General features: G+C 40.4%; 1 protein-coding gene across 12 annotated transcripts; it reads right to left on the reverse strand.

Moving 5' to 3' along the window:
* Positions 1–1,008: 1,008 nt before the first annotated feature.
* Positions 1,009–107,713, reverse strand: JADE1 (jade family PHD finger 1). 12 transcript variants are annotated; one of them, XM_085057671.1, is made up of 13 exons: positions 107,431–107,712; positions 107,251–107,329; positions 106,994–107,062; positions 30,170–30,247; positions 19,440–19,522; positions 15,861–16,018; positions 12,677–12,864; positions 10,583–10,794; positions 9,775–9,942; positions 9,056–9,172; positions 6,263–6,793; positions 5,038–5,155; positions 1,009–4,537 (listed from the first exon to the last, which is right to left on the reverse strand). In XM_085057671.1, exons 4-13 carry the CDS (start codon positions 30,219–30,221, stop codon positions 3,642–3,644), a joined length of 2,523 nt encoding a protein of 840 aa, XP_084913797.1. In that variant the 5' UTR covers positions 30,222–30,247; positions 106,994–107,062; positions 107,251–107,329; positions 107,431–107,712; the 3' UTR covers positions 1,009–3,641. The 12 variants fall into 12 exon arrangements, with proteins under 12 accessions (XP_084913797.1, XP_084913804.1, XP_084913800.1 ...); XM_085057678.1 differs by lacking the exon at positions 15,861–16,018 and having other exon boundaries at positions 107,431–107,713; XM_085057674.1 differs by lacking the exons at positions 106,994–107,062; positions 107,251–107,329; positions 107,431–107,712 and adding an exon at positions 40,041–40,225.
* Between the last annotated feature and the right edge of the window lie 15,120 nt (positions 107,714–122,833).

A 122,833-nucleotide genomic window follows, 5' to 3' on the forward strand; every position in this document is an offset into this window, starting at 1 on the left:
GAGCTCATTATCCACCCACCACCTCATTTCCCTGTGGTGTCTGGAGGAGGCTGCTCCCATGTTGCTCCCACACTGAACCTCCAGAGGAAAGGCAATTGCTGAGGTAATTAAAACTTGAAGCTTGCTACTTAAAGAAGTTTTGCTCTTTCAGTTGTGATACCAGATTGTTTCACAGCATGGAGCTTTTCAGTCCACTGTCTGGGTTGTCTTATTTTGTTTCTCGATTTATTTCTTGTCCCTCTTTCACTGGAAAGTTTTTGTTTCCCCTCCAATACCAGGTTTGGAGTGGTTTAAAGGCTCCCTGGTGTGACAGAACTGCCTTCCATTGAGTAAAACTTCACTCTTGCTGGTGTCTATTTAGGAAACATTTCTAGGTGGAACAGTTCCTTCCATTCAATAGGTGAGATTTCATTTTAGGCACAGGCCAGATGGTTAAAGATCAGTGTGTTTCCAGCTGGATTACTAGGTGTGTGTTTTCACAGCCTTGTCCTCTTCTTGCTCTGCACCCAGTTCATTCCCTGTTTCTGCAGCTGGAGTTTAGAGGAATCCTCATCTCCTAGAAATCCTGCTGTAGAAGCAAATCTCCTAGTAATGCTTGGCCCCAGCCAGTTCAGAGTGTGACTGAACCTTCAGCCTAATTATTCCAAAGATCTGCAGGTTCAAACCTCATACTCCTTTTCCAGTGGAACATGTATGGAGACTATGGACTCTGCAAGGACATCCTGGATCAACAAATGTAAATGTTTTGAGGTAAGCAACATCTCTTTGAGGATCCCAAGGGAAAAGCCACACAGTTCTCTTGATCAGATGGACACAGCTGTCAGTAACAAGCAGTCCTACAAAAACCTTCAAAACTTACAAAATCCTCCAGTGTGCATTGTGACACCTGTAGTAATCCAAATCAAGTGCTTGTTTCAACCATGAAAGCTGATCAGAGCATTGCAGTGAAGTGTGTTTGTAAGAGCCCAAACACATATACTGGGAGGTCTAAACCACTGCTGGCAAGGGTACTGCAAAAATGTACAGCATTTATTCACATACAGACAAAAGGCACAATTCTACGGAATATTTTAACAAAAAATACAGCTGTTTCAACTAGGTCTTTAGAAATACTTCAAAAAAGGGAGAAAATAAATACAGGATTGGGCCATGTAATATAAAATAGTCATCTCTACATATACTTTTTATTTCTGTTTCTCTTCATGCACCTTTTTTTTAATTAATTCAGCTGAATGAACACCAAAGCTAGGCACATAGTGAAAAATCTGTACAAGTTTTACAAATGTCATCACAATTGTCTCAGATTTCCAAAATCAAGGTTTATACACGACATGAACCCTTCATTTAGACCTGTGTGAGTTTGTAATCTAACAAATGGCATTCCAGGCAACTTTACAGACGTTCAACTAGCCTAGGGTTGGACAGAACACACCGATCATATCCAAGATCTCTTGGTCAGTCAGAACAAGGAAAGGTAATGCTTAGAAACAGAAATCCAGCAAATCCCAGTAAACACAGGGGTGGCTTTGTCACTACAACACCTCCTGCTGAGTGCTAAGCACAGAGACAAAACTACAGAGCTGGTCGTACCACAGCCAGCTTTGGTTTGGCTTCAGCTGGACTGGAAACCTCACAAAGCTTTTCACCCTCAGTGCCAGGGGACAAACAGCTAAGGCATTCACTCTGCACAGCGTTAGCGTTCATCATAGTGCAAATTCACAACGTACCTCTGTCCAGTGGGTGTGAGGTTAAAGGTTTACTCAGAATTCAAATCTAAGGTATTCCATCTATGGCTTGACAATTCCTGTGTGGTCATGAGCTTCTTTCTTACAGAAAATAATCAGTGCCTGGCTGGAGAATGTTGCTGGATGTTGAGTAGAATTTATCTGCTTTTACCTTTTGTCTGGCTGCTGTCTATACTTTGAACACATCCCAAGAGTGACCTCAGTCACCAGTGCCCTGCCTGCCTTTCACCTCTGTAAGTCATGTAATTATTCTGACTTCCTGGGACCAGCAATGGGATCTTTTAAGTATGTTATCTTACACAAAATTCCCCTTCCTCAAAAGGTTAAGACTTCTGAGTTTCAAAACAAGAGGGATGCATTCTGGTGAAATATTTAACTGATAACATTAACTTGCATAGCAAGAGTGGGTGCTAAGCCTCTATATTTTCTGGGTGAATCCTCTGTAAGACTCAGTCCTATGACAGAGGAATTCTGGGTTGTCAGTGTTCCCTCTTCAGGAGGCAAGGGTCAGACATTCCAAAGTGAGTGGATGCCATAACAGCAGGCTGAGAGTAGGGAAGGGAAGGAGAAGGAGGTTCTTTATGCCTGTCTCTCTGTTAACACATTGCTGCTAAAACTTTTTCACCACTGCATACCTGTCTTACATCTATGAAGAATTCCAAAATTTACAGGCTCCTAACACTCCACTGTGCTGTGTGCACTCTACTCAGTACAAAACAGTATCCTCACGACCTGTTAATATTATTGCTCACAGCTTACTAATTATTGCCACTTGCAATTATTAAAAAAGTACACAATCAGAATACGAGTTCCCTCTTCCATCAAATCTAGTCCATAATAGAACATAATAGTTTTTCTTTGCTTGACTGTAAAGAGCTAATCACAATGTATTGCCTTTGCATTTTAACCTATTTAAAAATATATATTCATGTCCATTTAAAGCAACCTTTTAGTGTCGTAAGCCTGTCCCAGTACAAATCATTAGTGCATCTGTGGTGGCCTTTGGGAAATCCTACTGCCTAGTGCCTTAGAAAACTTTTGTCTTGAATTGTCATCACCCTCCTGACAGCAGCTGCCTGACTGAGAGTGATGGGTTATTCCCTGGGGTGCTGGAAACCACAAACCTGCCCCTTGCTCAGCACTGAGCCATTTGGGAACATCCTCTGGAGCAGTCCCAATCTTTCCAGCCCTGCCCTGTCCCTTCCTCCTCCTCCAGTACAGCTCATGGCTATGCCTGGTCAGCATTTACATGTAAACTCTGGAGCATGTGGAGGGGTTTGAGCTGCCACCTGTGCTCAAACTGAACACAACAGAACACATTCTGCAAAGAGAGGAGAAAGAGCTGCCCCTGCCCCAGGACAGGGGGCATTTGTAATGGGATTTACCAGTGCAGTGCAGTATGGTCTAACAACCATCTTCCATTCAATACACATGACTTAAATTAAAAGCTTGTGCTTTTCCAGAAGTCAGGGGAAGGGAGTAACATTTTCAGTGCCTTTTAGCTAGAAAGGATGAATGCAGCCTGATTCTGCCTATCCACCCTAGCCCCTTTTGAAAGATTTTTGAGTTGTGTGCATCCCAACTCCTGTTTTAGTAGTGATGTCACTTCTCTGCTTACTCAGGAAAGTTGCAAATAAGGGAGACTGAAACTTCTCACAGAAATGGAGAGGCTGAGGGGGTGTGAAATGGGGCAGAGGAAAAACAAAATCCAAAACAAAACCAAAGAGCTTAAAACAGCTTTAAGTGCATGTAAACATACTTATACAACTCAGAAAAAAAAGGGCTTTCAATTTGTCAGCCTGTAGCTCTGTCTAGGAACGCTCCTCCCCCACACCAGTGAATAAGGTGGAGTTGGCTTGTAGGCAGTGACTCTCCTGACCCTGTCCCTGTGTCCAGTCAGGTTGCCAGGATGCTTCTCCGAATAATGTCCGTCCTCCTGCTGATGGTGCTGTTGGGACTGAGCCTCTGCTGCCTGCACTTCTTTTCAGCCACCTCAGTCTCCGAGTCGCTCATCTCGGCGTCAGGGACGTAGCCGTCGTTCTCACTGTCAGGCTTTAACTTGCTTTTTGTCCTCTCCTTCGCTGCAACTCTGCCCACACCCAGGTAAGGGTAGCCCGAGTTCTGCCTGCAGGCCTCCTCCAGGCTCTCCCCCTGCTGCTGCCTCTCCCCCTTCTTTGGAATTCGGAATCCGCCCCAGTTTTTCCCTGGGCTGGTGGGTGTCGTAGGCACTTTAACTACTGTCTGGTTAGAGTTTACTTTGACGAGACCCCCGTTACATTTAGGCACTATATCCCTCCGAGTGCCAGGCGCTGACCTACCACTGGAGTGGTTCACAGCCCTTTTGTTTTCTGATTGCCTCTGAGAGAGTTCTGCAGGTCTCAGCGGTTTGTGGTTGTGTCTGGAAGTCTTTTCCTTCAGCTCTGCCTTGGCCACCTCGCACTGTGGGCGGTTGTCTCTCCTTTTCCTGTGGTCTGGTATAACCATGCCGTTTTTCTGCTGTACAATCCGTGTGTCGGCAAAGCTCTTGTCAAAATTTAAAAAGCTGCCCGGAGCTGCGCCTCCTTCCCTCGGGCTGGGCTGCCTCAGCAGGGATTTGGTGTCATTCCCAGGCCTGTCTCTTACCCTGTCTCTCTTGTGCGGCTTTTTCAAGGAATGGGCCAGGGATGTGCCCATCTGCTTCCTGAAGAATGCAGAATGCCACTTCAGGTCCTCGATCTTGGGGGCGTTGGGGCCCAGCGAGGGGCTGTTGAACAACACCGTGTTTTCCATGGAGGAGAATGAGGAAGGCACACCTGAATGGAAGAAAATTAAGGTCAAGTCAAGCAATTCCATGTCTGTGTAAATGCCAGTTTTGAATGTACCTATTTTAACTCAGTTCCTCATGCCTGACGTGTTTGTATCAGAAATGGGTATTTGGCTGCCTGTCCTGCACTTTCAAGTCACAACTCTGTGGTATGTTATGGTTTAACAATATCTTGCTAGTGAGGTTTTTTATTTTCCTGTACCTACACCTAATTACACTTGCACCAAACACAAGTCCTAGCACCACTCTATCCACTAAGACAGAGACATGCCTGAGCGAGGGAGGCAAAAAGCAGCCAGCAAGTGGGTCTCACTGATGCCATCTAAAATATGGTTTATTAGTTACTCAGTAGTTAAAGGATAATCTGGTCACTGCAGTTAATTTTGAAGAAATGAAATGAGGACAACTGAGGTCCTGTTTGTCCTTCACAGCGTGTAACCAAACCTTGTGCCTGTGGCCTAACATGAGAAAGGGAACTCTGAGGCATACCTGAAACTCTTTCTTGTTCCAACTGCTTTATGTAGCTATTAAATATCTGTTCTTGAACTTTGCAAACAGATCTCTTGATCTTTTCTCTCCGCGTCACCATGTAAGTGAGGTTACGCACCTGGAAGACAGCAAGGGGATGGGTTTTACAGGAATTGTATCTCTAGGGTGCTACCCTATCTGTGCTTTGAATTCCTTCAGATGGAGTACTGTACACCATTTAAACAAGTTAGTAGTGTTTTGACATCACATTTAGAAATGGAAAGGATACACACAGAATAGTTTAAGATCCAGAGAACACAGTTACAAACTAATTAGTTGATCAAAGAGAAGGTGACAAGACATCTTGAGCACATGGAGCAGGAGCAAAAGACCTCAGGTAACAGCTAGGATCTGGGCCATCGGAAGAGCTATAGAAGGGCCATGTGTTGGAGTTAAAACTAGGAAAAAACGAAAATAAAAACTGCAGCAATTCACTAGAAGAGTAATTAGGCATCAGGATCCTTTATGAAGGATGCAGTACATGCATGAGCACCTGCTGTCCTTATTTAAAGATTAGAAAGTATTATGGAAAAAGGCTCTGGTTCACCTACAGGTTACTGAGGTAGGGCCTCCTGAGCCAGCTTTTTTCCAAAGCCTACATCAGCCACATGCTGTAGGGCCATGAAAAACTGATTTCAGTGCTCTTTCTGGCTCTTAGAGCTCTTAAATTCTACTCATTTACCCAAAAATAAAGGAATTCAAGATCAGTGTGTTTTAATGAATACATAAGATGATCCTACTGAGCTGTTCTTGAAACATTCAAAACCTAAATGAATCGAATATCTTTTGCCTCCCAAACCTGCATACAGTACTGGGAAACATCATCCTACAATGAAAAACAGATCTGCTGCAAATCAAGGTAAGTTTCATAATCTTTTCCCCCAGATGAAAGGAGCATGGAAAGCCCTTAAAGGCTAAAAAGGCTTCAGCTGGGGGCTGCAGTACAGTGCACAGCCATCGGTGTTAATCAGTAAAACAGCACAAGCAAAAACACGACAGTCCACTTGCAGGCGATTGAATGCTACAAGCCAAGACCTGCTGGCCCTGTGACTGACTGCTGAGTGCAAAGGGGAATTGCTGTGCTCTGCAGAAAATGTAGTGTTAATGGTCTTTCCTGACAGCACAGCTCTGAGCTGAGATGCAGCATGGTTTGGCAACTCAGAACTGTGGCCATGCCGGGGCTTACCCGCTCCAGGTCCTGCCGCAGGTGTGTGAAGAGCTGCAGCCTTCTGAACAGAACATCCTGCTCCCGTTTAGCCAGATTGTCCTCTTCATCCTTCTTTGGGGTAATCAAAGGCTTATTGAAGTTCGATTTCCTCTTCAGCTTCCAGTACTGGTAAAGGAACTCCACTGGCTCCTCAGGCAGCCGCAGCACTTTGGCCACTTCCAAAGACTCAACGAAGGTGTAGAACTCATCCTCCAGCTGCTGGAGCTTCTGCTTGCGGAGGCTGACCCTGTGGGCCTCCTCCTGGTTTTGATCCATGCTGTGGAAAGGGTCCATGTGGGCAGGAAGAGAGCTGTCCTGAATGCCATTCCTGTTCTCCTGACCTGGGCTTTCATTCAAAGCCTCAGCATCCGCTTTCTTGGTGGAGCTGTGCTTGGGACAGTAGGACTTGAACTTCACCTCGTCGTTCTCTGCCAAGATGGTCTTCATCTCCAAGCCGCGGTCGAACGCACAGGTGACATGAAAGGCTGTTCTGCAGTTTTTCACTGAACACTGGAGAAAAAAAATGAAAATTAGTCAAATCAATATAAAGTTAAGAAGCCACGCTGCCCAAAACTATTTGGGCAGTCATGGCTGCTTTGGAAGAAGAAGCCTGTCACTGCGCTCTGCTTCTAAGCTGCATGTATTCCCTTGCTCTCTTTAATTAGGTCTGAGTTAGTGCTTTCAGGCCAGGCAATGATCAAGTGGCCCCGAGGGACAGGAGTGGTTAACCCCCATCCAGTCCCATCACACTATTCCATACCCAAAAAGCCACCAAAGGAATGTTCCTACTGACTGTTCCAAGTGACCAGAGCCACTTGCATACAGTACTGTTACATGAAGGAAAGTGCTCCCCTTTGGACTGTGCCAGCATGAGGGGAGAAAAAAAAATCAGTGTGGTGGCTCCAGGCCAGCCTGAGACTTTTAATTAAAAAGTCTTTCCCAGCACCTGGACCCATGCTTTCCAAAAGACCTCAACCTTGGGGAATTTTTTTTCCCCATTATCCCAGTTTTATAATGTCAAATATTAAATCACTGTCAACCATTACTTCACTGAGTGCAGCCTTCACTTCTCCTGAGAGAGGAGAACAGGAAATTCAAAATGTTGTCATTTTTCTTCCCTCTCAGTGAACCCAGCCATCATGGGCACTAGTAGTTCAGCTGATTTAGCACTTCATTTTCATTATACCTAACTTCCTTTTGCAAAATGCTGTCATAGATATCACCAGCCACCAAGAGATTTAAATATATATAAACATGTATATATACACAAACACACATACATATGTGTTTGTATCCACTCACACCTCTGGTGAACAGGATTTAAAGTGGAAATGAGCATTAGTGCTCCTAACTAGGAAACAAAACTATGCTTAATCCAAGCCACCGACCCTGAAAGAGCAACACACTGCAATGGGATGTTTATACAGTGCTTTGTCAAGAAGCCAAATCTCTCTCCTCTGGGTTTTCCTGCTCAGGTTGACTCAGCAGCCAGATGGCTTATAAAGGTACAGCAGGGTTTAAACTACACAAGTTTCAAATGAGCAGTCTTTAATAAAATCAACATATAAAAGGAATAAAAAAACACCAAAGCATCTTTTACCCTTTCCTCTCCTACTAACAAACTGGCCAGGAGCATCCCAAGCAGAACACTGAGCAGTAGAGACAAGTGCTTTAGCCATAACTAGCTCTTGCTGCAGCTCGTGTTTTATTGGGAGAAGAAGGAAAACCCTGTCTCATCGGGAGGAAATCTGCTGAACCTGGGAGAATACACAGTCTTGATTTTCCCAGCTCAATGCAGCTGCTCCCTGACCAGCCTGACACACACTTCCAGCTGCCACTTTTCCTAATTGTTGCACACAGAGCGCAAGGTGGTCTGGAGAATGCACCCAACAGTTTCAGCTACATAACAGCAGCCAAGAGGAAGGGGACAGCCCTGCAAGGAGGGATTATGGTTGCAAATTTATATGCTGAGGACAGATTTATTTTCTCTAGTTAACACTTAGTATTTCATACATTCCTTACATGGAAGTGGACTGGGATAGGTTTCACTGGAGCTGCTGCTGCAGTGCTGGTTTACAGCTCTTCCTGGCAGCCTCATCAAATGACTTGAAGCAGAGGAGAAAAGGGAAATGGATATAAAGTAATTTCAAAGTAGTGTAGGACTTGAACAATTTTTGTGTCTTAATGCTGGTCTGACCACCATGGATCCTGTAACATCAGGCTAGCCCCAAAAGAAAGAGCTCTACTTCAGCCTCCTTATGAGACTGTAGTATCACCCTCTGTCTCAGGGAGCTTCCTGAGGATTGTTTTGCTGCTGGAAGTGCTCTGAGGATGAGGAGCATCCCCACAACACTAAGCTACATCTTACTGTCTTTTTCTACACAATCACAACACTGCCCCAAATGGGTCACCTGTCCTTACACTCCTTCATCTTGTTCTCAAGTAAAGGAGATCAAAGCCTTTGCTGTCTCAGGAAACAAAGTACCTCCTCTTTCAAAAATCTGAGGCTTGGTAATGCACTTTCTAGACTTGAAAATTTTTCATAAAAGGATTGTTTAACATTTCTGAGTGATTTTCCACTGTAAAGGATCTACAGGTGTCTTGCAGCTAACAAACCAATACAAACATGCACATGGAACAACACTGCCCAGTCTGCAATGGTCTGGTGCAGATCAGTTCAGTTTAGTCCATAGCAATAACCAGTAAACACATTTTGTTATCTGCTAAAAACTGACCAAAGAAAACTCATGGGTATTTGTGTGGTTAAATTACCTGTATAGAAGCTCCAACTTTTTCATTACAAAGGCTGCACACCAGTGCCCACCTACTGCTGGGAATGTGGGAAACTTTGGTGATGGGCTCCATTTTTTCGGGGCTCCCAATGCTCACCTAGGAGAAAAATGGTCCAAAAATGGAGTGACTATGACACTGTTAACTGAAAAGAGAAACAATTTTATCAAAGAAGGCAAATTCCTTGTGTGCATACACAAATTTACGGCATCCCAAATTCTTCTGTTTATAGGAAACTATAGACTAAATAGACTAAATAGACTTTAATAGACTAAAAAGACTTTAATAGACTAAAAAATTCTTTTTTAAAAAAACCAGTTTCCCACTTTGTGCACAAATGAGTTTCAAGGTGAAGCCCACCAATTTAAGATTACCATTCAGGATGAACACTTTGACTAAGAGAACCCACAGGAATTCTGTCACATTCAAACTCTCCCGATTCACCTTTAATGTTCTGTTTACAAAGTGAAATGCTATCTTCTGTCCTTGTTAAATGAGCTCTGCCAGCAGCAAAGGCCTCATTTTCCAAGCCCTAATTCTGATTGACAAATGGAATGCAATCAGCTTCTTTACAGGTGAAGCATCATCCCCCACCAGACTTTTTACCTAACCAAAAATCTTTCATAACCTTTCATTTCCAAGCTGAGCAATGCCTTCAAGAGGTTTTCTCCCTCTCCCACAGGCAGGGGAGCAGCACCCACCTCTGGGATCCAGAGGGCACAGCTGACGTGCACCCACTTGGTGCCGCTGCGCGTTGGCTTCATGGCGCCGCCCTTCTTGGGGCACAGGAGGCACTTGGGCTGCACGCCCAGCGCGCACGTCCGGCACAGCCAGCTGCCCTCGGGCACCTTCAGGATCCCGTAGCACGCCTGCGCCACAGGCAAAGGAAACAAAGCAGACAAAGCAAACACAATGTTATTTCTTAGCTCTTTACACGCAGCCTCTCGCAACTCTCAGAATTGTTTTATTTGGCAATTAGTTAAGACCACGGTTTTCAGATTATTGCATCTTTATGGAGCCCTCTATCCAAACTGCTATCAGCTTTAGCGCACCTGAGTGTCAGGTTTGATGTGATCAGAGAAACACTACGGGTCTGAAAAGATCAACTTTACCCTGCATATCTTGTAGGATAAAGAGTGTATTTTACAGCTGTCATAGGCTGAGTTCTTTATCATTAGCACAAAAGCAGTTAAGTAACACATGCCAGAAAATGTGTTTTCTGCTCACCAGACAAGTTTTCCAAACACTGAATGACAACACAAACTTCTAAAGCTGGGAAACAAGGACAGGCTCATAGGGAGGCACCTGCCATATTAAGAAGCATCCACAGAAACAAATATGCTAAAATTGTATCTCTTCTTTCACGTAATGAAACTTTCTAACTACCACAAAAAGGTGGCACATAGTAGTGGCTTCCTTAGCACAGCTCAGTAGGTTCTCTGTTAAATTACCCATAAAGCTTTTTTGGAAAAGCTTTTGTTACCACCCTACACCCTCCTGCTCCCGTACCTGGTGCACACAAATATTGCATTTGTCACAGAACACCATTTCATTGCCGTCCTCTCCATCTGGAGACTGACAGACGTCACAGACAACATCCTCGTCATATTCAATCCCAAGCCCTTCTTCCGTCTCGATGGCATGGTTCATGTTATCGTAGCAGCGTTGTTCAAACTCCTCCATCACCCTTTCCATGGTGTACTCGTCCAGCTCCAGCATCCCTGGAAAACAGGAGTTGTTCACTTAGTTAAAGAGTGATAAGCACCACCACACACAGCTCTACCTTCTTTTGTAGTTGGTTTATCCACTACAGTTGTTGGTTTATCACAAGTTCCAGCCCAACAGGCTGCAACCCCAACTGAGGTCTCCATCAGATCCTGCCACACAAGTAAACTAATTTGTTGAACTTGAAGGCTGAGATAAGAACAGTATAATAATTGAAAATAAAGTAAAACAGACTAATGATGATAAATCACAATATTAATGAAAAGAAAAAAGGGAAAAAGCAAGTGATACAGAAGTTGCTTACCCCCTGCTGGCTGATGACAAGTCCCCCCCTTCCTGAACCCAGACTGGCTCCCCCTTTCATTTAACTCCTCCAGTTTAGATCCTAGCTGAAACCAGGACAGACATAGAGGAGATGGCAACCTCACAATAGGTGTTCTAACAAGAAAACTCTCCTTTCAGCTCTTCCTGTGAAAAACTGAGCCAAAAATTCCACAAAACGAAGAATAAAAAACCTCTCTAGCTCCTCCAGATCAGAAGACAAATACTCCACAAAGGCACTTCCAGCTTCCCTTACCAACAGGTAAATCCTTGCAGCAGAGATCAATGCATCCCACACTACCCAAATCTGCCCCTCCTGTGCTGCTCACACCCCAGTGTAACACTGTGGGAGTCCTCTTCTGGTGTGGCAAAAGATAGACTGGATAGAAGGAGATCAAGCAAATAATAAAAAGTATATTTATTTTTCCTTTGAGGAAAGCTAAGGGAACTTGCTGCTGCTATTTTCTGGAAGATAGCTGGAAAGGTAACCTCAACTCTGGAATTGTAAACTGAAACCCTCTAAGCCCAACACTAAACCTGAGCAGGACTGATGTAAGACCTGGAAAAAAGGCCTAGGTAAGAGACCATGTCAAGACATCATCATGTGTTGGTTTAAAAGGGAAAAACAGAGTTATAAATGGTCATTCTGTGGTTTACCAGTTCTTCAGCCAGGCCACCTAAGGGCTATAGCCAGGTAAAATATGTTTGACTAAACTGCAACCCGAAACCAGGAACTACCACAATGCTAAAACAAAAACCAAAAGTGTTCACCAACATGTCCAAACCTCTTCCATATGGCTCAGCATCTTATCCCTCATCCAAACAAAGTGGCAGAAGTTCTGTTCTGGCTTTAGACCCTATTCAGTTCCCCTGAAATCCTCTCCTGAAGCACTCACCTTACCAGAGAAACATTCCAGTTTGCTCCTCTCCCAGTCCCTTCCCACATACAACCCATTCTGCAGAAAAGGGCAGAGCTGCTCCTCTTGAGTCAGCTCCTCCTGCTTTTGCTAGAGCACACAGTCCCAGTGAGATTCAGGAGTTAGCTCCAATAAATCACGGCAAGAATTCCTTACTGTCCCATTCCCTGCGCCGCTCAGCTGCCACAGGTTCTCTAAACCTCCCAAACAACTTGTCTTGCCTTCTCCACACTGAACACCATGAGCTAAAATGATGACATAGATGTGTGATGAAGATAAAATAAGTAAATAGGACTACCTGGAAAAACCCCTGAGTGGTCTCTGTGATATTCTAGTTGAGAACAAAGGTGGCAAACCGGGAACTTTGTGATATGGAAAGCAGCAGAGATAAAACCAAAACATGTGGCCAGATTCTGACCAGGTCTAGGCAGGAGTTATGAAGGTATCTATCTTAGGGCTTAATCACATCAGGTCTGCTTTCCCATGGCTACCCCAACTCATATGATTACTAGCTCCTCACACCTCTACTATTTCTTCCCACTGCTGCCCTCCCTGAAATTTTCTTAAGATTGCCAGCTTTAAAAAGAGAAAAAAAAAGCAAAGCAAACCAAAAAAAGGTAACAAATCCCTCATTGCTCACCCATTTCTTTGAATTCTTCATTGGCAAGTTGCAACCACGCTACATCTACATCATTGAGGTCATAGCGACACACACTGTCCGCCAGGGTCCGGATGTCAACGTAGCCCAGCTCCGGAGGCTCGGCGCCTGAGGACACAATGTACTTCCTGGGACGAGTGAAGGTGACAGCTTTTGTCTCGGACACAACTCTGAAACAGACAGACAGGCACACATCAGGGCTGCTGAGCTGCTGAGAGGCTCGTCTCTAGAGAATTCAAAATGCTTTACTCTAGGTGACTAACAGCCATCTAACCATCCCAGCAACTGCCTGAGAGGGGAAAACAGTTCCTTGCACTTCCATAACAGATGGGTGGCATTGTAAGAACTTAACTGGAGTCATCTAGAAATCCAATTCTCTGCCAGAATTCTAAATAAAATTAAATATTAGAGGACAGAGCTGTGCTTACTCTTCCCTGAAATTCACACTCGTTTAAAGCTAAAGTAGGAACACTGCATTTACACTGCCATATACAAAGACATTAAACTCTGGTTTAAGGCTCCTTTTAAATCAATCTGTTTAAAGTACTAACAAGAAGAACACTCAAGGAAAAAATAAGTATTTCCAGCTGTCTCAGTAGAGGACACTGCCCCTTCTCTCAGTTAACACCACACACTGAACTTCAGTTTGGATGGAACCCACTTCACCATGCAACCCTGGTACCAGCAGGAGCAACAGGCCACACTGCCAAATGTCTGGAGATGATCTTTTGGGGTGCTAGTGCTACAGGGGAGGAGATTGCACCACACTGTGTCTTGCCACAACTCTCTGCTGGGAACAGCCTGGGCTCCACAAGAAGCAGGACAGCCTCCATCCTCCACTCTATTTTACCCCTATCTGAAGCCCAGTGTGTTAACTCCTCCCGCACAAACAGATCTCAGTCAATCCTCTACCTACTTCAGCCTTCTGCACATCCCTAAAGCTTCCCCTCTAGTAACTTAATTCAGACAACAGTCAGAAATGGTGAGCAAGAATAAATGCTGAATTTGGGGCTTCTGAGGTGCTGGGAAAAAATACAAATGTGAATGACCTTGCCAGCCTAACTGCACTGCCCAAACTGTTTCTGATCACACTGCACACTACTAAAATGTTACAGACTACTGCATCTTCACAGAGAATGTACTTTAAACTGGGCACTGCTCTCCAAATCTTCATCACAAATTCCTTCCAGAGTACCTCTCTCTGGAAATCATAACCTCTGGGTAGCACCCTGCCACAGTAGTGGCACAGAAAAAACAAGCACAGCAACTCTTACCTCAAAACAACTAAACAACTCCCTTTCTTGGCTTTATTTCTGTGATAGAAAGAAGTAAAAAAAAAAAAAAAAGCAACCCTTACTACATACTGACAGCCATTCAGCTGAATTGTCCATCTGACTACATGACTACATGCTTACAGTGAATCTCCACACAGCCTCACTCCTTTCTCCTGCTCCTCTGCCCTGACCAGGCCACACATTTATTTGCTGCATCACAGCACCAGCTCCCTGTACAGCCTTGACTTCTATCCTACAACAGCTATGATTCTATTGCTTATCCAATATACAGAACACCCTCCCTTCCCTCCCAAAGTCAGGCACAGAGCGGTTCCCACACTCCAGCACCACCACAGCAGGGCTCTCTGAGTGTCCTGTGAGGCAGCAAAGAGGGCAATAATCAGGCATCAGAGGGTAACTCTGACCAGCAGGTGCTCAGCAGCAGGACTACATGAGACAGCTCAGCAGGTAACAAGGAGTGGAGCCTGCTGTGCCAACACCTACAACTGAAGATGCCTTCTTTCCCTATCTTTTAACATCCTAAATTTGGAGCAACGTCCCTACTGGCCTTTGGCAGAGAAGAGCTCTCTCCTAAGTGATTGCCTGGACCTGCTATAGGCACCAAACCACCTCCCCGACCAACAGGGCAATGGTCCCTGGGAGATTTTTCCTCTCCTCAAGTCCAGAGGTGTCCTGGCCCTCCCACAGCCTTGGGAAATGCTTAACAGAGAGCTCAGTGAGGAGAAGGCAGTGTGAGTGGATGTGTATCATGTGTGTGTGTCTCTGCAGGGACTGGGAGAGCTCAGTGTGGAGCAGAGAAAGGGTTTGTTCCCATGCTCTAAAAAAAACTGCAGAGCAGAGAGCAAAATGCCAGGTTGTCCATGGAGCTTCAGAGGCAATCCTTCAGAAGAAGGAAGGACAGGGTTTACCTGATATGCAGGTAAGTTCTTTATTGTACAAACCTAGTGGGGCACCTGCACAGAACAGAAACAATGCTAACAAACTTTACTGTGCCCCCCTTAATCCAAGGTTAAAGCTGACAGATACAGACCTAACAAGAAGCAGTATAGCATCATTACAAATTATTGGCTGTGGATCAAGGATCAAGCTGTTCTTGTCCCACCAGCACTGGTGGGTTGTTTGGTAATGCCTTATGGACCAGCCTGGACTGACTCAAAGAGATCTACAATGATTAAATGGCAAAAATCCTTGTTCTTATTTTCTCCAATCCCTAGTAAGCATAAAATAGGCTGCAGCACACTCCTGCCCTTAGAACTGCAGTGTTTAATTTGAAACAGGAAATAGTATCTAAGTGTAACAAACATGGCAAGGAAAATAAGGGGGTTTTGGATAAGAGCTGGAAAATCTCACATTATTTAGTTACATGCACATCTGGATGGTTCTTAAACAGACGAAATGTTGCACAATCAATTTCTTAAGTCAGTAAATGAAATCACAAAAAAAAATACAAAAACAAAATAAATGCTGTATTTTCTCTAGCCCTTAAGCCTGGTTTGTCCAACTGTTCCTTGAAAGGAACCTACGGGTTGGAAACAAGCAGAGAGAACACCAGACAAGGGCTCTTCCAGCAGTGATAAATGAGCTCCAGGCTGGCTTAAAAACAGAAGCTATTTTTAATGTTCTGTCATCACACCCCACGCCAGTGTATTGCCAAAATCAGTTCTGTGACATTGATATTTCACCCAGGCAGAACACGCCTGACTCTTGACCTCTCTGCCCATTCACAAAGGTGAGGCAGATTGCTCTTCACCTGAGAATCAAGACCTTCCTAGCTGGGCACTGTACAACGAAACTCAGGAAGCCAAGGCAATGTAGACATAAGCTGCTAGCACCAACATGTGTGTATTTGTTCACATTCCTCCAAATTATACCTGGCTACTGGTTCTGGGATGGTCCCTGGGCTAACTGGCACCTGAACTCCCTTTTCCCACTCCTGCCTCCAGGGATCTGCCAGCACATAGTATTCATCAGGGTTCAGCTGGAAGGAGTCATGTAACTTCATGGCAGTGATCAGGTCCGTTCTGAACACCTGCAAAGAGAGTGACCAAGAGAGAAAAATAGAGACACTGACATTTGATATCGACACTCTACGATTCACAGCTTCAGGGTAACCATGGAGCACAGTTGTAACAAGGTCACTGTACCATCAGTGCACCAGCCCAGCCCACTGCAGAACAGGAGGTGAGCTTCATGGCAGGGAAAGGGGTGGCTGAAGGCACGAATACTGACAGGATGGCTTTCAGCTAACTCCACTACAGCTCCTGGCACTCCTCCTGCACTGGAGATGTAGCTCTAAAAGGTGTCACCCACTTTCATCTCCTTACTGGCCGCAATAAAAGCTGCAGGAGCTCTGAGTTGTAAAACAGCAACACAAGGAAGGTTCATTTTTGCTCCAAGGCTTTTTGGGTTCATTTTTTTTTTAATTATTGGAGCTCTGACTCAGCTGAAGACATTCTAGAAATTCCCTGTGGTAGAAATCAAGGCGTGACTCCAGCATGACCAGCCACAAGAGGAAATTCTAAGGAGATGACACTGTGTAAGTATTTAAAAAATATCCCGAAAGAAAAAAAAATAATAAGACCCAAACTAGAATTCTGGTGGCAGCTTCCCATTCAGCACAGGTATTATTCGATCAGCTACAGACACCTCCGTGTCACAGCTGTAATTTAACTTTGCCCTTGCAAAGGCATCCACAGCTGTAAAGCCAACAGGATGTTTGGCAACCTTTGGGCTAGCAGCCATGAACAAGCAGCCATGCTGTCTTCAACAAGCCACAGAACGAAATAAAAAGGGATTCACTCCTGTGGCAAGCCTGCTGTGGCAGCTTCAGCCTGTTGGCGTTGCAGAAAGCCAGGAGTGCTGTTATCACAGACATCCCAACTCCAGCCTGCACTTGCTGACACAAATTCCAGCCCTTCCCACCCTGCTCCCCACAAAAGGCAAGGCCCCTCCTCACCTCCACAGCGCTAATTTGTAACTACTCCATGCCTCGTTCGAAAAAAGGGGTTAAAAAGCAACCAGGGTGACAGAAAATAAGCACCACGAGGACAAGGAGATGACAGGTAACATCTTAAGAAGAGCTCCCTGCAGACTTCTCCATTCGTGGTGGTCAGAATCAACACCCACCGAGCCCCATGCTGCAGTTACAGAGGAAAATACTCTGGATTTTCAGGGCAGTGCTCCCAGATTCCCTTATGAGCTGCTAAGGGGGCAAAGTGACCCATCCTGGCCGCCCCAAAGCAATGGCCATGCTGTCCCCTCACTGCTGCATGTGGCTGAGGCACAGCCAGATGTACAGAGAGCTAACCAGACAGGCCTCCCCAGGGCAGCAGCTTCTGTCATCCAATACTCACATACCTCAAAAACTAGGATTTTTGAGAAGTGTTTTAGTGTATCTGATGGCTAATTACACTTCTGAGAATATTTTCAAGTGTGATTTGCCTTACCACACTGCACATCTTGAAACCTTTCCTCCCTCCCAACACACACATACTATCCCACTTCTGTCTGCTTATGTGTCTGTTTCCACTCTGGTTTTGTAATTAAAATAGCATAAAATCATGACATTTTTCTTAACACATGTCTTGACATGTTCAGAAAAACTGCCAACATTAAAAAGTAAAGAAAAATATTACCATATGAAGAACAGAGTGAATGCTGGTAATGAAATATAACAAAATGTTTTAAACAATTCAATTACAAGTCCTGGGAGGCTTCAATCAAGAAATGAAAAGTAAGCCTCAAAGTAAATGGGCTCACAAAACAAACAAGCACAGCTGGCCAGGGGATTCTGCACTTTTAAGTGATTTGACTTAAAGCAATCAAAAGTCAAATTAAAAGAAGACTAAAAATATAAAATGGGTCACAAACCTTGCTCAATCTCAGAGCCAAAATAACTCAGGCTCTTGGATAAATTTGTCACTAAACTCCCTCAGAAGCAAAGCTAATACAGCACCTGACAGCCAAGAAACTCCTTCCCAGGCCAGTGGCCCCGTGACACCATTCTCTCTGCTCTAACTGCTGATGCAATCTCAGTGCCTGGAGGAAAGCAGAGCTTACAGAAGTGCTGGCTCTCAGAAGCACTGAACACTTCAAAGCTGAGGGGTGAAACCCTGGCCACACTGAAGTCAGTGGGAATTCTGCCACCGAGTTCAATGAGCCCAGGATTTCACCCGGGGAGTTAGCAAGTGTCACTTCCCTGCCAGCGCGCTCCTCACACTGCGGAGAGCAGGGACAACGCCGTGGGGGAAAGGCTGCAGAGCAGAGCTCAAGGGAAGTACAAGAGAAGCTCATCCAGACCGAGAAAAATGAGAGAACAGCATAGAACTGCAAGGATTCTGACAACAAAAGCAGGATATGGGAGAGAAAGAAATGGAAGCATGCAAAAAACAACAGCAAGACTCGTAATTATCTCAGATTATTTCCTGATAGCCTTTCACAGGGCAGCTCTCAAAAGCAGGTATAAGGGGCTACTTCTAAGGGATGCACAGAAGATAACTAAGGAAGACAAACCTATTGCTAGCAAGAATAAATTCACCAGGGATCTCCACATTCACAAAAAAAAGAAAAGGCTTTTAATAGCCAACAATCAAAGAAGAAGTTCGGAAACCACCAGTGGCAGGCACAGTTCACACTGAAGGGATTCCCCTTGGGAAAACTCTGAGACTTAGGTTCACTAATGGAGATTAATAAAGCACATTTTAGGGAGATTGTCATTAGGAAGATTAATAAAGCACATTTTTCCTCAACATCACTCACTGTGTAAGGAATATATGTACTGGGCAAGTACAATAAATGAGAAATTCCATTTCCCAGAGCTAACCCTTTCTTTGCAGCTTCTACAAAGTCTGCAGTGTACTATTTTGCCTGAAGACAGGAAGCTTCAGCAAGAACATTTCCAAAGAAACGGATCACATTTTGTGTGTTACTAACAGCTGATCCATCCTGGAAAGTTCAAACAGGATTTCTTCAAAGCACTACAGGAGACAGAACTGTCAGGAAGCAGATTTCCAGTTTGACAAGCACTTTAGCAAAGATCACACACCAAGCCTCAATACCAACTATGAAATAAATGCACCTAATGTAAATTTCCACTGTTCACAGATCAAGCTACAAATAAACCCTGATGCCTAAAATAGCACAAGAAAGACTCTGCAGCTATGCTGAATGGGTGTCAGACTACAACAAAATTCACAGATAGAAACTGGTGGTGGCAGTAGCTGTGCCAACAGCTGAACTCTCTGATCCTCAGGGGAGGGGGAGAGGGGAAGAAGGGGTGAGGGGGAGGCATGTGCCAGCCAAAATGTAGCAAAAAAAACCCCAAAAAAACAAAAAGAAAGAAAATGTAGATCAGAAAACATTGATCCATTACCAGAAAACATGAATGTATACATTGTGGGTACAGGTTCTTTGACAGATATAACAAAATGCAAACCAAATTCCAGAAATACCTCAGAAGGTTTCCGGTCTTCATCTCTGGAACATGAAGTCCTACGACGTCGAGATCTGGAATGCTGGGACCAGGTAGACAGACCTAAGATACAGAAATTATAATTTGCAGGCTTCTGTGACAAACCGCCAGGAAACTCTTTCAAAATGAACCAGAAAATAGAAGTCACTCAATCCTAAAGTTCTGTGATCACTCTCCTGGATCTGTTTTGTCTCTCATTTCCTAACTGAGGTATGCCTGCACTGCACTTACCTGCCTTCCACCCAGCATTTGAAAAAAGCCACCTCATAACATCCTTCCCCCCGAGCTACAATAAATGACTTCCTGCAGATGAATAGCTGACCAGGAGCTCTGCCAATATACTGGGATGTACTCTTTGAAGTTAGTGTCCTAGATAGTTACAGGGGTTCCCTGATTTCTGTTGGAGCAAAAGGAAGCACACTGCCACCCTCTCACACAGCAGAGCCCACAGAACAAGCTGCTGTCTCTTCTCCCAAGCAGATCTCCCAGTGTGGCTGCACGATTTTTGTCTGCATAATTATCCACTACATTCCAAACAAATTATACCTTTTTGCCTTGAAGCCGTTTGACAGAGTCTCTGTCAGCTTTCAGAAATATTGTAACAGGAAGAAAGCGAAAAGAATCTGCACTCCTTTGACAAGATAGTGCTTTGACACTAGAATATATTATACCTATGCAAATCAACTAATTTCAACACAGCAAGATTTACGGGTATGGCAGGTACTTTCCACTGCAACCACACAGCAGTAATGAAAAGAAAAGCCAATAAGTCCTTCTGGGTTGCAGAGATGAAGGACTTGCAATAGGTCTGTCTGATAGGGAAGCTAAGACCTCTGAGCTCTGAAGGACACCCTCTGAATTTGCAAATCTGGGCATTAATTGAAGACAAATTGAACCACACTGATGCAAAGGCCTTCCCACACTGCTCATTCCTTCACTGCCTGTGCACAAACACAGTAGGAATAAAAAGGGTAAGGCTACAGTCTGTAAGAGCAGCACCACCTCCTATCAGCCAGCAGAAACCTCTCGAGGATCAGAAAGCACTGTTCAGAAGCACAGGATGGGATAAGTTCTCTATTAAAAATAAAAAAATAATTTTAGAAGTGAAGTAACTGTCCAAGACTTTCATTGGAAAGATATGACTGAATAATAAGTCATCAGAAGAATTCATTATGTTTTAGTTATCCCTTCGTCTTCTCTTTTCAGTTAGCAATATATTAAGGAATCTGCCCCAATAAAAACTCTCTGGAACACAGCAATGAATAACAGACATTACACAGAATATGCATAATGGTCAAAATTGAAGCAGTGTCCACAGCAAATAGCTGAAAATCCTATCTCCTGAGGTAAGCATACAGGAAATATTATTTTAAGCAAATGTTAGTATTCTAATATAAAAAACGGCAAAGTTATCAGCACTCTTCCTTCCTTCTATGAAAGGAGAAAAAGAAGAAAAAAAAGAAAAATAGTGACTGACTGCCATTTACTAATGTGTGAGAAAAGCCAGACTCCCAAAATTATTTCATTGCCAATCCACTTAAATGTTCCCTTGAAAACTGAAGAAGAAACACAAGCAGGAGTATGAACTTCTTGTGAGGATCCTATCAGCCCGTGCTCAAGCTCAGCTTAAGGTCAGAAGGACATAAGTAAAATTCCTCAAAAACTGTGAGATATACAGGTCAAATGCATGACAAAAAAAAAAAAAAAAAAAACGTAATTTTTCCCTGCAATGTAGCAATGCAAATATTAACATTTTAACATTCAGACAGATGTGATTTCTTTAATCAGCAGCCTCACTAGAAGACACAGACTACATACATACCCACGCAGATTAGTATTCAGTTCTCATGGGTTCTGATATTTTCCATCAGCAAGACATTAATATCTGACCAACTAGCTGCCACTGAGGTGTTCAGAGAGTTAAACCACTGCACCAGCAAGCCAGCACCTGGAAATTTCCAATTCATTTATGTATCTGAGTGCTTTTGTACACTGTCAGACCTGGGAGAGAGATCCTGAACACAAGATAAAGAATTAAGAACAACAAGCTGTACTGGCAAGGTATGCTTGATTCAAGTTTCTGTGATAGATGAGCTGCTGAGTCTGGAGGCTTTAAGACAGTTGTTCCCAAGTAAGGCAAGCACCTGGCAAAATTAGTGTAGTGGCAGTATGATGTACTTCTGGGTCTTTACCAATGGCCTTTAATTCAGCTCTGATGACAACTTATCATAAATTTAATTAAAAAGGTTTATGAGCTGCTTTTTTTTTTTTTATTAATGAGTATTAACAGATGGATTTCCATGTCTTTCTCATGCCACAAAGGAGCTACAAAGGTGAGGAGTAAAACAATCCCTGCCATATCATCCATCTCCACTTCCCTGAAATCTCACACATCAGAACAAATGCAAGTTACATCTTACCCATCAGAACAAGCATCTTAAATGCATACTTCCCAGCCTTCATACAAGAGTGTGGTCACTGGATTAATTAAACATTCTGTGTTATGCAAAAGGTTAACCCTTGTCATCAAAACTACAGGAGCTTCACTTTAAATGATTTTTTAACTGCCATATGAAAGCAAACTATGTAAAATTTCCAAGTGGAAGAGACAACTCAAACGCAGCCAGCCTTCCTCAAAAGTGTTTTTTCCAAGCCAACTACCTCGCTACACTGAGTCGGGAAAGAAAGTTTCTCCTGTAACTCTGTAACAGCTCCTTCCTTGCACACAAAATTGGGGAAAGCACAGTGGAAACACTGTTACTGAAGAGGCTGTTGGATTTTTCTGAGCAGTGTAAACTGGCTGTACAGAACACCGGGAGAAAACGGTGGAAGAATTCCTCATGGGACTGAGGTTTACTACACGCTGCAGCTAACAGATGACCTTTGGCAAGGGCTTCACGTCAATAGAGAAAACATTTACTCACTGAATAAACAAAGGCCAACTGTAAGCCTTGAATTCATAGATTCTAACCAGCACCGCTACTTAGACACGAAGGTAAGAAATTGAAGGAGCCAGCCAAATGAAAGGAAAACATCCAGGCCATAGCAGTATTGAATTTAACTACTTTTGAAATCCTGAACGGAGAGTTTCAACTCTTCTTCCGTCAAAGCTAATGGCAAAATATCACTGTCTTCACCAGTGCCAAGCCCAGGTCACTGAATTTCCCAAAGCTGCTCTCATTAACAAGCCATCCACCCACTCTGCCTACATCAATAAAAGTGCAGGAGGAAAATTAAGGATGTTATTTGCCTGTTAAGCATCCTTTCCATATTTTCATTCCTAATCCAGAAAAGGGAGCTCACTGAAAGCAAAACTTCACAGGCAATTACACCTACTTCAGTGGTTAATGATCTGATTTGTACATCTGAGTGCATGAAGCAAGAACAATTCCTGGGTTATACAGAAGGAAGGATCTGCTGTGGTCAAAAGAAAGCACAGGATTCAAAACAGCTTCTCTGTACTATGAAATGCACATGAACCTAGTTCAGTAAATTTAGAAAGATTCCAGACACTTTTCACCAAAATTAACCCCTTTCATTAAGTATTCAAAATCACTGTATTCATCAAGTTTTCTGAGTACTAGCCCTGATCCCAAACTGGATTAGGATCACTAAGACTAGGAAAACAGCTAAAGATCAAGACAAGAACTAAACTCAGTTTTGGTAAAATACAACGACAATTTAAAAAAAAAAAAAAAAAGGGCGGGGGGGAGGTCTGAATCACTGGGATTTAGAGGATATAAAAGTACTGTAATATATACCTCATGGGAAGAATCGAGTTTCACAGCAGATGGGAAAATAGTGAGATGTTAAGAGAGCCCATGCTATCAGATGCCATGTGAGAAACAGTAAATATGAAAAATACACAACTCCTTGGCATGAAGCCAAATAAACACATTCCAAACATGCATTTCCATCCTCATTAGATATAAGAGATAAAAGGTATTTTATTAAGTGTTACATGACCATGGCAAGCTTAGGATGAACACAGTAAGCTAGTCAGCACCATCACTCTGAGAGAAAGATCGTTTGGATTCTTTTACAGTTAGGATTCTTTCAGATGACCGAGGTGTTCATGTGTTTTAAAAGGATTCCATCACTGAGAACAATGGGAGAGGGATCATACTCTTATTACACCTTCTCAGTTTTCCTTTTGCATTTATCTACTCACAGACAAAAAGCAAAAAGAAATCCCAAACCACTAAAAAGGTGTAATCCTCAGCAAGGGAGGCAAAGCTCTAACACACCACTGGTGCTGCAAAGGATTTCTCAGACTCAAATAGGATTTTTTTCTGTTCCCCAAGGCTGCGATGAACACTTTACACTGTAAATACAGTGTTTTTATAATACTGCCACAGGGTGTATGTAACACACACGCCTCCTGATAATAAAAGAAAGCAATCAAGGAGTGTGCATTCTTTTCCCCTAGTTGTGAAGATCACACACTTCCCAAAAGGAAAAACTTAATCAATTTTAACTGCATCATTTTATTAAATGATCTGTCAAGACTATGTTTTCATTCCAAAAAAAATCCAATCAAAACAGAAAATTGCTTGGAACCAATAAAACAACTCAAGCCCTGAGGGGATTCTAGCCCACAACTAATACACTGCTCAGCATGAGCAGAGAAGTCTCAGCTATTAGGTATCATGCAGGAGGCTGCTGTAAAGCCACCTGTAAGGCACCCAGCTGTGTCCCTGGAGAACTACCTGCTGCTACAGCCTCTGAACACTTCAAAGCCTCAGATCACTGAAAGCACTTCTCCCACCGTAAACACACTCCTGCTACAGCAGGCAGCACAACAGAGCAAAGCAGCCCTGACATGGATCCATGTCTGGCTGTCACCTCTGCTTAACACTGGAATTTCCAGATGCCTGTGCTGCTCTGCAGCTCACTCTGAGACCAACGAGGTGCCACTGCCAAGGCCATCAGAAAGGTCTGCAGCCTGAGGAGAAAACAGAGATGCTCAGTCTCCCCATTTAATGCCTGGCCCACAGCTCCTTACAGCATGGGCTCCATGCCACTTAGAAATGTCTCCAGGTCCAGACTCAAATTCCAGCACAAAGCAAACAGAAGCAGACTACTCCATGGGCAGTTCCTATTATATCAGGTACAGCAAGAGCTGGCTGGGCAGGTGACTTCAGGGCATTATCACAGAGAAAGCAGCACGCAAGCAAGCACAGCCTGAGACATCATTTCACACAGCCAAATTTCCTTTCTCACTTTTCTGTTGCTGGAGGGTTTGCCCATCTATCTTTCCTATCTTTATAGCATATTATTATACAATAATCTCATTCAAGATCAAAACAGAAGAAGCAATAGCCTTTTATCTCTTGTCAACAGCAATGCTACTTGAAATTTACCGTCAGTTGACAACTCCCCAGTTGCAGCTGCTGAACAATGTGTCGATCTACACGATCTCTGCAGGGCTTACAACACCACAGCACGTTTGCTCCTTCTCTGACACACATAATGAACTGTCCTTGCAGCTCCCTGCCACAGCACTTCAATACAAGTTCCATCCTGTCATCCCTTTCCTCAGTAGCACACGTTTGAGTTTTGTCATCTCAAAGAACACACACACATAGCCACACACAGGCACATGTCACTCTTCTAACAGTCAGGAATTCCTAGACCTCTTCTTATTTTTCAGCACAAGACCCAAGTGCCTCTTGAGCATACACCTTCCTTTTCTGCCTTACATCCAAGAGGACATCCCTGTTCAGCCAAGCCAGCCTTCTGCCTCGCCTGCTTGGCTTGCAACATTTATGAATTGCCTGCTCCTGTGCCTGTAGGAGGGAGGTGGTGTTTAAAAAGTGACCAGCACTGATGGAGCCCAGCACCTGCAAAAGCATTTTCACAGAGACTTTACTTGCAAGATCCCTGAGCAGCCTGAAGTTTGCTCTCCTCATGTCCAGAGATGCGGTTTTCCTGGCACTCTTCCCCCACCAAACCTTTTTTCTTGTCAAATAGTGGTGATGATTATGGGAAATCCCTTCCTCAGCCAAGATAGGCCTTTCAAATCTCCCTTCCAGATTGCTGAAACAATTTCTCCAAAAGCCACTCTGCCCCACTCTGAGGTGACCTTTAGGTAAGATGCTCATTCTTAGCATTTGTCACCACTCTTCAACCCCCTTCCAAAACAGTGACCACCAAACTTGCTGCTTTGCCCAAATTCTGAGCACTATAACTACATTATGTTAATCACCATCCCTTACCTACCAGCCAGCTCAACCGAAGAACAAAAAAATGTTCTTCACTTCCTTTTCACAAAGCTCTGCACAGCACCACACACGTAATCACCGCATTTCAGGCCAGCAGCGGCTGCAATTCTACAGTAAATGACACACACCCCCAAGGTTATGTACTCAGTAACCTTTGTGAAGGCACTCTGGGATCCATCTCAAACACTACGGAAATCCACCGGGATTCAAAGCCCTTTCCAAATCGAAGATCCCCGTCATTCAGTCAGTGCAATGGATATTGGCAAAATTCGTTTAACTTTAAAATAACATTTGTTTAGCAACGATAGAATAAGGGCCTGCCTAAATTACAGGACTCTATTCTGTAATCCGTAGGTATTAAATCTTTCATTTCTCAGAACTCATTTGAAACTCTGTAAATCCTGGAAGTATTTCTCATCTGCGAGTGTCTTCAGTTCTTCTCTCGGACACTCTGCATGTAGAAGTATGATAAATTGATAACCCCTCCAAGAATAAATGAAAAAGCATCATGGGAGCAAGTAAAGTCTGAATAAAATCATGCTTTGAATTCCTTGCTCATGGAAAACAGTGCACAAACTCTCTTTGACACCCAGGAGTGCCTAGATTTCACGCAATTTCCCTACAATAGAAATGTCCATGAGCTTCAGACCTTTCTCAAAAACAAGCTGTCCACATGCCCAACCAATTTATGTAAAAAGGAATGCCTTGGAGCTATAAATGGGAACTCCTCCACTGCACAACTTGATCTCACCAGGAAACAGCATATGGAATATTCAGCACAAACCACCTCTGCAGATTTACAGACCAACGAGGCTAAAAAACCAGGTCAAACACTGAGCAGGAAAGCTAAAACGGCTGCAGTATCAAACATTTAATTAGACTGAGACCCCGAACCATAAAGAGAAGGTTTGACAACAGAGGAGCAAGCTGAAATGCAATGTAACAAAACTTGCCTAAAAACTATCAAAATCCCTAGCCAGCCACCAGAAAACAGGAGTGTAATTGATTTGAGGTACACATTACTGAGTTCCTTACTACAGGCTTTGAAGCATGTACATCACAAGGCTTTCAGGATGGGCCTGGCTAATATGAATGTCCATTATAGTTGCTGTACTACACTACCTGGAAGGCCACAGAATCAAACAAGCTCTGCCAGGTGACCAGAGAAGAAGAGCTTTCAGGAGCCAACACCCTTAAACACTTCCCCAAGCCTCTCTCAATACCATTCCTCTGTATTTAGACAAAAGTTCAAAATCCAGAGCGATGCCTGCAGCCGTTTTTCATTCAATTATATTTCGTGGATAAGATGTTCAAAAGTGACCTCTAATTTCAGAAAATGAAATCCCTGAGAACACACTCGGATATCCAGGGACTAACTGCAGAACTGCCAGGCACAACTGGCACTGACACCTCTTGCCCAGTGCTTCAAATATGCTCTTTTGGCTTTGTGTTGAAATGAGGATTTAGAATTTTGATTCTAACGAGGCACAGCTTAACCATTTCCAGTAGCTAGGGTGAAGTACATGAAATAAATACTTTTGGGAGCTTAGCTTTAGGGAAAGAATCAAGTCTGAGGGCAAAGAAGAAGGGATGAGGAAAGCAAGGGTGCTGACTTTAAGCTGCAAGGCTTTAAAATACTGCAAATAACACATAACCACCCACGCTAAAGTACCTTACATGAGTCAGTAAATACATGTATATACTGTAGGACTGCAGACATGTTGTTAAGCTTTCTTCTCTTCTGTATTTCACCCCTGAAGGAAAGCCATTCTCCCTTCCTTCATCTCACAAAATGAGAGCACCTTTTTCTTCCGCTGAAAAACTACAGTATCTCCAGTAAAATATATTTTTAGCACTTGGGTATGAGCTTTGTTTGCTTGTGACTACCAAGGAAACTGACTCAGTTCGGTGATCCAATGGAAAACAACTTTTTTTTTTATGAATTCCATTATTAGTGGCATCATTATTATTGCGTTACAAATATTCAGGCTCCTGAGCTCAACAGTATAAAATGTGGATCTTTTTCATTCAGTTTTTCTATTAGATGTCTGTTTGAAACACCCAGAATAGCCAAATGCAATTGTCTGCCTCTGGAAGCTCTGAGAAGGAAAAACAGCTAGTGAAAAGCTTGAAGCCTTCAATACAGACCACAAAAAGGCAATAGAAATTTTTATCTTTTCTTTTTCTTTTTTTGGGTGGGGATGGGGGGAACTTGCTTACCTTTCTAAGACTGCTGTAAGTACAGTGGATCAGAGATAGTACTGGCAAAGTAAGAATACAGAAACAAACATAGTGAAGAGTAATCAGTAATTCTACTAAAGGCAAGAGAGATCCTGTGAAGGTGAAACCTGTAAGGGGACACCCTTGACATTCAAACACAGTTGCAGGGAAGCACTGGTATATCCTGTAGCAGGAGAAGTGAAGAGAAAGGAGCTGAACTTCAGGGAAGCCTGAATGACAAAAAGCCTTGGAGGTGCTGACCCCATACTAAATGTTATCTGAGCTTCTCATTAATAACCCTTGATCTTCTTCAACATGTATACAGTAATAGAATGAATATGCAGGAACCTGTATCTGATTTTGCCCAGTAACTTCATAAGAGGAAAAAAAAAACATAATCAAGGAAAAAAAGAGTGTAATGCAAAGGAAGGTGTGTATATTTCAAATAATACTTGAAAATATCTCTAAAATTCCACTGCCTTTGCCATGCAATTTATTCAACAAAATTATCTGTAGTAACCAGGCTTTAGAACAGACAGATCATAAAAGGGCAAGGGGTTCACTTTTCTTTTCCAAGCTCATTTTCTTATATCTTGATGTATGGAACAGATTTTGTGGAAAATATAATTCACAAAGTCAGTAACTCCATTCCAAATTGTCATACATCAAATGACATTACAGACAAGCACTGGAATCAGCAACAGGTCAGTCAACTGTATCTATTTCAGAACTTCAATTCCAAGATTAACTGCTTCATATTTTATTTGGTAAAACCTGTTACACAAGACACATCAAGGGATAAAAGATTTAAAAAAACAAACCAGCTAAGAGAGTGAAAATAAAGACTATTAATAATATGAAACACTATTTTATAAAGCTGCTAGGGAATAAAAAAAGGTGAAGCAAAATTCTAATGGAAGACATGTTTGCTGCTACTTGTCTATTTTACAAGCAAAAACACACCTGTGTTTCTGGGAAGTACACATCACCTTTGAGGAAATACACTCACTTCAATTTTTCTAATATCAAGTAAACTTCTAACCAAGAAAAACATGTCTGGTATGTTTGCGTTTTTTTCTTCCCAAATCCCCCAGCTGCAGGTAGCTCTCCAAAACTAAGCCAAGTTCCTCACCTCTAACAGATTTTTCTCAATCCTTATTTGGATTAACTCCTAATCAGCCTGCTAGCTCTTACCTTCTCTAATCCTTTTACCTCTACTACATTTCAGCAACAGTTTGCCTAGGGTTGTTTTAAGAGGCAGATTTGGCCATATCTGGCAGACTCCCAGGCAGCAGACACACCTAAGAAATGCAGGCAGGTGAAGCAGTCACCTACATGGAGCCACAGTGTACCACAGGGCTAAGTTCTCAGAGAGAAGCTTTCAAAAGCACCTGGGAAACCAACCTGATCGTTTTCAGCCTGAACTTTTACAAAAGACCTCAGATTTGAAGATGTGCACCCAGACAGATCAAACTAAAACCACAAAAACCTCTCTGACAACTGGCTAAGCTGCAGTATTGTCAAGTAAAATCTATCTGCTTGTTTGGGCAAATAAGACACCTTGGCACATTCCCCAAACTGACATTTTGTCTGTCCCCACCACACCTTCTTTTTTCTGCTTAAATGGAAGATTAAGATTCAGCTTAAATGAAAGATTATCAGTCACTGGAATCCAAACACAAGACATAGAGTATAGATACCACAGTGTGTGCTAGTTACATCGGTATGGAAACAGTTAAAAACCATAAATATGTGCTGTAACCAAATTAGTGATTTGCTAAATTCAAATTCTTGTAAATAATTCCTCAAAGAAGATCTTCAAATGCAGTGAAGAACAACTTTAATGCTCTGTTAATCTCTTCTGCTTAAGCTTGAAGCACTATACTTTTCCACTGTATAAGAGTATGAGAACACTGAAGCAAATTTAAAACCCTTATGCAAACTACTATGGGCAATGTCAGTAGAAGTCTCCATGCTAATTCTGTCCCTATGATGATAAATTATTCTGTTTGCAAAGATGTCAGAGATGACCACTTTTTCCTCTTGTTTTACGTTACTAACCAAAACTCTACGTCAGTTCAACGGGGGGATCCTGGATCTGCTGTCCCCCTGTGCTCAGAACAACTGAGCTCCAAACTAGACCCTTACAACACACATTCCTACCAGTTCCACCAACATGCAAAACGCCTCTGGTGCATGAAACGCTGCATTAGAACATGATTTCCAACTCATAACCTCCTGCACTCTACAACAAAGGAGCACTTACTGCCATTGTCGTCAGAGTCCTCACTGCTGCTAGGAAGCCGATGTCGTTTCATGATCTCCCCGGGAAACAGCAGGCAGCCTGGGAAGCAATGAGACAGCACTTAACCCCAGGTAATAACACACAGTCATCAGCCTGTGCTGCTGATGGCATGCGAGCATTTACAGCACACAAAGGAAAACAAACAACTTCAACGGCAGCTGAAATATGAACAGCGAGCCTCTCAAGTATGCTTAATTAGGCAGTTATCATGCAAACAGGTGAACAACACTGGAGAGCACCAGTGACAATCCCACCAAGGCTTTCACCCCCTCCAGAAAAGTGTGGTTTGTCCTGAGAGGTGTTAAAATCACTAAATATCTGCAACCAATGTGCTTAACTTCCCCTGCCCATTCTGATACTAGATTTGCAATACAATAACATTTTTACTGCTTGAGTAAATATTTACTTTGGCTAATATATTTTTGGAGCAATTTTATTCCCGTTTAAAGTGCCAGATTTACGAAATCGGAGATTAAAGTCACCCACTTACACATAAAAAATGAAACATCAGCAGTAGCAAGCCCAGTTTTCCCAGGTTAACTACACATGCATCATCTGTGCCCTGGAAAGCACCACCCCCTAAGATGAGAGTTACTTCCTCCTGCAGGCACATTCCTAGCGCCATGCCCAACACTGACTGTTCTTTGGGAGTACGATTATTCAGATGATCATCCAGAAGTTCCTCCAAACTGCCAAATTTCTACCAATGCCAAGTTCATGGGCACATAAACCATTGATATAAAGGCAAAAAAATTCCCAATCTTTTCAGCCGCTATTCTCAGGGCGCCGGTGTTTTCACGTGCATTCCTTGTGGAATGAAACCAAATTCCAAAACAAACAAGGAAGCTGTAAATAGCTAGTCAGTATTTACATGTAAAAAGCTATTAAAAAGCGCAAGTTGAAGAGCAGAAAAAACATGACAAGACAAGCCCAGAAAGGCATATCCACCATAAGCTAAACTGACAAGGACTCTAGATGCACATCAAAACCCCTGAGTCTTCACTTACCACATATCAATCGTGGTCTCAGCAAGGCTTAGGCACCCTGCTAGCAGCAAATCCCTCACACCTACCTCTGCACACAGATTTGGAGATCAGACGCCAAAACATGTTTTCCTCCTAGGTAAGTGCACAAAATCTAACCTTATTTCCACGTGAGCTTGACTTCCTCAAAACCTCTCAACAAAACTCTTTCAACTGACCCTTTAGTGTAAGAATTAACAGCTTCAACACTGTGCACTGAGAACATGGCTCATTGTAGAAAATTCAATGCCTTCAACTTCAGTAAGACTGATTCCCAAAATAACAAAACCCAAAAACCCTAACCAAAACCTGACTATTTCCAAAAGAGTGCAAAAACTCCTGCTCCTCCAGAAGTGATTAATATAAAAAGGAATCAGTATTTTTGAGGGGATTCATTTTATCACCACTAGCAAGTCACAAGCAACTGAATCTGAGATTCTACTTTACACTTCCAGTGAACTTAATACAGTTCTAAGAGCCCAGCATTGCAGGATTGCCTCCTTTTTCATATTATATGTGCAAACAGAGTTGGGGGGAAGCCTCCCTCCCACAGACTGACTTTTTAGAGTGGGATTTAATACATCTGTCATTGAAACATGTCATTGAAACATGTCACAGTTTTGAATGGCAAACTTTGCTCCCTAAAGAGAAGCTGAACAGCTCACCTCACCAAGACCTTTTGTCACCATTTCGTAGAGTAAGAGCTCACATACAATGTCTGATGCCAGAGAATAAAGAAACATAAATGGCAGTGTCTTACAGGGCTAGGAGAATTCTCTCCAAAAATTGCTTTGAAGCAGGCCAGAACTTTGTGTGTATGGGAGACGGAAATGCTGCCAGTGGATAAATGCACAGACCAGCCAGGACCATCAAAACCCACTGTACACACATCTGGGATAAATGCAGGAGATCCAGAGCCAAATTCCTATACAGTCACTTACAAAGACAGAAAGCCAACATTCAGTTTCCAAACAGGCTAAGACAGAACTGAAAAACCAATTCCTTCTTACAAGGCCAAAACTAGAGGGATGAATATCTATTCTGTAAGGCTCTTTTTCTATTAGTTTACATACTAGTAACACCAATGTAAAAGAAGATATTCACTCAGCAAAAATCTCCCATAAACAAAGAAAAGAAAATTTGGAAGAAGAAAAATTGTCCTGTATCAGAAGCGTAATTTGTATATTCCTGGTCAAAATCCTCACTTCTTGGTTTATCTCCCACATGGTCTGAAAAGCATGATACACTGTAAAGCAAAATAATGGAGCATATGTACACTGAGACACACCTGTGCACTAGCAACAAACAAGAAAATTGAGAATTCTGCTCCTTCACATCCTTCTGGACAAGTGCATTTTGAGTTGATCTTCTCCTAGCATATTTTCTCCAAATTCAAAAAAATAAGGAAAGAGATAGAACTTTCTTCCTCGTATCATGTGTCCTTAAAAAACAAATTAAGCATCTCCTTTTGATTGTTGTTTAAAGGAAAGAGTGGTATTCACACCTTCCAGTTTAAGCACTCCCCAGAGCTTTTCAGGAAATAAGCCAGAAGAGAAGCCACTTTCCTGAGCACAGAGTATTCGATAAGGCAGCTAATTTCCTCGCCCACTCTAGTCAGGTGTCTGAAGTTGGCCACACTGAAAAGCCTGTGTCTCAATAGTAACACGTGAAGAAATATCACATTTGATTAAGCTCCTGTGAGATTGTTTTACAGCTGCACATGGGGAGAAAAAAAAAAAGTTAAAACCCCCAGATCTCATTTTCTCATCTTTGAACTTAACCTGAGTTTACAGGGAGCTAAATCACAGATGAAAAAGAAGCATTTGGCTTCTTAGACCAACACTCAAATACCATAAGATTAACCCCCTGGAACTTTTGTCATTAGAAGAACAGCTTTTTTCAACTTCTAAAATCATTTTAAACCACTCCCACCAGATGTTCATATCCACAGCTCAAAACATATGTTCTAGAGATAACACAGGAACAGCTAATAAGACTTAAAGCCATGCAGACTGAAATGCTGCTGGGTTTAAGGGTATCACGGTGCCTCTGCCTCAAAGGCTACTGCTTTCTGTCAGGTGCTGGGTGACTCAGAGTCACACCAGGAATGCATCAGAAAATGCATTAAAATGTAAAATACATTAAAAATAAACATGAATTATGGATAGTGATGGTTAGATGCAGACAGATGCTGCAAGTTTTTCCCCTGTTCCAGCAGACATACACTATGATCACTGCACCTGTAAGCAAAGAGAACTGACATGTAAGCATAAAAAGGGTAAAATATTTGAGCCCAGCTTTAATACCAAGAGCAAAAGCTATGCACCCTGGCCTGCAACACTTGCAGGGCAGGAAGAGACACCCAGATGACTGAGCTCAATTCCCAAGTGCATGCAATCACATAATTGCTGTCCAGCCCAGAAATTTCCACAAAACATTCACTGCACCCACACATGCCACAGAGCAACCTCCCAATCCCCCTGGCAGAACTAAGGGTTGTCTGAGGCAAGGAAGCAGCCAAGCAGTGCCTGGGAATCCTGGATCTTCTATCAGACATTTCTACAGCTGTTTTTCCCAAATTCTTACATCAGCCCCAAAAGGGTATGCCCAGCACCCCGAAATCTGCTGCAAAGTGCAACAACCCTGAGCTGACAAAGGTTGCATCACCAAGCCACACTCTCTGAGTTTTCAGTGATACCTGTGAATTTTTAATAACTCAGCAACTTTTGCATGTAAATTTTCAGTCTGAGTTCCTCGAAAGACAATTGTTTCTCTGTGTTAAAGCCATCCTTTTAAAAATCAGTCAGACCAACACACAGCATGCTGATAGTGCTTTCTCCTGAGCACTCCAGTATAACATTTACCCATTTATTGGGTAGGAACCAAACTGAGACTCAGACTTTTGCCAGCCTTCAACCAAACACAGCTTTTGAGAAGCAGCCACAACTCTGCTGGCAATGCTATTCCAATTCCACAGGCAGCAAAGCATCCAAGAGCACTTCACTCCAAGAGCAATCACAACACCATGATAAATGGCATAGATGGGACAGAGACCATATTTTTTTAATCCCCAGTCATCCTCAGGTCAGCTGCCCACACCAGGGCAGCACTGGTGAGGCCAACACAGCTTGCAATGCACTCTACTGCGCTGCTTTTACAGAAACATGTCACCAGTCACTTTTCCACCCTTTTCCATCATGCTTGCTCTGGAGGTTAAGCTCTGGGTTTAACTCATTGATTAGGCACAAACTTTAAACATACTCTGGACTTCGATCGTGCCTTTGCTCCAATTGTTTTTGAAGGCAAGATTATGCTGCCTGAAACTGGCTACTGTAATTTGGAGAAAGTGGTAAGCCTTTTTCAAAATATTTGTAAATGCTGTGCAAACGAAATTACTAGACAATAACCCAATATAATTAATGTCAGGCCACAAAACAGCATTTGAATTTATATATCCTTGTGGAGGCGAGCAACAAACATTTAAGTCTACACAAACAGCTAGAAGCAGGTAGGGATACAGACTTTGCTGTCCTCTTTCCAGTATTTCATGACAGATGTAGTGCAATGGGCTAGATTCAGCAACATGACACAGTACAGAAAATCCACTACTTTTAGGAGTATGCATTACCATGCTACTCCATTCTTACATCTCCAAGAAATGGAATTACCAACAAAGCCCAAAGACCCCACAGGACAGCAATGTTTCCTTTTTTTCTCCCGCAATGAAGTCCCAGAAGTTGTACTGATAAGATTGTAAAAAATCCAGAGAGCAGAAATCCAGACAGTACCCCATAAAACTGGCACAACAGCCTGCACACACATACACCCATGTGCCACATTACCACGTGCACAGTTAAGAACCCCACATAGTTCTTCACTCAGTTTGACCTCAAGTAGAAAGGCAATCAAAGAGAAAGATGTAAAGTGTGTCAGTCCTTGTTATGCAAATAGCTAAACAGAACCAGATTGTAAAAAATAATTATACATGGAAAAATCTACATCCTCAGGTCAAAGGTTTTCCACGGCATGATTCTTACTGAAGTATTTTCAAGGGCTGTATAAACCCCTGGGTAAAAGAGTGTATAATTCAAACTCTGACAGACAATTAACTGTAACCATGTTAACGGGTGTCACTATAACAAACTGCACGGAACAGCTGCAGAGACAGAATGGGAAGAAAGCAGAGTTATGACAGATGTACACCCTGAAGACAAACTGAAAAACTGGCTTTTCCTGAAAGTAACTCACTAACTGCAATGAAACGAAGACCAAATTATCTCTAGTACACAAGAAATTGCTTCAAAACACCTATTTTACAGATGGAAGTGAAGTGTGACACAGCTTAATAAAATGGATTACAGATGAAGACACTGGTCTTCTATTACTGGGCTCTTTTTAAATAGCTTATTTATAACACCTTATAAGCTTATTTATATTTCTTATTAGCTTATTTATATTTCTTCACTGACACCTGACATCATGAGAAGCTTTTTTTGCTTCTACCCTAGACCTAAAACAAAACAAAAAAAAAAAAAAAAAAGGGAAGCACATCAGAAATAAGTTACATTATTAAAATCCACCTGAAACTTTAAAATTCCATGAAAGCTTTCACAGCAACATTTTATAGTCACAAAGATACAAGGAGAGTTCGTAAATGAAATAGCATAGCATTATGGAGTACAGTCCACAGCGCAAAAAGCCACAGACCTTAAATCTGGAGAAAAAAAGTCCTCCAAATCTCACAAAACAAAGAAGTACTTGGCCAAACAAGGCCAAGAGTGTTCTCCACAAGGAATATTTCTACTGAATTCAGCACACCTATTCCAAATTTCACAAGGTGAGAGAAGAGCGCAATTTGGACACATCAACCCAACACTTCTCAGGAACCCACAAGTTCATTCATGCGCCTGTGTAAGCCAGCTCATGATGTTACCTTACCACCTGGGCAGTGGCAGCAAATTACTCCCCAAACTGTGGTGGAGAAACTGACTGCCCGAAATCTCAAGCAACCCACAAACTGGGCTCCAGGAATTAATGCAACCCAACCTGCACCCACTGCAGTTCATCTCTTCCACCTAGGAAGTGGTGCCAGCTTAGTCATCTCCAGCTGGAAATAGGAGTGTCAAGCAGCAGTACTAACCACATGGAGAAAACATCTGAGGAAAGACTGGAAGTTTTTTTTCACTATACTCTGTGAATTGGGAATGAAACCAGAGAAGCTGGAAGGGAAATCTGCAGCTGTGAGAGGAAAGGGGAGTTTATTATTATTATTTTATTTTAAACATATATATTAAACACAGCTCAGAAGCAGGGAGCAAGTGGTATCTGAAGCCAGAGGGAAAATCCTGCCACTAAAACATACAATCCTTGCTGTTTCAACAATATCCCACTGAGTGTGAGAAATCTCTAGAAATAGAATCATAACAAGCATATTTTGGCATAACTTTTATGAAGGTTTTAGGTTTGCAAGCGTGGGCAGCTTCTGACTTAGCTACAAGACAACACCTGCTTAAAAAAGGAAATTATTCCAAATAACAGCTTAATCTTTCCCTAAAAAAATGGGGCTGGCATAAAAGCATCTTCAGCGTTCCACATGAAAACGTCAACCACAATGTGTTGCTAAATCCTAGTGGAATTTCTAACGCTCCCTCAGACCAGGTCACACAGGACCTGTATTACCGGGGGGGCTGGCAGACCTCAGGATGCCCCGGATCTCACCTGCGGGTGAATCTAATAAACTTTCCCAGAGCAAGGCGGTCATCTGAGGAGCCGGAGAGAGCGGGGAGGAGAAGCTGGCCGGCGGCAGGCGCTGCTCGCAGGTGCGCTGAGCCTCGGCCGCCCCGCCGCGCCCATGGCTGCGGGCTCAGGGCCACCAGCCCACACGGTGACAGCCGAGGCTTCGGGAGTCACCTCCCCAGCGGTGCTCCCGCTCACCCCCACCGCCGGCTCCAGCCCGCCCGGGTGCCGCTCAGGGCGGCTCTCCTCCTCCTCCTCCCGCAGCGATCCCATCTCCGCACCGCGCCCGCCCAGGCTCGGCGATAGCGGCGCCCGGAGCCGCCAGGGCACGGCCGGCTGAGGTCACGGAACGGCCTCCTGGCCCGGTGCCGCCGGGCGACACCTCCCCCGCGGGGTGGCACCTTCCCGGCCAGCCGCACGGCCGCCGGCTTCCATGAGAAACAGCCCGGCTCGCCCCCTCCTTCTCCTCCCTCCCGGCTCCCGCTCCTCCCCGCCGCCGGCCGCACCAATCCGCTCGGCCACGGCTGCAAATCAAACTTGGTGCCCCCGGCTCCGCCGCCTCTCCCTCACAGCCCTGTCACTGCCCAAAACGGCCAAGGCACCTTCCCCGCCCGCCCCCGGGGCCGCGCCGCAATAGAGGGGGTGGACGGGACGGCGGATGGAGCGGCAGATCGGAGACGAGCTCATTTTCTGTGTCTGTCTCTCCTCCCACTCCCAGACAGTTCTGGAAACTGTGTTATCACCTCTTGTCACAGGAAACCAACCAGCAGGCGGTGCAAACAAACAAACACCCTTTGCCTCCACCCTTCCCAAAATCATCCTATCGGCAACGAACGGGCGGGCACGAACGGGAAGGGAAAAGCAAATTTAAAAAAATTAAAAAAAAAAAACAACCAAACCCCAAATCCACAAATAAAACCAAAACAACAGAACACACACCCCCCCCTTCCCAAAAAAAGAAAAAATAAATAAATGCACCGAAATTCTCCTCGGAGCAGGCAACTAGCCGAGCCCAAAGCCAGGCAGGGTGGCTTTGTCTAAGTGGAACAAGTGGAATGATGGCTGGAGCTGCACTCACCTCCCCGGGCAGAGCGGCCCGTTACACAGGAACGCCGCAGCCCCGCTCCGTCCCGCTCGCCAGGCACCGGGGCAAGAGCCAAATCGCGGAGCTACCCTGACCGCCGCCCGAGCAACTTGGGGCGGTCGCCGCAGCTCCCCGCGGTCCTCCCGCGATGTTCCCTTCGCGCCCCAACACCGCCGGCCGCTTTCCGCTCCCTCGCCCGCAAACTCCAGCCCGGCCAAGCGGATTCGCCCCTCGGCCTGCGACGGGCACGGGCCGAGCGGCGGGAGGGGGCCGGGATCCCCCGCGTCCTGCCCAAGTTCGCTCCGCGCCCCCCGCAGCCGGGGCGGGGGTCGAGCGCCGCGGGGTCGCCGTGCACCTGCCGGCCGCTGCCCCGATGCCGCCCCGCGCCCCGCCGGGGCCGGGCAGCGCCGTATACATTTCCCCGCCTTTTCCCACTTTCAAACACGTGCACTTCAGGGCTCGGGCAAGTTGTTCTCCAGCAGGAGACACAGCTCGCCCGCCTGGGGGGACAGGGCCACCTCTGACAGCCCGGCGCTCCGAGCCTCCGGCGGAACACCCACCGGTGCCCATCAAGCAGGCGGCCGATCGGCTGCGGCTCGCCCGCTCCGAATGGCAACTTCTGTTTAATTTCACCGATGAGCAGTTTTTATGCTTTCCAAGCATTTTTTTTTTCCCCACAAGCCAAATCTAAGTGCGACTGGGGAGGGAAGGGGGGTAGAGGGGGGGAAACAAAGCTGCTCCTGCACACGAAACACCTCCTCTCCCATGCACACCGCTCCTCGCCCGCGGCGAGAGGCGACGGGTCTCGTGGGCATCTGGGTAACACGGTGACACACAGTGGCCATGACTCTCCCCCACCCCCTTCCTACACATCAGCATCCGAGCAGGACTTGCGCTCTGCCATTGCCATCTGGCTACCAAGTTGCTCCAACGCTTCCTACTTTCCGCGGCGGGCGATACCCGGAGCTGCCCGTGCGGCGCAGCCTGCAGCGACGCCTGGGGCGCAGGGCCGGCGGCACGGCGATGCACGGCACGGCTCGGCTCGGCACACCGGCGGCTCACTTGGCCGCAGCACCTGAGGAGCTGCGCGGTCCCCGCTCGCCCGCGGCGGAACAAAAAGGGAGCCGCGGCCGGCTGCCCGCACGGCCGGTCTCGCCGGGCGGCAGCGCAGCCTCCCCTGCCGCCTCCGCCCGCCCCAGCCCCGCACAAGTTGCTTGTGGGATAGCGGAGCCGCAACTCGGCCGCCTCCCCTCGCCCCGTAGCGAGCGGCGCGGCTCTTGGCGCCATGTTAATGACGTACTATCTTATTTCCACTAGGCAGCGACCTTCGGCACGAAACTGCTCTCCCGCCGCCTCCGGAGCGACAAAAAAACCCCATCAAATATGGCTGTGCTGGCGGCTCCGCGGCGGGCGCTGCGCTGCGCTGCGGCGGGCACGGTTACCTGCTGGCGGCGGCGCGGCGGCGGCGAGGGCGGGCGGCTCGGCCGGGCTCCCCCTGCGCGGAGGGCTCGGGGCCGCCGCATGAGTTCGGCGCGGCGTCGGGCAGCGGGCACGGAGAGCGGCTGGCTGCGCCACACACACACTCTCTCTCTCACACACACGGATTCCCTCTGACTGACGTTTGTACTTGTTATGGAGGAAGGACTCCGTGAATCAAACTCGTTTCTGGGTCACTGCTGCCACAGGGGGGAGCTGCTTTAATCCCCTGCCAAAACTGGAAGGCGAGGGAAGGGGGGAGAAATAATAATAATAACGCAGCGCCGGCGTGGGGAGGCGGCGGCGCGGCCCCGGGGGAGCCGCCGTTAACTCTTGGCGGGCCCGGCCGCACCCCGCCCGTGCCGGAGCACCGGGGCAGCGCCGCCACCGCCTCCCGCCGCCTCCAGCCCGTGTTCCGGCGGGAATGCGGATGGCAGGCAACGCCGTGCGGCCGGCGGCTGGGAAGCGATACGTGTCTGCGCCCGCATCCCGCCCGCGGCACTGCTGGCCTTACCCTGCGACCATTAACGCTTCCCTCGCAAAGGCTGAAGGCGATTTCGCAAGCAGGGATTCTAGCGCTGCACTGGCTCCCCGTGCAGAAGGCATGAGTCACTATTTGTCAGGCGGAGAAACTGAGGCACCAGCAGTTAAACGCGGTGGCCACAGGCGTAGCGCAGAATTGACGGGGCAAGAATAAAACTGCGCGGTCCCTATTCTCAGCCCCCAGCGCTATCCCTCTGGCTCGTTAACTTTGGTACTTCTCTAAGACTAGAAAGAGCCAACGCAATCTGCGGTGCGGTTCACATCTTTCTAGCAGGAGAGGAAATTACCCTAAATTGGCACCAAATGACATACTAAACTTCCCATTACCTCAAAAGCGTGTTTGAATGCAGATTTCTTTATTTTCCCACATAAATCGCTTTACCTCGCGCCGCACACCTGTGCTCCCTGAGTGAAAAACTCCCCCTTTTGAGCAGAATTCCTGAGCAGATATAGTCTGAGGTAATAAACACCGCAGAGAAGATTCAGCATAAGCTCAGACACCGAATTAAGGCGATCTGTGTAAAGTAATCCCCATAGTATGCAAATACAAATTAATGCAGCCTCCACAGCAATATTAGTCTGCCAAAGAATCACACCTTGGTTCAGCAGAGGAATTGGGTCGTTACTCATCCGTGCAAACCAAGTCATTTATTCTGTCTCACCCACCCACCTACCCAATAATGAAACTGTACTTACATTGAATCTGCACATCCTGAAAAGTTGTACTTTACTACAAAAACATCCTCCCCCCCAGAGATGTTTTTTTCACTGTGAAAATCAGACAGTCGTGGTTTTATTCAGAGAACACCCTGAAGCACCTTCAGGTTTTAGAGGCTAGGACTTTGATTCCCTGGCTTCCTACTACATGAAAATACGAAAATGCACACGTTCCTTACATTCTCCTGCACTTGCCTTGGCATCCAGGCCTGTCAAGATACCTGTTGGAATAGCTTTCCATACATCAACAGCCTAATTGGGAATATCCATGATTGTCCATACAATACACCCATCAGAGTACCTGATAAATGTAATAAACTTACTGCCATACCCCTATCACCTTACACCTGAGCTTCCAGGAGCATCAGTTTTCAACTCAGACTGGAGACTGGGTTGTTCTGTATTATCTAAACAACACAAAATTATCTATTTTGCCCTCAGTGGTCCGCAGGCCCCATAAGAGCTCAGGGACTACTTAAAAGTTCAGAAAAGTAGTCAAGGTTGGCAAACCTACTGTCAATTGGCATTTATTACGCAGAGGTATGCACCTCTACTGGATGAACATAATTACTTTATTTTAAATAATTTAAAATAACATTGTTCATTGTAAAAGACTGAAGAATCACAAGAAATGCTGTTTGTTCCACTTTTCTGAACACTTTCCAAGAAATTCAGAACAAGCTTCTGAGAAGAGTTTAAATGTGAATGAGCTCTAATTTCTCAAGAGGAATGATAAAAAAAATTTCCTGTCTCAAGATCCTTGGATTTGAGGAAGTATTTTTGTTTTTCTGCAATTAGTTTTCCTTTACATATACAGCCAAGTTTATGTAACACCTTGTATTTTAGGAAACATTTCTCTTGGAAGCCATGTGAGGCCATATATTTAAGATAATATGACTGTTTTCACATGTAAGATGACATGAATGTTTTCATGGTAACATGAATTATGGGCTGTGTTTTAGAAAGCAGCAACTATCTCGATTACTTTGGAAAACTCCCCAAATGGGATTCCTCTGTGCTCTACAAGCAGCTAGCTTAGTCTTTACAGGAAGGTAACACAACTTGAACAAAGATGCTATTTTGTCTCTGAGTACAGTGTAGCAGAGACTCCTCTGGATTAATACGCTCCTATGTTTTAAAAGGAAATATTTTAAAAAATCAAAGGGCCAGTAACTGGAAGAATAATTTTGGAAGTGATTTGAAAACAAAAAGGAAAGGTTACATCCTGTATTACTTCAGCACTACAGGTATGAAGTTGCATACAGGTATAGCTATGGTCAAACATGAGAGAGTAGTCTTCTGCTACCTTCACTGGCTAAATGTCAAGGTGATGAGGAAAGTTCTGCTGGAAGTAGAGTCAGTGGAAGTTTTGACATCAGCCTTTGTCTCTAAAAGGTATTTACCCTCTCAGCAAAGCAGGCACTTTGTTACAATAAATAAGGGAGAGAGGCATAGAGCCTTCTGACATTATCTTTGTATCAATGTTACCACTCGTTCAGGAACACTCAGAGAGTATGTGTCAGGCTTAGAATTAGTCTTTGGCTAACATAGACAACTTGTGGTACCTTCCACTAATTCTGGCAGTCTCCACACATGAAGGTGGAGCTAACAAAGCTGATTTTCTCCTCACTGTTTAGCCCAAGAGTATCACTTAAACTCAAAACTGTTCTTTTGCTCTTTTGAAATCAGCACTGTCAACACTAGCTTGTACTTAAAGAGTAAGACTTCCCAGAGAGCTTTCTTATCTCCTCTGAGGGATATTTTGTAGAGCAGAGCCATAAGACAGATGCATGTTTGGGCCAATTCCTGTTGAGGTCCATATTGTCTCTAGCTGGTCTACTCACATGAACAAGGGAAAAAAAGACTTTGATTCGTGCATACAAGTTGTGTAAGTCAAATATTTTTAACTCCTGCAGAAATAAAACTTACTGAACACAGCTCATCTATGGGCCACAGAGGAACACAGTGGTCAGAGTTTTGTCCAACCCAAATACATCATTTATGGTAACATGGCATCTGACCGCTTCACAAAATTACACACGAAACCCCCCACTAATTGGTTCTTGGGCTTTTTCGTCCTTCTCATTATCTACAACTACCAAAATTGGGTGTGTCTGGATTAGGCAGGTCAAAAAGACTAAGCTCAGGTAGTAAATTACTTCCTTTGACTCGGAAGCTGAGGTTTACAGCTACCAGGATTGCTTGTGAGAGTGATTTGTTTAGTTATAGGCCATACACCAAAGGTGTGGTTTCTCCTGTGCTCACAGCCCAGATTTTAATAAATTTGGTTTATTAAAATGTAGTTGGGCCAGGTCACTAACTGGGTGTATGGGCCAGTACCCCAGTTAGGAGAAGCTGTGCCAGTGAAGGATGAGGATGGAAAGGGATGAATATGAGTCCTTAGAGCTGAACTTTAGAGCAGGCTTTCAGATGGAGCTTGCAGCAGACAGACTAGTGTACTCTTTTTAATGACAAAACTTGAGAAGTAGAGATTATAATACTAATTTTATCTGTGGGTAGGCAGGGACATACAAAGGTTATATCACTTGCACAAGTCACATGTTAAGTCAGCATTAAAACCAAGAATAGAAACCTAAAGTAATGCCTCTCAGTCCATGGTTTCTAATGATTAAACCATATCCTCTCCTTTGGCCTGGCCCACAGCATGTAACACAGAGCAAAGTATACCTCCATGACACTTTGCACATAGATATCTGAAAATGTTTTTGCAAGTCAGACACAATCATTGCGTGGATATGCAACTGCTGACACTGTGCACTCATCTGAAGAGGAAGCAGGGACAGGTATGCCCAATGGGTAAAATTAACTAAATTCAAAAATCTAAAATTATAGCTACTGAAATCACATGTTTCCAAATTACTGTAATTGAAAAGCAGAAGCTGGCAGGAAACCAGTAGAACAATAAACTCAATGGAACAACTAGAAGCAGTTACCTTGCAGGTCTGAAGGTTAAGCTGGATGAAGATGATGCATCACTTTTAAGGGAAATAACACAATTTTGTACATGATGAGAGAAGTAATTAGCAGCCAAGGTAATGCCCTAAGGATTATGAAAACCTCAGGCAAGTGAGATTTTAGCAGCAACAGATCAAATCTCAGCTGAAATATCTACATGTGCCTATCTGGCAGCTCATCAAGCAACATTACAACAGCTAATCTAAATGAACTTCAATATTAAATTGTGTTTGTGCAGGCAGAAATCACGTACTGAAAGGAAGGTGCTGTGACAAGACTTGTGGAAGAGTTCAAAAGAATCTGATTACAGATTTTCTGATTGCAGAGTGCAACCTGATAACTAGTTGCTAAAAGTGGAGTAGTGATACCAATTTATAAGGGAAGTACAAAAAAAAAAAAAAAATCAGGTTTTTTTTTCAGTAACAACTCAGTGCCAAAATGACTTAAAAAAAATAAATTGCAACTCTGGATCTTTGGGAGTCAGAAAAAGATTAAGCTTATAAAAGAAAGATCAGTTGTTCAAATTATTCTGAGCAATTTGTGATAACCTGTCTACAAAGAGGAGAAACCTTGGAAGTAACTTCCCTTGCAGTCCTTTTGGGTTCCATTTGGTACTTGATGGAATTGCCCCAGAGTTGCTTCTATTTGGGGTCTCTCCTGGGACAACTGCTTCCAAAAGCAATGACTCGCAGCTCATTCAATTCAAAGCTGTTTGCAGGCCATGAAACTGAGGCCAAGAAATCCTACACCCTCCATGGCAAAGCAAACCTAGGACAATTAGCCATAATTTACAATGCATAGGAGATATTCTGTTTGTCCTCAATAGGTGTAAGCCCTTCTCCTCACTTTCCATGCTTGAATGCCCTTTTAGGGGATGTGGCAATCATAATTTCAGCAAAGGGCAAATTTTCTCCCTAAATAGTCAGAGGTCCACTGGCTTCAGATGCAGTTATCCTGAAACCTACTTCAAATATTAGTAATTTAGCCCAATAGTACACAAAGGTAAAGCACCAAAGGTGAGAAGAAGCCATCACTACTAAATAAAGGAAATCCTAGTCAAATAGACAACTGTTGTTTGTTTCAGCTATTTTACTTTACTAATTATATGTTTTAGAAATTAAGTTACTCAGTGTTTAACAAGTAGGAAAAATTATTGAGAAAACTTAATTAAACAGCTTTTTCTTGTGGCAATATTGATTGCTGAGCTTTTCTACAAGTTTCACTGTGTAAATAAGCACGAAAAACAGTTTGGGAGGTTTTAATCAACATAGATGTTATAAAAGTTGCCTCAAGGACTTTCATTTCACTACTATAAATGTTCAGAAATTCAACATCATCCAACAGGACTCAGAACAAGAGGCTTGGAATATTCAGCACAGAAGAATGGTAATTGGAGAACAGGGGAAAGCTGAGCCCTTATCTAACCTCCCTCCATCTCTCAACCCCCAACCCCCCCAAAAAAGTCAGGAAGCTATTGGGATAAAGAGGGCAGTTTATCCCATATCTCCATGGTCCACACAACCTTGCAGAAACTGGCCCGAGTTCACTGTGTCATTAACACATACCCAAACCAACACAGCTCTCACTGTTACACTTCCACTTTGCTTATCAGAAATACACACCCAGTAAAAAACCCACCAACATCAGAAAAGCCGCAGCACCCTTATCAGGGAGAGAATTATTATCTCTTTTGCAAATAAGATATTGAGACATAATTGCAGAGAGATACAAATAAAAACTGCCCGTGGCAAAGCGAAGAGACTCGAATTCATGATTCAGCCCTGACACATTACAGCAGACTAATCCTCCAGTGCTGTTTGGAACATACACAATACAAGAGGTCAGCTACCCTTAGCACTGCATTTGCACATTGAATGTGTCTAACCCCAGATTTCTGCTTGAGACTCCACGAGAGCAGTGAGAGTTACAGGAGGTGGCACAGTTTTTGCATGTCGAGGTGTTCAGAGGCAGAACCCCAAACAGCTAAGCCCCAAACAGTAAATTTTCAGGGCACGTAACGCAAATGCTCAGGATGTAAACAGCCCTTGAGTCATTTCGTACCTTTATACCTGTAATTCTGAGGTTAATTTTTTTTTTTTTTAATGGACAAGAGTTTATTGCTCATGTAGAAGTTACAGCGTTCTTTGCTCAAGGTGAGACTGCCACAGTTATATTTAACTAAGCACACAGGAAAGAATGAAGAAAAATTGGAAATCAGATCATTAATCTGGCTTCTGTGAACTTTGCTTGACTAAGCAAAGGAAAAAAAACCCAGCAAATAAAATAGTGTCTGACCTTCCAGAGCAACATTAAAAAAAAAAAAAGAAAAAAGGTCTGATCTGCTTATGTGGGCAGATTTTGGCACAGGGTAAACACCCATGTTTGCTCCTCAAATTGCACAAGTCAGAAAAGATTCTCTCTGTCTTTCATCCAGGACACACTTTTAAACCATCACACATTTATGTGTCTCTGACAATCTGAAGAGTAAGAACTGGGGCAAAGTAAATATACCAACTGCCTGTAATCTGGAGTTCCTAAAGGAGCAAGCACATCCTGTAGTGAGCACACAAATCCTTACATAACTGCCAAAACCCCTATTCCAGCCTACTTGGCTTCCCAAATATTCAGCCAGCCACAGCAGCATCTCTGCCCCCAGCCAAAGCTAAAGGTGAGCCCACAGTGTCTCAGATCTCTTCTGGGAAAGCCCCTGACTACTTAAGATAGAGTGTCAGGCCACAGCAGACAGAGTTTACAGAAGATAACTTCAGGAAAGCCTGAAAGAACGCCAGCCCAGAGCAGGCAGTGCCATGGCAGAGTACAAAGTGTGCTGGCACTCTGGTGTGGTGCTGTGGATCAATAATGTGTGTAATAAAGCACATATTGACTGACACGCTGCACAGGCCCACAGAGAGAGCAGAGGGATTTTTCCTCTCCCAGCATGTTGACACTGGAGCCCAGAGCCTCGATTTGTCTCTACCTTTACATGTTGATCTTTACATGTTTATCTTTTCCCAGAGCTGCTCCTGTGGGTTCTTTGGGGTCTTTCTCCTTTTAAAGAAATGAAGGACCCTTCATGACTGCCTTAATAAAATGTTGGCAGTGCGGTGCACTCAGTAGTGCCTGACACAAGGTTCAGAGATCCCAGTTCACTGTTTTGCAGGAGTTTGACTCCACTGAAGGAATTCAGGGACAGCAAGAAGGTCCCACACCTCGGGCAGAGTAAAGAGAGCCCAAGATCACTGTTGTGTGAGCCCTGGCAGTTCATGTGAAAGGGAATGAATAAGTATTGGAAATACTGACCCCGGTGAGGGAGCCTCATTGACCAGCTAAACTGGTTTTCCTTCAGAATGCAATTGACATCATCTGCTTAAATGTTTTAAATCCTCTTAAAGTTGCCGAAGATCCATTAATATCCTGAATCCTATCTTATTTTCCATTAAAAAAAATAACATTCTAGAAAACCAAACACAGCATGCACACAAAATCCTTTGCTGCTCCATACACACACGGTTACTTTGTTTTCATAAGTATCTCAAAGCCTGGAGGTCTCCAAGCTCAGCTAAGGAAAGAAGACATCAATACTTACCTTACTTTAAAAACTCCTTCCACATACTTACAGTTTGTGAGCAACCATTGAAACCAAAAGCATGAGTTGGAAGTCTCTTTTCCTGTGAGTGCGTGTTTATGCCACTAACATTTGTGAAGCTAGGCTTTTCCCTAAAAATGTTCTATAGTTACAGAGAGTTCTACATAGCCATTGCCACTCAAACTGTATGAATGTTTCTTAACAAACTGATGTATCACACACAACACATCGTGCCCTGGTTGAAAACCACCATCTCAACCTGAATATCCAGTGAGGAATTCGTTGACAAAGGGTTTTAAAACTGCATATCATTTCCAACATAAGCACCAAATGAGATCCTACTTAACAAGGTGTTTGCTTATCCTAACCCTGCTCACACTTCACAGCAAAAAAATAGACACTTTCAACCCTGTGAAAAATAACACTTTTGCTACACATACTACACACATAGGACACCAGATAAAATATCTGAAATTTTTTGTACTTTAAACTCTATCAATAATTCGAGTGGGTTCATCTTACAGTTCCCTATTGAGAAATCATTTTGTTTTATATACAGGAAGATCTCCTGTATTTTTAGGCCACAGCTTGCAAAAGTACACAAATAATCCATTTTCTAATAGATTTGGCAGATGGAGCAAGTTAAAACAAGTGACAGAGACACTCAAGACCCCAGGCTCCAAATGGCTCATCCAATGGAGTCCCATCTAATTTCCATCCTGTTTGGTCTTCAAGGTCTTTTCCAACTCTACTGATTCTATTATTGAGTTCATAAGTTTGTTATGGTGCTTGACAGTGCCAGCAAACCACGTGAAATTCCTCAGCAAGAAAAACACTTTTGCAAACAAGTGAAGTTGCATTTTTTTTCCTCTGCCCTAAAGTTATGTCACTTATCTCTTGGCTACAGATGACATTCATAACCATGTGCCTGGACTCCACCTGCATTATCACTTCCCCTTGAATAGTTTAAGGGGAGAAAAACAACAAGAATGCTGTGCAGGAAATTAGGAAGGCTTGTTCTTGAGCTTAATTTTGAAAATTCTTTCAGTTCAGCCTCCAAATTTTTTTTTCTACAGCTTTTCATGTACAAAAGATGTATCGCTTGTGCAGGCAGACTCAGAAGCTGCATGTGTAGCTGCCCAGCTGCATACAATGTGGGCACAGCACCTGCCACACTAAAGCTCTCTGCAGACAAGTAAACACGTTCCAGCTATTCAGTCCAAGCATTTTAAATGATCTCCACCCTTTAGGAGACCTCTTTTTTGGCCTCTGTGGAAAATACTTGTTTTAGTGGACAGGTCCTGCCCGCCTGGATTCAGGTCCTATTCACGATGAGAAATTCATGGCCAAATTCACAGCAGGTAGTAGCAAAAGCTTTCTAAGATTTCTACAGCAAAATGTAATGACTTCATTTTAATAGGTAAACATGATGAGCTCCACAAATGACTGCTGAGGCATTAGACATCATTAGTCCCACAGAGAAAGCACTAACATCCTGCAGTATCAAATTGTTTATCACTAATTTACAGAGACTGAATCCACAAATACATTTCTATCATTTTGCAGTTGCTTAATTAATTACATATATTAAGCAAATTAAACTGAAGGATGCAGCAAGTACTCCCAGGGCAACCAGTGGCTGTATCACCAGCAATTTGCTGCTTTTGCATTCAGAAGCACTCACAATTTTGTTTTAGTGGAAAGAGGATCATAAAAGGATGAAAGCAGGGATCTCACTAGTACAGCAGAAATCAAAAGAGACTTGTATTGCATTGAAATTAGTGGAATAACTGCAAGAGAAGGACTTCATAAACATGTGCAGGAGTGAACACATGTTCAGTTCTTGAACCATGTTGTCCCTGTTGTGTGCACATGCATATTTTGTGTCACACAGACAACAGAAGCAATGAGTGAAATATCACCACAGTCATTTATTTAAAATGTACACCCATTTTTATTAATTTTTAAAAATATTGATTTTTCATGGCAATTTAAAACCATCTTCCAAAAATAATTTCTGATACTTGTGGAGCTCTATTTAGGTTTTGAAAAAAATGTTGTTGGCATTCTTTTTGCCTGTACTACAAGAGCACAGGACATTTGAGGAGCACAGAACATGCCTTCTATCCTCACGTACAGGAAAAAAAAAAACAAACAGCAAACCAACCCAAAACATACCCAAATCAGAAGGGAAGATACACAAGGGCAATTCCGTAGCTATTTTGTGGCAAATGATAAGCCACAATGTGTCCCTCAGTGGGTGTGCAGAATGTGTGATCCAGTGTTTGGAATGTCCTCATTTCCTAACATTTTTTTTCTTCTTTTTTATCTGTGGAAGAACTGCTGACTGCTACATTTCATAGGGAGAAGCAAACTTATTTTTTGATGTTTTAAGTGCCAGACTTAGGAATGACTATTTCTTCTGCTCTAGTATTACAGTAGCAGTTCTGAAAGGAAAAAGACATAAAATGCCTCCTCCTTTTTTTTTTTTACCCCAATTTTGGGGTATAATTTTTAGAATCCTCTTAGAGAACTCCATGAAATGTTAAATGTACCCTGTGATACAAGGTCAAAGCCCATCTACACTTATTGATACCAGCATTTGTACTTTGAAATAAAGGTCAAATAAATCAAACAACTTCAATCCTACACAAGTAAAAGAACTCTTTCACTCCACATCCTCCAGACCCTTATAGTGGTTTTACTTCAAGGTCCAAATCTATGCCATAATTACAGTAAACCTTTCTTGAATGAACAAAAAGTCCTCTGATAAACAGCAAAGACTGTAAACTAAAGAATTCCATTGATGCAGACCATAGCAATAACATTTTCAGGAGAAAACTGCTTGCAAGATGTACCAGGCTCCAACCACCTAAGAAAACAATCTGCAATTTGATTTCTTACTTCAAAGCAGGCGCTGGCTATAAAGTTTTTCTGGAAAGCGCCTGAACTTAAACCCAAAATCTAATGAGCCACCCTTTCCTGGGAATAGATAATTAAAGCATAATAGTATTTCACCAATGTATTTATAATCTACATGGTCAAAGTAGGTATAGTACTTTTCAAAGTATCTTTTCACCAGAAATCACATGCTAGATCTGCCTGCCAGAGCACAGCCTGTATGTCCCCTTAAAGGTTACTCTGCTTCAATCAATACAAAGTTTCCCCTTCAAAATTCTGTTAATTGAGGAGAACCTGTCTTGAGCCTTTTCTTTCATTTCAATACTTATTTCCTCTTCTCCTGTTCCTCATGGATATCCTTTATTTTGTTTCCATTCCTGACAGCTGTTCCTCCCAGCAACTGTTGTGGCACTTGGACTCTGTTGGCCACTTAAAAGCATCACAGTCTAGGCTTGTGTGGATGGAACAGGCTCAAGTATTCTCTCTCTTTGGCATCTTTGCTACATGTCCAGAGCACTCACTAGCTCTCTACCAGTCACTTTTTCATGCAACTTCCTATAGCCCAATTGCTGTTCCAAATCAACCAACACTAACTTTCCCCAAACTGGGCTGTTTTCTACATCTGTGCCTCAGGACACTCCAACTTCCAGCTAATTTTTTTTCAGGGAGCACATGGTTACTGAAGCAAACTGATCCTTAACTCTGTGTGCAACATATCACCTGTAAATCTCCATTTTAGCAACCACAAGCAGTTTGCAGATTTAGCTTTTAAAAGTCTCTTAAATTCTAAATACATTCATGTGCATACCAGCCTGATTCTCTGAAGAGTCTAAAAGACTAAGATTAAAATCCTCTGAGTACACAATTATCCCTGTCCTACACAGAGCTGAAACAGAAGGCACTCCAAGCATTAGCTTTCCCTCGCTTCTCAGAGTGCTCCTTTTCACCATCCCAAATGTGGCTGGCAAGTGACCTGTAAATCCATATCTCTTTTTGTGGTATTACTCATCAAAGCCTTTAAGTTCCTTCATCTGCCAGCTGAGCCATTACCTGTTTACCTGGCAGAACGGTGAGGGTTTTGGTTTGACGACTTCTTCTGCTATAAATCACATTAGACTTGTGGAACTCTCCATAGAAGTAATGCTGAAGCCACCTTATTCTTTGCATCATAAAGCCGACATGTCTCTGAGTGCATTTTCTCAATTATCGTAAACATGGTGAGAATTAAAGAGAATTCAGAAAGTAAATGGAGTTTGCTAATTTATCAGTAAATACTGGTGTTTATACTTTTGGACTACCTCCATTGTAAAAGCCATCTGCAGAACCAGACAGAAAGCAGCAGGAATCAATTTAGTTTATTTTGGTTAAGTAACAAACATTCAGAGCAAAATCACAATGGCACATTTCTTGAAAGCATCCATGGCATGGTTTGAGCTGTGGCAGAGTCATGCTATCCATATTCTTGCTGTTTAGAGGGAAAAACACCATGTATAAACAAGCAGCCCAAATAAACAGGAAGGATTATCTCTGGAAAAACTCTGTGGAGTTTTTTCTATGATGCAAGTGAGGTCTGCAAATGCAGTTCCATTAAAGTCATCAGCATTAAGAAACAGTCCTCCTGCACTTCATAACTGTGTTCCCTCAATACAGAAAATAGTCCCTTGAGTTTATTTTAGTGGTGAAAATAGGAACTACTGCTCTTTTAATTCAGCAAAGAATATCTGTGAAAGAACTGAATTCTATTTCGCTCTGGTAACCATCAACAGAATTTCCTGCTAGAATTCTGTCACATACATCTGAAAACACCAGGATTAAACAGATGCTTTAAAGACTAAGACACCAAACTACTGTACTGATGACCTTCATTTTTCAGGAGGCTTTATTATTGATGGCGAGTTCTGAACTGAGAGGCTGTCATTTGTTAAAATTTTCTTTAGAAGACAGCACCAAAATGCAAATGTTTAAGCCTATATTTAGGACTCACATCACACTTTAAGTTTTTTTTTTAGGTGGATGAGAACACAGCATAATTGTGGCTATACTTCCATTAGCAAGTTGTGCAGAGAAAGTCTGGATAGCAAAACAGGTGTAGCTGTAAATTAAAACCTCATGCTCACAGGTGTTGCTGGAGGCCAAGAGAAATGCTTTCTACTGGCTCTGTCCTGCACTGAATGACCCTTAGCAGCTAAAGCACTATAAATATCTGGTCCTGTAGCCTGCCTTTTGTTTTAGTTTAATCTAAAAGGAACTCAGCTTGTGCTCTCCAAGACAACTGGACAACACAAACCAACAAAAGGCAGGGAAGGAGGATGAAAAGATTCCTGTCACAGGACATCTCCTCTCAGAACTAGCACATTAACATATATGCACCCTGTGATGATGAGCAGAAATACTTGAGGGAGAAACCATTTAAGAAAAACCCTGGAAGAAAAGGATAGAGAAACAGCATGTTTTCCATGAGGGTTCTATCCTTAAAAGCCTTCTTTCATTTAATAACCTAGTAGCTTTTCACGAACATTACAAAGCCTAACTGTGGAGAAACCATTCAGGAAGAGCAAAAAAGTTACAGGCAAGATGTCCATTTAGTATTAAAGCACTTTAAGGAAACTTAAATGGGACAGACGTAGAAAAAAGTAAAGTTAGAATAAAAAGTTGCATTTCTCAGACATTTTCTTTTTGAAAGAAAAGAAGTTGTCTGTGGCAGTATGGACACAGATATTTTCAAATACAGAAATAAAGACAGATGCTGGGGACTAAGTGAACTTCATATCTGTGTATGGGTCTAGATTGTCTCAAGAAGAATGAGAAACAGATTCTGCTCTTCATTTTATGAGTGCACCATCTCTAAAGCACCAAGGAGTTCTCCAGGTTGTAAATTCATTCCTCATTACATTTAACTACATTACATCTCCCAGTAAGTCTGACCATTCAACATTTACCTTCACTAAACTTAGGGAATATAACAAGCCAGTGTAATTAAACAGCAATTCTAACACACTGAGCCACTGCTGTCTCGTCTCTCTGAACTGAACCCAGGCCCGTGCACCTAGGCATAGTAAAGATACTAATACTATAAATTTTTATACCTATTTTCATGCCAATAGGCATTGCTACTTATTGATTGGCATCACTACCCATTGATACTTATCAATTTCAAAATTTTATATTGACAGTCATTATTTATATACATCATTACATTTTGATACCAATAGGCACCAATACCTTTATTTTTTAATGCCGATTTCAATATCTATCTTAATGCATTGCTACCTACTGATAAGTACAGTTAGCAGTACCTCCTGATTTTGAAACCAAATTTCAATATTAGTATGCATCAAAACCTATTTCAATACAAATTTTGATACCAATAGACATTCAAAGAGTATGGTACATACTTAGAGGAATCAATACCTTTTAATATCAATGTCTGACAAAACTAATCTCAATACTGATAGGCTTTCAATTTTGATTTTTATAACATTAGACATTGATACTTCTTGATATGAGTAGGTATCAAAAGATAGGAATTAATACCTATCAATTTCTAAAGTGATTTTGAAATCAATAGGCATCAACAGACATTCACAGGAATGAAAATCTATCAGTTTCAGGAGCTACTGATTTCAATAGTCATCTATACCTATTGATTTTGATGCTGATTTTTGTATCAGTAGGTATCTATACTTATTGATATTGATACCTTTTAAAAGCAAGAGTAGTTAATATTTATAGATTTTAATACCTTTTGATAGGTATTTATAGACTGATTTAGATAAGAATTGATACCTATCCATACCTATCAATATTGATAGCTTTTGATAGACAGAGATACTCATTGTTATGTCAGTCATCAGTAGACATTAAAACCAACTAATAGGCATCAATACCTATGAATTTTGACACCAATTTACTTTTATACCCATCAATATCAACCAATTGTAAATTAAGTGGTATATTATTATTATAAGGTTGTATATTATGATATGTTAAGAGGCATAAACTCCTGTGGATGTTTCCATACTGGCCAAAGAGCCATGTGAAGTTTTGCTATGCAGGTTACAGGTTGTATTATTTGGTATGGAGCTTGTCCACTTCTGCTGTGCCTCCTGGAGCAAAATGTTGAAGAAAAAGCATATTAGGTGTGCAAAATCCTGCATTGCAAAGGTCAGTGACTGTGTGCAAAAAGTCACAGATGCAGGAGTCATTTGTTGATGACTGATCCTTGATATTTAGACAGAGGAGAAATATGCAACAGTCTTGCTATTTCCTTCTTTCCAGGAATTCTGAGTACTTGCATATTGCTCAAGTTAATTTGGCTTTCCTGGAAGTCAGGTCTCTTTAAAATAACTTTCTCTTAAGCATGTCTCCAGACAGCTCAGTTTCATCCCATGGAGATGTACTTCCTTCTTTCAGGTTGTTGAGAGTCACTAGTTCTACCTAGATTTCTCTGCACAGTACTGGATCCTCTGCCATGCCCACAGTTTTATTTCTGAAGGCTGACAGCACAGACAGCCCTTTTCTCCTTTCAGCTGCAAACATCCTCTCTCTGGCCCACACACCTCCAAACCCAGCAGGGTGATACAGACACTCCCACAGAGCTGTCTAAGTAGCTACAGTACCACATGGGAAGACAGTTGGATTTACTGGCATTGTTTCTGACTTTAAATATTTTGTCAGCTCTGGGTTTGTGGTTTATGTTTGCTTATGTGACTGCAGAACAAACGATAGCTGTAAAAGCTCCTGCTTGCTCGTGTTATCCCAGCACAGATCAGTGCTGCAACAGGAGTATCAGCATGTGTGTTGTCACTGGCACCTCCTGAAAAGGCAAGTTTTCAAAGTTCACCTCTTGCCTGCTGGAGAAGGCTAGGATGCCCAGACTAACACTCCTTGCTGGTGGTAAATGTCACCGTGGTATCGCATTACCACATCTAGTTTAAAAAAGTCTGACATTTAAAAGATACCAGCTTAGAAATCTCTTCTCTACTACACCACAGTACTGAGTAGCAAGGAAAATCCACTGTCTAGCAATTCAGACCACCTTCCTTCAGCACTTTTTGTTTTGTCAAGGGCATTTCCTATGCAAATATTACCTCTGCCCAAATCCTGTTACCTTAAAAACATTGACATGATCTCAACCTCAAGAAGCACAGCTGATGGCCAGTACTGAATCAGGGAGTTCAGGATGGATATAATACACTACAGCAACACTTGCCACACCAAACTTAAGAGTGAAAACTAAGAGTGGCCCCCATCCTTTAGTAAAGTCTGTCAATAGAAATGGGATCTCAACATCTGTGCAGCTGCTTCATCCACAGAACAGTCACGATGCAGGACGGAGATTTTCAGTTAAAACGGGTGCAGTTTTCACAAGTCATAACAGATCCATTTGTGAGTATTTAGCTACAGAAACAGGGTGATGCTCTTTGCAAACAAAACAAGTTAGGAGGAAAAAGATTAAATGGTTCAAAAGACTGAGGGCAAGCACCTTGGCCTTTAAGTTATTTCTCATAATTTCTCAGACTAAAAAGTGAGCTGTTCAGCAGTTCAATGAGACTGGTGCTGAAACACCTCATATCTCCTCCAGATTTGGTTTAGGAGGGTCACATTGGATCACAGCCTGGCCTAAGGCCAAAGCACCTTCCCAAAACTGTTCAAAACTTTCTGAAGGGCAGTTATCCTTCAGGCCTTCACAACCTAAACTCAGAGTCTCTCCAAGCACCCACTGTCTTCTCATTTCTTGCAAACATTTCAGCACCACATTAACTTCACCTAGGAAAGCAGTGAGACACAAGGAAGAGAGGGGATCATTTGCAGCATTTACACCACAGGACCCCCTGTGACACTGGAGTCTTGTACTCCAAGACCACAAGAGAAAGATGGGCAGTTACAGAAGGACAAGGATTTCAATTCCAAATAGGTACAGATGAATGAAGAAGGATTCCTCAGTGAGAGCCATCAGCATTTGAGATCCTCATCTTGACCTTTCTGTATTTGGTCTTCCACGGTAACCTCATGGTGGCAAAACCCAAACTGAAGGATAGAGCCTAACAAACTCCAACACTGAACTTGCAGGTCAGATCCCTTCTAGGGGGATCTAGTTGTTTCTAGATCCCTTTGAGAACTGAACACACGCAGTAAATTGGGACAATCGAGGGCTTCACTTCAAAATCATGCTCTTATTTAAAATCCAGCTGCTCATATAGACAGTTTTTGTCTTCCCATTACTGTTCTAAACCTTGGCCAGGTATTTTCTCTCTTTTGTTTTTATTTACAAAAAGGTAATTATTTTCAAATACTTACATCTGGAGAACCCAGTATTTGACATTTACAAACATTTTTATCCACCACTTAATGAACTACACCCATTGCCTAGCCAGGAAACATCCCTTCTCCCCATCACCACAGGTACCTAAACACTCATTGAACCTCATGGTCTAAGGATTAAATAGGCACACAATCTGATGGAAAAATTATGGTTTCTATTGAAAATAGGGATTACAATCCCTTTGTACCAGTCATTGGATAAATATGGTATCCATTCCTTGGAGTTCCCATGCTTTCAGACCTGCAATTGTTTGGGAGAGGGAGGTGGAGCAAGTTTGTTTTTCACTTTGTTCTTGGAGTCAGGGTTGAAGAGAATGTATTAGGCAGTGTAAGTAAGCTTGTAAAATCATTGCCTGTGCTATACATATTTTAGACACAAATTAAGATTATTTCACCTTTTGCAGGGGGTGAGGGAAGAAAAGCATCTTTGAGTTTCATTATAAAAACACTAAAATCAACGACTGTAAATCCTAAGGACTTAATAAGAAGTCTAAGTTACATCCTCAGGTTTGTGGTGTTGAACTAGGAAGGGTCACGTGCAATGTTTGACCTACATAGTCACACCAGATATGCACACATAAATGCTCCAAAGCTTTCCAAGGGCACAGCGTTCTGGAAAAAGAGCAGAGAAGGACCATCCATATAGAATTTACCTGCCAAGCACAAATCTTCCCAAAACTACATTACTGGCTTTAGCTCTTGTGCACGGCACACCTGAGAAAACCTTTAATTGCAAAGTACCACTGATCTTCTGGTGGATTTAAGAGCCTGTGGAAAATGAAAACAGCAAGCTGCAATTCAGCAGCTAATAAGAACACACACACACACGCACAAAAAAAAAAAAAAATTTAAAAAAATCATTCTCTTAATAAAGCTGAAAAGCTCACATAAATTTCAGTGTCCTTGAGATACTGTAACTGCACCCGAGGTCAGTTCCAACTGATGTTGGTCCCACAGGGAGTTTTTTAACTGCTGTTCACTAAGCTGCAGTCATTCCTACTTTCTGTACTAATAAATCTTGGTATTCATGCAATCAGCTTGAAGTAGCTGTGGCCTGGTAGTGCTGTCTCATCATCAGATTGGGGTCTAATGTAATTTACATAACCAGCACAGTAGAGGCTGCTTATGCACATGCTAAGTGAGTCTTGCCTAATTATTTTGTCCAAAATTTAGACTCATGTTCACTCAAACTCCGTAAGTTAATTTTTGATAGAATCTACTTCTATCAAAAATTAGATTCAAACCAGTATTTTCCAAGTTCTGTTGAAAGCCAAGGAGAGATTGACTAATACCTTTTCTAATACCTTTTCCCAATAGCTCACTTTAAATAATACACCTTCTCCATTGACCTAAGCAAGTCCCAGGAATCCAAAGGAGAATTAAAGAATCAACCAAATAACCTTTAGGCTCTCCTGCACTCTCCCATTTGCTTATCCACTCCTAATTTGGGTTCTATACATTTCTTTGCAAATACATTGCTTCCTGCACTGCTTGGGACTTTACTACTATTATAACAACTTGTCCAGTCAACTGCATCATGCTCCTAATCTGTTTGTCTTTCCTGTTGAATAGCTCTGTTAAAGGGAAAATTCAGGTTTGCAGCTGATACTTAGGAAGAATCTCTCTGGCAGAATGCAGTTTTTATCTTAAGATGCTGCATTTCTATTAAGCTTCTTCTGCAAAAATGTTTTGAACACCACTTAGGAAAAGGTATGGGACTGTGAGAGAAGGACACACACACAAAGACAAGCCTGTATCATTTACAAAAATCAGAATTGTGCCATTTCTTCCCATGATGAGACTGTCACAAGAGCACTACTTACAGCTTTGTCAAATAGTCCTGAAATTAAAAATATAAATAAATAAATAAATAAAAAGAGAGATAAGGGAAGGAAAAACCCTACAAAACACTTGTAGTTTTTGAAACACTGTATCTATTTAATATTAGAGTTATTTCAAATACTGTGAGCCATCTGGAACATTATGGCTCTGTCTTGACTGCCAGAAATGGGTTTCCTTTGTTTATTCACGAGTAGAGACACTTTCTAGTCTACAGAGAGTCTTAGTCTTATCACTAAACAAACCAGATAGTCAGTCATGAACAAATGAGTACAGTGAACTCTGTCCTCAAATGCCCCACAGCAACAGCCTGCCTTCCTTTGGGATTTCACAGGAGGTGCTTCATCTATCACAGGTAGGCAAAGTCTGAAAAACACATTGCTGCCAGTAGAAATGAGTTTTCCTCTATGGAAATTCTTTCTTTCTGCAAATGCAAACCCCAGTACTTGCGAACTTGTTATTTCTAATGATTTTTCTGGGGAAAACATAGACCCTATGTAGAAGGAAAAAGATATCTCAATGCAGATAACATACAAATGGTTGATGCAATCAAGGCTTTTTGCAGGAGACATCTAAAACTTTATGTTATATATTATATAATGCCAACACCTTTTGTATATGTGGTATGGGTGTAACATCTCTGTTACCCAATTTAAAGCAAATGAAAGAGTGCTTAAACTCCAGAGCTTGTAAACTTTTCCTTTCTGACATTAGCAGGAAGCAAGCACAGAAGGAAATTCTCCTACAAAAGGAAAACAAAAACCAAACACACACCTCACCTCAAAACTATTCACCAAAGAAACAAAGCCCCAGGACTGAAGCAGAACCCTTGTGGTACCATTATCCAGACACAAAGTGGAGCAGCCTTGTTTCCCAAAGTCAGCTGACATCTGTTTGCCTAAGGACAAGCCTGTCTTGCCCTGACATGTTCTTGTGCTCTCAGCAGCATCCTCAAAGCCTGATGTGAGAACTCCTGGAGCTCAGAAGGAATTTCGTGTCTCACACCAGAAATGAAACCATGCCATTTTGAAGCAGATGTACTTATCATTGTTTCCTTGTAAAGCAACAAAGTCATTTACTCTTGCCTAATCAATCTCAGCTGTTAAGAGTAAACACATTCTCTTTAGACATGGTCTTTACTGTTAAGCTACTTTATTGCCACTTTACTGCTTTGCCCTCTCTCTTTTCGCCTCCTTCTTTAAGGATATAAAAATATTGCTTTATTTTCATACTCAAAAATCAGAACAATTCCTTTCTCCCTTTTCCTCCAGTAACATCTATACAATAAATTTTGCACATTTATTTCATCTTTAATCCTCACAGCTTTGTACATAGAAACTTAATAAATTGCACAATGGGAAAAATATGTGATATTGTATTAAATTTTAAACTTGCATCTACAAGATAGAAAAGGAGCCAATGGATTTCTGCCACAAACCAGAAATATGTAAACAGCTACAACATAATCAGCGTTTTTCTGTGCCATTAGACTGGCAGAGGTTGCATCTGGCAGCTCTCAGACAGAGTTTCTCCCTTGCAGATGAGCTACTATATTGCCCAATTCAAAAACCACCTACAAAGTGAGGTAGCATCAGCATCCCATTTCTTTTCAAATTCATTTTTAATCCTTATTTTAACAACTTCTGGCCATGGCATTTAAGGAACTTATTTTTGCCAGTTAAATATTAAAGTATTTGGGGAAAGCATGCATCTATAAAAGCCAAACCAAACAAACCTCTTTGTACCAAACCTCAAGCAGCTGAGCAGTAGGGCAGGAATGCCACCAAGAGGCAGATGTGCCCTCTCTGCTGTCACCCTCCCCAGTTTGGGGACTAGGTGTCCCCCCACCCCCTAACCAGTTCTAGTTTATTGACTTTTAGGGCACACTAAAAGGCCCATTTGTTCTCCCTAGCTGGGGGAAGAGTAAGAGGACCCTGGTGAGCGATCATAAAATTGGCTCTATTCTCACTTCCAAGAGCAGTGATTTGGACGTTAATAACAGGAAAACTGAGGGAGAAGACTCTCCAGAGAAGCCTGTGTGTAAAACTATTTCCAAAGTGTATCACAAACAAAGCCAGACACTTAATTCCTAAACATTGCAGGGAGGGAGGGAGGGAGGGAGGGAGGATGGATCTAAATCAAAAGGTTCCCTTATTTTCAGAGGTGCATAGCACATACACACCACACTTTCCCAGCAGTCACATGAACAGAACATCCCTTTTGCTCAACTTTTTGGATTTGACCAGGCAAGGAGATAAAACAGGCACTGTAACACACAACTTGGAACCATGGGCAGATTAACACATAGAATCATGACACCTTCATGAATTAAAAAAAAAAAATAATAATAATAAAAGGCATAAAATAAGATTTCAAAAGCAACAGCTTCAAGAACCTGTGTGAAGTGAAAGTGCAATGAAAGAAAGGAATATGATTAACAGTGAAATAAGTTTTGAGTTTTAAAACAAAGATTTTTGGAAGCTAAATTGTATACAGCAGATTTTCTTTCCAGTCCTTGGGACTCATCCTTTTAAATATGCTTTTTACCTGGTTTGTACTTGACAGAATCCTGCACATACTGTGCTCTGAAGAAAGAAGAGAATGAAAGGTAATTGCTGCAAACTTTCATCCCAGCTGAAGGTACAATAAAGACCTTTCCTCAAGGTGTGACATCAATGAGAGCCTGCTATAAAAGGTGTGGTAGTACACCAGCAAGGATGCACGCTTGTTCTGCCTGAACAAATGTCTACAACAATTTGCAAAGCTAGCTGTGCAGCCTTATTTTCCACATTTGATTTAAAAATTGCAGTGGAAAGTCTTTTTTTTCAGTTAAATCTGAATATAAAAGTATCCAATTTAGCAATACTTCTACTGGTTTTCTGTTTAGATATAAATGCAGATTCTCTCTCCTGGGTCATCATGAAACATAAAGGAATTGTGTCATTGGAGAAGAACATGATGTACTGAATAATTAGAAATGCTCAGTTGACAGCACTAAACTACAAATATAGGTGGTTTATAATGATTAAAGTAGACCAGCAAAATATATCTCCATTATAAACTAAACCTTTCCAAAGAGTCAAAACCACGATGATAAAGAGGCCAATGTGGAATTAGTCAGAGTTACAATGGCAATACCAACATTTATCCTCAGGAGATGATGGCTGAACTTGTCAAGTAACAACCAGCAGAGAGTTCCTCACTGAGGGTAGATAAGTTCCACCTCTACAAACTGCATATTTTATAATCTGCTTATACAGCAGCTCATCCATACAGCTGTCCCTTCATTTTAAATCCACCTGCTGTTTTAGCTGCGCAATAAAGTGCTGAATTCTGTCTTCAGAATCAAGAAGCATGAAAAATACACAAGCCCCTTCTCTTCTGAGATTAAAGGTAAAGCAAACTGTTTGCTTTTCTCTTCACTAAACGCTCTTCCTTTGTACCCCACTTTAGAAACCTTGTGGCAGAAGAAGAGAGAGGCAAAGCATTCGTAGCAGACACATGATGCAATGCACTGTTTTGTAGATATGATGCTGAAATCCTTCCCTCAAGCTGGCAAACATCTCCATGCTAACAGCCCCACTGGTATCCAGCTGGGCAGAAAGGTCAGGCTAAGAACATCCCAGTGCAGGATCCATTGTTTTCCTGTGAACTGTGCCTCGTCTGTCAAATTAGTCACTTAAAGAAATGAAAGTTACTTGGTTAAATGACTGTTTCCCCTGGCTATTAGGCAAAATGTATTACATCTCCAGGCACATGATCAAATGATTGAGAGTTTGACCTAAATTTACTTACTATGCTAAACAGCCATAGGAAAAAAAAAAAATTACGCCTCACTGCCTACTGTCAGCCACAAAGAATATCTATCAGTCTGTAACTGCAGATGAAATGCAGTTTTGTAGTTTTCTGTGCCAGCTTTTTGGAGCAATTGCAGGTCAGGTGACAAAAGACATTTCAGAGAGTTTAGGGCTTTTTCTTGTTTGGGGGTTTTCTTTTTCCTGGAAGCTTTATGCTAACTGGTTTTGCACTTTGGGGACCCTAAAATGGTATGTTGTAGAGGTGCTTTGAGTAAGCTTTTCTGGAATTTCCACTTGAGACAGATGCAAGATGAATCCTTACAAAAATACCAATCTCAAAACAGCAGAAGTACAAACAGATCATAGTCTCACACATTTGCTACACCAGACTAAAAACATGTGCACTTTTCAGAAATAATCTTTCAATAGGGGGAGGGGATATTCTGAAATTTCATAGACTCCTTTGATTTCCAGAACACCTGCTCAAAGCTATTAATATGCAGCCATTTGAAAACAGGTTGAATTATTTTATCATTATGTCATTTAAAAGAAAACTGGCAAAATATCACATTCCGTTAACAAGACTGAATATTTCCAATTGAAATTCAAATGTTTTGGGCATCCAGCTCCCTTTAATTCTTTCACAAATAGATATTCATATTCTGGTAACAATTTTTCAGTCCATAACCCCGCTGAAAGTGTGGCTCATGGTCATTTTGAGAACCTGCAGAGGATGAGAAATAGGGCTAAGGGAGTGACCTACACCAACAAAACAGGCCTCGTGTGCAAAGCAGAACATGTAGGTGAGTCTCCTTCAACACAAAAGTAAAAAAAAGAGCATGAAAAGCAACTTCCTGGTTGCTCATGAGCAAGCAGCCCGTAGTGACATACTTGGATAGCTGTGTGCATGTGTGTAAAGTCTGTGAGCTGAAGGGACTGTCCTTGCAAACACCATTTAGAATATTGTTTCTCCCAGGTGAAGCTTTGCTGTTTGGTTTGTTACAGCGTTCAAAATGAGGAGCTGTATTCAGTGTTGTAGGTAGTTTAACTTGACAGAAATACAACATAAACTAAGTTTTATTCCTATTCCTCCCTTCACCTCCAGCTTCCTTTTGGCACCTCTCACCAGGCTCAACAAAAAGAGTTTATTCTTGGTTATTCCTTTAACCACTTTTTGTTCACAAAAGCTGCTATCATAGGAATTTTTTTAGGTTTCTTCTTTGTTCTTATGTGAATATACCCTTTTACAAAAACAAATGTCTTTTATCCGCAAGATGTAAAAGGAAAAGGTTGAGGAAGAACCAAGTTTATTCCCAGTTCTAGGCACAGCCCAGCTTTATTTCACAAGATCAAGCAACAGGACATTCAACAACAGGCAGGGTGAGGGGAAGAGACACACATCCTGACACATTGAGAGCATGTTGACAAACTTCTTTAAACATCAAAGCTTCCTTCTTTTTGCAATTCATTTAAAGCTTTTGCTCCAAGGTTTTTGAACAAATTCTCCACTGGCAGTCCCTCAAGGATTAATTTTTGAAAATTATACCTCACCAAAAAAAAAAAACCACTGCTTACAGATGAACCTTTGCTTCTGTGAGTCAAACCAGCACTGCCATCCACCCGCCATACACAGCCACATTTCAGAGTCTGGAGAAAACGAGCACTGGAGCCAACATTTTAAAGGCACTTTGAACATACATCTGGTGACTCAAAAGTATCTCAGCCAACCCTTTTTTCCTTTCTTGAGAACAACATGATGCAGTGACCATTTCTCTAACATTTCAGATTATTAAGCCTGGATAATAACTCCCTATTGCCAGCACAGCCAAGTTCTTTCCACCTGCCCCAAGCCCCACATCCCCCCCTTCCCCCCTCCCCTAATTCAAATCTCTGCTCTTCATACACCAGATAAAGAACTGCAGTCAGAGAAAAGGAAGCTGCAGCTGAGCCGACAGTGACAAACTTCAGGTTCTACATAAGATCCCCTTACAAGCTACACCAAGCAGTATTGCAAGCCAAGCCAGCAATCTGAACCAGCAGCCCTCTAATTCTTCTCACTGCCTTCACTGTATTCCTACCTTCAGCAAAAAATCCTTCAGGGCAGCAAGAATAGCAGTAAACCTGTCATTAACCGCCACTGTATTGTCACATCAGCAGCTCTCCCGTGTCAGCTACAGTCTTTAGCTCAGCTGTTTGCCTCTTTGGGGAGAACTTGCCCTGGCTGTCAGGAAATAGAATGTGTTACTCTGGTTCCTTCATAAGCATACACAGAGCACAAATAAGCAAAGCAGTCCTATTCCTTGGGAAACTGGGTTGGTTTTTAAAAAAGAAGCCAAGAGATGCCTCTGTGAACAGTCCTATATGTGAATTGGCATAGCAGAACTTACATGCAAATAGATCATGTAGAATAAGCCACTGTGACTCCTTTCCTTTCCCTGCATCAGCACTGGGAAAGAGATTGTTTTTAGCAAGTGCTTGCTGTATAAATGTGTTTCCAAAACACATTGCTGAAGTCCTTGAATCCCAGCCAAACAATTGGCTAAATCTCTGGAAACCTACCCATCATTACCTTGGCCACTGGCATCCAAAAAGCACAAAAAGCACCCAAAAAACCCACCTCATTTTCCATGTCTCATCAGCCTTTGTGCCATGTCAACACCAACAGAAAACAACCACCACAAATCGGGGAGCATATCTGCTCAACAACAGTCCTAAGTGCTACCCATTAGCTAACAGCATCTGAAGAGAGAGAAACATGGTAAAAGTAACTTTTTGGTACAGCCAAAGCATTTATACCCCAACTGAGCTGTTGCAGCGGCAAACTTATGGCATTCTGATAAAGTGACATAACTTCAGAGAAACTTGAAGTATTAAGACAAGTTTTGAGGTGAATGAAATTAATATCCCTGGCCACCTAAACTACAGAGGCTAAGACATATCACATGGGAATGAGTAGAGAAGAACAACAGTATCAAAATCGACTTGGTAGTGCAGTAAAGAGGCAGAAGAAATAAAAAGTATAATCATCTTCAAGTTACAAAGCTCCACAGTACTGAAATCAGCAGGAAATTATTGCATAGCATATGTTGGAAAGCTCAATTACCTAAGTACACTCAGAAATCCAAATTAATCTAATAAAATTCTTAAACCACTAAATCCTCGTGTAGGTACTCTCATTCAGAATTATGCTGGATTTTATGTTGCTCATCCTGAATTCTTTTTAACAATTAACTACTTGGAAGAATACACTTCACTTCAGCTATAAGGCCCATTATTACAATTATTTGCATAGTACGCCCAAAAGGAGCAAAGGTGTGACTGAGACAACAACAGCATTGTGTACCTGAATACAAAGCCCTGAAAAAAGAATAAATACAGACAAATGTATGTGTGGCCCTCCCCAGGCATGCTGGCTTTCACAGCATTGCAAACCAAAGAAGAAGATGGAATTCAGAGAGAGATAAACTAAGCCACAGGAAAGGTGAGTTTCCACAATCCACAAAAAAGGTACTTTTACATATCCAGTGCTGACTAAACACAGATTTTTTTACTATGGAGATCTCTATCAAGGTCTCTACAACAAAGCAGCATCCCCAGCCACTAGACATGAGTGTGCAGCCATGTGCATCTTCACTGGTGAAAAATTCACAAAACATGTGCATACCCTTTGCAAAAATAAATTAAAAGTTATAATCCACAAATAAGGTATACATTCAATGTGGCTCATCAAACATTAAATGTTTTTAAAAGGGTCTGAGCTTTGTCTGTTCCTTGAGTCAGAACTAAATTTCAATAATTCCTTTAGCACAGCTTTAGTAGTGATGAGTTGCACAGAAGATAGAGGAAACCAGAGAAAGCTCTGGAGCGATCTGATAGAGCTTTCCTGCTAACACCGTTCCAAAAAATCTAAAAATTCTACAAGTCTTCTGACAAATTCTCTTCATTAGAATCGCTCAGCTTTACTTCATTTTGGTTAAATTTCTGAAAAGGAGCCTTCTCCCTTTTACATCCCAGTTCTCTGCCAACACTGTTTGCAGCAACCTCGTCTCTGGTGGTAACACAAAACCAGAACTGCAAGTCTATATATAAATATGCCATAAGATCCCCATATCTGTTGGGAAATATGAGATTCAACTCAAGCACATTTGAAAGAAAGTTTAAAAATCACACATCATTTTTAAACAAGGATTTCAGGTCCTATTTTCTTCCTATTTGATATTGCAGACTCCTCCAAACTCATAGCTTAGTCCTAGACATCTAACCACCTTATTCTTGAGCCATCTCACCTAAATCTGGATGACATTTTTTGCCAAGACAGCCTGAGCTTCTGGATCCTGCTAAAAACATGCTTCCACAACAATTTACTCTGGAATGAACTTGACGGTGTTAGCAGCAGGTGGTGGGGGAGAAATAAAAAGCCCAGGAGGAAATCCCCTGCTGTTCTTTGTATTCTTGAGGTCTCACTCAAGCATGAGCCTGTGACAGCTTCAAACTCTACAAGCTGAACAATATTCCATGCCATTTGTTTGCTTTACACATATTCCAAGACTGAGAAAAAACAGTTGTCACAATGGGCAGCTTCAGATAAGCGAGTCTGACAAGTTTTCTTGCTTCTTCCCATGGTTATAATTGAGATTATGAGTTTTGCTTAAAATGAAAATCTCTGTTTTGAATTCCCTATGGAGAAATTCTCCATTTCTCATTCCTTTAAGAAAAAGAAGTTCCAATGAAGAATTTGCTCAGCACTTCTTACTTGTGGAAAGGAGTTGATGCATGTCTGAAAAACCATTACATGAGGATCTGCAAGAAAGTCTTGCCAGCTTTTGTAGGTAGAAGCAAAGAACCAAACCCTGAACTTAGAGACATTCTTTCTTTAAAGAAATTCACCATGTCAAAGCTCTACATCTGGAATTCCTCAGCAACTAAATGAAAATCAGCTTTTTTAATGCAAAGAGTACAGTAAAGATAATATGGGTCAAATACCCAGTTACCTACTGCCAGAAACAGTCTGCTGCTTTTCTACAGTATTAAAAGGCTTTGAAAGTTGACAAGACTGAGGGTTCTACCAATTACATTAGAAACATGACTAGCAACCAAGACAAAATTATCTAAGGAACATAGATTATTTTCTTTTAATTGTGAGGCATGAGTCTGTAATCTTTTAGAGCAAGCCCATTCTTTGGTGGGGAAAAAATTCAGATGATTGCTTGTAATTGCACACCAAGTTTTGGCCTCCTATGGTACAGTCTGAATCACCTAAAAATGCTTTCTTTTACTTGTCTGTCAACAGCTCCCCACTGCTTTTATTTTCAATCTCTTGATTCTCATTTTGCAAAGCTTGATATGAAAAAAGGATGAAAAATACAGTTTATATTGATCCAAGATGCTCACATCTGTATCACGGAATTAATAGGATTATGCCAACATGGAAAATATGTACAAAACATGGCAACATAAGAAATACTTTTTGATACCAAGTGAAAAATATGAAAGCTGACACATTAGGTTTTGTGATGTAAAAGTATTTCACAATGTCATTTGTGGACCGTTCATGATGATAAGCAATGGCAGGGACATCAACTCTGTTTCAAAATATAAATCTTGGATAAAAAGAAACCTAAAAAGCCATCTGCACTCATCTGTAGTGTGTAATTTCACAGATTTCCATATTTGCTAGCTGTCTATCAAAAAATCCAGAGGCAATTTTATGAAAAGCAACAAGCAGATAGATCTGGGGGCCAAAGAATAAGGAGCATGTAAACACAGAACAGACATACAGCGGGAACAGAATTAGCAGGGGCTCTCACATACTTGACTGGGCCTGAAGAAAATGATCGTAATATATAATTACAGTTTTGGTACTCATACACATTTATTGATTTTGTGTCCTGTCAGGAAATTGAGCAAGACTGCCTAGTTATCTATTTCTATGTGATGGAAACATGTTACATCTTTTATAATTATTTTAATGTACACCAAACAGCACGTGGCTTAGGTCTACATAAATTACTGATCCAGCACACTCCATCTTTAAAATTCCCTTGCTAACATTTGAAATACTGAAGAAAATGGTAAAACTATCATTTCCCTCAACTCCTTTCAGTCAAGACAAGTCACTACAAATTATCCCTGGAATTCTTACTGAGCAAAACTGTTTCTTGGAGGCACTCGCCACTTAAGAGAAGCTGGGAAAATTTGGGTTTAGAGATGAAAGGAATGGAGCACTGGCAGCCAGGAGATGGGATTGGCTGGAAGCAGCAGCTCATGCTACTTTCCAGCAATTGTAAAGAGGATTTCACAGGAGTGCTCCCTAGAAGAAGCCAGAATGGATAGAATCCTATGGATCATGTGTGGATGAAATATTCTGGAGCCTGCTACATCTCCATCTAACATGGATCACTGCATCCAACTGCTGAAGTAAACTTAGTGCACATCTGCAGCACAGCACCCCTTCCTAAAAATGAAGGAGGAGCAAAAGGAAACTGGATTTCAAATAAGGTTCTGCACTATCATTTTGTGCTCACAGTTAGTCTTCAGGAATAGAAACATTAGCATTGACGGACATAATCAACTTCCAGTCAGGTTTTTGTACTGCAAGATACATTAGGCTGTTTCTGTATTCTCTTCTCTCACAAAGCTGCATATATCCTTTTTGCTTGATGGAGAAATTGGAATTGGCTAACATTAGGTTCTTACATGACAATTAAGTTCAGCAGAGTTAAGAATGCCTTCATTCAGTTATTCATATTACTGAGACTGGGTTTTCTGTGGCATAATTGTTACCATTTCAGATACACTATAGCTAAAAAATATTAACTGTTTTCTGTTCTCCCTTTCTTCTTAAAAATCCTATTGAAGCAAAATTTCAGTGAAAGATTAATGCAACACTGGGTGAGATAATTTTCTAAGAAACAGCAAAATTTGAGTGTTAATTATCAGCACGAATTGAGACAAAGTTCCTCCTTAGGATGTTTCTATCCTGAGGTTCCAGTGTCAAAGGGAAGAACTTGCCTTTCCTTCTTATCTTACATAATATGCTAATTAATTTACTTTAAACAAATCAAGAGGTGTTCTTTCCCTGCTTTTGCTCTCCCTATTGTACATTTCCTTGCACTGATTTTAATTCAGAGCTACATGCTTTGGGAAACATTTAGAAGGGCTTAAAGAGGGGGGTTTTGTGATTTGGGACAGATTCAGTAGCACAGTTCAATTGAAATTCTTTGAGTATTTATTAAAAAAATGGAAAATGCTCAAGACAGGTAATGCAGAAGCTTTCAAAAGCAACTGGCAAAGAGAAATGCCTGTGTCACAGTCAGAAAAAGAAAAGCCATTTTCCTTCACCTTATGGAAAGAATGAAAGCACACAATTTTCACATCACAAGCATATCCTGATGTATGTTAAGCTTCCAGTTTCTGGAAAGCAATGTATTCTAAAGGTGATTAACAAAAAAGAAAATAAAACCAAAACAAAACCTACAACAACAGCAACACACAAAACCAAAAAAAAACCCCAAACAACCAAAACAAAGGAAAAAAAAAAAGCCCAAAACAGACTCAATAATTCTGAACTTCCCTATATGATAAAGGAATGAAGGAAAACATAACTCTTGTGTAAGACTGCACTAAAAATAATTATCTCTGATCTGCACTACCTTGTAACTTTTTATACCAAGGTTTCCTAAAGAAATGATCCTTTTATGCTCTCTCTCTCACACACCAGTAATTTCTGAATCAATAAGCTAATTTCCTCAAAGACAGTGATTTCCATCAAGCATTCTGATATGAGGTAGTTAAGCTGGGGAGAGAGTGTCTCAACACCTCCACGGAGAGCAAGGCTGTACCTTTTGTTCCAGCCTTACTAGACAGGTGAAAATGCCCACACAACAGTGGTGTTGAAATCATCCTATCTGCAAAAAGTCATCAGCTGGATCTCACATCTTCCCACACACCAAAAACTCCAGCTACTCAGACAAATCTATGAGAAACCAGAGTCTGTTTGTTCTGCTGCTGGTGGAGTGACTTGATTGAGAACTGCTTTCACGGTTTTTATAAAGGCAGTTCAATTAACTTACATACCTGAGCAGATGATCCAATCATCTGATTTAGTTAGTCTAAATTCCTTTTATTCCTCAACATTTATCTGTGCTTTGAAGACACAGGCAGCATTCATCACATCTGCAAGACAACCCAACAAGAGCAAACTCCTCCTATGGAACACAGTCTCAAAACCATCCACACATCATAACATAAAAATTTATGAAAAAAAATAACCATATAATTTAAGCACATGACAATTATGATAGAGTGCGTAAGGTGACACAGATGTCCCCTTCAGGTTATCTTCTGCCAGTTGTCTCAGACTGGAGAAGATCTGAGTGGGGAAATGTATGTAAAACTCTTCTAATTACATTCAGTAGTCACAGTCATTTTTCCCTTGATCTGTTATTTCGTTACTAATATTGGTCAAACTAAACAAATGTGAAATACTTTTAAAACGGAAATAAAAATATACAGTAGACAAAGTAAGTCCTTGTCAACCAAACTGTTCTAGTTTTGGCAACCAGAGAAGTTGTGATGAGCACTCACGTGTGAATCGTTCACCTCTCTTGTCCATTTTGTTATTAATGCTGTTGCTGTTCCTGCTTGTTTCTTATTTCATTGCTGTTTTCAGTAAATTGTTCTTGTCTCTACCCACGATGTTTGCTTTTCCTGCCTCCAGTTCTCCTCTCCACCCCACCTCAGGGGGAGAGAGACAGGGAGTGAGCGAGGAGCATGGTTTGGAGTGATTCAGTGGAAGCTCTAAATTGAAGAATACTTTTCCTAAACCACAACTGCTTTATTTGGCATCCAATGCAGATTGCAAAGGGCTGAGATAGCAACAGGTCTGATCAGAGCAGGTTGAAAACAAATTTGATCTAAACATTTGCTGTACTAGCTATGGAGCCACTGGCCACAAAGGTGCTTGGTCTGTTCATGTGGTTGTGCTTTTGTTTTGTTTGATAACCAAGTTTAACAGTAGAGCTGGAGAAAAATTGCACATGTTGCTGCACAAAAGGCAGTGTGATTCCGTACACAGCAATCCCCAGCACTGGGAGTTTTGTCAGTGTGTAGAATGCAGAACCAGAGTTATTCTCTGGGTAAATAATTCATACTACATAGTGTTTTAAGGAAGTTACAGGCAGCTCATTTTCCCCCACAACTGAGAGGACAGTTTAAGCAAATGAATAAAAGCTTTCCGTCCTGATGTGCAGTTTTGCAAGAGAACAACAATGAATTCATAACTAGGTGGATAGGTTTTCTCTCACTTCTCCCTGCTTCATATACAAGTAAGACTAAGCCATTTGTTGAGCTTCATTTGGTTTTAGAAAAACTTTGATGATTCAAGTAGTACTCAACTCAAATTAGCACCACAGTCTCTTATCCAGCTTTGTTGAACTAAAAATTGAACACAGTATTATTAGCAAACAGCAGTACATAGAAATAATCAGTGTGCTAAACATCACTTCTTTCATCAAACACCAGAAAAGTTTTCCTGTGATTTACTAATTACAGCTACAATTGTGCTGTAGAAAAAGTCCACTCTCCATGGATTTCCCTTAGATTTATTTATGAGCATTTTTGAGAAGGTTCACCCTAGAATTAGGCTATAGATTGAAACCACCCTACCAGATTTGACAAGGAGGAAGCATTCCTCTATTGTACACTTGAAGCATACAACACTTGTAGGCAAAGTTCAGAAGTACAATTTATCAAAATCTGTGGAAAGAACACAAACACCGATGACAGTTTAAGGTCATCTGGTCACTTTTTAACCTTCAAGCACCTAATTTTGCAACCCTGTCTGTGCTAGCAGACATACTGAATAATATCAAAGATTTTGTGAAGACTTTGGGAAACAAAGTTACCACAATAAGCAATCTGAATAGAATGTCTTATGTCTTTCTTTCACTTTTTTAAAGTCAACAGACTTAGAAGTGTTTGTTCTCCAGTCATGGATGTGCACCTGTAACTTCATGTTCCCTTTGGGAGATCATTTGGGACATGAGAATTAACACTGTATAGCTATGAGACATTGTCTCTTGCAATAAAAATTCTGATTGTCACACTCACTAGAAAAGTATTAATTGACAAAGCCCTGCATAAATTTTGGAAGCCCAAAGGGAAGAACTGAAAAGACAGACAAGACTACACTGGCCATGGATATGTGGGCATTTAGTTGCTCTCATAATCACTTCAACTAAGGGAAGAATAGCATTTACCCAGTAAATTGGTTACATTTTTTCTTCTCTTTTTCTGCATACTACTATTGAGTTTCCTTTGTGTCGGGCTAAGCAATTGCAGGTAGAAAGTACCTCAGAATTACCCTGACTACAAGTAATGAGGAAGAAAATGTAAAAAACTTTAATTGAACTGCAGGAAACACCTACAATCTCTACTAACTCTAAAAAGTGCCTGGAAAACATATGGAAAGAAGAAAGCTAAGGATAGCTGCCACGAGCCCTGATGCCATTCCTCTCTTAAATCCCATTAAATTGAAGACATGTTCACATCACTTTGATACTGTGATACATGTACATAATGACATACATTTCACAGAGGTTCTCTCTCATTGCTTCTTAACTTTTTTCCCACTCTCCTGTCCCCAAAAACCCCCAACTCTCACAGATGTACAGGATTTTGCACTCCATTCCTCAGATGACCAATGGTCACCCTCAGAACACACATGGATCTGACCCACAACTTGTCCTAAGTTTTTGTGGGTTTTGTGATTTATTTGTGGAATCCTTCATGCTCTTTAGTTTTGACATTGAAAGGCAAACAAACAACTAAACAACCTATGTTACTCTTGAGTATCTACCTGAAATTCCTGGCTGCTAATGGCTTGGGCATTAAGACCATAGATTTGAATATTTAACACAACAGACATTTTAATAACCCTGGGTTCACAGGGATTCATTCTGCATCTTTCTCCTTACTTTACAGCAATGAACCACAAGTGTGGCTTGTTTTCTTTAAACACACTCAGAGAATTTTAGGAGCTTCTTGTTTTGAATTCTCTCTCACACAGAAAGGAGCCTTCAGCAGAGTGCAGACTAAACAGCAGCCCAGGTTATCATGATACCATGATTTCCCAGCACTGTTTCACAGAACAGAATGTCCTATGCCAAAATACAATTGAAATATCTTTTTTCCTCTACTGATACCAAGCTTTCCCATGGTAGGTGGTGAACCACATGCCTTCTGAAGCTACTTTTCTCTTTATCGTTGTCTTCATTCCAGGCATTCTCTGCAGCTCCAGAAATGGAAACAAATCTGCAAAGATTTATACAACACAGAGACATCCAATTTTCACTATTCTGATTCCCTACTAGTGCTTCAGATTATGTTCTGTGTCTTTGGTAATCTCTTCCTTCCCACTGGCTTGTAGGATGTTGTCATGGTTCAGGAATGGTGTTCTCCTATTTAGTATTCCCACGAAAACCACCCCTCTTCCCATCCAATTGGAAGCACAAAAGGCAAAGATCACAGGTTGAGATAAGAACAATTTACAGGAAACAGCAATGAAATGAGAGTATAGTCCTACTTCAATCTCCTCTCAGACATGGTTCACAGGTTGGATTCCTACAGGAATTTTTCTCTCCACTAGCCTAAAGCAAAAGGGAACCCCTGAAATGAAATTACTAAAGTTACGTGGTGTGACTGACCACCATGATTTACATTTGCAGGAATAATTTTTATCTGAGTCCTATCTTAAAATATCAACATGGGCACAGTCAAGTACTTCAGTTTATATTAAACTGTCTATGTCAACACAAAAATCAGGTCCAGAGGTGGAAACATACTCAATGGCCCTATTTTATGCTCAAAACTTACAAATGTAAAGCCAAAGAAAAATATTTTTAAAAGAAAAATAAATTTAACTTTCTAAAGAGGCCAGAACCTTCACAGTAACTTCACTGTTTTCTGGAACAACAAAACAACAGAAGGAAAAAACAAACCACTACAGCTTTTTCTGAAACTACAGTTAGGGCAACACAGCTTGCCACTGTTAGAACTAAACATAAATTAGGCAAAATACATATCCAGTGTGTTGAAGCAACAGCTGAAGTTTGATATTAGCTTGGTTGAATCTCTGCCAGCATCTTAACATTTGGATACATATTTGAAACTTACTTAGACATCAAATCAAACATGTGTACCATGCAGATTTGCATGCATAACCTTCTTTTCAGCAATGAAATTTTGCCTGAATAGCCTTAGATTTTAGCAATTACTCTCTTTCAGCTTAAAAGGAGGAAAGCTCTAAAAGGCAAAACCACTTTTCTATTCAACTGTATTCAAATAGCATCCAAAGTATTTACACTCTGTAAGAGAGCCCAAAAGCAAATCTGTACTGTCCCAAAGTGATTATTTCACATTATATTTGCTGCCTGTGACCTGCTGTTCCATGTGAATGGCCACACTGAGCCAGCTTCTCTGTGACAACAATAAAGAGCACAAGAGGAGGGCGAGCACAAAGCGACACTACTCCAGCATTTCCCTCAGCTTTTTAGGCACTTCCTGAGCCACAGAGGACATCTTTGCCATCAAAAGGCCTTCATGAGGTTTCATTTGCCTCATCACTTCTGAGCCCAAGCCTACCTGAAGGTATTTGTACTACCAGATGGCAACAAGTGCCCCAGGATTATCATCCCACTGCATTTCCAACCTGCCACTGCCTCAGTATCACTTGAGGCTCCTCCCATCCTTGAGCTATGAGAAGGTGTTGTTACTTCCTCCTTAGTCCTGTTTTCCATGCCACCCAGGATTTCAGCCTTCTGTCCTGTCCTCTTCACAGTGTTGTTTTCCCCAGCCTTCAAGAGGCCCGGTTAGGCAGCTGGGGTTTGTGTGGGAGCCTTTCCCCATCTCCAAGGGTCCCTGCTGCTTGTGCCTGGTGCAGGGTGAGATGAGGAAGGGAGCATCAGAAGTGCTCTGAGCTTTGCAGGGGAGGCACAGAGGTGGTTTAGGTGGGTATGAGCCCATTAACTCAGGGGGTTTTTCAGTCGAGGCTAGAAATTTGGCAATCTCAGCCTGGAACTGGCTAATTCTAAATGAACTAGCCCAAAGGCGGGAAGCAATTCAGCAACTTAGAGCAGCATTTTGCAAGTGCTAATTAACTTAGCTTCAATTTTTTAAGAAGCAGTCTGAGCTAAGTAAAACAAACATGTTTCATGCACATTCTTCTGGCCATCTTTTCTCCTAGTTTCCACTCTCCCAGAAAGCTGTCATAAAAGGCTCCCTCCCTGGAGTCATGCCCTGTTTTAGCTCCACTCATTTTTCCTCCTCCAGACTACAACACACAGAGAAACAACTTCTGCAATCCCTCTTCTCTAGCTCTCATGCACCTGGCTTCTGCCCAATAATTGTATAGCAAGGAAAACCCCCACTTAGCTTTTTTCTGAGCTTCCAACTTCCAGATTTTTCCCTTTTTCCCTCTGTCCTACAGTTGTTTTCAAATATTAAAAATGAGGAATATCATGGGACAAGGAAAATAAAATTGAAGGTGGGCAAGAGAGATATTTATATAGTCAAAGATATCAGGCAATTATTTTTATGACCCCACAAATCAAAAAATAACTGAAAAAATTCAAGGTCTGTATCACGTGGAGACAATCTGAAGAACATAAATCACTCCCAACTAGTGTGGAAAAATGGGAATTGTGCCTGAAAGAAGGTAATGAGGTCAATGCTGCCCCTTCCTAGGTACAGAATTCAGGACTAGAGAAATTATCCTTATCTGTCAGGAGTCAAGATTTTCCTAACCAAGTAGCAGAGGCCGTAAAGCTGCTTCTCAAATTGCACTCCTAACACAGAAGTTATATTAAAGGAAGAATAAATTTCACAGTCAAATTTTCCAGTCATCATTTCGTGGCACAAAGAAGGAAGACTGAAATTCAAAGTGCACAAGTCTCCATAATACCTCCATATTCTGAAGGTATGCATCCTACCAGAACAGTAGCTGTAAAATGCTAGCAAAAAGTATGTAATTGATTTATAACTTTGTGACGTTAAAATCCACTTATGAATAGGCTTCTGGAATGGTCATCTCCTTTCATTAGTCAGGAAATTATTCAGTTGTCTTTCTTCTTCACAGTTCTTAAATTCACCTTGCAGTGCTGCACACAAAGACACACACACAGTTGGAACAGAAAACTGTTGGAACAGAAACACTGGGCATGGCTTTATGCTTTGTGCTCCTCCACAGCAACTAACTGGACAAAAACGAACCCCAACTCTGTTCATACATTGGACTTCTCTATTGGAGGCCCTGAAGATCCAATACCAGTTATCTCACGTGTTTCTTGCCCTTACACATGCAGCTAGTGAGAAGTGGGGATGTTCCATATTGCATTTGCTGTAAGCTGTACACACTGGGCACTGAACAGGATGACCAGAAATCTTGCAGGATTTAATTTACAGTCTTGCATGTTGTAAGCCCCTCAGGACAGGAAACTCTCATGGTTTTATGTATCTGTAAAACAACATGCATACCTATGACACTGTATAAATAACAGGATCAGATTAAAAACATCTGTAGACACTCTGGCTGATCTATTGTCTTTCTGCCTGCTGTCTCTTCATAATTTTTGATGTCAGACAAGCCATTTCACACAACAGGAATGCTGGTGGTGCTGATGCAGCTACATATAAATCTGTAGCAACATGTTAATAAGAGACACAATAAATAGAGAAATTGAAAAATAATAATAATCTGTCCTTCAGACATGACCTCCTGTTTTGTTTCTACTTGATTTTTGTTTACTTTTGACCAAGAAAATATAGGAAACATGGGTAACTCAAACCAAACAGTTTTGAAAATGTGGTAGGAGGCAGTAAGAACAACATTTCTTTGATTAAGAGCTAGGACTGTTGTGATACAACTTTTCTCTGGCTGCCCAGAGCTGTCAACAACTATTCATCTATTGTAAATTGCTTCTGTGAAAGCAAAAATAATGTATGTCCGCAACATGGTGATAGTCACAGAAGACATAAAGAGATTTACACACTGTGCAAGTATTGAGTTCAGAAATAATGCTAAAAGGGAGGCAGACTGTTATTGATACCAAGCAGGGAAGGGAACAACTACATTTCCAAGAGAGAGGCAAAGAGGAATCCTAAATTTAGAACACAATTCAGAACTGAAGCCAAGATACTGTCACCACCAGAGCTGCGTGAACATCTCACAGAAAATCCTTCAACAGTTTTAAACTCAGCTCACTTAGGTTTACAAGAGGGGGGGAATCAATTCCTTTCACGTGAATCATCTCTGTGTCCTTCAAATCACCATGTAAAAATTAAAAATGAAACACTTCTCTCCCTGCCCAGCTACATGCTTTTCTAAATTGATTACAAGCCTTTCCCTTTGACTCCCTAGTCCAACTTCTGGCAGCTGGTCACACCGTAGGTCTGCCGAATCAGATGAGTCTGCTCTGGTTTTGCAGTACACCTCAGGCTGCTCTCACAAAAGACAAGCATTAATTAAATTCACTCCATCTAATAAGAAACTTCACTCTTGCACTGAGGAATTAAGAACAGTTTGAAAGATAGGAGAAAATGTAAGTGTGAAACTGTATGACAGATGTTTCCTTCAAAAATGAGATGATCCAAAGATATTCAGTCTGATCATTTCACATCCAAGTGCTTCCCTCTACCTTTCCATGTTATTCTCTCAGATCTGTTCATATTTAATCTCATTGTGCAGCAAGTAAGTGGTTTACTAACAACACTTCTACAGTTTTATGCACAAGTATGATGTTTCCTATTTGACTTTTACTACTAATTTTCAAACACTTTGAAGCCTAACAAGAGAAAAATACTATGGAGCAGAACAATTCTCCCCTTACTTTTCTGGGAAAAGAGAATTGGACAGATATCTACAGATGTATGAAGACATACATATAGAACCCACATAGTTGCCAAATGTAGACTATGTGAAGCATTTACACTGATAATGGGTTTTGTCTCTCATGTCACAAGTCTGGTCACTCTGCTCTGCAAAGACGACAGGATGCTCAGCTTGATCAGGACATTCACTTAATAAACTTCTTCCATAAAAACTGAATTTAAGAGTGTGATCAAACTGTACTCCTGCCTGCTACACAACCAGAGGGTGCCAGGCCAGCTTGCTAGCAAGGGCTTAGCAGGTGTAAGGCACATCTGTTGCAGCTGGCAGCATTTTATATGCTGCTGCTGCATGACTGCAGGTACACTTAAACCCTTCTTCCTCAACCTCCTCCCTGTGCCCAGGAAGGGACTGACAAGAAAATAAGTCAGATGCTTAGATAGTTTATTGCTTACTATAAGGGATTTTTATTAAAACTCATGAACTGCAACAATAAAGCACCTTAGTGAGTAAGGACAGAATCAGGTTACTACTTGCACCAGCAAAAACAAGAGAGTCTCTGTCGTGCTCCTGCTGCTGCAGAAGCAATCGGAAAAGGAAAGCACTAATGAAGGCAATTGAGTAGCTTTGAAAACATCAAAATCCAAGAGGATCCTAAATTCTAATCCCTCAGCACAATACAACCTTTCCTGCTACACACAGTGCTCCAGCATTTACTAAAATCAGATGGTGCTTTTTAAATGTAGTCCACATTGGGAGTACTATTTATTTGGAAGAACTGCAGACCATTAACTCTGGGCATCCTAATCTCTATGGATCCATCCTAGACATGCTGCTGGTTTACCCACATACCTTTTTGTTTCTTTTTCAAGCTCTAGAGAAAAGAAAGCTCCCAATTTAGATTTAAATTCTCAAGAATGCCAGAAACAGCTCACAAGGAGAGTTCAGCAGTTTTATAAAGAAGCCTTCTTAATAAAACACTCAAGTGTCTCTTTGGAAGTCAGGAATTTAAACAATTTTTAATTGTCCCTTTTTTAGGACTTTGAGATTAATTTCAACAAGGAGCACAAGCATGTACTCATTCATTCATTCAGACTGATAGGTAAGAGAGGAGGTTCTGATACTTTCTCTAGCATTTAGAAGTCTTTTCTACATTGTATGACATTAAAACCCTTCACAACTTATTTTTAACACAGTAGGAAGAGCAGCAGCTGTGAAGTTCTTGGCCAAAGTCAGGAACAGTTCCTACTAGACTTGGATGGTGGTAGGGAAAACCAAATGAAACACCACAACCACCCCACATACACACACACCACCTCAACAAATACATTTTCTGTCAAAAGATAAAGAAAAATAAAGCTATTACACAAAATCGATCTTTTTTTCCAGAAGACTACTTAGGAGAGAAGAGAAAAAGCAAAAGGGGTGCAGGACACCTACAGGAGTGTTGAGCATTCATTTTGACATTCCATTACCCTGAAGAAGAGTGATTTTTGTCCTTGATATAATGTAAGTAACTGCTGAAGAAAGACATTAATTGGCCATCAGCCTTTCCCCCTCCTGTAAAAGCAGTTAAAAGTTTTCTGGTTAGCTTCCTATTCTGAAGGGAATCAACTCTGAGAATCCTCTCTTAAGCTCTTCAGCTAGGACTTCTTACCAGTTGCCTCCAGTTGTTTTCCAAATAAGAGGAATAAGAAGAAAAAACAGAATTTTGTATACTCTTTCAAAACTGTCTTCCTATCCTTCCCCTATTACTCATTTAGAAAGATCTCAACCAGCTCTTCAAGTAACTCAGACCAGTTAACCACATGCAGTTATTCACCCATTCATCACCACTCTACCTATAGTCACTTAAAACAGTTGAAAAATCTGACTCCCTGTGCCTTTTGCCTCTGAAGTTCTTGGCAAGGAATCATTTCAATACACAAAGAACTTGAGGTATGGGGTAATAGCTAAATCACTTCCTTTTTGTCTTGCTCCTTAAGCAAACCAGCTCTGCCCTGCACTGAGTCAGTACTGCTCTCACTTGCTACTCTTCATGTGACTTGAATGTGGTGTCCTGAACTGAACACCAGGTGCCCACCAAAGCCACTCTGTCACTCCCCTCCTCAGCTGGGCAGGGGAGAGAAAATAGAAGGAAAGGCTCATGAGTTGGGATAAGGGCAGGGAGAGATCACTGTCACGGGCAAAAGAGCCTTGACTTGGGAAAATTAGCTTAGTCCACTACCAACCAAAATCAGAGTAGAATAACGAGAAATAAACCTGAATTTTCTTCCACTGTTCCACTTCACTCCTAAATTTTCACACAGGGCTGGGGAAGGGGGACTGCAGTCAGCCCTTGTTGTTTCACAGGGTTGGTTATTTTTCCCCCCTTCCTTAAATCTGTTATCCCAGAGGCACTGCTGCTGTCACTGATGGGCTCAGCCTTGGCCAGCAGTGGGTCCATCTTGGCTGGCATTGGCTGCTGGACATGGGAGAAGCTTCTAGGAGCTTTTCACTGCTCTTTTTTAGGGCTTTGTCACACAAACCCAATACACTTGACATCTATCTTCTGCTTGCATTATTAACACAGAAATGCAAGGCAGAAATTTTATCTGGTGAAAGGTTTCTGCCTTTTTCTAGAAGAGCAAAAGGCTGTCATATAAGCAGAGAAAACAAATCAAGAATTATCCCAAGGATGAGAGTCATTTCTCTCAGACAAAGTACACAATCATCCCCTTTCTGCGTTTGCAAAGTTTAAACATACCAAATGCCAAAAAAAAACCTTATCTATAACTTTAACACATACTCACTATTAGCAACAAATTATTAAAAACATCTGCACATGAGGATACATGGCAGGAAACACAAGGAGTCATATAAACAATGCTCCATGATTTATCCTAATCCTGGGAATTGCAGGATGAAGGTTTTTAATCAGGTGGTCTCTAGCTACAGCCCTGCTGCTTGGGAAGCAAACACATGCATAAGTGTTTTTTATAAAGGCATAATACAGCATGTGCAATCAGATGAGCCTTCTTTTTGCAACCAGTTAAGTTTACATTCATCACAGCTATACGCATGTTAAGTTACAAAGACTTTCATAGTTTCAGCTCTGCTTGCAATGGTAATTTCTTTTTTACGTTTCTGGGTTTAAATTTACGTATCAACTTCCAGAACACAGAGAAAGGCAGACACCAAAAGGATTTCCCAGTGAATCATTTCTGCAGAAGGAGCATAATAAGCTCTTTGAGATACAAATCTGTCGTTATTTTCATGTATTATATAGCATGAGGCTACCAACAATAAATCCTAAGAGAGGAAAATAAGTAAACACAGCAGTTGATTCCATCTCAGTTTTCCTGTATACTTTCAGTAAAGAGAGAATCATCGGATACAGTGGCAACATTTGAGGGAAAAATAACTACTACAAAGCAATGGTAGAACAAATAAGAAGAAAAGCCTGATGCCACCCAGTTCCTTCACACTTCAGAGTGAAGGAGGGTGTAAATGCTCAGCTGCAGTTTGGACACAGAGCAGAGGCTGGTGGGCTGGCACAGAGTGACAATCACTGGGATCTTTAATGACAAGCTGCCACATAAAACAGAACAATGCAAACTGATGAATCACACAGACCAGCAAGGAAGTATTGAAGATGAGTAGCCCAACAAGAACTGTGACAAGTAATTGGCAAGATGAAAAGATATGCCCATGTACTATGCATATGGGAAGGAGATGTGAGTACAACTGTCTGGGTTTGTGGCTTCCTATTGGAAATACAACACCAGGTAAGCAGTCCTGGAAAATTGCCTGTGATGTGTCACATGTTGTTTAAATTCTAATTCAAGTCCAAATTTTGCACCTTCAACACCCCAAAAGTTTTAAGTAAGGCAGATTCTCTGACTTCAGGGAATTCTTTTCCATTGAGGTTTGGATAACAGGATTTCTAAGCATACTCGTTTTCACTGAATATAGTACCACAAAAATCCAGGGGAATTTTGAAGAATTTTCTTTTCTTCATCCAGCCTCTAAACTAGTATCTTTGAGATTCACCAGTTTAGGCACCCTAGATAGGTTCTGCACATTATCTGACACAGTCAGTGATGTCATTATATGAGCCCAGTGCAAGCCTTTCACTGACCAAGCTATTTTTCCCAAAAAATAAAAATTTTTAAAATGCCATGTTTTATAATAGTGCCCCAAATTCCTATGTATCCAAACCACTATCCCCCAATGTTAATCACAGTTTTACCCCTCAGAACAACCATATCCTTCAGCTGCAGCTATGAAGGTTACTCATCCCATGTGCTCTGTCCAGTAACAAATTATGAAGGAAACACTGAGAAGTCTCTTCTACTAAAAGAAGGTGTCTGTTCCTTATGTGACAAACCAGGACTACATGATGCACCATCACTAGATTTCTTTGCCTAAATGCTTAAGAATCTCAGCTAGATTCACTGCCATACCCTAATTAATTGGTACAACAAGAAATCTGTCTTTTTAACAGTAGGGTGCAGATTCTATAATAAACTCAACATAATAGCCTAAAATAACAGAAAACTGATTAATCAGCCACTGCCAAAGAGACTCAGACCACAACATCCATGTAGGTCAAGACCTGCTATTTTTGTTTTTTGAAGTAAAAGGACAAAGACAGGTACATTTGCGTTGTTCCTTTACTAGACAGCTAGGGGTTGCCTAGAGCTGTGACATCCTACTTTCATTTTGTCAGAAAGCACCTTTTCTTGATGCTGGTCTTTCTGGATATAGTCACTGGAAAGGGTGACAATGAGCAGTTTGGAAGACGTAAAAATGCTTTTTTCACATCCTGACAAGACATGAAATGCTGGACGAGGTCAGGAAGATCAATTCCTATAATGGCAGCACTTGTTCTTGACCAGAATGGGTCAGTAAAGGAGCTGCTTCCTTCCAGGTGGAACTCTGGGTAGAGAATTATGTCCACACCAGAACTCAGTAACAGAAATCTCCCTTTGTTTTATGAAAAAGTGGATTCTTAAAATGAATTCTTAAAATGGATTATTTACTGAAAAAGTTTTAAAGCTCCAAATGGTGAAACTGTCTCCAGTTTATGTGCTGTGTTGAAGAAAGTCAGGCTTGGCACATGTTTCTCATTAACTGTGCTAAAGCAGCTCAGTTTCCCTAGAAATTCCCAGATTCTCCTTTGCAATAGGGTAATCTAGAAGGCCCCTAATTTTAGCTCTTCAGTCTGAAAGGGTAGCACACACATAAGTAGTGCTGAGTGAATGCTGCTGAAATGTCTATGATTATGCAGAATGCTAAAGAAAGTGGGCTTTCTTGGCATACACAACATCATTAAAATCTTCCAAATACGTCTAAAAGCAAGGAAGCCTTATAGATATTTGTGTAATGCATTTCCCATGTGAGGCATGCCCATTGCCACTTTGCACATCTGTCAGTGCAGCCAAATGACACCGTGTGATCCAGGATCCCAGTCACAGAACTTGTTGCAAAATGGTCACAGCTAAAAGCTGCCCCTCTGCAACCCAGTGGGCTGTCTATGCCCAAAGCTTAGGCCAACATTAGCATGTTTGCAGGTTGTCCCTAGAACCTGGATACCTACCATTTTTTAAATTTGTTATTACTTCTGAACAGAGGAGTAGAGAGGGACAAAGTAGAAGGGAGAAGCAGAATGGGCCAAAGACATGACATTGTTTATCTAGCACTCATTATAACAAAAGTGTTGTGTGCTTTCATCTGACTTTCTCATTTTCAGGCAGATTAAATCACTTTTTAACTGTTTGCTTGGTTTTTTTTGAGAACAGCTTTCAAGATGAGGTAATTGAAGGAAACCTATCAATTTAGTATATATTTTCAAGTTAATAATGTTGACATACTGTTCAAATAAACCTCCAATTTAGCACAATCTGTTTTTAGACAAGCCCTCCATTTTAACCTCCACATGGAAGGAAAACTAAGTGACTTCCTCATCTCACTTAATAGAGAACATATGTTCAAAGATAATACTGTGGGCTTGCTCTGAGAAGCTGTTCCTCCTCTGACAGAGATGCTGGGAGCTCACAGAGTAACACTGATACATAAGAAATGGACAAGCTGCCATAAATCTCATGCACTGCAGAGATCACTTCAGAAGAAAAGACTGCTGATCCAAGAAACACACACACAAACACAAACAAAAGCACCTGGCAGTAGGTATAAAAAAGGAGCTGATACGGCCCCTGGAAGGCTCAGAACTAAAAGCCATCTCAATCCTAATTTTTTGGAGGGGTCTGAGGGGTGGTAGTTAAGACACAGAGAGAAGATGGAGAGAAGAAAGAGATCTCTAACACCACAAAGCAGTTCTGGAATAGAACTGTTTTAAATCCTCACATTACAAATTCTCTGAAACAATTTGAGATGGAAATGCTAGGGTAATATCAACAATTATTATCACTTATCTTATAAATATCTATGTAGCTCATATTTACTTTTATAACTTACAGAAAGGATGTAATTGTCACTTGCTTCTCCAAGTCTCAATTTTTGATACTACAAAACAAGGTCAATTCACCTGCCAAGGCCATTGTACTTGTTGCTGGAAAAGCACTAACAAAACTCACATTCCTTGAATCCCAGTCAATTCACTGATTCATCAGGCTGTGCCCATAAACATGCCAACACTTTATTTGCATCTAGAAACAAATTGAAAGCACTTCATTATATTGTGCTCAATGCCATGCCCTCAGTCACCAAGGTGGGGGCCAAGTATGATCATTTACAACCACTAATAGAAGAAAAACAAAGATTCATCACCAGACATAACTAACATTTCCTTGCAGATTTATTTTCTCCTACAAAGCCATCAAACCTTTCATGCTCATCCTCACCAAATCAAACAATGACAAGAACCACTGACCAATTTTTCAGTATGCTTTGGCACACCCCATGTTAGAGCCACTTGCCTAAAAGCCATAAAGTACAAGCTGTTTTAACAGGAAGAAGGGTGGAAAAATACATGGGTGGAAACTGGCCATGTGAGAAACCTGAAAGCTACATTCTCTGTTCATTCTGTTCAAATCATCATTCAGCTCACAAAAACACAGTCAACAGATATATTTTAGATCAGAGGGATGCTACCCTGGAGGATACAGATAGAATAGCCTCAACTATTCCCTCAGAGTCACCACTTAGAGCCAACATCATCAGCTCAGGATCAGTGCTTGTACCCCCAGCTGACAGCCTGGCACAGATATCCCAAAGCCTGAACACCTGGAACAAGTGAGAGAAAGCAGATCATGACAAAGTCACACTCTGAACAATTCACTTACACATTCAGAAGGACAAAACCAAAACAAACAAACATACACACATCACAAACAAAAGACTGATCACACAGATTTTGCAAATAAGCCTTTAAGGGTGAAAAATGAAGCTATCCTTCCTGGGAAGAAACATACTCAATAGCTTGGTAATTTAGACATTCATATAAGTTCAAAACTTTCTTGGCCCAAGATCTGAACTCCAAGCCACTAGTTGTTTGTTGCTGCTGTTGCCATGTATGTCCTAAATATTTATCAAGACATAAAGAACAACAGTTTGATCATGAGGGAACCCTCAGCATTGATGCCAAAAGAAAGGGACCACTTTGGATGCATTAACTTGTGTTTGAGACACAGACCTGAGGCAGAGCCTGAATTTCTTGTAGTATTTATACACAATCCCTTGCTCGAGTATGGACTTGGTGCTCACAGCAGATCATGTCAAAGGGGAAAGCTTAACCTTATTATGCCAACCCTTGGCTCAGTGGTAACAAAAGCTGTCATCTGTATGAACTCTGCCTACTCAGACCAATTCCTTAGCCACAGAAATTTTGATGCTTCAAGTACCAGCATATGACAGACACGCAATTCTGAGCTTCCTCTGCATGAAACAGAGGTTCAGCAACGAAAGAGGTGCAACACTTCCTTTCACATTCCTAGGTAAACATTGTATGCAAGTTTCTGAAAGGTGACAACCTAAAATGTAGATATTAGATCACAGAAATGAAAGCTTGATGAAAAGCAATTCACCGGAAAAAAAGCTCATCTGTATGATGAGTACTGAATTGGAGAATACCATTCCTAAACCATGAGACATGTGCATGTGTATTACAAAGTAATTTGAAATGTAAGGTGTTTTAGTCTGCCTCACTGCTTGGAAATCCTTGCAGATCAGTGTACAGTGAGTAGCCTGGGCTTAAAAACAAAGCTTGGAATACCAGGGTGAAGAGGAGATTAACTGTAGCATCAGAACATATGCAGGATGAGTTTCTGAAGAATGAATCTATAAGCCCCAGCTGGTTTGTCACAGATGTTTCTTCAAAAATACAAAATTATATACCATTAAACCACAAACCAGAGTTCAACATACATGAAACCCTGATAAATGCAGAAGTTATAATAAATTTTAAATTTTTCATCAATGACACAAAAGAAAAAAATACAAGTCAGTTTGAAATGAAATTGCCATAAAGCACATCCTAGGTTCTTATAACTCAAAAGACAACTTGAAAGATTTTTTTTTAACCATTTGGGAGAGGTTTTTGTTTTAGCAGAACTGTTTGCAGCCTGTCCCTATAAAATGAACCAGTCTGGCACCAGTATATTTTACTCAGCAGAGGACAAACAGAAGCTGGGAGAAAGAAACAAACTTAGCCAGCTTCAGCTGTCCCTTTATGCACATTGAAAAACTATTTATTCTATTGTTCTAGTTCTGAAGTAGTATTTTAAAGTTTGTAGAAAATAAAGTGCTGGGCACTCAGCAATAGATGTTTAATGCATGAGTCCTTGTCTATATTTTACCCCCAACAAAGTGAGCAACAGAAAGCACCAAGCAAGCTACAAGCAAACAGTTATCTGTCTGCACAAGTCACCATCTCCATTATCAGGAGGACTGAAAAGATATCTTGCAGTCCTTTTTATTCACAGAGAGGTTCCAGGTCACTCTTATTGCCAGGGACAAAGTCTCCCAGGATCCAGGAAAGTACCATTCTAGGGTTTAGTGTCCTTAGCAGCTGGTCACACAGTAAGTCCAGTAAGTTTCAGACCACTGTTCAAAACACTGTTTTAGAAAATTGTACCATGTAACTTCAGGGACTGAAAGAGTATTTTAGAGACAACCAAGAGTACTGATGTTTCACAAAGCATCCTTTCCTTTGTCTTCTGTATGTTCAAACATAATCATAATTACTGTCTGAAGTTTAAGTAAGTCAATAAAGGAGACATTAAGAGCATTTCTTCTATTTATGGCAGTACAAATTGTGACACTTAAAGAAAAAAAGTCTTTGAAGATCTGGAGTCCAATGCTTACAGATACCATCTTTTGTATCTGGTACTTAAATGGAAATTTAGATAATGCAGAAGAGAAATGGAATAAACATACAGCTGGTAGTCAGATCTAGGGTTTTTTTATAGTACTAGTATCATATGAAGCAGCACATTTTCCAAATGCTGTTTGCATCTTAATATCATAAACTTTTAGCTGACTATTATGAAATACTCAAACACATAAAAGTTTGCAATACCCTTTTCAAAGCTGATTCACAATCATTACTAGGAATTATCCATATAGTTAATTCCAACATTTGCCAAAAACATTTTACAACATTTTCATTTTAAAAACTAACATCAGGATTCAATTATAAGCTTTAGCTCAAGTGACCTTATCTCTTGTTGCACAATACCAAAATGGGCCTAATTCTCTCCCCTATCAGCACAGTCTCCCTTCTGCACTGTCTATTAGAGCCAAGCTGCTGGATCAGCCAGCTGCAGGCTCCTCTGATTTAGAGAACTAGGAAAAACTCACTTCCTTTTTGGAATGAGTCCCTCTTGCCTTTCTCATTTTAACAGCCCTGATGTAACCACAAGATTATTCTCCACTCTCACACCGAGATTTGGCCCTTTGACATTTGGAGTCATACTAAGTAGTCCATTTGTTTCTAACAAGATTACTCCTTGATTATCTCTTTGGAAGGCAATTGATCAATCAATACTAATGAATTCATTTAGACAAAGGACCTAGTATCCACATGCATGTATTCAAAATTGAATGCCACATTTGCCTTCAAGTTCTTAAATATTTTCAGTAAGGAATCTGCAGAAGTGAACATCTTATTAACTGCCAATAGCTTCATTACAAAATATTAATCACCTTTATAGCTTCTTCTAACCAGTGCCTGAAGTGAAACTGATTTGAAATATGGACAGCAGAATTAGAAAAGACTGACTTCCTACAGCTTTAGCTCTCACACTGGATTCTCCCAAGTCCACAAAAGCACTGAACTGACAGAAGCAATCGGGGCAATTCATACCATTGCTGCCACCTACAGATTAGCTGGTAACAGATAAGGGCTGAGCTGACACTCACTTTCCTAATGAGAGCACTGATAAATAGCTGGGAAGGAGAGATGGATTGTATTTTCAGGAAGATCATAGAAATCAAGTAGCTTAAAGATTGATCTCCAGCATCAGCTTTGACTGAAGTTGAATGAAAGACATGAAACAGTTCAATGAAAGGATGGTTTCAAAAGTTATTAGGGGAGGGACAAACACCAAGAAATTACACTCTCAGTCTCATATCCTAAGAAACATATCCTAAAGAAACAAGGCTTATAATGTTTAGTTTATTACCATATACCTTTCAAACAGGTTAGATCATTATAAAATCATACTGCAATATTTTACAAATTTTATTTTTGTTAGGAGAAACTGAGGGCCAGGTCAAATGAGTATGACCTAATAACCCAAAGAACCTATCCAGGCCATATTGAGAAAAAACAGCAAACTGTAAGTTAGACAGTGGTGACACAAGACTTCACAGATCTTTTTCAGATGTTGAACGTAGTTCTTAGAGAGAGCAAAAAATCTTTTTCTGGAGTTTCTGGTCTCAATCTCCTCTTTTTAGAATCTGGACATTTCTTTTCCTGGAATCAGTGAGCATTTCTTTCAATCCTAAACCCAGATTCCTTTGCCTTGTGCTTGGACCCTTTACATTCCTGTATCAGTGATATTATCCCATTTCTCAATACCATCCACATAGAACAGTTTTAAATTAATAAACACAAGAATCAAGTACCAGGTCTGATATCCTTTTTCATTCAGAACTCTTAGCTGTGCTATTCCTTTATACCTTTATACCTAATTTCCTCCTTTTAAACATTTCCATGGTATTCCTCTGAGCCAGGCAGCTTTCAGTAAAGCTTTCTGGCAGCAGTGTCCAGTGTCTCCAAGCATTACTTGGAGCCAGACCATCCCATAGCCTGAAGCACAAGGCCAATGAGTCTCAGAGAGCCTTTTCACCAAGTTTCTCCTCCATTATTTTGAAGTGTGTGACCAGACCCGTTTTAGCACATTCATGAGGACTGCTTGGGAAGTCTGACATTTACTAAGCTCCTGTTGCACTGAGATTTCAATTAGTTTATTTCCCTTTTTTCAGCTGACAGCAGCTGACCTGGCTAACCACCTTCAGATCTCTGCTAAACTTTACTGAGCCCTGACCTGAAGGAGCTACTTCATGTCTTTGCCATTAAAGGAAGCTTCAGCAGCCTAGGATTCCAATTTTGTCCAGCTACTGACTGTACTGTAGCCATTTGTTAGTGATATATTTAATGAGGTCAGCATAACTCAGCATAATGTACTACTAAATATATTTAGTATTGATTTCCTCCTCTTCACTAGCAAAGTAATGTTGGACAGACTGCCAGAACATTAATTCATTTTCCAGGCATTTTTCTCTTCTTAAGGTTGATTCCAACAGTCAGATTTAGAAAATTTAATCTATCATCTCCAAAAATGTACTCTACATCCAGGTGTCCTACTGTTTCTGCCTCCTGGATCCTTTACTTCACACTAGAAAGCTGGGCTCTGAGCTCCTGACAGCTATTTTCTTCAGCATTAAACTCTCTATTCAGCATTTGCCTTTCCTTTCAGGTGCTGCCAGCGAAGAATCTACTTCTCCTCAGCAGCAGGCCAAATCAGTCCTCATCCAACTAAGCTTAAAATGGACATTTTAAGCTCAGAACTGCTTTCCTCAAATACTCACAGAAGTGTTTTTCCCAGGAAATCTTATAATTAATTTCATAGTTTTTGGCTAAAACATGTCAGCTAGCATCTGTTCACAAGCCTGCATAAGACACACTCCCTATTTTATACAGATGGCATTACATTCTTTTTATCAGGCTTTGTATAAGATAACACATTTTCAGCCAGCTTCAATAAAACATTGAAGCAGGTAAATTGACCAATGTATTCCAGCTTCTGCCAGACACTCCAGCAGCTAGCTGGGAAGAATCTTCCCTTTAAAACATCCTGATCCACAAGTATCCCTAACAAACCAGCTTAAGATTTGCTAAGTTTTCCATAAGACTGCATTAATCAGTACCATAAAAAAACCCCCAGAACCCCAAACAACAAACCAATCCACAAGCACACCTTATTTCTTTCATCCCACAGGAGAGCTTCAGAATGGAAAAAGGATCATTTGGAAACAGCAATACTAGTGTGCAGAGTTTTCTTTAAATATGATCACAAACATTATTTATTTACGAGTACTGAAGAAAAAATTCCAAGATTTCAGGAACCCCAGAGGATACCAAAGCAACAGCAATTTCAGTTTTGATGCTCTCCTTGCATGTAATGTTTTCTGTACCATTTGGTATGTTAACATCAAACATAAATTAGAAACACAGTCAGTGCAATCAAATCAGCTTCTTGAAACATTCCCTTTCACTTTCTCAAATATACATCACTAATTGCATGTTAATTTTTGTACTTTTAATATAAACTAGGAATATTCTCTCCTTGTTTACTAATTCTGGTGTATTTAATTAGCTGCGTTGATAGACATTTGCCTCCATAGGATCTGTTCTTAATGAGAATGGAAAAAGCTTCCAAAGCTCTGTGATAAGCTGTTCTGAAAGCACCCTCTGCTTTTGCCAAATGTCTCTTCCCAGCCTCTTTTAACTGCCCTCTCCTTCCATCTCATTGCTTACTCTTAAAAATTTCTGAACTGGTCTAGCAAAAAAGCACAGTCTAATATTTCACAGGTGCACTCGTGCTCTCGAGGGTAAATGTATCACCCTGTCATCACCACGGTCAACACATTCCTCACAATCACATTATCAGCTGCTTGTGTTGTTTCTGTCCTTATGGAGTGGTTGGGAATGCACACAACTGCCATGTGAAAGACTTCCAGGTGCAAGGTTATAGCTTTGCATCTGTTTTTCTTCTCATAAGAGGGTTTCTTCCCTCCAATCTTTATAGGATTTCCATGTGGCCTTATTATGTTATCATTAGCACATGAAATATACATGGTCTTTAAAAGAAGAGGAAATATTATGCAGAGTGAAAGCAATGCTGGATTACAAGATTAAGGTGATTTTCCCAGGGTTTCATTAATAAAAACACTTTAAATAAATTATTCCACTCTTATACTTCACTATGATTATGCTACCCAGCGTTCTCAGCTATGCTTCATTGTCTTTTAACTTCCAGTTAAATATCTCCAAATCTTCTTTTACCTAAAACCCAAGAGCTATCTTTCTTACAAAACATCCATATATATATAAGGCAACCATCACTTAGACAACTCCATATGTGAATTGCCAAATAATTTCCAGCAACACTTCAAATTCTCAGTTTAATTTTAAGGGGAAAAAATGTCACCCCTCCAGGACCTTAGTGACAGTTGGGGCCACATCTGGACTTTGCATCCTTAGAAAAGGTGGGAAACAAAAGCTCTTCTACATCTGAATCCAACCCTAGAAGTTGAGAAGAGTCTGAACCACCCCAAAGCACACTACCAGCAGCAGATTCGAGATCAGATAATTTGGATTACAAATCAATAAGGGAGAATGACACTGCAAGTACAGATGCAAATCTCCCTTAAATCTGTTAATACATTAAGGGCAGTTGAGACTGAAGGCTACAACTGAAATCTGGAAGATTTTAAAACAGGGGAACAGCCTGATTCTAATTTAAGAGAAACATAATTTATTTTCAAGCTCTATGCAATTCACTTGTTGCAAATGAAAGAGATTTTTGTTTCATTTTAACTTATTTTTAAATGGTTCCTTTTCAACAATTTCATTAGCACCTCAAGAGTGTTAACTGCAGGTTTGCATGGCTGAACACAGAAATGGAAATTTCATGACAAATCATTAGACTTTGTCACTGAGCTTTCCTAGAACATCACAGTCTGTCTCTTTACTTGTCCCACCTCTAACAGTTTGTTTAATGCAATTCTCTCCATCCTTCACTGTGTGAGGTACACAAGTACAAACACATTGGCCTTCTTGAACCTCTCCAAGTATCTTCATTTTCCAGAATTCATTCACATATTGAAGTGAAAAGGTGAAGATTCTGAAGTCACCTCATTAGCAGACCAGACCTTCTACAATATATCACAAAAAATAATCAATTTCTTTTTATAAATCAATGTATACTTAAATTCTCTCCAGTGAATATAGAAAACTTCCCTAAAATTAATTTGTGGGTAACAATCCTTGCATCTCTTGTCACTCAACTAACAGCACATGCAGTCTTAGTAGCTGTTATGTTAGAAAACACAACTCAGAATTAAATTATGCCAAAATTGGAGTCCAGAAGATTTATATTCTGCCAGATTGCATACAATACTCTTGTTACAACTAACATACAAGCCAAGTTTCAATGAATATATTCTTATAAAATGGTTTGAAATTCTGTAACGTTAACTCTGCTTTGGATTTCAGACTCTGTTAGCTTGCTGTTACAATATCAACTGTACTGCCTTTTGAGTAGACTATAGACTATTTTCTCTGCTGTTTAGAGGAAACCTTGTAGGAAGCCATGAGCACAGAGGAGAAGCTGAAAAGAGATCCTCAGGAAGGCCTACTTTCTACCAGGGCTGATATAGCTTGATCAATACTCAGTATCACTGAAGAAGCTATTTTTACATATGAAAAATAGTAGGAAAGAATAGCCTCTAAAAACCTCTAAAATAATTTAAAGGTAACAATTTAAGTTTTTACTTTGAATTTTAGCTATAGAGGAATTTTGAAGATCCCAAAATATCAAAATCATTTGAAAAAAAAAAGTAAAAGTGGCTATGCTCTTAGAAGAAATATTTTTCAATAAAACTTCCTCATGTAGTTGAAAATCAAGAAAAATGTGAAATAAAAGTACTGTAAATTTAGGAAGAATATAATACGTTCCATGTATAACAGTAATATTACAATAAAATATTTGAACATTTGCATGCAAAATTGAAACTTCCTTCAGAAGGGACTTCTGAACATCTTTACCTAGCATGTGAAACCCAGTATTAAAATCCACTTTCTATCTTCTATGGATTCTTTCTATCTTTCTATCTTCTATGGATTCAAGTCATTAGAGAACAAATCTTTTGGAAAATAATTTTGTTCACTTTGCCTACATTTCACCCTCAGTGTAACCATATTGAGATCTAACAAGAAGCACAGTAGCAGCTAGGTAAAAATACTAATTCAGCTCTCCTTTCTAAAGAGGCCAATCATGTAACATGTTGCTTTCTTACCAAGAACAATCTTACTTTCACACATAAAATAATTTACCATCATGGTATGGAAACTCTTCTGCTATCAGGGTCTCCTGTTCCATTGTCTGTTGCCCCAGATAACAGAAACTAATATGACTAGTTAATTCTGTGAGGGCTCACATTTCATTTGTCATCCCAGTGAGCTTAATAAAACTGGTTGAATAAACTATATACAAAGGGTGGTTGAGAAAAAGGTAGCATTTAAACTTATTTCAATCCAGTCTTGACCATAACTTTGTAAGGTTAATTGCTGTAAAGTTTTCCTGCCATGGACAAAGTTAACTATTTGCTTAGTTTTACTCTTTAAAATGTATTTGCAATAGATACCACTGTATTTGGAAACACAAATCACATACTTCATTTACACAAGGGACAGAAGTGGGATAGGGACTAGAACATTCCCAAAAAAACTAAGAATGGCCATTCTAGAGCCCTAGTGAGGTACTTTAGTAGACAATGGGAAAACTCTTATTGCTGCTGATAATGAGGTAATTACACTCTGACTAACAAGAAAAGTTTGTTATCTGCAATCCTTTTTGTCATGGAAGTTCTTACAGTCTTGGAAGAAATAAAAACAAGTTGTCATTGATAAGGTTCTTGCCCTATCATGTGAAAATCAGAAAATGTAAGTAACTGCAAATATTAGATTAATATTGGCAGAATTATTTCGTACTGTGCTTGTCATTGTCAATAAATAGCATTTCTGTCAATAATTTAAACTTATCATAAACTGACATAAATTCATAATCTCATGGCTATGTAGCCCATTACAATACAGTGAATATAGATAATTTACACAAGCATCTAAAACTACATTATCTATACAGGAAAGCTGTACCAATCCTACCAGGATCCCTATGACAATGAATAAAGCAAAATGAAAGCTCCTCCATATTGCAATGGAAAGAAATACCTGGAGATTTTCTGGGGAAAGAAATACCTGGAGATTTTTTCTACAAAACCCAGAAATGGTTCAGACCTCCAAAAATACAATATCCCCTAATGGCAGACAACAGCAGCAACCAATCTCTGATGCTATGGCCCAGGAGTTAAAGCCAAGACCTTGAAGAAATCACAAAGCTTCTTCATCCATGACACAATGCAAAGGCCAAAATAACAGCATATTTTCTGGCCATTTTTTCTCAGCAGAGAGGAAAATTAATGCTTCAAGGGAAACTATATCCTGAGGACATAGGCATTCTTCTTTTGGTTTTGGACTAAATTTTATAGTTGTAAGAAAATAAAAATCTTATAAGAGCTTATCTGGATTTCTTACCTGCTAAATATTTGAATTATGATGATTTATTTGTGATTTTAAACTCACTCCCATTATGTGAGATGTTAAGAGATAAAATTCCTCATGGCTTTAAACTGGAAATTCATATACTCGTATAGAGCCATACTACTCTGTATTACAGTGAGTATTATTTAGTATCAGATTGTCATATGCAAACCCAGAGTGTTGAACTGCAATGAGAAACTGTGAAAGCTTTGATTTTTTACTACCAATCCAGGGAAAACTGGATTAAAAATGGGAGACATAAGCAAAAGAATGTATGGATAGATGATGAATAGAAGGATATTCAGATAGATAGAAACCAGTATTTTGTTTTTCTTTTGAAGACTGCTAATAGTTCAGCACTGTACAAAAGAAAAGGAGTAGAAAAAATGTGCTAAACTACAGGATGGTTTGGGGATTTTTAATGAATATAACAGTGACAGTAAACGATAAGCTTGGCAGAAACTGTGCTTTAAGGAATAATTCGAATTAAGGTAGATTGGTAATTTCATTATAAAAGGTGAAAGACTTTCAGAAATATGATGCACATGGGTTTTAACAGCTTTCCCTGATGCTGATTAATGTTTGAAATTGATCAACATAACTCAGCATAACTATCGTCAAGAGGTCAATGTAAATAGGGCTTCAGTAGTGTCACTAAGAAATTGCAAGAAGTTTGGATTGAAGAATTCCTTTACAAGTCAAATGGATGGTTAAAAGGTAGATAAGGTAGATTGTTAAAAAGACAGAGTATTTAATATTCAAAACACTGAAAGTTTCTTGCCCATCCTGATAACACAGCAGCTGTCAGTCACCAGGTCAAAAATTGTCTGATGTTACTTCTTCGTAATTTTTCAGTCAGCTGCAGTGATTCACCATTTTCCTTTTCATAAGAGATTATATATTTCTTAATGTAGCTATTTATTTTTAAGTAATTATACAGATGAATTCTCAGTTATTATAAGACCTTCTTTTTATTTTCCTCAAAAGTCCTCAAACTACCAAGCCCCGTATTTCTAATGAGGGAATGATTTCTAGATATAATCAAAGGAAATCCTTACATTCTACAGAGAAGTGATTGACAGCTTAACAAAGTATATTAAAATACTGTCCTTGGATAACTGCTTTTGATCTGGCAGTTATGTTTACAATCACAACAGGTAAGCTGTAGGGTTACTGCACTTTGTGCCAAAACCCAATCCTAATTATCTCAGCCAAACATCCTGTCCCATAAGACAGGTTTATAAACCATCCTAACCCCAAATAATACTTCAACTTTTTATTAACTTTGAAGGAGAAAAAAACCCACTCTGCTTTCTTTGTCATTATTTCACAGTTCAGCAAGCAAACACCCACTTGTTGCAAACAGACATCTATTAAGTGGCTTTCACAAAGCAAAATACCATTGTATGCTATCTGTAAATCTAACTTGTAAATCTAAGTTATCAATCTAAGCCTGTCCTGTGCTTAAGCACTTCAGCCAAAAGAAAATATGGCCTTTGGTATATCTGTGTGTTTCAGAATCTGTATTTCTTAACTGCAAATGTTTTACCCTGTCTTCCAAGTTTATATGCTTAGTTGCACTATTCTGGGCTAATGCAAGAAAATAGGTTAGTTGCCAAGAAAAGAATCTCAGTGTAGAACATCCAATTCTGAAAGTTATGATTAATACAAAAAGACACTCACAACCAAAAGGAACAGAAAATTAGCTGTTCCATCTTTTAAGAAAATCTATTTCTACTAATATTTTACACATTGCTGAACAGATTGTTGGGAAGGACTCGTTGGTCTTTTGGAAGCAGAGAAATTCTTTTTCTCTAGCTTCTTTTTTTAATTATTATTACAAAATGTCCTATCTAACAATTGCAGGAGCTCAATATATTTAGCTGAGACTGTAGGTAACTTCAATATAATCTTAAGTATCTACCTGAGAGGAAAATCTCTCATAAAAGTTAGAAAGGGTTTTGCACTAATTGTTGGGAATGGACAATTATCTTCTTGATCATAAGTCTTTTATGTGGGGTACAAAACAAGTAGCAGATTCCTTCTCCTTGGCATAATTCAGGAAGTCCATGTTCTGCTGTTAGAATAAAAAAAAAAAAATAATTTAATGCTGAAAACTACCAATATGTCTAAAATGCTGCTTGTTTCAGGCAGTCTATTAAAGATGCTCACAGCTATTATCCAACAGTGAAAGTAATAGCCTTACAATTAGCCAAGCATTCCAGACTTCAGACTGTAAAATAAAAATTGAAGACATTTTAACAGAAAAAGCTTTTCCTGAGTGTTTAAAAAATTCCATCTAACTTACCAAACAGTTAGGTGTCTGAAACCCACTCAACAGATCTTCACTTTTTGATGCCCCACACTGAACAGGATGACATACATGCTAATTCTATTGAAGTTTGTGCAAACGTAAGAGAGGAAGACTACTCTTTTATGAGCAAATTAACTCCAGCAATGCAGAGTTCCAAGTATCTGACCCGAGAACATTGACACTCAGATGTGATCAACCACAAATACAGTAACACTCGAAGAGTGAGGGGAGAAAACAGGGGAAGTACTCACAAATCCCTCCATGATTCTCTCACAAACTGTCTGGCAGAAACAGCACGATTTCAACACGAGAAAGGAGTTCTAAATCCACTGTTCTTTCTTGGGTTTTCTGAGATGTATATAGAACAGGGAAGACCCACTCTAGAGATCAGGCCATCAATAGTGGACTCTATACCTCAAATCAGTCATTAAGATGTGGGGCTTTGTGGTCATGGTAAGAAAACTAATTCCATTTTAAGCTGGTTTATATTTGTTGGTAACAGAGACAACACCAACTGTTGTAAAAGTGTGGTAAAATTAGCTGTGATGAAGAAGTAGATGAAGTTGTACCCCTTAGAAATTGATATATGGCATTTTTATTGAAATAAGCATGACACCTGCAAATATAAACTACTTATACTAGTGGGAAAATGATGTCCTTAATGTTTGGAATAAGTCATGTTTTATCCTCATGACTTACAAGTCATACATACAGGCAAGCAAACAGGTTCTGAAATTGTATCTGAGAGTATATCTGTAGTGTTTCTCAAAGTTAGGATGAACTTCAATGGTGAGATCTCCATGGGAATACACAATGCCAAAGCTCTAATCCTCCAAAGCCCTGAAGTGCATGCTCAAAAGCAAATATGAGTTTTGCACAGTAGAACAAATTTATAAATGTGCTTACATTTAGGTGAGTGCCTCAGTGCCTGGTTGAATACAGGCCTAGATATTTTAGCTTATTGAGGATGCTTTTTATTTAGCATATCACTGATAACTTTATCTGAGCATATTTTTTATGCTTTTCTACATGTGCATTATGCTTAGATAGATAAGTAGACAGCTAGACACACACATAGATAGGTATTTTCCCCATCTTAACTATGACAGATATGTGAAACAGTGTCCTGCCAAGCTCTATTCTAAACTAATTTCTTCTGAGTACCACAAAATATTAATGATGTAGAAGATGTTTCAAGAGCAAAGCATATGTGTTAAAATTCTAGATAGAAAATATCAGAAAATTGTCATCTTTCAATTAAAAACAATGAAATACTAATCTGCAGGGAGAATGTCAAGATTTAGTGTCTCAAAGAGTATGCATTAATGAAAGCAAAACTACCTAATAGGAACTGCTGAGCAATCACACATAAAAATGACCTGCATAAACAATTTGGTAATTATTGCAGAAAGCATCATTAAAATGGAAATCTGTAAAAATAATCTGAAGCATTTCACTGAATCTGCATATTTACTGTCTCTTAATTCCGTGAATAACATGTTTAGTTTGCACCTAAAAATAGTGTTTATCAACAAATATAATTTTTTAATTGCACTTCCAATATTAGCTACACAGGAAATCAGAAAATCACCATAGAAAATATATGTGATTGCATTAATTTCATTGTACTTGTTGTTAACACCTGTAGGTTGGTTTCTCCACAGATACAAATTGGGATAGTTCACCAATTTCAACGTAAGAAGTTTTCTGCCAGCTGAGCAGGTAGCCTTGTTCTTTTTGTTTTGTTTAGTTCCAATAACCACACGGAGGCAATTTGAAAATGCAGCTAGGACAGTTCTTAGAGAAATTATTAACATTGCATCATAACATAGTTGTGGTTTTAAGCTGAACTGTAAAATCAGGCATGAAAACTCTGATTTGGGAGTTAACTCACTTTGGACTATTTCTTTAACACAGAATCCCCTTTCACCTGACGCATTCAGAAATCTCATTCATATTCCCAAGTGTTTCCTACAAACTCTGCTGTCACAGCACATCTGAAGTAACAGCTAATGTCTGGATAGTACCGTGGCTTCATTTTCCTAACAAGATACAAATTCTTGGATAAAGCAGAAAGGCTCAAAACTATTCTCAATAGCATGGGAGGAACTAATAACTCAAGGAATATGACATTTTTATTAAGCACCATAGCCTAAGTTTCCTCGGGAACCAGCTTTAATAATTTGGTAGTACATTGCTCTGAAGGGATTAATATTATTTACTTTTAAGCATGGCTTGAAGCAGGACTGCTAACACATCTTGTACTCTTTCATCAGCTCTGCATCCAATTTGGGCTACACATAATTCAGAAGAATCATCACAGAGTGATTTCCCAACTATCTATGTGCCTCCAAGCACAGGCAAGGGAAAACTTTACCATGCATAAAAAATGGCTTTTAATATCACAGTACACCTTTTGAGATGCTTCCCTAAACTAATTCAGAAAAGCATATGAGCAATTCTGTCTGTTTGTTCAGGAAAATATGGCAAATTCTACACAGTCATGTATAAGAGGATCAAACTGGGGCCACCATCAGCATTAATCACTGCTCTCCATATAGACTTTACTTTGCATTCTCCATGTTTTGTTAAACATTTGATAATAGTCCTGACTGCTCACTGTTGGTAGTCAGAGGATGGCAGGCTTTTAAGAAAATGGCATAGCTGTAACACTTCAAAACAGTGCATTAAGATAGAAATAATATATTCAAAGGTGTTCTTAATGTGTCATCAATGAAGCTAATCTTATTTAAGTTATAATAATTTCAAAAACGCCCTTTAGAAACACCTAATTTTAAAGGTACATCAGCATCAAACTGTTACAGAATCTAAGATGCAGTTACCAAGCATCTACAGCTATGACAACTGAGTAGAAGCAATATTTCTTCCTATTTTTAATTTGTTTAATTTTTGTTTGACTATCAAAAGGATTCATGCCTACTGGAGTTCAACAATAGGTTTAAGAATCCTACTTTTAGGCTCTTTAAGATTTAGGATAGGTGACTGATCTCCCTTTGTCATAGTGGGAATTCAGTAAGGAACTTTATGTTTAAGTGACATAAGAAAAATTAAAATACATCTTGTCCAGTGGACATTAGGAGATATCAAAATGTTCCCTTCCTTATCCAAAAGGGAGGAGAAGAAAGTTTTCTTTGAGTGAATAACTGTCTCAAGCACTAGGAGAAGGAAGTAGCTGGTCTCAGCCAAGGACAAGAGAATCAGCTGTGGCTGATCAGCAATTTCTTCATTTACATAACCTCCAATAACTTTGGAGAGTCACTCAGATGATTAACTACTTTGGGTCTGCTGCTGATCATACAAACATTTTCCTTGACACCTCATAAGCTTGATAAATATGGTTTAGATTACAAATTTCTGGGATTTTCCATATGAGAGAGCCAGAAATTAACAAGATACTGTCATACTGTCAGGTCAAAAATAATGGCTGGTGGCAACTGCTGCCTCTGTGTATTCAGGCTGCAGAGACATCCCTGCAAACTGACACTGGAGTAGGTACTTTTTGAAAAAGAGGATGGCTGTTGCCTGAGCAAAGCAGTAACAAAGTTCAGACACTTCCTAATGTTACAAATAAATAAATCAATACACAGTTATCATAACACCAAAAGAGTGTGGTAATGCACAACATGTGGAAAACAGGAAAAAGGATGGAAAAATAGCATTTTAGGTCTCCAGGTTTAGTACAGCCATTAATGTACCTAGCTCTATTCCATCAGTGAAACATTTTGAGGCACACACAAGGGTGAAAATAGTTGGTTTGGCTGGAGTCAATATTGTGAGTGTCATACCACCAAAAGGTTAAGATCCTGCTCTTCTTCCCTGCCTTTCATTTCCAGACACAGAATGGATCTTTAAGCCAGGTCACTTTAGTGATCCAGGTTACAGTGCTTCCTAAATAATATTAAATTGGCAGACCTGAGGAGGCAGGCAATTTAAACACAGGGCACATGGAAACAAACCATTGTGGGAAGGAAACAGAGTTTCTTAAGTTGGCTTTTTTGGGGAAACCACTGTCTGGCAAGCCTGCACATTTAGCACATATGTATTTTCAGAGAGCACAGAGTTTAGTTACTTCATTGGCATTGTACCTTGGTGCTCATGAATTACCTGTTTTTGCAAAATAAACTTTACTAATGACTTCTTTCTCTTTTCTAAGCTGTTATGACATCATTCTGCTACCTGGAGTGGCTGTCTTGCTTCCTTCCTTCACTCCCTTCTTCCTTGTACCACTTAGAGCACTCATGTAAGCCCTGTGAGAGGTTCTTAAGCTCCCTCCAAATCACAGAGAACACCTGCCTGCTTTTGCTGGGTTAGTTTTCTCTGGTTTAGCGAGTGGAACTAGATTATAGTAGGATAAAACATACACAATCAGCAACAAGGAAGCAAACAGGAATACGTGGCCAGGAGAAAGGGGAAATTGAGTTGACCCTTTCAGCAGTGACAAACCACTAAACCAATTTGACATCAGAACAAGAACAAATCCTTCCTCTGACTGAAGATAATAACCAATGGCTCAGTTACGGATGGCTGTAATATTTACCCAAACAGCTATGTTTAATAGTTTTTCAAATAAACTCTTGTCACCTTCTGTAAATTCTGGGTATAAAGGGTTTAAGTGAAAAGAACTGCAGTTCTCAGTAATATAAGCCCATCTTCTTGGCAATGAAAGCAATAATCTGCACCATGATAGACTGTGGAGAGTATCACCGGTGTCCTTTGTAACACTGATAGCAATAGATGAGGAGATATAGCTAAGAATGTGCTTTTTGGGCCAAGATCAATACAGAGGATTTTCTCCGATGGAGTAGTTCCTCTCCCAGCCCCACTGCTGCCTCACTGAACTGCTTCTCACCCAAACTGCCTTCTAGGACACACAAATGGGTGGTGTGTCAGTGTTCTTCTTGTCCTCTCCTTGGGAAAAGCAGCACTACTCCTGGCCAGGGAAGAGAGGGTGAACATTTCCATCAGAGGAAGACAGCCACAGGGGTAATGTGGAGCCAGCCTTGGGAGGAGGCCAAAGGGAAAGGGGCAGAGAAAAGGCAATGATGGCACAGTTATGCTCAGAGCCAAGCAGTGCAGGCTGTGACAGAGAACAGCAAAACTGAGTGCCACAGAGAGAATCCTGTACCTCAGGAATCAGCAATTGTATGATGTATGTTTAGAACTGAACTATTACCATGTATCACCATATGCTGAAACCACCCACTGCTAATAGCAAGGATCCTTCAGGCGTTGTTTTCAAGCATGAGAAAGGGCTCCATAATTGGCTGGGTTCTGTCAGAAGGTTGTGGGAGGATAATGGCCACAGGAAGAAAACCCACAGCTATTGCCATCTTAACACCTGCAGGTTTACTTCCATTATGGTGTGACTCCTCTGGGCATAAAGAATCAACCTGTTTGAATGGTGCCCTGCAGATACTTCTCTAAATACAAGATGATTTTACATGACCTGTATCCTGGGTTTTTCTTAAGCAGAAGGGTCAAGCAAGTCTTAATCTTTTTAAATTTTGTTATGGATCCAGACTGATGCCAATTAAGCCACCAGCATACATGTCTGACTTTGGTGGTACAGAAACATACCATGTGAGACTACTGCAGGAGCCAGCAGCCCAGGATGCCAGAGTGTCAAACAAGTATTTTTTAGACCTATTAAAGTATTTAATTTCACGTAGTCTTGTGTAATTCTAGAAAATCCAAATGTAGCCACAAAAGGATTTATTTTCTCAGGACATCATCTTATTGGGTGTATTTGAAGCAAACTGGCTGCTGAGCCCTTGGGAATGAGCACCGGATAGCCCTGAGGGCTCCAGGCACTGAGCAGTGCAGGGAGTGCTGCCACCTCTTGGCCATTTGCTCAAAAAAATCCTTATCCCCGTTTTTTAAAACCTCATCAGAACATAACATCGTTTCTTTTTCCATAAAAGCCTTCTGTCTTGGAAATTCTCCCTTCTTTTAACTTAGAAGTACCTGGGTACTGGATATTTAATATCCTTTGTTGTATTTGATTATTAGGCCATTTTCTTTTTTAACAATGCTAAGAAGATTCTGTGGTTTGATTAATTTGAAATAAAAACATTATTGCAGTTTTATTCAGACTCCCAGCAGCACTGATATTTGTGACTGCAATCTTTAGATACTGCTATCCTGGAGAGTTATTAAATATGTCCTTCTTTAAGATAGATGTCACAAATAATAATAACAACCCATAACCCCGCTCTGAACCATAAGACTGGAAACCAATATCCTCAGAAAAGGACAACTTTCAGTATGACACAAAAAGCCACCAACATCCATTCATTCCAGCAGCTATTTAACACAGGGGATGGATTTTCTCCTGTGAAAAAGACCCACGTCTTGCATTTTGGTGAAGTCAACAGGAATTCTGAATGAAAAGTTCCGGGTTGAAACTTTTCAGATCACATCTGCTACTTCTCTGTGTGAATTACTCAATGTCCCTTAACTTCCTATTCACATGTAAGATTTAGACACAGCTCATGTTCTAGGAAGAAAAAGAAAAATGCCAGTTCTGAAAATTTCCCAAGGTCATACTCCCTGGTAATAGGAACTGAAGGAAAAGACACAACACCTTGCCCTGTCAGGCAGCAGGAGAGTAAACCAGCATGTTTACTTTCATCAGTTTAAATCTGTACACTTTAAGTCCTAAAGCACTCAAAATGACTACTCACTTCTCCTCTCTGGGGTTACAACTTTCTCAGTAGGGCCTGTTGCAACAGGACAAGGGCTAATTAATGATTTTACACTAAAAGAGGGTAGATTCAGACTAGGTATAAGGAAGAAATTTTTTAAGATGAGCATGATAAAACAGTGGCACAGCCTTCCCAGAGAGGTGGTGGATGTCCCATCCCTGGAAACATTCAAGGTCAGATTGGATGGAGCTCTGAGCAACCTGGTCTAGTTGAAGATGTCCCTGCTGTTGCACTAGATGACCTTTAAAGGTCCCTTACAAACCAAATCATTCTACAATAACACTTTTGTGGAAAGATGGGGAAACTGGGGATTTTCAGACAGGTTAAGAAGCAGGCTTGGGTTTCTTCAATAACTGCTCTTTCTCCTCCATTTCCCTAATGATCTTACATCCCTCCAGCCAGAAAGAGAATATTCATGTGAGGATTCCCCATGGTACAGGATACATTTTTAGTTAAGTGACAAAATTTTTTTGCAAAATTGTTCTTTTTTCTCAGAGGGTAAAAGGCCAGGGATTACTTTGACTGCTGCACTGGACCCTTATGGTTACATTTTCAAAGCTATACTTGTGTTGGCAACACAAATCCTGTTATTGTTACAGGATTAGTGTGCATAACTTTCCAAACACAGCTTTGAAAATGGAGCCAAGGAATATTATTTGTGTGTACTTTCTGGAATTAATGTAGGCTCTGATTTTTGGCCAGTTGTTCAACAGCACTGTTATATATGCATCTTTTGATGTCCTATCTTTAAACACTCATTCAGACTTGTCTGAATTTCTTCAGTAGTTGGACATTTATTTTTAAAAAAATTATAAAACATCAGTTTCAACCTGCCTCTTCCTTTGCCACAGATAAATACAATTTGTCTTGACTCTGCTAACACTATTTTCTGGCTTTTTCTTTTTTTTTAAGTCTCTTAGGAATAAAGAAAAAACCTAAAAAATTAATAACATTATTTTTTTTTATTTAGAAACTTTAGGCCTGTGCTGCAGTGATGGAATCAATATGGCACTGACATTGCCAATTCCCCAGTTCCTTGAGCCTCATGAAACTTTTTCTGCCATTCTGAACTAAACCAGGTTTTGTATCTCATTACATTATACAATTGCCTCAGGTGAGAACTAGTTTTCTCCTATTATTGTGCAGCATCTATTGCAACCACAGTAGTAATGTCAAACTATAAGTGCTTAAAATTCTCCTAAGCTTGTATTATCAACTTCTAATTGAGAATGGGCTTTTAACCATTGTTTAACCACTAAAAATATTAATAATGGCCTTGACATGGAAACAGAGGAAAAGAAAAGAATGTGTCTTATAACAGAGAGAACATATCACCAGGCCTCTGGCACAGTTTGAGGAAGCCTAGAAATTGGTGCCACATAAGCAGGCATGTTCAGGTTTCTAATTTTGGCCTCGAGTGCCTGATTTTGCCTGTGTCATACTACAGGCTGATATACTTATGCTGATTTGGTTTTTACCCCTGACATTGTCATTTTTGTTTTTCATTTATACAATAAAGTAGGAAGTTGGATGCTGTTGGTGTCCTGTGCATCAGCAGGGTGAAAGAGCCTCATTAGGAGAGTAATTTTGTCACCTGCAGTGAATCCTTCCTCAGAATTGCCCTCCAGGTGGTAGAAATCTCCTTTTCCTAACAATTTTGGAGGGTTATAGGAAGGCTAATCAACCAAGACAGGCACTTGCCTTGAAGTGCCTTGAATGAGGCTATATGAAAAGCACCCAAGTTACAAAATAACACCACCCCTGCATGGATCAAACAGCAATCTCTTTTTTATAAAAGCAGGTAAATATGGTAGTTGTCTTCTCTGCTATTGTCATGCTGACATCTAGTACGGAGCTGACATGCAGTCAATATAAAAAAACATTTATCCCAGGAACCACATTTCAACTGTTTTAGGACTAAATTTTTCACTGACCTTTGCTTTCATCTTCATCTGTTGTAAAAATTTTCTAGGATTTAAGTATAATCCAACTCGAAAGAAAGATTAGTTCTTCAGGAAGCAATGATAATTTCTCTTGTGTTGGTGTGGTACAAACACAGACAGCATTCAAAGGTCTTACAGCCACTTGTGTGATAAAGCTCTTTTTCAGTGTGATTTAACATCAAATAGTTTTAAAGAAACCATTTATAAAATTTGAATTTCAAATGCTTATGTCACTGTCGAAAATCTTGTATTATGTTCAAACAGCTGAACTATAAATCCTCCTAATTTTTAAACTGCACTGGCCAAAGAACCATATCATTCATTAGATAAGAATAGTGACTACCTCATTTAAAATGAATCCTAGTAGATGACAGGCTGTGGAGGAAATATTTTCTAGTGTGACATGAGCCAGAAATGCAGTTACCTGAAGGAAATAGCAGGGGGTGGTAGATATTAAACAGGGAAAATGCCTGCATGATGATGACTGTTGACAGAGGCCATTCAGAGCTTCTACACAAGCAATATTTCTTACATAGGCTTGACTGCAATCCAAGACTTCATACACAGATAAATATATATGTGTGTAAGTATAAAAAATGCACAGTCTGACCTGTCAGATAATTTAAAACAGAAATTAAAAATCCTTACATATATAAATCAAACAGTTGTGGGCCACTTGCTATGAGAGACCACTGTTATATGTTACAAGGAACAATATTATTTATAATACTATATTATTTATTTTATGATTTTACAATATTATTGTTTAAATACCCTTGGTCTTGTGATATATAGAAAACTGATGTTGTAAATCAGGATCTTATGTCTCATTTGGCAAAAAGCAGACATTTTTAAAGGTTATAATCCTCTGAGGACAAAGTAATAATTCGGTTCTAATTTTTGCACAAGCCTGTTGCACACAACATTAAAAAAATCAATGTGCATGTTCATATGAATAGATTTTTAGGCATATTCATAAAATTGGAAGAGCTATGGCCTTAGTATATACACAGATAGAAGTAGTTTTACAACAAAGTCAAGAAGGTTGGTCTGTATTGACTAGACATGTCAGGTACTCAAAGGCCTACCTGCACGTGAGCAATCACTTCCAGAAACAGCTTGGAGGGAGTTGGAGAAGGGCAAAGGACAATACCTTTCTGTAGAGCAAAAAGTGAAGAATTTAGACTTTGTAAAGTAAAAACCTGAAAGGTTTTTTTTTTCATTAAAAAACAAAACAACAAAAACCTAAACAAAAATCAAAATCAACCAACGAAACAAAATTACTTAGTACTAAGCAATACAGCACTGAATATGAGAAAATGAGAGCTACTTCTAGCATACCAACCTAAAACGACTTGAGTAGTATGACATGTTCTTCCAGCGCATGGCTAAGGCAGGAATAAAAAGCTGAGATCAAATTCAGCCTGGAAACAAGAGGAAAATGCTTTCAGTTACATTTTGGTCTTGTCCAGAATGGTTCTGTTGGCATTCAGCATGCATCCACAAATTTTAAGATATGGGGTACCTCCTGTCAGTTGTTTGGATGCATTTCAGCCCAGAACGCAGCAATAAGGTCAAGAGAAGTTTAGGATTTATTACAGAGAAAAGATTGCTGCTGTGGGACACCTCTGGCATCAAGCCCTGAGAGCAGCCCCCTGGAAGTGCTGGTCTACACAACCTCCATTGTTCTCTCAGGTTTCACAGCTGCAAAGGTTGCTTCCTCTTCCAGAAGGCAAGAGCTCTTCTCCCTGCAAAGCTGCACAGCAGCTCCACAACAGGAAGGATTTTGCTCTTTCTGTGTCATTGTGGGGAGGGAGGAGTGCCCTCCTTGTCTGTATCACCCTGCCCCAGAACCAATTAACTTATCCTGAATAGCCCAATGGGTCTCAGGTGGCCGGGGCTTGATAAGGCATTTGCTCTCCCTGTGTTCGCCTGGATAAAAGTTACTCGAAGGACACACCTTCTAAATGATATAACCTTTATATATTTATTCCAAAAACAACTTCTGCTCTATAGATAAGAGTCTGAAGACAGGGCAAAAACATTTGAGTTGAATATTTTAGGCTTGTTTAACTGACTGCATTTCTCAGAGACAACTTTGCTGTTTCTTAAGAGGAACCTTCACCTAACAGTTTCCTTTCACAGAGAGTAAACACGTTTGCCAAATTCTTTAGCAACTTGATCCCTTTCTACACTGGAATTCCCCTGTGTCACCTAGCAGGAATCACCCACAATACCCAGCTGATGACAGTCTGGAAGGCAGGATATTTGTGGCATAAGGAAGCTACAATTTGAACAAGTGCCTGGAGTTTCAAAAGGAATCTATCCATGCTTAAGTCTGGTGTCCCACCACCCTGCTAGGGCGTAGTGCCATCTCGTGGACTACAGCAGTTCCTGGCAGAAAGCAGTGGAGACAGGGAAAATGGAAAGGAAGATGGAAACAAAACAGGTGTTTCAGAAAAGAAATCAAACCCTGTTTCATCTGCTCTGCTCCTGATATAGTAGAGCATTCACAGCAACCTGTAGGTATCTGGTTACATAATTACCATTGCATATGTTTATCCTTGAGCACCTCTGTGGTCTTTTCAAGCAACGTGGATGTGAAATTGCAGTGTGACAACTCCAGAAAACTCAGACATAACACATGTGAAGGGTGGGCCCAAAACCTGAAGTTTAATCATGAGTAACTCTGAATTGCAAAGGCAGTAAAATAGAAAAAAAACCCCTTCTAAAATAAAGGAGATTTAAGAGGTTAGTATAGTCCTTCCATGTGATTGCTAATGTCTCTTACTATTTGTGCACAATTGTTCATATTTAATGCAGTGAAAAACAATTAATTTACCCACAAAACATTCACGTAAACTAGGTACTAGAAAAACCTAGAATTTTTTTTTTTACTTCACAAATTTGGTGGCCTGAGAAAGACAATATGTAGTGATTTCCACATGACCCTATTCTGATCCAATGGGAAGTGAAACAACTTTGATTTGTAATGACTTAAAATCACAGACTTCAATTGGAAATGTAATCTGTCATCCATCTGAATTCCCACTCTAGCTGGGCACAGACATTATTTTGTCAGTACAGTAAGCTTTTAATTACTATACTGCCCAAAATAAGTGCATCACTCATCAGCAGCTACTAAAACAGCACTGAGTCTGAATTTAACCTTTTATAATAAAGTAATAAAAATATTATCCAGATTAAGGACTACCTTGTTTTCCTAGGTAGATCACAATCTCCTTCACTGCTTCATTTAATTTTTTCTTCTGACATGACTTGAAACTCTTTTGCTAAAGGAAATGTATCTGCCTTGGTTAGATGAGGATTTGGCAGCAAACTCTGCAATGCTATGGTCTATCATATCAGATGACACCAGGGCTTAAAAATTTTCACATTCCTCTAGTTACACATTGTAGCAGAGCTCTGCACAACTTCTCACACCTGAATTCTTAAAAAGCCTCAGGTTTGATGTCTGCTTGATGCTGAGCACAAAAATTGGCACTTTATTTTGTTGAAAGAACTCAGTTGTTTTTAGAGTAAAAAAAGATTAACCTGGCTTACTTCCATCACGGATGTATGTGTTACAATAAAAGTCACTTTCCTGAGAGGTGCCCACAGTCCCTATAAAATGAAGGAAATTCAGGCATTCAAACCATCAAACTTAATACACTGACATCTTGGCTACCAGTAAAAGATGCCCAAAAAAAAGAAAAAAAGGCAAAATAAAAAAGAAAAGGAGAGGATCTGATATGTGCTCCCCAGAGGTAGTTAGGAGGCTACCCTTATGCAAGATTCTCAGCTACTGGCTCTCCTCTAGAACAGCTGTCAATGTCCCATCAACCTCTCCTCATAAAAAATAAGACCCAAAATTCAGTGCCTCCCACTTTGCAATACTTAGCAACTTTGTAGGGGTAAGTGCTTGTCTGAATTCCTAGTCTGGATAAATTGAAGCCTTGATTTTTGCTCTTCCATGGTTTATGTGAGTTACCTGTTTTTCAGGATATACCATCAATGTTTTCTCCTCTCCCTTTGGCTCCAAACAGAGAACAAGAGATTCAAATCCTCAGCTCCAGGAAAAAGCTCTGACTGCTGTGTTTTGGGGAGACACATAAAAAAACTTGACACTTCTTGTTCCTATTGCTCTTTTGCATTGATGGATCTAGACCCAGCTGCCACTAAAAAAGCAAAACCACACAAACAAAACAAACAAACCACAACAAACCCCCCCATAAACCCACAGGCCTTCATGTAGTATTTCCCAGATTCCTTAACCTACCAATACAGTATCATTTCAAGCTGGTTTTGTGAATATTCTTTATAAATTATTTAATTTCTGACAAAAATACAGACTTGAGAAAGCTGTTTTCTTTTTTTTTTCTAAGAAAGGAAAGATTTGCTTGTCAGACTCAGTAAGATTTTATAATGCTAATCCACTCTTGGAACATCTAGCAGACACTGACAGAATGTTTTATGATGTGATCTCTCGCTTCTTCTTCCAGCTAAGATTAATAAAGTCCTCACCTCCCCTTTGGCCTCCAGATCTTATTCCAGCAGGAAATCACACCTTTAAGTAACTGATCCTGCCAGATACTTCATCGGTTTTCACTAAGAGGGAAAGCAGCAGGCATGTTCCATCATAGATCTTCTCAACTGCATTGAAGGGAAAGAGGAAAAAAAATCAGATGTGTTCAGCTACACCTGTGAGCATCTTGTACTGTTATAATGAGTATCCTCTGTCTTTAGATAATACACGTGTAAGAAGTTGGTCTACTCTGAAGTTTTCAGGAGTTTCTTTTTGTATGCTTATTCCTGTGTTACTGCAGCCAAATAACTTCAATTATTTCATTAAGACCTATATTTTAAAATATCATCCTGACTTTTATGTTGAAATTCTTTACACAGATAAATTTCTGGGCATTATTGCTCTGTACAGGACAATGCACAGTACATTTCTGTGAAATGCACCTAATTCCAGAAATATTAACATAGTTAGTATAGTGGTTTTACAAAGCAATCTAGTGGAGTGGAAAAAAAGCCCAAATGGAGAAAGATTTTACCAGAGATGAGCAAAAGTGGTTGAGGGCTCTCTTTTCATGAGGCTAGACCCAGTGATAGGACAGTATTCAATGCCATGTGGGACTGCCAATTTCAAGCATGGTGTGACAATGCAGTCATGTGTTCAATCAAGTTTTTGCACTATCTGGAAAGCTCTATCAAATCTGTATTTTGTAGGCTTTTTTCCTTTTTCAACCAGTAACAGTGCCCAGATATAACACATTTATTGTTCTATTCTGCGAGTTATTATTCTAGATTTCCAAGGGGAAAGGACTGGTTGTTTTGTCTTCAGGATTGCTCTAAGAAAACACCTGCATTTAGAATAAGGAATTTTATAGAGCTACGAGATATTGTCCAGGGTGCAAGTGGAAATATTAAGAGTTATATCCCATCCATGACTGAAATTAATGTAGTTTAAATTTCTGTTTCACTTTTGCACATATGGAATATGTTACATATAATTCTCAATGCCTGTAGACTTCCTTAAAGCCTGAGATAAATTTACTGTCAGAAGAAGGAGCTGTGTAGTCACACAGAAGTCATTACTTTTAGTCTTACTCCACATTTTAGCCTGAAATCTAGTGAGCATTTTTGTTGCCACCACAGAGGATCTGACATGAAGAAAGCATCTCAAATTTTAATCCCATAACCTCTAAGTTACTTCCATGTACACCTGGAAATCACAGCTGTTCCATAGGGCCCCAGATTTTTGCCAGAGCAACACATTTTAATAACAACATTACAAAATATTTTCTAGTTTTATAGGACTTTGCAAGGGATAGGAAAGGATGATGGTACAGAATAATCACAGCCTCCTAATGATAGTTGTCCTTAGCTAATTTTTCAGATTTGAGATAAGAACACATTATGGGATTTTGATAGATTATTGGATTATTTAAAATGCATATTTGCAGATAAAACACAATTTTGCAATTGGCCACAAAAGTAATTCTGCCTGGGGGTCTTCACTGTTTAATTGATTGCCCCCCACACTGAAATGTCAGATGTTTTTTCAGGCTTTTGATCCAAGCAGATATTTGGTTTTGGTCTGGACCTTCAGCCTCTGAAACAAATGATGTGGTTTATATGCTTAAAGCTCCTTCAGACCAGCTATCAGAAATATGCAACATCCTTCAATATGATCACAACTAATTTCTTAGGATTGCTATGAGACACAATTTGAAAAGTAGATATTTCTCTAGAAATAAAGTTACTATTGGCTGTGACTGAATTTAAGCCGATAGCTTTGGCTCATACACAGGATATGCTGTTATTTTGTCTTTTTCATTCAGATCACAACTATTCCTGCTGTGATTCAGAAGCAAATACAGTTGGGCATTGTCACACTGATTCTGCCTACAGGTTTCAGAGTAATCTGCAGTGCAATTTGCAAAATATACAATTTTTTTATTACTGAAGCCTATGGATAATTCTTCAGGAACAATTCAGTTCAGTTTCTTTTTTTCTGCTTGTCACTGACTGAGATTATTCCTCCTTGGTAACCACTGATTTTGCAGAAATCATAGATTCTTAGTCTTTAAAATTATTTTCTGTTGCATTGCCATAAAAATAGATTATCCTATTATTCTTTCATATATAATATATACTCATTATCTTCCTAACTTACCTCCTTAAATCTGTAGTGTACTAACATTTTTTTCTGTTTTGATATTTCAGTTTCTATACCAACAGTATTTTAAAGTCCAAGACTGTTCTTTGTAATATCCAATCACAGCAACATTACAGCCAGGAAATGAGGTATTTTATATTTAATAGGTTCAGAATTCCTGTTTGAGCTACATCCATGAAACACAATTGCATGCACATCTGTGGCCATGACAGAACAAGAGATCCTATAAATTTTTAGTTATCACTTTAGTGTCTGAGTTCTCTATTAAATACCATTGGCTTTTTCTTGCTCTTTATAAAGGAGCCTTGCTTCACAGCATATAGAAAAACAGCAAATCCAAGCAGAACACTAAATTCATCTCAGGGCTCTGCTGGTATCAGAACCCACTCAATCTTTGCTCAAGAGACTCTTCATGTATTTATAACCCTGTAATTTACAGTTTCACTCCATTTGCTCTCTACATGGGTGACCTACCAAACGTATGCACAACAGCCAACATGCATCCCTTATATGCTGACAGTGAGCTGCCTGATGTTAGTACCCACACTCCAATCAGGCTTGAAAATATCCTGGACAAAAACATTTACTGTGGAGCAAACATTAGAGGAGCTGCCTTCTAAATACTACTCATAAAAACAAAACTATTGGAAAGCCAGCCTGACAAGATACAAGCAACTTAAGAGTTCAAAGATGAGAAGAACATTTGGGTTTTGCATAAACAGTGCTGGTTTTCTTCATTAATTTATTTTCCATACATACAAATAGAAGTTTTCTAATCTTGTCCATCAAAGAATCCATTATTATTCATGTTGAATAAAATCTTGTTTTTAAATGGGTTTGACAGAACAGTTTCTCTTAACACTTCTTCAGAAGTAAGCTGGGGCTTACAGCTGGAATAAATCAAATGCCACTGGACCTTTTTTGGAATTTGTTAGGAAAAAGATTTTTCTAGATTATACACTATATTAAAACACTGCTTAGTTAAAATAATCTAACTGCCACTTCATTGCAGTCAGCCCTTCTGCTTCAAAGCTAGCTTAGTTCCTTTGGTTTCTGTTTATACACTCTGAAAGACACAAAGTTGCCCACAAGACTACCAAAGTGTACCCAGAAGTCCTCCAGCTTTGTTGGGAGATTAATTCAAGGGAAGGCAGAAGCCAACACCACCAGTTGCAGCACCATACAGGAGCAAGGCTCCAAACTGAAATAATTAAGAACCACTTTATGACTCATCTGTGTTATGCTGTCTCTTCAGTCTGTGCTTCATTCATAAACAGATGGCCTGTAAATATTCATGAAACAATTTTTTCCGAACTAACTTCTAACCTCATAACCAAACAGTAACTGGACAAACCTCTGTGAAAGTATAATTGAAACAGATCTCTGGATTTAAGTGTAAGGCATATGGAACATAACATCATAAACCCTGAATGGACTTTTTAAAAATTATTTTAGCATTTGAAAGACTCAGTTTTGCAATGACATTTGACAATGCTTACTAAATTGGCCTCTATTGTGCACAGAAGATTTAAAAGATTAGAAGTGCTCAGTTTAGAAAAAGATGAAAGAAAATCTGGCCTAAGAAATAAAAATGTCATATTTTACTTTTATTCATAAGGCAAGAACAATTGGACAACCGTAATTATGACAGACTAACACATGCCTGTAAAGCTTTGTGTTGATCTGTAAATTCCATTCTGTGACCATTATTTCGTGTAAAGAGCTTCTAATTTTGTTTATTCTTTCCTTCTGCATTTTTCCACTTTGAAGTAAATTCACATAGAATGGTGAAGTCTTTCCATTCAGCAAGAACATATTCATGAGAAGTATGCCAAAAGTGGAAATGCTGATCATTAATTTGTGCTCACTCCAGAAAAAGCAGGCTGCCTGCAAGCCTGGAAAACTGCTTCTCCTTGTTTGCAGTTGTTGTGAAAGGGCAAAGTTGAGGTAGGCAATGGAGCTCATGACTTCTGGAACTGCTGGAGACCTTTGAAAGAGAAACTAGAACAGCACAGATTTTTCCACACTGATGTCTGTGTAACAACCTATCAGCTGAGGTCAGGATTAAGGGTGTACTACAAAAACCACTAACCTGTAAGAAAAACACATGGGCTTTGTAAATATTGTGAACTCTCACAGGAAGTGTTTGGTGGGAAGGTGTTTGGTTTAGCTAAAAAACTATGGCTGATTTGAAAATAATTTTCTAAATCTGTAAATTCCAAAGTTCTACCTGTGACCTTCCCACTGCAGGGGTTTATTGATCAGAACATGCTAAAATGCAGAGCCCTGCATTAACACAAGAATACTGCAGTATTAATATTGCTCAGATGGAAAGAATGGAAGCTGTCAGAGTCAACAAGTGGCTCTACTATGGCCTTGAGAAAAGCTACACTACTTTTTGAGTTCTTTTCCCATCTCCAGTAAAGAGCTTGAATCAAATCAGAAATGCATTGCGTTTATTCCTTGTCTTCTGGCTCATAAATAATAACAAATCACCAGGGGTAAATAGTTCCCTCTATATTTAATGGAACAAATACAACCAAAACAATATACTGGATAACTGTGGAAAGATTTGTAGATGTTGTAATGCCCTAAGTAGCAGAGTCTTGCTGGTTCTGGTAAACGAGATAGTCATAACACATGAACAATAAAATCCCAACAGTGGCAAATGTAAATAAAATAAAATAACCAACTGATCCTCTGGTTGTACTCAGAAGGAAGGACAGGACAAAGGCAGTGTTACAATGACAGCTTTTGAGGACTGATCAAGCACACAAGTATTAAAATAAATACCCAGCTCTAAGGAAACGTGTGTTATGCTCCAGCTAGAAATATGTTGAGTTACAGCTGATAGGGAAAGGAAAGTTAGGAGCTCATTCAGTGCTTCTATATTACTCAGCTCTTCACCCTTACAGAGGAAAGTGAATCCATAAGATATCAGCCAACTATGTAAAGCAGGAACCATGCAAAACTGCTAGGGTGGGGTCCAGAGATTAGTTGAATGCTGTCTGCATTCATTTTCTGCAGACACCTTATTTTAATTTGAAGTCTTATGGAGCACAAATATAGGACTCTGGTTTTCAGGTCCAGGATATACTTTGGTTACCAAATAAGGTATAAATTTATGGTGTCCCTAGCTCAAAACAAACAAAAAAATAATTCCAGACCTGAAAGCAGAGTTTCTGTAGCAGAAGAGATTGAGTTGCATTATATCCACAAAACATTGACATTCTCTATTTCTATAATAATCACTGCAGCAGGAAGGAATTGTGATATTCTAACTTTAAACTCTGTTACTAAAACCAGACATCTTGTTGAAGAGAAACTGCTAGAGTTTACAGCCACAACAACCTCAGTAGTGGCAATTTTGGGCTGAAAATAATGAAGATCTGAAAGGTGCAAAACCCTGGAAAGGATTATAAAGGCAACTGTTGTACCACAGCATGCAATAGTTATTATACTGTTATTCTGACATGCACAAAGTATCTTAGAGACACTTCTGAAACTTTCTGGTGTAAAATTTATTTATGTAGATAGAAAAAATAAAGCACCTTATTCTTTCTAAAAGCTAGATTTAGGCTGGTGTTACAAAAGTCATTCTCTATTTATGCCTCCCCAGCCTATGCACAAACTGAAGCAGGGCACCCCTAGGCAAATTATAGGCTATCGTGTAATTGTATGCTGTATCATAATGTATTCACTCTAGAAGGCAAAATTAAAGATACATTTACTTTCATGGGAAGAAAAAAGCCAGTAATGATGGTGAACATTTTAGAAGCCTGTATTTGCCAAGAACAGAGAATTAAAGGGCTTTTATCAAATGGACTTTTTCTAACTGGTACAAGTATTCCATTGATATTCTCCACACTTATAATCCCAACAGTGGTAGCGATAATGGAAGTGATGTTAGAATTAGGGTTCAAGGTACTGAGGTTCAAATGGCTGTCATCATCAAGGGGAAATGCAAACTAATCACAGATTCTCAAACAATCAGCTGGCCTGATTTAGTCTGATGACCCATCAAGATTCCATAGTGGCAGGATTTCTGGAAATAATTTGTATATGAATTCTTAATGTGAACACACACTTCTGGAACACACTGTTCAGATCTCGTCCTCTTTACATTCAGATTTTTAATTATTTTTTGTATTATCTTATGCCACTTGACAAAAAACATACTTAATAATCAGAAGGTGTAACTTCACAGAGGTTTGTTTTAGTATAAACCCAAGCATGAGATCTAAAAGGACAACTCAAAAGAGGTAGTATTCACAATGCCCTCAGTTGTCTCAGGTTCACAAGGAAAATAAGCTAAAACTTTTCACTCAGCAGGTTTGTGTTCCTCATTCTAGTAGGTAATTAATTTAAATAATAATAAATAATCATAAACTTTTATCTTGCTCCTATTGCTAGAGTAATAAATCAACTCCCAGTATAATTCAAAGGGTACTTTACAGGTATGTATCTACTTATCAGCAGAGGCCATGAATATTCCAATTGTACATTGCAGTTCATATTTACTTCCAGTAATGGCATTAAGTACACTACTTAATAAACTAAATTGTGCAAAAATGGACTTTATCCTTGAAAATATGCAATTCCCATATGCAGCCACTGGATGGACTTAGGGAACCAGTGAAACCTTTTGACTGTAGACAAGATGCACAATTAAGTGAGCAACTGCCAAGGAATTTCCCTTCTGGACAGAAGAAACTTTTTCTAAAAAAGAGTTTGAGCCTAAAAAACAAGGTACAAGCAGGGATTTTGGTTTCTCCTCTTCAATCGAATACTTGTTTTCTAATACACTTAGTTTAAGAGCAACTAAGTTGTTGACATGAACCAGAATGACAAGAAAATTAGTTTGTAGAACCTACAGGTCAGTTCCAAATGTGATTATTTGGCATTAATTTTTTAGGGTAAAAGCACTAAAAATTGTACTGAAAAGAAACATGTTTTTTTTAATAGTTCAATTTGCAAAAATAAGCAGACCATAGTTATTTAAAATTCTGCTTAATTTTTAAAACTTATGCACTTTAAAAGGCTCTTATTCTTTCAGAATAAGATTGAACAGTATTTGCTTAAGCTCCCTTACCATTTTCTGGAACAGGAAATACTACTCTGCTTAGTAAATGTAAAACAAGCCCTGCATTAAGAGCATGGTCATCCACGAATATAAAACCTTTATTTCCTTTTTGATTACAGGTAGCTGTTAAAGTTACTCCTGAGTATTTTGTGTGTATTATATTTAACGATATTACAATTCATTTAATGCACTTTTTTAGATCAGTTACCATTTCAGTGTATACAAGACTGATAAAATACATATGTGATCCCATACACTGTGTTCCTTTGTTGTGCAGACAAGAGTAGTAGAAAGATACCAGTTATAGTACGAAAATTCAGTAAATTCACCTCAAAGGAAGCCAACAGGGTTGCTGTGGAGAGAACTAAGTGAAGCTGGGGAATGAAAGGATAGGTGTATGAGCCCAGGAGAATGAAGAGCTATGGCATAAATCTGCCCATACCTGCAGTTTTCAGTCTGTGGGCATTGACAGTGACAAGCACAGCCCCTTCACTCCCCCTCTGCAGACACACTCAGTTACAGGATCTAAAAGGGGATCTTGTGGTTTTGTCATTCTGTCTGTCTGCCCTCACCCTCTTCTGTCCCAAACAATTTAGAATGGCACCAATCCCAACTTGGCATGCCTGGATTTCTTTTGTCTTGGTGTTGTGAAGGTCATATGCAGAGTCTGTGCAGTGAGTGAATGTCCTCTGACTAATTGCATGGGATAATCTCACTGGGTACCTATTATAGCCAGGATTGAATGCGAGACAGTGAGAAAAAGGCACGGGCAAGGAAGGCTGAGTCAAGTTCAGTGCTGCTGTCTATTGCTTTCAGTCCTCTTCTGGAACAAAGCATGAAAGGAGACTGCAGACATTTGTCAACTAACAACTCGTTCCCAGCCTAATTCACTTCTTAACTGTGTGTAAGAGTAACTTTGTGGATAATAAAACACCTGCAGAAAAAATCACTCTGGATCTCACTGATTTTGCTGTTTTCTACCATATTCTTTAAATTCCTGTTATTTTTCAGGAAAGCAAACAAAGCCACTCACAGGGCCCAAAGACACAAACAAACTGAGCAGCCAGATTTAAAGATATGTGTGCACTTTAACACCATTCTAAGTGAGGAGCTGATACCCATGAATTAATTGCCTGCAATGATCATACAAATGGAACAGGATGGAATGACACCTCGTGCAATAATCATGGTGCCCATCACCGGACACAAAATACATGCAGTGTGTCTCTGGCATGCCAAGACTCCTAAATGCCATATGCTGTCCTGACCTCAGATGGGGGAATACCATCTGGCACAAAAGCCCCACAGTTGGCACTGCAGACTGCAGGCTCCAGGCTCCTCTCTCTCCCACCCCACTTCTCACCCTACCCCTCTTGACAATTACAGAAACAGCAATCTTGCAGAAGTGAAGTCAGGCTGCAAGAATATTGAATGACTGAGTCAGAGACTAGGAATGGGGCTAGAAACTCCAGAGCTGCCTGATACATTTCATTACCTAAAAGCAAAATTGTGACAAATCAGGTTCTTCTGTACCACTCACTAGGCAATGAGATGCTTTCCCTGCTCTCCACACTACATAGAGTGTCATGTCACAGGTGTGTGCTTCCCTGCTAATCCTCCCTGAAAACATCATGCCTCACCCAGGAATGCTTCCCCCTGCAAAGCCCCTGAGCATAACTTGCTATTCTTGGCTTTTTCTGACCTCCTTTAATTTCTTGACCTTGTTCTGGAACTAGGTGTTGGTCCACTTTTAATCACACCAGACCAACCAAGAAGCAATCTCCCCATATTAGTGCTGATTTGGAAAGCCTTTGCTGAGCTGCTGCACTGGGAATCCTTCACCATGCAGAGATTAGGTCACAGACTTCCTTCCAGGAAAGGTGGAACCAGGAGCTGCCAGCTCCAAGCTAGGACAGTAAAATGGGTGTGGCAGCATTCTAATGTGGCACAGGGTGATGCAGACAGAGCCTGTGGAATTACTGGGACCACTAATCTAACCACCTATAAATCAAGTGAATCATCTACCTTACTGGTCTATCAAGCCTCTGGCACACACATGATACTGGGTATATAATGGGGGACTGGCTCACATGAATTAGATTTTTAAAGTACTTCTAAATTACATGTTGCAGTTCAAGTTGCTTAGAGACACAAGCTCAGTTCAGGAGTGGTCCTCCTTCAGACAGAAAATCTAAGCGATTTCTTATTCTGCATGAACCACTGAATACCAAACATTTTATTAATAGGAATAAGCAATTTGTCTCAAATTCTAAGACCAGAGAATTGCAGAATAATCTCATTATTCTGCTATGACAATTTTTTCAATCTACTCTGGTTAGGAAATATGAAGTAAATATCTATGCCTATAATGTCATTTTTAAGTAGAGCTCTGTCAGGCAATTAGTTGTTAGATTCACAAATGACAAAGCTGATGCAAAGCTCTGAATCTTTTTCCTCACAGATTGTTTGGTAAATTGGTTTATTTGCGTTGGATGCACCACTCAAATCGTCCAAATTAGCAACAAATCAGTTCCTGTTATTGTACACCTGAAAGTGTAACAGCAAATCTGTCCTATTACAGCCAAATGACAAATATCAGGAAAACTGTTGCCAAGGCTGCCTGGCTGTTCTGTGTTGAGGCCTGTGGATTCCCACCTGTTCTGTGCAATGCCACTGCCTAGATTAAATCACAGCACAGGCTAAGCACAGCTTGGAACACTGAAAGTGTGGATGACATATGACATTCAGTATGAATTCCCCTCACTTAATTAACATCTTGTACTTTCTCTGACACACACACACACAGAAAAAAAAAAGACAACTTAGCAGCATATTCTTAAATTTTAGAGATTTGGCTTTGATTTCTTTTTGGGCATTCATGCATGCCACGCTGAGCAAGTAACATCATAGTAGAACTCACAGTGCTCAACCTCAACATTTTCAAGGTCTAAACCTCATGCCAAATTATTTTTTGCATTTCCAAAGTGCTTATATACTGTCATGCCGATAGGTGTTTCTTGTCTCCTGACATTTCAGATTAGCTTTTTTAAGGCATAAAGACTACCAGCACACATTTCCATGTGTTCTGTAACACATTTCTACTCAGTTCAGACTTTTTCAGAATTTCTGGTACCACACACACACAGCCTTTTCTCATTGAAAGCAAATTCCTGTGCAAATGTGAAGGAAGAAGGAATTTGAAAGGAAAAATAATAATTTGCAACTCTTGAAAAACAGATGAAAAAGTTTATAAACCTTCCATCCTGGAGAACAGCTGCTTTTATTTATGCATAATCAAATTCCAAGGCCAGAAGTTGGTAAGAAGAGATTTCTCTCCCAGCTAGTAATGGTGTATCCAAAGCTGGGCAATTGAATTCATAGCCATGCACAATGTTGCAGGTCCTGATCCAAGGTAACCCTACATTTACTTTGCTGGTCTTCAGTGAATCCTTGTCCTATGCCCCAGCTATCCATGCCTGACTTCAATCCTCACTGCTTTACAATGAGATATGTCTTTCTATGAATTGGTTCTTTATTGAAACTTCTGAAAATGATATATGAAAGTGTGTCACACAGTGTATTTCCCCTCAGAAATTAGCGTCTCACAGTGCTTGCTAAAATGCAGATTGCATGCCATAAATCCACCCTCATTAGCCAGCAAATCCAACCCTACTAAGGGAATGGATTCCTTGAAAAGGAATGGGCAGGACAATGCAGGGTATTAATTTCGTGTACCAAAATGCATTGGTATGTACCAATAAGTATTCTAATTTCATGGACCAGTTTGCATTTCCTTTTCCACCATTCAGAGCCTCCGGATGAGCTCAGAGCTAACAATGACTCTGAAAATCAGTGGAATGGTTTTTACAGGTATATTTGAGACACATATTGATGGAAATGGAGGCCACAATTACATAGGGAAGATGTACATTCAAGTGTGTGGTAATTAAAGAGGAATAGAGTGGTTTAGCATAAATTACAAACCTCATAGTATTAACAGAATGGACAAGTGTCCTGTGACCTTCCTTTGTAAGCTGCATCAGTCTTTGTAAGATACAATAGTCTTTGTAAGACTCCCCTTTCTTTGTAAAATGCTGTTTTTGCATTAAGTGACTACTAAATATGGCAGTATTCTGTAGACAGACTACTTAGATAAACTGGAGTGGCAATGCTATTTCATCTGAAAATAGAGAAACACTTCTCCCTCTAAATACCTCAAGCCTGTACCTGTGGTCTCAGGCAGCTGAAGGCAATCTGTTTGCAGTCATGGACAGTGGCTGTCCTGTCCTCTCCTCCATCCCTGTTTGCAAGGATCTGCTCATAGTGATAATGCTCCAATTTAAAAAGTGGTATTAATCCTTGGTCAGAGGTAGCAAATTTGGCCTAATTTCTTCCTTGGCCAAATGCAGCTAAGCACAAACCTTTCCGTGGAGTGCTGTGATCATCAGGCTATCATTTTGCTCTTGGATGAGGGCTCCAGTAAAGTGAATGATCAGGCACTTGCAGTACTTGAAGTTGTACCACTTGAAGAGAAAAGGGAATTCCAAGCTCATTGGGCAAGATAGAAAGCAACACACTAATCATTTAATGTAAAAAAAAAAAAAAACTGAAAAAAAAAAACCATCTTCATGACATGATGCCCAACTGTAGGTATGAGAAACACAGCTCTACAGATGAATAAGGAAAAAAAATATTTAGCGTCCTCACATGTGAGCCACTAGTCACCATCAATTAAAATCAAAACAAAAACGCCAACCCAAACAACAGATTTGTCTTCTAAAATTTCAAGAGTCTGGGTTTTTTTCATGCATCCGGGTGGAGCCTGCATGTTTATCATTAATTTAATTTACTTTATCAAGTTCATTATTTATTTTAATTTACTTTATCAAGTCTGCAGTTCCTACTGCAAGGTAGCACTCGTACAGAAGCCCCAATTTCCAGCTCTACAAAGTTATGTGAATGATGATGAACAAAATGTACAAATATGCATAGTTGTCCACACCAATTGAATTCACTACCCAGTGTGCAACAAGCCACTAATTACACACTCAAAAGAGACATTGATTACATATTTCAGAGTTGCACAAGCCTGGGTGCTCAGGGAAATTACACAAATCAATTCCACACTGACCACTAAAACTTTTTACTAGTTATACA

Source organism: Lichenostomus cassidix, chromosome 4 (genome assembly GCF_008360975.1).
Source record: "Lichenostomus cassidix isolate B80296 chromosome 4, HeHo_3.0, whole genome shotgun sequence".
Taxonomy (NCBI): Eukaryota; Metazoa; Chordata; class Aves; order Passeriformes; family Meliphagidae; genus Lichenostomus; species Lichenostomus cassidix.

What these genes read in the sequence shown, in the direction of transcription:
- JADE1 (XM_085057670.1), bottom strand. Translation starts at nt 36,991, where the DNA reads ATGACCGCCTTGCTCTGGGAAAGTTTATTAGATTCACCCGCAG. An exon ending in GCAATATTTGTGTGCACCAG is followed by an intron (nt 9,943 to 10,582) that starts GTACGGGAGCAG and finishes CCTGTGGCGCAG; the next exon opens with GCGTGCTACGGGATCCTGAA. An exon ending in AAGTTGGAGCTTCTATACAG is followed by an intron (nt 6,794 to 9,055) that starts GTAATTTAACCA and finishes TTTTTTCTCCAG; the next exon opens with TGTTCAGTGAAAAACTGCAG.